The sequence below is a fragment of the Pavona decussata genome, unplaced genomic scaffold, assembly GCF_977016875.1.
Source record: "Pavona decussata unplaced genomic scaffold, jaPavDecu1.1 SCAFFOLD_67, whole genome shotgun sequence".
NCBI classification, from domain to species: Eukaryota; Metazoa; Cnidaria; class Anthozoa; order Scleractinia; family Agariciidae; genus Pavona; species Pavona decussata.
The window spans coordinates 3,933,593-4,076,674 of NW_028145486.1; the positions used below are offsets into that span (position 1 = coordinate 3,933,593).

Consider the following 143,082-nt stretch of genomic DNA (forward strand, 5'->3'; position numbering starts at 1 on the left):
TAAGACTTACACGAAGTCAGTTCACTCTGCTTTACACTCAATTATGCGCTAGACTAGATATATCACCCATTTTTATACTGACTAGTCAACCACCTGCTCAACAAAAATTAAAGCTTACGTAATCCTTCTGTGATTGGCTACAGGGAGCTTATTTGTATCCATGCCTTCGATCTGTTAGCTGAGCCTAAGACATTTTCTTAGTGAAAGTTCACCGTGAAGCTTGCATTGGGTTGTCCAGTCAATACGAAAGAGGGAGACCAGTATAAAAATTACAAAGTTCAGACTTGTACAGTAAAATTTCACAAAAATAATCTGAAAAAAACTAAAAGTTGTTGTTTAAAAATTGTACAAGTACTCGATTCGTTGAAGGTGTTAGCCTTCTTCATCGAAAACGATAAGATAAATTTTTCCATAAATTAAGCGAGTACGTGGTCATCAAAATCTAGAGCTGAAATTATATATTCAGTGCGTGGTTGATAGCAGAAATACAACAACAGATATTTATCTTCATAATCACCCTAAGATCATAGTCTGGATTTATTTTTAAAAACACCCTAAAGGTACAGATATTGTTATTTACTATAGCTATCTTCATCTTTAAAAGGAACGTTAACCGCCATGCATAAATTCGGTAAAAGAACCCGAGTAAAGCAACTAAAAATGATTAAAAATAAGAACAATAGTTATTTCCTGGAAAGGACCGACGAAAGGTAAAGTTGAGTAAAAACTCATCAAAGCCGTAAAGGTAAACGAGGTGTTATCCAGGTGTTATTATTTGTGGGAAAAACGGCCCTGCGCATGCGTAATGACACATATCTTTGTGGTTGAAAGTGTTTCTGCGGAAACGAACGTCTGCTCATACCGAATTCATGACAAGAGAATTTGTACGTTAATCACACGTTAGGAACAGCTACGTCGAACTACAAGGTGAGACTAGAAATTGTTTAGTATTATCTCTAGAAAGCTGCGTAACGAAGGAAATGAGTCAACTGGTCTTTTTCTGTGATATTTCCCAAACCGAAATATAATTTGTAATAAGTCCCAACACCAAATAAAATTTCTTTAACTATTTTAACCCAAAATAATTGCGTTGTAAATATTTTTCATCACTTACAATTTTTATCATCTAACAATATTTCAAAAGGCCTATCTTCTTCAGGGTATTTCCTCAGTTTCGTCAGTTTCTGAAATAACCTGAAGAAGAAAGGCCGTGCCTTTCGAAATATTGGAAAAATATATATCCCTAGCTAGCCGTGAAATCAGCTTTGCTCTTTGAAGCATTTTAAAGTAATCTGGATTGGAGCAAAAAAGTCGATCATTTGAACAGGATTATAGACAGCGTAGAGAGCAGTATCGCCTATTAAAATTTCGTAGTACGTGTATTGGATTGCCTACTTCCACCAGCGTGTACGATTCGATCTGACGGAAAAATGGACGACTCCACACAATTTCGCGCGTAACTGTCTAATTAGGACTCTGGGTATCCGACTTTCTCTCAGTTTATTAAAAACTACGGCTAACAAGGAGTATACATAACTCCAAATCGTGCTATTTAATGTTAATTATTTAATATAGCAAACAATTTTTGTTTTGTTTTGAATTTCACTGGCTGATGATCAGTTTGTGCAGCCGACCGTGACTCCGTGGCGTGACTGGTTGCATGTCTAAAGTCCAAAAATGAGCCCGCAGGCCTTCAAGGGTTACATAATTACTTCGTAGAGTGAAGAGACACGGTGAAAGTCACGGGTTGAATTTCATCAGCTGCTGCTTTATATCGCTGTGAGCCGTCGCCAGTCTTAATTGACAAGAACACAAACACACAAACGAGCATTTGAGGGTCTTTGAGTTGTCGACATGGCCTTTGAACGCTTTAAAAACAAGATTGTCGACGCGTTTTCCAATATTTCAGTCATCACCTACGCGCTCTGTGTTGTCTTCGGTACTGGCTCGTGGATTGCTATCAATGGGCTTTGGGTTGAATTACCTATAATTGTTCCAGAAATCCCGGAAAGCTGGTCTCTCCCGTCCTATCTGACCGTAATGATTCAACTGGCTAACATAGCTCCACTGGCGTTTACACTGGGAAACAAATTCTTTCCACGTGTTGTTTACGAGGTTCCCGTCATTTACATCAGCGTCCTTGTGGGCATTATATCATGTGCTTTGTTGTCGTTTTTCTGGAAAGAAACAAGTTACATCGCAGGCGCCGAGCGAAGCACAGCGCTGTTGGTCTTGTGTTTCTTTCTTTCCATGGTAGACTGCACTTCGTCTGTCGCGTTCATACCGTACATGGCCATTTTCCGAGAAGTGTACATGAGCCCATATTTTGCTGGTGAGGGGCTAAGCGGTCTTCTTCCAAGTCTCGTGGCATTAGCACAGGGCGTGGGAGGGGGGTCACATACCCCATGTGTGGTCAGCCCCACGGAACCTCCTGTGAACACTACCAATGGAACGTCAGGGAATGATACTTCCACCGGTAGCTGGGGTCCCAATCCCAAGTTTTCTGCAGAAGTGTTCTTCTGGTTTTTGAGTGCTGTGATGATGGCTTGTGGTTTGGCTTTCCTGGGGCTGAATTACCTCCCTGTGGCAAAGCGGCAACAGGTGAATAAATCTGGCTCAACCAGCGCTTACCAAGTCACTAAGCCAGGTGAACCAGCTATGGAACTTGCCTATGCAGAAGAGGGCATGAAGAAAGATGACCATGTTGTTCAAAATGGGTCCACAACTGAAGTTACTGTGCTACTGTTGGTGATTGTAGCCATAGTTGGTGGCTTGAGTAATGGGGTAATACCCGCAATCCAGTCCTATTCCTGCATACCTTACAGCTATTACATCTATCATCTGACGCTCACTCTGTCAGCCATTGCCAATCCTGTCACATGCATTGTGTTTCCATTTGTCCGCACGACATCGACGATGATCATAACTGTGCTGACAGTGGTGTACATTGGTATGTGCACATACATTATCGTCATTGCATCACAGAGTCCTGCAGTGTTGTTGAAATGTGAAGATTCTGGTGCTGCATTGATTGTAAGTAGAATCTTATTGTTTTAATTTTTCTTGGTGTTTTGATCATCAATTGTCACGTAAACATGAGATTTCAACAAAAAGTGCACCGACACAGCAGGCGGTTACAATATATGTGCAACAAAACAACCATCACAGAACTTATTTTTTCATCAGTTAGAATGTTAAGCATGCAAGTAAAAACATAACCGCATTGAAAAGTGCTCCACAAGAGAAAAGTGTAGGAGTGGGTGTTAAACAAAACCAAGAAAAACGAACTTTTATTCATGAAAATTTCATGAATACTTAATATTCTTGTGAGATTGTGTGAAAAATCCTGTTAAATATATGCATGCTGGTCGTATATTTATTTTTTCAATGCTAATTATAAACTCATCAATGTTGAAAGGTCACAAGTTGCATAACAGGTCTTTTTCAAACTTTACCGCCCCTCATTGTTTTTGTTCACAAAAGATTATCATTAGGTTCTTTAATCATTTCAATTTTTAACAAAAGGTTTGCTGAAGATGCAGTATCTAGTGTTTAAATTAGCAAAAACATTGTCTTTGGATAGATCATTTTCTCAAACATGACATTCCAGACAAGTAAAAATCAGTCACCATGGCGTTCCAATGTTTTAAAACCAGACATAGTTTGTTTTCTGTTCATCCCTTGTTTTCCCCCAGTTAGTGGCTTTAGCAAAAGAGTCTGGTGGGTCAAGCATCAAAACTTTGCAAACAAAGAACTCAAATTTAAAAAAAAACATGCTTCTGACCAGCCGGCTATTTCACTGGTGTGGTCAAGGGGTAGCCTCCAACGCAGACGTCCTTAGGGGTTCTTCCTAAGGGGTTCAAACCCCTAAGGACATCTGCGTTGGAGGTTAGGTCAAGGGGTTAAACTTGGGACTTTTTGTCAAACAGTTACAGCTAGCCATCAGCGCAAGATTTATGAGGTTATTAAGTCTGGCACCAGCCTTCAATCTGACCACTCACCCACATTTCTTTCTAAAGCTATTTTAAATGCTCAAGATTGTATATGATTCTAATGCGCAAACCTTGAAGAATAAGCTTACAACAATTCACAATTCGAAGGGGTGCCTGGAAAAAAAGTGGCCTAAAGTTAAGTTCTGAAAAATTTCTAGATTCTCCCTCCAGATTCCCTTTTATTCGCTTCTGAAACAAATTAAAGGAGAATTTAACCTTACATCAAAAGTCACCTAGGACCTTATTCCATGTACCCCTTCATTTGTTGTGACTGTTTTCTTAAGTGCTGCACATACATTCTGCACATCTCCAGATGCTCAGGTTCCTATGGGTGGTGCCTACCAATACAGGGATATTTTTGCGCTGTTTAAAACTATGCGAAAAGAGCAGAACTTAGCAAGAACTTTTAGTATCAAAAAAAAAAAAAAATTGGGGGTAACCATGCATTTTTCAGACATTAATTAAAGCTTTGCTTCGTATTTTACTGCTGTTTTGAATTATCGTTGCTTTATTATCTCTAAAAAGAGGAAGGCTACTCCCAATTTATTCTTCTTATTATTTTTTGGATTTCCATCAACCCTTACTAAAATCTGCTTTTCCCACATAGTCGTAAACCGTGCTAAAATACTTCTGTATTTGTAGGCACAGTCTTTCAAAGCCTAAAGTTATTGTTCCTAACTTAAACTTTGTCTAATAGGTTGTGATCAGCGTCAGTGCTGTTGCTGTCGTAACTTATGTCAAAGTTGCCATTGGAGGAATCATGCGTGCAAAGGGTCGCAATTATCTGCTATGGTTTGGAGCTGTCACTCAAATCGGATCATGCATTGGGGCGTTGGCCATTTTTGCTCCTGTGAATGTCTACCATCTTTTCAAGGAGGAGTGAGATTGTTTTTTTGTCTAAAATGATACCCGCCAGGCTTGTGGTTGATCAAAGAGCGGGTTACCATATTGAATGGATAAATCCCTATCCAGCTGATAAACTAGTGTATTGAATGGAGAATATTTTTATCTACTGGATACCAACTTATCCAATGGACCAAGTTATACATACATCTTATTCAATTGTTTTAGATATAATATGTGCACATATTTATGGGGGCGAGGAAAAATACGAGCAATTAGCAAAATCTTCTAGGGTATTAAAGGTAAAACCATCAAATAAGAGATTTATTATTTCATTGCAAAAAGATATTTTTATTTGGCTTTTCTTTTCTAGAAAGAGTGTTGAATTACACCCAGCATTATGTCTCTGTCCATCAGTTTCAACGCGTGCAAATGACGTAAACAACACAGAAAGCCATTGAAATGTTTTTGTCCGTATTCGCTCTGTTGTCAACTGGTTATATCAGGACACTACAGTGAATTACAGTCTTAATTTTTGCTTGTTCTTTTGACCTTATTTGGTGAAATGACATAAAAGTGGAATAATAAACTCTGTGAACAACTCTGAATCTCTCATGGGAACTGGAAGAGAGGGATGTTAGAACTCCCCCTTTCTTCACCATTTCCCACCCTTTCTCTCCTAGTTGCTGTTCCTTTCTCTTCCAGTCCTCTCCTCTCCCATTTCCCGTCCACTTCTGCCATGGAATCACTATGGGGATGGACATACATTGTAGATTGCAAATTGAAAAAGTTGATCCAGATTTTTCAAGACCTGAATTGGCCTGAGTTGTACAAATTTGAGAACAAGTACATAAAAACTCTGTTAAAAGCCTAGAAAGAGAAACTCATTCAGAAGAAAGTTGTGTGTTATGTGCCATGTCTGGTTTGAATTTATGGTTAAATATACACAGCCATTTTACACAACCTTCTGCTGAATCTCTCATTATTTTTTTCTCGCTTTAAGAATTTTTTTGATAAATATTTTGTTCTAATTTCATCAACCTTATTTTCTTGATACATTATTCTTAGTTTTTTAGGACTCAAGAGAATGTAGCAGGGATGTCCAGAGGGTATCTTTCCTATTGAATTTGTTTATGTTTTATATATATGTTTGGGCTTGACTTTATTATTTATGTTTCTAAATTTTTTGTTTACTATAGGCTTCAGCACCTGGGTAGCTCTTTAAGGGCCCGGCTAACATGGGAAACATTGTTTCCTCATGGTCGCTGAACTAGCAGGAAACAAAAAGTTGTTTTTCTTCTCTGGTGGTTAAACAATCATTTTTTCCAAACAAACTATGATGTTCCGGTACAGATCTGAGACCATTGCAAAATGTTTCCTCTCTGGCAAAACTGGGAAACATGTTTCAGAAGCCAAATTGGCATCTTTCAAGTAAGAATGTTTTTTACTCTTCTCAAAAAAATTTTTTACACCCATGAAGCAAGACGTGTCGACAACATAATTATGTTCCTCACACATTCAAACTGTTTCCTAGTTTAGCCAGGCAAGGATTGCCATATCCCTATATCCCTTTAACTTAGAAGCTTCTCCCACCCCTCCCCCAAACCACCGTGACTTCCCTTTTTGCAAGGTGCAATCTTATTAAGAGCTCATTTTTTGTGCATGTAGCTCACTAAAAGGTATTGCTCTGGGACGGGACAATATCATCTTTAGTTCAGATTTGCTTTTTGTAGGGAGAAACCTGTTAAATAACCTTATTAGTGTGTGTTGACTGGTGCTAGTCATTTTTAATGGTTTTGCTAATTTTTGTTGTTTTTTCCAAATAATGCTGGATATCTTCCGAAGTTTTTGACAATTCGGACTGCATGTACATTGTGTAGCTCGGTTGCAAGCAGCATGTAGCTTTTTTTATTGTTAAGCATGAAATACATTTTACAGGCGTTAAAGTTCTATTGCCTTAAAAATATACATTTTAGTAATTTGTAATAATGACATTGTTACAACCAAAATTTAAAAGGTTACAGTTAGTAGTTGTATAAGTTATTTAAGGCAGTAAGTCAGCTGAACGTTTTTGCATTATGCAGTGTTTAGAATAAAGAGTTGGCGATAAAATAAAGAATTTTGAAGCTGGAATCTACGGTCTCTATGGTTTGATGTAAACGTCGACATACATGTATATTTTGGGCGAATGACTCAACGAATATGTTTTTTAGGCCCTTTGACAAACCCACGGGCTGTTGTAAACAGGCAATCATATAAAATTTTCCAAAATAGTCTCCTTTGAATAAACAAAACAGACTTGAGTCTAGTGTGGTTGCACTAACACTGGGAATCCAATGTTGCCTAACAAGAAATCAGTTGGGGAAGGAGCGGAACATCAAATTCTAGCTTCTAAATCTTTATATCCTGCCACAAAAGTAAGCTGCCTTTAATTTTTTGAAATCATTGAGTCAGTTCGCAGTGCGTGGTTCCTGACAGCCACCTATACTCGTTTGGCCTTCTCTTGTACTTTCCAACGTCCGTTTTCAAGATTTTTTTACAGTAGAGCCCTTGGAGACTGAAGTGGTTATTGTTCGTGTGGGACCAGTGCAAGGTACTGTTGGACTTTCTCAGCCAGATCTGATTTCTTTTCTTTAGATTTCACGGTTACACCTCTCTTCTTGAGCCAGTCGACTAAAGTAGCAGCGTTAACCTTGTGTAGCTGAAGTAAGATATATAATAGTCTGAGCGAGCTATTACTATGAAGGCAGAAGTACATGTAATTATAAGTGGAAAGCAAATAAAATGAGCTCTACATTTCGTTGGAAAACACCAAGTGAACCGCCTTCACCGGATACGTGTGGACGGAAGGCCAATTCGTAAAGAAAAAGTTGCGTTTTCAAACGAAAACGGGTGAGTGTGCCGAGACGGGGCCTGAGAAAGTGGAAACACGATGTCCAATTTTTATGTCTCTTTCTCGACTTCAACATTGCCGTTATGAATTCAGCCTCCAGATCGTAAAGCCACATTATGCGAATTAAATGACTTGGAAATAGAATAATTGCGATTTTGTAATAACGTTTGTAGCTTTTTATTGGCGCCTTAGTCGTTGCTGCTTTACTAAGTTTCCTGAAAGTACATGTACAACGACCGCACCGCAGCCATGAAAGCTGCACATTAAAACGTTTCAATTTACACATTTTTGGTTAGCAAGGCCTCACTCTGGCCTCGCGTGGAAAATAAGCCACTGAATGGGTACTAAACTACAAGATGATGATGATGATGATGATGATGATGATGATGATAATGATAATAATTAATTACTTCTAGAGCGCTATTCAGTACAAAGACAGATCAATGGCGCTTTACAATCGATGTCTCTAGGATTTGTAAAAGTACTAAAATTGAAAATGGTAATACTGATAATTTGACTTTATCCTACCTGGTCATTTGTTGCCAGCTCCTTAATATCAATACCTTCTTGGATCTTTGGCTTTGGTTTTGGCTTTTTCTGGGGTGGGTCCTCAGGAGAAAAATCAATGACCTAATACAACAAATTATAAAAATACTGAGAGCTAAAAAGCAAACAAAAAAAAAAAAAAAAAAACGAAGAATTCTGCACAAGCAATCTAATTTTCTCACTTAAGTAATTGATGATTTTATCCGTTTCATCTCGGACTATAATTTCCCTGTTTCTTTCAGCCAGTCTTCCCTCCACGGCTAATAAGCTCCCTCTCAATCCCTCTGAAAAAGTAGCAAGACCCGCCTCTCATCTATAATTCCTTTGATCTTTTTGATCATCTAAATAAGAATACTCGTAGCCGTCTCCTATTTCCTTTGGGTGAAGTTGGTGATTAAGGAACATGCAAATCAATTTGTTACAGAACTGATGCATTCATTTTATACAAGACATATATTTCGTTACCTTTTTAAGTAATAAAGAAGAAAATTCATACTTATACACTGAACGTAGGCATTGAAAAATGTAATCAGCGGAGCCAGTATCCCTCGAAGTACTAAATTTCCCCTTACAACGGTGAGCAGACAGGGTTAGCTAGACTACAAGCAGTCAAGTAAATGTCCCTTTCATGGTGGTGGTGACTGTGTATATTAAAATCAGTCCAAGGAAAACGATTACATCGATTAACAAGGTATATGTACCTGTCTCTTTCTTGTCCGATCAACATTTGCCGAATGAAACTGGGCAGGAAAAGACTCGTGCTGTAGTAGCTGAAGAGGAGCAGCGTGTTCGCCAGGTCCACGTGTTGAAACAGATAGTGAGCGTGTTGGTGTATCGCTCGAACCTCGTTCCCACAAAGAATTAATATCCCAGATACCTTCGAACTCCTGTGGGGTCGCGTTCTTCTCCCTCTGTCTCTGACTGCTGGTAGGTACTGCTTGTGTTATGACAAGCCCTGGTCTACTCTGGGGTAAACGCTTCACAACTTGTGTCGACGAATCAGCACTTTGTGCCATCGTAGTAGCATTTCTTTGAGCGACAGTAGGAGAATTCGTAAATCTTTCAATCATCCGCTCTAGGCTTGAATTTGAAGAATGGTCATCAACGCCATATTCCATTGTTCCATTGATGCCTCCTCCATTGGTTAGTACGTAATCCGGGCTAGCTCTATGGACTCTATGCTGGGATAGAGCGTGCCCTTGGCTCGTGTTTTCCATACGCCGGGCTGACTGTAGCGAAGCCAGAAGTGTAGAGTTTTGTGTTTGTAGTGAGTTACCAACACGCGCTTGTGAGACAGTAGCTGTTAGCGTTGGTTTGTGTCTGCTAGGCTGCACTCTCTTCTTCGAAAACGTGGGGATGAGTCGAGTTGCAGACGTAGACCAACTTCGGCTACAAGAAACTGAGCGCTCAGTGTCAGGGTTTACAGACTTCACGACGCGGTTGCTGGTAAAACACGGAACAAAGCGAGTTTCCGAAGAAAGGCAAGAAGATATTGGCGTGTAAGGGGGGGTTGTCCTCGGTTGATAAGTGGAGGGCGTTGTCATCACTTGGCTGACCAAGGGGGTGCTCTTCAGTTGATTGATAGTTTTATCATTTCCTGTTTGGAATTCAGTTTGGGAAGATGCAAGCTGTGATGATATGAACGACTCCGCAGCAGAAGCGTTTGCTTGCCTTGCAACGTCTTGCGTACGCTGTTCTTGAATGGTAAAGGGTCTGCAGTGGTTCATCTGAGCTGGTTCTGTTCTTGTTAAGTTGCTGTAGTTTGCGTGGGTTGCCTGTTGAAGTCTGTTTGTCGGGTAGATTGGAGAAGACGTCAAAGTCAGAGGTGTCCCACACACGGAAGGCATGCGGCAGGATAGATCTCTTAGAAAAGAATTGAAAATCAGCTGGTGATCACAACGCGGTGACACTAAAGCTTGAGTGCTACGGATGCAGCTCGCTGGATATCTAGTTTATTCTTGTTAAGAAGTTTTTTCATTAATCACCAATTGACACGACTCACACGAGTTGTCACATGATGGGTGCTTAGAATATCCATTTAGGCTAGAGCCCTTCACGCATCAAAATGCATGTATAGATGATGCCCTTCTCCCATCAAATAAATAAATATAGAGACATAACGCATCACGTGTGAAGCAGTATTGTAAATATCCTTAAACATCTCGCACTATTTCAAAATTTGAAAATGGGGGTATATAGCTACGCATTGTATAAAGCTTTCAAACACAAAACAATGTATGTGATTTTTTTTTTTCAAAATTGAATCTGATTATCTCTGAAAAATGTGATTATCCTGGTTTTCTTTTTGCATTTCAATAACACTGGCTAAGTTCTTCTTTTCCCGGATGGTTACAATGAATGAATTAGTACTGAGTCACGGCCAATAAGATTTTCTCGCACCAATTCCCGAGATGCGGAGAACGCATGCGCAGTAGCAAAAGGAGACGTCGTCTTTAACGCCCGAGGGAGATCAGTCTGCCAATCGAATCCGTGGCCACCAAATATCAAGCTCTATACTATAACGGCTTTTGAGTATTTATAGTGGTAAAAGGGTGTTAAACTTAAAAGGGTAACATGGTGCTTCTAAACTATCACTTCATATGTAGGATACGTGAATACTTTGCCTCTGATGTAAAAGAAATGGACATTGTAGAAAACATTTTCTTCTGGTGGCAGTCTGTATCCGTACTGTGTAGAAACAAATGAACAAACAACAACAACTCTATGCTTTAACTCGCGGGAAGTCTAATATAATCTGGTAAGTGACAGACAACAGATGTCAGTGCCTCAGAATGGAATTAATGGAAGTCTCTAAAGCCTTGATGATCAAACAGAGAAACGATTCAAAATGACAACTTTTGTTGGAGGGGTAGGTGGTCAAATCAGTGTCAGTTTAGAGGCTTTATCTTGACTATCGAGTATTAAAGCACGTCTAGCTCACTCACTCGGGGAACTCTTCAGTGGCTGTCATTACAAATAGAACATCGTAACACTTCCTTCCAGTTACTTTAGCGCCAGAAATTCACCTACCATAAGTTTCCAATGTTTTCTTAGATCTTCGTAGCTTGTAAACGGACTGTCTTCTGGAAGCTGATGGGTTATGCTAAAAATTCGTCCTTTCTTTAAGCTAGGATAATGGGAAACATGAAAGAAAATGATTAACAGTGTTATTCCAAGCCTTGGACGAGAGTTAAACATAAGATCGCTCAGCATGCACAAGTCAGTTTCGAACTCTATTTTGTAGGCTAAACTTTAAAACTGAGCCTTTCTGCGTAAAACTATTGATATGGTCTTGCTTAATTTGAAGAACTGTAGGGAGCCGCAAAACTGGTTTCTTTGTGTCACAATTAATCTGAGCTCGAGTATACCATGACAGGTAGCTTACCTCGGCAGCACGAAACACAAGTCGTCCGCAATAGCTGCGTCACTAATCACGGCTTCGCTGTTGGTGTTGAACTCTTCCAGTGCTCTTGTTGAAGCAGTGAAATGTTCTGGCTGAGAACAAATATGGCAACATCACTTTAAGAGATTACAGTGAGTACTATTGTTCCAAGATCGAGATGATTTTTTTTTCGTTAGAAGGGAGTCTTATAAATTAAACGTTAACTTCAGATTCATTTCGCTAAAACTTATTCAAGAGAGATGTGGTTTGAAATCCGTCTCTTGGCAGTGTCTGAATAGACAAACTTTCGAGTTCTCTGAAGCGTTGTCCCAAAATTACATTCAAATTGCCTCATATAATGAATGCCATGTATATCTTGTTTACATTTTTTTTATACCTTACACGGCGTTAACTTCAGAGAGTAAGCTTGTAATCCAATGCAGATTTTGTCGCTAATGGTTACTTCCAAAACTACATTCAAACAAACAAACAAACAAATAATAAATAAATAAATAAATAAATAAATAAATAAATAAATAAATAAAATACTGATTATTACAAATGAATAAATTGCCGGGAATCGACCTAGCTGATGACCAATTGAGGCCAGGAGCCAGGAGCCGATGAAGCACCTGACTCATTCCTGCCGAGACAAATCAGCTTTTAACCACAAAGACTAAAAAAAAAAGGTATTTCTTAGTTTCAAAACAGGATTTTTGGCATGATTAAACAGTTGATTTCAGTTTTGTTATAAGTTCTTTAGAAGTTGACTGACACGTACAGATAAAATGGAGATGACGCGATCACAGAGGTACATATGCACACGTGCATGTTATAAGAAAAAATTCGCAGTAACAACTGAACGCAACACTCAGTTCATTTAAACACATCTACTCATATCAGCTGTGACTTGTACTTACTCACTGCATTTAGTTTAGATTTCTCCAGCATGAAGTCACGCCCTAAAAATATCAAGAACACTGGATAGTTTAGTCAGTTCATCATAAACTCCCCACTCTAGGAAAACAACAACAACAACAAAAGTTTCACAAAGCAGGAATTCAAGAAGGCTGGGGGTGCATTCATTACCGTACATTTCCGAATATGATCCCCCACTCCCCCAACGAATAAAAGACATTGCCATCCAAACATATAAGCTGCACCCCCCCCCCCCTCCCGCCCCGCCACCGCTAATCTCGGACGCTGAAATCCTATGGACTGTAAGTGTTAACTGTTTTAGTATGCTTGCTTGCAGTATGCATGAAGTTTTTTCTTAGCACGACTCTTCTTCTGTCAATTGAACCCGACTGCAACTGAAGTTGAAAATAAAGCTTTCAAAATACATACGAGATTCTTACTCTCGAAAACTTTGTCTTCAACTTTCGAATCTTATTCAGCAGGTAGAAGAATAGTAAATTAATTGACTGTCGGTTTATAAAGCTTTAACTCCCCAAAATTTCCACTGATACCAACTCCTACCAGAGAATTAGCTACTAAAACCACAACGTAATATTCGGAATTTCACTGGTATTACTAGTAGTATGCAAGCGAAACTAAGAGAAATAGATTTCGGTTTGCACTGAATAGCCATTTCAGCATGTTGAGGTATTCTTTAAGTTGTAATTGTCCTTTAATCATCATCATACATGTTCCAGTCAAAGTGCACATCAAGAGGAATTCAATTTCTCATACCTTGTACAAGGAAGTCACCAGCCTTGTTCCAAAGCGGTGCAAGTTTCTGTTTCATGGTGAAGGAAAAACAAAACTGAAACAGACTCTTCGTCAAATCTACTGGCTCTGTGTTCTGTTTATAGATAAACACATTTGTTTAATTTATACAAGAGTCATCAATGTAACCGCAAATGAATGAATGAATGAATGAATGAATGAATGAATGAATGAATGAATGAATGAATGAATGAATGAATGAATGAATGAATGAATGAATGAATGAGTGGATGAATGAATGAATAAACGAATGAACGAAAGAACAAACGAACGGACGGACGAATGGGTGGATGGATGGATGAATGGATGGATGGATGAATGGATGAATGAATGAATGAATGAATGAATGAATGAATGAATGAATGAATGAATGAATGAATGAATGAATGAATGAATGAATGAATGAATGAATGAATGAATGAATGAATGAATGAATGAATGACTAAAGTGAATTATATACCGTATATTGTCAATGCAAAATGTCCTGGCTTTAAAGGCCACTCAAAGGAATTTTTCGACCTATAAAGGAACTAGTATGCCTGCGCCCCTCACTGAAGAAATACACCATTCTCATTGCATAAATAAGTTACCTGTATGTTCAGTTTTTGCAGGAGCTCTTGAAATTTAGAGGATTGAATGATTGCTTCCTATAAACGAATCCCAAAATACAACAGATTAAATATTTGATATACCTACTACAACAATGTTTACAAAAGTAAGTTGCAACAACTGATTAATTGGTAAAACTTCTTTTCTCCTTTTTTCGTTTAAACAAATTCAACTTCACAAGTCATATGAAAAGATAAATCATAAATGAACAAACAAATAAAATAATTACTGAATGTCACCGAATTTTCAGAGCTATTTACATGATGTTAAAGAATATTGTAAGGAATGTTAATGTTTTGAATTGAACAGATTTTCAACCGTAATGGTAAGCCTGTTAAAAAAAAGTCATATATATTCGATTCCTTCTTGCCTGTGTTACAAGAAATAGCTGATTCCTTTCTTCCAACAGTGGAGATACAAGAACTTTGGGCTCCGTAAAGATCAGTTCTCTGTGAAGATAAAAAAAACTTAAGCTTGAATGAATTTATTCGACACGGCATTGGCGGGAAACGTTTGAACCGGGCTTTATAGACGTAAGTTTAATACGCCTAACAAAAAGAAACTATGAAATATCTTCTGAGCATTTTCGAACATACGTTTAAAGCTATTTAGCTGTTCAGATAACAGTATAATATGTCTAATATCCGTCACAAATGTAAAAAGAGTTAAAAAGACGCTTACCTGCAACACATTGGCTGAATAGAGCTTATTTTGTCGTTCATTTCTGTTTGTATGGTAGCCTTTATAGCTGTCAGTTCGTCCAGATTTGGCAGAGGAGCGAAAAACAGACCGAAGAAGCCATCATGGTTTCTCATTTTTCAATTTGTCCGACTCTTAAAATATTTAATTCGAAGCACCAAATGCAAGGCCTTGCTTAGAACGAAACCTTTTTGCGAAGTATTCAGAAAACAGCTTCTCTCCTTCCTTCGCTCTATCGGGGAACGTTTGCCGTTTGGCGGGAAATATTTCGCGCCTTTTTTCAGGGAGCGCGGTGGTCCGCGGTGGTCCCGAGGGAAACAGTTAGTTTTGTCATGGATCCTAGAAAGACCAGTCTTTCTAGGATCCATGGTTTTGTTTTCCAGAGAGTCCTGTTCGTCTCGGGAAACATCAGGACTCGAGGGAAAACAAAACTAACTATTTTACTGAGGGACCATAAAATAAGTGCTTTGTTATATATTTAGACTTTCCCTTCAACAATCACAGCAAAACAAACAAACAAATAAACAAACAACTGAGAGGGCTACAACTGCGGAATTGTATCCCGGTCGGGATTAGTCTCCTTCGCAGCCGCTCGGGCCGGCCGGAGTCACGCAACGCTCCCCGTCCCCACGCAATGACAACTAAGCGAGACGCTCATTGGTCCAAGCAAACAAAAGCGCAAAACAAAGGGAAAGGAATGTATGTCGGCTTGAAGCAGCCGCGTGGGGACGGGGAGCGTTGCGTGACTCCGGCCCGAGCGCCTGCGAAGGAGACTAGGTCGGGATTTGGTCGGGATACATTTGTATTTGATCAGGGACACGTGACCAAGAATCAACCAATCACACTGCTCGCTTTGTTGAGTGAAAGTCTAGGTATAGAGAAGATATCCATTCAGGGGTATCGGCTACATACTGTTGAAATCATCTTTCTCTCTGATTTACCACTGGCTTTAGGCTGACTATTTCAATGCACGTTATTTGTAATGCATTATTTGTATAAAATAATGAGGTACTCGATGAGGGTGCGTGTTAGCTACTCCACAAGGTTCCAAACACAATTTTAGGTAAGCTTAAATTGGATTTGTTTCTTTAGACTTGGTGTTACGAATTTGTTTGGTATTCTGCGCTAATCAATTCGAACTTTCATCTCCCCCTCCCCCTCCCCCCCCATGCCAGGTGTTCATGTGCATTTGACCATTTTCCGTGGCTGGGAATAGAGCAGTTTGATGCAAAACGCCTTCCAGAGGGCGGGGTGGGTAAAATGGAATTTACACCTTTCTTCCTGTCTGGTAGGCTCGATTTCCAGCCGTTTTGGGAGTCCGGTATCGCGGGCTCCCAAAACGGCTGGAAATCGAGCATACCTGACTGGCGGAATACGAGTGGTTCCTGCCCCATAGTCGAGTTTAGGGAAAAAATTGTCGCTTTTGTGAGCGATTGGCTCACCAAAAATGGTCTCCAGAACCTTAGCCTGCGTAGCAAGCGTCACGCCGTACAAACGAATCTGACCGCGCGAAAATTGGGGCGAGAGCGAAAAATCGGCGGATAGGGGTGGGAGTGGGGAGGTGAGGGAACGCTTGCCCGAGGCCGAAGGGCTCCCTCGCCTCCACACTCCCACCCCCGTCCGCCGACTTTTTGCTCTCGCCCCAATTTTCGCGCGGCCAGAATGCGGAAAAATTCCTTCGTACGGGAACGTCCCCGGGGAGGGGGGGGGGGGGTACTCCCATAAGTGGGCTATATAGGTATGTGCCGCGGGATAGGGTATGTTTTTTGACGTTCTCAGTCCTTAAATAGGGTATCATTTTTTCCTCATTTATCAACGCGTTCCTGGATTAGTCCTTAGATAGGGTACCTAAATTGTATCAGTTAAATTGAAGCTTGTAAGCGCCACGTTTTACGAAAAAGAAATGGGTTTTTAAAACTGAAGTGTCCGCTGAAGTATAAGAAAAGCGATTTTCATAGAGATTTGTGTTTATCCGTGCACATTAGCCGTTGTTTGGGTCCCTTGAATAGAGTGTCATTTTTCGGGTTCAGTCCTTAAAAAGGGTATCCGTTATCCCTTCCTTTATCCTTAAATAGGGTCAGGGTTCGAGAACCTTCGCGGCACACCCCTATCGAAAATTTTCGGGAGCACCCCCCGCCCCCTTCGGGGGGGGGGGGGGGGAACGCTTGCTACGCAGGCTACCAGAACCTTTCCAATGTTTTCGAAGGTATGTATAGAAAATCTAATTGAATGTGAATAAACCAGTTACCAAAAATTGGAACATTTGTTTTTGGGGAGGGGCATTTGATCGTCAAATTCGGCGCTAGGGTTGGGCATTTGTATCGCTCTTTGGTCCAGCGGGACGAGAATTTGAACAAGCCAGTTTTCAAAAGTTCAAATACCAGCGGGGATGTTGAAGTTTCCAATTGGTCGGCGCATTATGCCGCCAGAATTTCATGGCAATTTCCACGTTCAATGTACCTTTTGCCGTACACTGAATGCTGCTAATGCACCAAACGAAAGATATCAAGTGATTTTCTCAAAGAGAAAACATTTTACCATAATCAGTCTCTGGAAAATATTCCGAGATACAAGGGAATTTGACAAAAACTAAGTTGCCATCCACGTCCACCACAAGCCAAAGACCCTTACGTTATACATGTAGTTTCAGGGCACTGGTTACAGGTCCTTTGTACTAAGTCAGAAGACCCATCCCACACCCCTTAAACAACGAGATGAAATACTGAAGATACAGGAGCACATCAAAATTGCCGAACAAGCCAAATTTAAAAGCAACATAGTTGTTTTCAAAGTGCAGTAGAAAATAGGTGACATGGCGTCTTAACTAAAGCCTCCCATATGACTGGGGATACCTCGCTCGTAAGCGGACATCAAATCGGCATGGTTCCAGCTACACACAGGACTACATTTCTCACCCTCTATAAAGGACACCTCTCCTCTTAGCGTTTAATATTGTCCCAAAAATGGATTTAACTGTAATAAAACACACCAAGTTATACATACAGCAAAAGTTTTTTATTCTTTGACATTTTTTTGCAACAGACACAAGGTCCGACTAACAATAACAAGCTTATTAAAGGGCGGCATAAAATAATATATTTAATATATTATCTATTCTGGAGTAGAAGTATTCCACACAAAAGGACCGAATCATACAATCAATCTGGCCCCGGTGGTTCAAAGACAATGTATCTCTATCCAGTGGATAAATCTCTATCCAGCCGGTACAATGTACTTCAACCAATACATTTTATCCACTGGATAGCGAGTTAACCACTGGATAAAGTTATATGCTCTTTGAATAACTGGGGGTCTGAAAGTTAGCTCCGGAACTGAACATGGCCTTACTGCAGACTCATTTGTCAGCGGGACGGTCACCGAGCGACCAAACCGATGACTGAGTAGTCTCCACTGAGTACAACATTGACATGCGCTATAGGGAGGAAACTTCATAACAAATCACGACCTCCTTGATCTCATTTTTTTTTTTCTGATTGACAAAGATCTGGCACAATAGATTTTGATAATCATGCAAATAAAGTATATTTTCTTCTGATAATTCTAAGAAAAACACAAATTTTGAGAAAATCACAACTAACAACATAATTAAACAACAGAAATGGAGAAAAGCTGAGAATGAGATTATTTCAAAGAAATTATTGCACTGAATAAATCGCGCGAATACTTCATTTTTTGACCAATGGCGTCCGGCGCTCAATGGGCAGTCACACAATTGGGTGACGGAGTGGAAATGAAAATGATCTCATAAATTCTCTTCTCCTTGTGATAATAATAATAATAATAATAATAATAATAATAATAATAATAATAATAATAATAATAATAATAATAATTGTTATTATTATTATTATTATTATTATTATTATTATTATTATAAGCAAGTACTTATTTAGTGCAACATATTCTACATGTAACAGTTCATGGTGCTTTACAATACTTAAAAATAAGAAAAACAAAAAATCACAAATTAAATTTACAGGTCATTGATGCTACAGGAAAAATCTTACTTATAGTAGCAATTGACAAACTTTAAGGAAAATATATGCAAAACTCTATTTGATGTTAATTAGCAGTAAATGTGGTTTAAGATCAAGTAACAAGCGATCTCTTTCTCCTGGTAAAATATTATAAAATGTAACCCGTGGTTAATTAAATAATGATTATACTACATATTCTACTGTCCACAATAAAAAAAGGCATTCTTAACGACCCCATAAAATAACTACTAATTATGCCCTGCAACATAGATAACTATGGCTCCTTTGAAATTAAATATTAAAGAAAAAATAAGGCAAATAACTGCCATTTCGAGGTCTAGCAGAGGGCTGGTTCAATTTATAGAGTGACACCACCATATGAAAGACTACATCAACATAAGTTATTTGACCAAGTTTGGTGCTGTTTAGTTGAGAATTCTTATAAAATTTCAGTTGTAAAACCCTGTCATTTAGCTACAATTTCAAGGAAACTGAATAAAAGGGGAAGTATCACGCAAATTTGCTGTCATTTCAAAACTCAAAAATGTTTGTTTGTCTTAATCACCCCAGTGCAATAAAACTGTCAATTAGTGCCCATGGCCAGAGACAGAGTAGGTCGGTAGGGATTGAAACTTGAAAAATGTTAGACTAATGTTTTTCAAGTTCTCGCATTTTTGTTTCTAAAATGCGCTAGAACAGATTACAAGTTGTTCCTTTCAAGAATTGAGTTGATTTCTTTCCGCTCGTCATTCTAGAATTATTTCACAGCTGATTGAAGGTCATATTTCATCATTTTTAACAAAAGATACAAAAAACCCTGATACTTCCCCTTTAAATATCACTAAGTTTACCATTTTTTAGTATACCACAGAAATAACAAATATTTTGAGAGTTTATATGGTTTTGTTAATAAATTATTGGTTAAAATATACAACTTGACCCAGTCCCTACTCAACCTCAAAATGGCAGCCAATAACTGAGTCTTGTGACATCCTCAGATTCCACTGAAAATATTAAACCTTCAAACCCAAAATTATATCAGCAAGTACATTCTCCTCACCACCATCAGATCTTTCTTATGCTGCTAGTTGGAAGAATTTGTTTGGTGATCATTTTCTTTATTTTCCCAACCTGCATGTTTTAGTTAGTACTGTAGTGATATTGTAAGGAGAATTCATATGCAGAGCACTACTGGGACTCAAAAGATTAAACAACGGAGACCTCAGCACATTTAGCTTATATATACAAAAAAAAAAAAAAAACTTGCTGGACCAGAGACAAACCCTTGCTCACATTAAGTTTCTTTTGAATCTTTGGACCAAACCCTAAGTGTGACCATTTAAACAAAGCTTCTGAGTAATACTTTCCTATTCCTGTGTAAGATATTTTACTGTGGTTCCTGGTTCCACCTTTTGAGTCTGTGGATTAAGCCCTTTCAACTGTGTCCATCCAGTAAAAGCCGTTGAACAGTGCTGTATAGTGGGGCAGTTTATTGTGCTTTACTACATGGCTTCAAATTTTGAATCTGTGGATGAAATCTTTTGGTGTTACCATTCAAATGAAAAGCTACTGAGCAGTATTTTCCTGCAGTGCTGCTTGTTTTGCAACAGCTTGCAAGTTGAAATTTCATTTTGAGCTAAATTTAGGTCACGTTTGACCATTTTCTGGAATAAGAATAGACAATATAAACCTCTAGAATCCTTGCTTTACATAACGTGGAAGACGTACCTGCACATGTTTCCTGACAAACAAGAAATTCATGGGTCACTTTGTGTTCTGGTAACAAGGGGTTTTTGTAATAATTTAAAAACTTTCTTATTCCAGAATATGGCCAATCAAATACACCCTTACATTGAGCCATCTCGAGTGTAAAAAGGTTTATACCTCGACATCTTGAAACCTATATAATTATATGAAGCTTTAAAGTTTTAACTCGAAAAGATGAAGATAAATTTGGTATTTGGGTAGGGTATGGATCATATTAAAGTTAATGGCAAAACACAATTAATGTTAATAAAAACAATTCAAAATTAATACCCAAGATCAAAACTCTTCTTTGTAAATTTAAATAACTGCAAAATAATAGGAATCCCACTACTAATTTTCTAAGGCTACCTGGTTCGCCAGCGCTCCAAGCAACTATTTAACCCTAAAAAAAGCAGAATGTCCTTGCAACCAAAACATAGTATGTACACAAAAATTGCACCTTCAAAGCCTGAATCTTCAGGCTCCTTGGTCAGCAGTTGGTTGCCTGACAACCAACCACTGACAACAAGCCTTGAGGCTTTGGGTATAAGATTGTAAAGATAAAGTGTTATAAAGAGCTCTTAGTTTGGCAAGGGATTGGCTCCTTATCAAGAGAAAAAAAAGTTTATAAAAAAATTAATGACATTCCTTTTGACCTTACTTGTCCAAAAAATAATGCACTGACATTATTCTAATGTTGCACTCTGTTTCTTAAGTAGTCTTAAAACTAAATTACTATATGTTTGCTTTAAGCATTTAACTTCATACAATCTTTCCTAATTTTTCATAGAGTTTATATTGAATAGTGGATGTAATAATATCGTTAAACATTGGTATTTTAAGCCTACCTGCTTTCAAAAACAGCTACAATACTTTGAATACTTTTACTTCAAACAGAGAAGTGCAATCATACTTTGAATCAGTTGTCATAGTACTTCATTATACAAAGCCTGTTACTACTGCCAGGCCACAAAATTTTGCAGTGCAATGTAGCACATAGATATGCGTTTAAAAAAAAACCCATTAAAACAAATGCAACTTTCTGCATCTGCACCTAAGTAGCCAAACAACGCATTGCCAGTATACTTTCATAACTCCCTCACAGGCTGTCATTCGAATTTCCAAGGGGGAGGGGGGATAACAAAAGCCAAAGCTTTTAAAGGAAAGTGAAAGCTACATTGGAATTTCTAAAGATTGGGGGGAGGGGTAGGGGTAGGGAAAAACATTCTGTGGGAGAGGCATGAATGCATCCTGGAACAACAAAATAAATTCAACACAACAAGTTGGATAGATACCCTTTGAAACTGCTGTCCTAAGTGAAACTAAATCAGATGAATCATTTAACTCCCTCACCAAACATACAAACAAACAAGCAAAACAAACACCCAGTTGAAAAAAAAAAAAGCTTTCTTTTACCACATATTTATAGAGCGGTTAAACTTTGTAACCCACAACTCCTCTCTCAAGTTTTCCTCTCTCTTCTTGTTTCTAAAAGTGTGGGTTAGAGTTGTGATGTGACCCATGTCCCACTGAATAATGAGAAGGTACCTGCAGATGACCATGAGGGACTTGTTGACCATGTTTACGAAAACCTGTAAGGACAGGTTGAAATGCAGATTGTCCGCCCGTTGTCCCACGACCTCTCTGTAAATTTCCAGGCGTTCCATATTGCACATTATCAAATGCCCGCTGGCGCTGGAGGTTTGAATGATACCGAATATAGGAGGGGTGGGGATATCCTGATGCTGCAGGTCCCCTCCCCTGGGGCCTCCAGTTCTCCCTAGGGAGGAAGGGATCACTGTAGTGCTGTGCTGGGAGCGGGGCTCGGTGGTGAGATGGCCTAAAAGTGTCTTCTGTTAATGAAGCTGTCTTGGCCCACAACAGGGGTGGGGAAGATTCTCGAGTTGGCCAAGGATTCTGAGAAGAGAAAGATAGAACACATTTTTAATGCATTAATTGGATATTTCTCAGTGTTTAGGAAGCTATTGTGCTGTGGTGTTCTAGGATTTTGGTTAAGACAAAAAAAGCCTCTTGAAGTAAAGGCTTTAGGGTACTGCACATGTCAAGACAAAAAGGAAAAACTAAGGCTTGAATGGGATTCAAACATATGACCTTTACAATACCAACTGTAAAAAAAATGTAAAATGTAAATGAAATTGTAAGCTTTCAAAGGTGTCCGTGCATTCCAGGTCGGGATAAAAAGGGAAAAAATGGCAGCACATTGTTGAGGGTGTTCATGATATTTATACACGTAACTGTACAATATTAACAAGAAATATTTCGCTATTTGAAGTGACGATCAATTTACTAAAATGGCACTAATTTTACATGTTCCTGATACTGGTACAAAGTCTTTAATGTGAGTTAGTTACCGCTTGTGCCAAGTCCTCTGTGCTCCATGGTTTCCCAACATTTGGCATGAAGGACAAGTTTTCACCATGCATTGCATCACAACTGAAATAAAAAAACCTCACTGTTAGATGTCATTCTTGTAGGGTGTCATGGCTAATGGCACAAATTGGCAAGCAGTTTGGTTCAAAGCAAAAAATACTCCACAAAGACTTTCCATGACACATGCTGATATAGTTCTCTGCTCATACTGTTCAAGTTCCAAGACTAGGGTTTTATAGCAAGACTACAGGACAAAAAATCACGTCAAATCAGCACTTTGAGTGTGACCAGACACACTGCACATTGTGGTTTTCTTGTTGCTAAAAAATCCAATTTGGATACATGTAGCCTTGAGATATGAAGTACAATTTTCAAACAATTCATGCGATGTTGCATCAAGAGCAGCATTAGCTGGTTCATGATTACTTATTCATGATTTAAAGCAGACCAATAGGCTATCAAAATTAGGTAATATGAACAGGACGACCGGACTAATGGAGGTTTCACCCATTACTTGGTGCATAAAAGGGTCTGTAATAACAGGATGGGTATAAAGCACAGTAATACCTTCCTCCTCTTGCAGCAGCCAACATGTCAGGACCAGTGATGCCAAGCCCAAGTGAAAACACAGTCTTGCCGCGGCCTGAAGTGTCAGTGTTCAGTGCTTCGTGGGACTGATTCCAGTTGCTACCAGAGGCCTAAAGATCAAGTCAGAGAAGATACAGCTTTTAGTCAAAATGTTGGCCCATTCTCATTAAACAGAATCATTTCTTACAGCGGTTACCAATAGCACGCAGCCTATCGCCTTCAAAAGACTCCGATAAAGTTGTGTTTTGGTGGACATCAATCAAAGGAAAGCCGTTGAAATTGTTTTGAATTCTGAGAACATTTCAAGGCAACAGAACGAAGAAATTTACAGTTTTATCCGCTGACAGATGGTAAACTTTATGAAAGTTGATTTCCAAGACAGATTATCTAAAAAATGCACCAAAACGCAACTTTATCCTACTCTTTTGAATGCCATAGGTCGCATGTTATTGGTAACCGCCGTAATATGCATTCGTGGAAATTTTGAAGAAAGAGAGTTTTGCAGCAGACAACAATGGATAAGACTTCTTATTTTGCTTGCTCGATGACAAAATCAGTTGAGAAGAATCTTTCTGCAAGGACACCATGTCCAAGCACATTTCTACTTTGTTTCTGAATTACAGATGACTGTAGAAAATAAAGAGTGATAAAGATGACCAACACTATATGCAGCCTTTATTGTTTCACAGGGGGAAGGGAGGGGGTTCTTACTTGAGGATTTACAGAATTGAATTTAATCAGACACTTCTGAAACAAGTAAGACAATCCTCATTGTTATTTCCAGATGTGATACAGAGACAGATCTAAATTCTGGCTGCTGCAGGTCTTTAGACTCTGGAACTACTGTAGTATAGTTATGAAAATCAATACATTATAACAAAAAACATTCTTACACTAGGAATGTTCGCCCACACTGGATTGCCGTGGATGCTGCTCCCATAACTTGACCACTTCAAGCCAAGGTCAAGAAGCCCTGCGCCTGAATTGCTTGGCAGTAGGCTCTCATTCAGGCTCTTGGCATCTTCATTGTCCTCGTCATTCTTGTTGTTGCCAGGGAAATCTGACAAGGACCAGCAGCTATGGTATAGTGTGTCCTGAGAGCCATGGATATCTTTCTTGCATAGTGTTGAGCCTTCAGGATTGGTGTTAACAGCGTCAGAACAATCAGATGGAGGACTGGCTTTCTCCCACACACTCCTATTGGAATCAAAATTGTCAGCACTTCAGCCAAAGTCAAACCTCTCAAATGCAGACTTAAGGGTGTCCACTTACATGACATATCAAATTAATGCACAATTCATCAGTGAAAAACAGTGGAAGCTGCATTACTTTCTCCTTCTTCATGTAAGGTATGACATGTATGATTGACAGAAGTGTAACTTACAGATCACTCAGAGGAGTTTTGAGTTGAAAAGTCATGTACTGTAGCAATGGAATTGACACTAAATTAAACATCTTGTTGAATTTTGACCCTAAAATGTACCATTAAAACAATTTCCATACATGTTCAGGTTTACACAGCCAGGGAAATGGACCATACACACTATTAAAATAATTTGTATACACCCCGCTAATTTGCCACTTTTCCCTGCCGAGGTCAGCAGTCAAACTAAGAACTACATGTACTGCATTGATACATAGAGTACAATGAACTTAAAGTTAATCAGTCACTGACTGAACATAAGGTGTCTGCCAGTGTCTCATTAAATTTTAGTCCATCATACTTTCACATACAGTGTAAGGTGTCCATACCTGAGGCTCTCGCTAATGGATACTGCTTTGTCATCATCACCTTCCTCAGAGCTGACGGTGACGAGCATGGGACTGAGCATCTGGTCCTCATTTCCAGTGCTCACCTTGGCAGCTGTTTCTATTTCTGACAAATTTCCTGCATTCCCATCATTTGCACTGGTCACATCTTCCTCCAGTTGCTGTGAAGGTGATGGTGGTGGTGGTGATGATGGTAATGCCTGTGGAGTGGTGCTCTTCTCCTTGTCATCAATATCATCATCAAGTTTACTTTCACTATCACCTTTGGTGCTGTCTTTTGACATTAGCTGGCTGTCCTGTTCACTGGAGACTGAAAGCAGACTACTCCCATCTCCTTCCTGATCCTTGGCATTTGCAGGTTTAACAAACAAAATTGGGCAAACTTCAGTTGTTGGAGAGGTCTGCGTCTCCATGGAAACCATTTCTGTTAAGGGAAGCTTCATATCTTTTGAAGAATCTGCAGCTACGTCAATAGCGCATGATGAATTTTCCTTAGTTTCTGACCGGCTGTCTGATAGCTTTGCATCATGAGTGGTTCCCTTGTTATCAACCTGTGTGACACTGCTTAGGGCCACACTATAAATACTTCCCAGGCCGCTATCAATCGGTGTCATGTGACTTTCTGCCATGCTGGTATTGGTGTCGTCTTCATTCAGAAGTCGAAGTTTGATTGGTGCACCAGAAAGGAAGTTGATTACTTCTGTGAGTTCCTCTTGAGAAGCTAATGACAGTTCACTCTGAGAAACTGAAAAAGTACAAAATAATATTATTTACTATCAATCAGGACATGTTCCCCAATAAAAAAAAAGTTAGCAGACTGAATCTTTTCATTGCAGGGGTTTCATTCTAGGTGCTGGGCATCAGGCAAATTGATCCTTTATGAACATGACTGTACCAAGCTGCTTTAAATGATCCCACTAAAGTTTTCACAATATAACATATCAAGTTAGCTATTTTACCCAGGTGCACTAATCGACAATGTATTACCTGCCTGTTCATGCTAAGTTTTGTTTATGTGCAGTTTTGTCTACCTACTTAAAATCCTGTTGCTCTTTGAACATTGCAATTGATTCCACTTGTTTACAAGCAAAATCAATCTTCATCAAATTAGATAAACTTACTTTGCATAGTTGGTTTAAAAGTTGGCAATGGAAACTGAGGAACTGATCTGGACCAATCACTTGGTGATGAGGGGTCGTCAGCCTTGCAGTCTTCATCAGCGATCTTTCCTGGGATGCTGCTACTACCTTCTGGGACCATGGACTGCTCTTTAGCTCTCTTGGCCCAGTGTCTTGGGCGTGGTGGAGGAAGGGGTGCAGGGTCATCAATGTCGGTGTCATGATCGTCGCCCGTGTCAGTACTAGAGGCTACGGAAGTTCGGTAACCTGAAGAAAGGAATGTAGTGTTAATGCCTGTTTAAGAAAGTGTTAATAACTATTTTATCTGACCAATTACAACAAATATACACTGAACCTGAATCGAACAAGTGAACAACGAATGCATGCATAAGCCAAATCACAAGTGATTTAAATTTCAGCTCAACCAAGAGACATGTTTGTTGCAGGGATATAGCTAAGAAAACCCTCAGTACTAAACAAAGCTGGCTCCTTTGGACTATGGACCTTTAAAATCAGCATCAAGTATTTGTGTTCTGTTGAAATTTCAGCCGGCGATAAGATCTCTTTCAGATGGTGAAATTTTCCCAGTAGCTCGCTCTTACTGACATCCCTGGTTGGGCACTGCTGTCCATCATCTTCATAATCAATTTCAAAAAGGACATTGACCAATTTTCCTTTTTTCTGATATTGGTTGTCATGGGAAAAATATGATTGACAGCAATGTAAAACACAAACAGCTGGGTTTGGACATCAAAGTTTATATGACTGTTATTGAAAGGGATGTCAATACCATATTAACAAAGGAAAGGTTAGACAGGTAGAGCAGTGAAAAGGCAGACAATGTAAAGTGTAAATAAAATAGTTATGGTATTGAATGTACTAATTTACCCTCCAAGAAGTTTGTGGCCGTGGCTTTAGTGCTCTTTACGTCAAGGTGAGGGGGGGGGGGGGGGTTACCTACCTACCCCCTCCCAGGCTAAGCAGCTCCCAAAAGTAAAGGCAAAATAGGGTTAAACGGAAGGTTGATAGTCGTAGGAAAGCAGCCAGACTAACTGACAGATTGAGTAAACATAACTTCACAAATTAAATTTAAAAAATAGCAGCAACTACCTGTACCTGTTGATTCATTTCTAGTGCCAGCACCAGATACGGCATTCAGATTGGTTGCGTCAACAACAGTATTTGGGTTGCTGAGTGTCTTGGAGGCTACTGACTTCCGTGAGAATATCTTAGATGTTGCTTTCGAGAAGGTCTTTCTAAAGCTCTTGTGCTTGGGGAACTGGGAAGTGTCCAGTTTGGTTAGCAACGGCGGTGACTTGGAGAGGTCGCGCCGCTTTATATGAATGGCAGGCAGAGGTCTTTCCCTGAAGAGAGAAGTCACAGAATTCTTAAAATTGTTTGGAAGCTGCACACGACATGAAAGACTCCACGTTCTCCCAATATATTGAGCAAACTTGAAGAAATGGGTGTCTTAACTGCTGATAGCAACAAACAGTTTTTGCTACATTATTCCTCGCGAAGCGAGGTTAATAAATTCATCGGGCCGAGCCCGCCCGAGCGGAGCTAAGCCGCGCAAATTTTAGCGAAAAATATATTTATATATATATGTGTGTGTATATATGTTTATATCTTTGAAGGTGTCCGCACTGTTGCCTGGCAACAGTGAAAAACAAAGTATGAATGACGCCAGACTGTCTGGTGTCGTCTGGAGCAAAATTTGGATACATCAGAAAAAATATGCGTGCATGATCAAATTTCAACTGCAATGTTCATCAATATTCACTGGATACAGAACAATCCCTCTCCAGAATCTTTTCCCTTTCTTTTAGAAATCTTTTTTGTGCAAGATTGCATTGAAGAAATTACCCGTTTTATGGCCGCGGTAAAAAAAATTTTCCGTGGGAAATAAATTCATCGCACACGACAGCGCTGCGCGCCCGTTGTACATTACGTCGCGTCAGAAATAGATTTTCAACCGCAAACTAGCCTGTGGAACTACGAAAAGACGGCATGCTTATCAAAAAAAAAAAAATACCTATGCCCCTTTTGATCTCCTCATTTGATGCTACAATACGAGTAAAGAGGGCTTTCCACCCAGCCCCAGCTTCGCGAGGTTTTGCGAGTCACGTATTTCTAGTATAAATTATCACAGATGCCATAAACAGTAACAAATAAACAAATAAAATTATTATGATAGAATGAATGATAAGCCAGCTGTACTCTCTCTTTTTCGTACCAGCAGTGATAATTCAACTTAAAGTAAAGTTACTATGAATCATTGTATGTAACATGGTCCCTTTGAAATCTGTGAATAAAATCCTAGGGTGATTACCATTTAAATGCAAGTTGTTTAAAAGTACTTGAATGTATTATAGAGTCCTAAAGTGTTCAACGTCCCAATATTAAATTTGAAAAACTATAAGATCTGATAAATAACTCACTTGTCTTCCAGATAATCCATCAAACTAAACTTAGATGTATAAAGAGCATCAACTGTTCCCAGAGGAGAAGGTAAGTCCAGATCTTTCAACAGACAAGAAAAGGTGGAGGCATCTTCTGTGATGACCCTATACAGCAATTAACCAAAAGAAAAAGAACATAACCATACAGTGGATGACTGGTTTCCAGACAGTTAAAACTGAGAAAGAATCTAATTAGCCGGTTGATACTCTTGAGCGAAACAAGCATCCGTTACATGTACGTGTAGCCAGCTGGCTCACTTTCCAGGCCACAGGAAAAGAGCTGACTAACAAAGGAGATGAGGGGACTCAAAACACTAACGTTGTTCATTCCATCAAAGACAGCACAGGCTGCTTCACTGTATATCTATCTGAATTTTTGAAAAGGTGGCTGATGAAAAGTCAAATGTTTTTTATGAAATGACACTGAATTCCTCTTTTTGTAGCCCTGAGAAGGTTCGAATGATATGAAAGAGAGTAAAAAGGAGAAAGAAGAGAGTGGAGACAGAAAAAAAGACGACGCAACATTTTGTTTTTAAATTTAAATGGCAAAAAAACATTCACACTGCACTCTTAAAGACAGACTTGAGTGGGCCTGTTTTCAAAAATCCAGGTATATATAATTTTATTACACAGAAAAACTAATGCGGAGAGATTTCGACGTTTCGATGACATCCTGTCATCATTATCAAGAAAATGAAGAAAATTTACATAAGTAAGTAGACAAAACTAAACTGAAAACAACCACCATTATCATTTTCTTGATAATGATGACAGGATGCCATCGAAACTTCGAAATCTCTCCCCGTTAGTTTTGCTGCTTAATTAAATAACAAAAGTCAATCTTATACATATAATTTTATATTATGGCAAATGTGATAAATCAAATTTACAATCCAACAACTGCATTGATGATGACAATATGATAATGACAGCGTACTTACCATGTGGTAGAGACTTCCACGTGGATGGATGTTCCCTTTACGTACACTTGGGCCAGCCGAGTGGTTTTCTCTTTACCTGGTTTGGCGGTCACCTAACAAAATAACAAATTGATGCAAATGGCATAATTTGAGTACAATAGCTACGCTGTGAAGGATTGCTATCTCACATGCATTTGAGAGGCAGTGGGGATGGGGGGAGGGGAGGGGGGCAGAGGCAAGGTCTGAACTAGAGACTTTCATACTGATCTAAAATTGGGTGTCCAAAGACTAAAGGAAGCATGGGTTATAAAATGGATAAGACAAGATTGATCCAGATCAAACTACAATTATTATTATTATAAAAATTAATTTCCTTTCATATGCAAACAAAACTAATTTTCACATGAAAAGCTTTGTGCACACTCAGCCTCGCTTTTGTAATGAAGTTCAAGGCAACTCAGAAATGGCCTATTAACATGTTATATTGGCAAAGCTTAGAAAAACTCAAATGCATGAGTAATGAGGATAGTTATTGAAGTAGAAGGCGAAGGTGAACAAAGAAATGGTTACTCACCAGGTGGGCTCTGCCAAACAGAAGTTGCACAGCAGTTTTTGCTGCAGAGCTGGACACTGGAGAACAGGCCTCATACAACACCATCAGCACAAACATGTCCAGAGTCTCACGGTTAAGGGGGATGTCATTCTGCTTGGCTACAGAGCTAACAAGGTCTCTGATACAGTGCTGTGTAAAGTAAAATACACTCATTTTATTAAAAGTCACATTCAGGGATTTCATTAACCCTTTAACCCCTAAAGCAAAACGACATTTTCTCCAGATCCAAGACTACAAACTCAATGTCCATGTATGATATACCATTTTAAAGCTACTTATGAGTGTATTTCATAACTGATATAATTATGAATAAGCAAAGTTATGGCTTTGAGATAAATGGCCTTAAACGCAAAAATTTAAAACCTTAAAAAATGCCCCCAATCCTTGTGTATATTAGGTATACCCCTAAACTATAGCTTATTTTGCAGGTCTCAACATCTTCATTTATGTGAGAGATGTCTTAAGACCCACAACTTCTAGGGGAAAAAAGTTGAAAAGTTATAGGGGTGGTCAACCATATCACATATGGGAGGGGGTTAAGTTTTTATCATTTTGATGAGTAGACCTTCACAAGACCATCTTGGTGTCAAAAATTCATAGAAATCTGTCAAATACTGACAGAGTTGTGGCATTATGTGCCAAACGGCACTCTTAGGGATTAAAGGGTTAAGGCAGTCTTCCAGATAAGAGAGCGGTCTCAGGTCAAAACCCAAGAAAGCTGACTTCCTAACCCAGAAAATTGAATGGTAAACTTGAGAAGATTTGGAGAGAACCTTATCTACTAATCCTTCAAAATCCTTCATTGACTCCCTGACTCTGAAAGTTATCTGGAACAGTGTTAAGAGCCAGGCACCAGGCAAGTTGACCAACTTTGAACACAACTTTGTACGGCTGCTTTTAACAATCTCAACTGACATTTCCCAGAAAATGACATATCCAAGTTGACTAACTTGCTTAGGTGCTCTAATCCCTTGCCTGCCTGTTCAAAGTCTTCATGAAACCCTGTGCGTCTTATCAAATTAAAAACTAAAACCCATCAGAGTAGAGACAAAATAAACAAAACTAAGTTCAAATCATTGTCTGCAGTAGCATACAAACTATGCTGTGTCTTTCAAAGACTACACCAAATTTAAACCAACAGCTTGAATTTTCCTGAAGATGATGCCCTTTTCCCCAAAAGGTCTGGTCTGGCAAGAATAATTATTTTTTGATCAACTCCAAGTACAACATTTGAAAAGCAATGTTACCCTTTGAAAGCGAGGGGGTACCTGGAAAAAAGCCTTAAGTGATTTCTAATAAATTGCTAGATTCTCCTTCTAAATTGCCTTGTATTTGCTTGTGAAACAAAAGGAGAGTTTGATCTTACATGTACATCAAAAGTCACTTAAAGTCTTATTTCATGCCCCCTTTAAGCGAGGTCATATGTGGGCGACAATTTGAAAGAGGTCAAAAAAAGTGCACATTAAGAATGACAGTTGGAAATCTTCTCAACTGTCAATCCTTCTCATTGTTAAGAGATTATAATCTTACCAAGCAAAAGTTACAAATCCATTAAAATGTCTATAAAAATTGTATAATTTACATTTATCTACTGGTGTCATAATTGCTGTACAAAACATGGCAGCTTTACTACTGAAGGATAGTTATCGAAATACACATAAGAGCAAAGTACGATGTTTACCATTTTAGACTTGTAATTATCATTGGCTTTACTTGGAGAAGAGCACACTTCAGTCATAACATAACCTGAAATTGAAACAAAAACATCTAAATATCCCCTTATACAAAGCACATCATCACACAGACAGGCGATGAGATAAATGAAGTGTATTAACCATTATCAAACAGGCACATGTGAGAAAAGAGAAGAATATCAACCATGTTCAAAAATCAACTTGTAACTTAATATAAAATTGTTCAGAGTATCTCACCAATCTTTAGCTGTAATTTGGGAATAAACTTCAGAATCTGTTGTTCCATTTCCTGAGCAGTGGATGCTTCTGTGATACCTCCAGTAGCCATAGCCTCAAGCTCACTACAGCATCCCTGAAAATATGAGTAATTAAATTTACCAAAACATGTTAACACCTGCACTTCCAAAAACAGGTAGTACAGTGTAGCAGGTCTCACATCTTTATATCCATGTATGAGGCCAGATCCAGGAAGAGGGATAAAGGGCTAATGTAACCAACACTATGAGCGGGTGAAATGCAGGACATACTCTCCTATCCTTAGCAGTATGCAGGATGTTTGTCCCATGAACCTAAATGTAGTTTAATGGCTTTAGCCCCACAAGTCTCCTGTAGCTCAGTGGTAGAGCATCCGAACTAGTAATCGGAAGGTCTTAGGTTCAATTCCTGGTAGGAGCACTCAATTATGTTGTTCCGAGTATGCAGGTGTCACTTACTGGATAATACATCATTCTCAGGACATACTTTATTGCACGATCTACTTCTTCTAAAATTTTTATATTTTCATGTTGCAAATCATCTTTTGTTACAACAGAACAAAGTAGGTAGGTAAGTATTACAGAAAATTGAGAATTTATATAAAAAAATACCTTTCTACAACGTTTACGCATCAGAAATTGCAAGTTCTTTCAAACCAGTGCCACTGCTTTTTGCACGATCTACATTGTACTTCTAAAATTTCTCGTGTAGCATCTCTGATCCCCAATAGATTCTTGTGCCAACTGACAGCCCCAATTTTCATAATAAACTGGATCTACCCTGACACGTACATCACCCAGCACAGTTTCTACTGCTGTCTACAGTCCAAAAATAATTTTGTTCTTCCCTGGGATTGAGCATGAGCACATTTCCTCTCATCACAACTTGCTGCTATGTCTGCAAACAAGCTCCTTAGCTTGCACTGATTGGAACTCAAACAATAACCATTACCCTAAGAATAAAGTGTAGTGTTCTAAGTTCCACATTACAGAGCGGAAAGAAACAAGAGAATAGTCTGAACAAATAATTATTAACTAAAAAACAATATTATTACCTTAAGAGCCAGCTCTATTCCTCGGGAATTCTTGTGGAAGCCAGCAGGTATATCTGCTTCTGGTGTAGGTGCTCGTTCAAACTCTTTTTTATAATTCTACAGTCAATGAACCACAAAATTATTTCAAAATCAAAATCAACAATTAATAATATTAACATGCATCGGGGATATGCAGCCAGATTATACAAACATGTACATGTAGCCTGTTGTTTGTGCCAAGCCAAAAAAAAAAACGTACAACTTGCGCCGCCAATAACAGCTATGCCTAAGACCGACATAGGGTTTGTACCCTTTTTCAGAAACAAATTTTCAGGACTTTTCCAGGTCTCAGAAAGTATTTTCAAGGGGCCGTAACACATATTAACTAATTTGTAGTTGTTGGATCCTCCTGGTTGCTTCAAGTGTGATGTCTTTCAAGAAAACTTTTACTACTTCAGTTTACAGATTTCCAGATTTTCCAGTGCAGGATCCCCCACCCTACTTTCCAGTCCTGGAAAAGACCAGACTTAGGGTGCATTTCTTTGGGAAAATCCGATCCAAGATTACTTGGATCATGGTGCATCAAATGAACCGACGAATCCTTACCCAGAGCGGATTCGTCGGTTCCTTTGATACACCATGATCCGAGTGATCTTGGATCAAAAATCCGGATTCGGATTTTCCCAAAGAAACACACCCTAAAATTCAAGTGCTTTCCAGGTTTTGCAGGACTTGTATGAACCCTGTGACATAAGGTCTTGAACAAGTTTCAAAACCCTTTGCCACTTTTGTGTCGTTCATGACAAGTTGAGGGTTTGATTTTGTAGGCTTGTTGTCCGAGTTAAGAGGGTTAATTTGTAAAGAAACTGTGGTGCTGCGTCAGTGGGGGAGGAGAAACCAATGCTTGGTTTTATAACAGAGTTGATAACTAAGGTAAGTTCACCACTGTAAAGAGATTCGTGTGTTGGCGTATTGTGCATTAGCCCTTTGTCAGAGTGAAGGGCTCTTTGTTCTGATGAAAACATCAGCACTTGAATCTTGTTTTTGTTAGGGTGGCTAAATTGCCTAAAACCAAGCAGTCGTTGTCGTCAGAATGTCACACACAAAGTCTTACCATGTTAATCAGCCTTAATAAGACAGTCATATTACAAAGTAAGAACCCGAAAAATAGTCACAACAAAAGCCAGCAACGGGTTAATAAGAGGCCTTTACCTTTAGTAAAGTATTAACTTTTTGTATTAACTCCTTTCTTTCAGGATCAGCCAGTTCACCTTGACCACCCAGTGTTAGGAACTGAAGCTGTTCCCGTGACAACACATTACTCTGACGCAATGCTTGGTTAGACTACAAGGAAAATAAACACATCAAGAGAGTCGAGCAACCTTTGAACAGTGAAATGCAAGGCACAATGTAAAAACTTGACTTTTCTCTATTCTAGCACAAACAAATTGGACATTATCAATACAATACATCACATAAAAAACTGTTTAATTGCTACAAGAACAAATTTGCTTAATTTGAAAAATAATAGTTTTGAAATACTTATTTTTCCATTATGTGTCGTGAAAATTACCATGAAAATCTGTTGATACCAAAGCTAAATGCCATACATACTTGAGCAAGTGAAATCCATGTTGCTGTGGCATCCTTGAGAGCCAGCGTAACTTCTCTGTCCCGCAGATAGTCACCAATCTCATGGAAGCCACCCAATGATGATGTCAAGTCAGCTGACGACATCAAAAAGTCTGCCTGGACTTGCAACAATGATAGGAAGCAAGAGCCTAACATCTAGGAGATTAATATATTCATACTCAGGGTAAGATAGGGTGCCTATTCCAGCAGGGAGGAGGTACCTAAATTTTTTTTACTTCAAATCATGGCCAGATGGTCATTTTAATTTTTGAGGTACATGTAACAAACTTGTAAGTAGTAGCATGTACAAAACTGTTTGCATCCATAGTTCTTGATTTGAATGTATTTACAAAACATTTTCAATTTCAGTGGATACTTATACAATATTATTTGTACAAAAACAGTGAGCGTAGACATGACACACCCAAGGTATTTGTCATTATTGTTTTTCATTTAGTTTGTTTTACATGAATAAGCTTGCTTTGTTTATTTCTGATGATGTTAACACCATTTGTGCCAAAAAGGACATAATCAGGTTTTGCAAAAGTGATCCTAATAGCAACATGGCCCCAAGATGCTATTTTCATTCAATTAGTCTGGCTAATTAAAACAGGGGGGATGTGTACGGAAAGTTCGAGTTTTGGCTGAGAGAGGGGGCGCTTATTTGAGGATTTTCCAGACATGAATATACAGCTTGAGTTCATTTAAATCTGCTTTGCCGCAGTACTATTATTTGATAGAAATTTGAAAAATGTTGACTGCGACAACCCTTGTACCTTTTAAAACAGCGTGTCTGAAAATGTAAGGTCGTTGTAGCCTTGCCTGCCCTGTATCATGTTCTAGTAAGTATTACTTTTGTTTGTTTAGTCAACTGCATCTTTATTACAATGAATCTGTAATGATTGGCTCCATGTCGTTGCAGGCATCCTGCCAACATAACTTATATGCCATGCAACTAATGTTTTCTTTTTTTGTTTCGGTGAAGCTTATAAAATAAAATAAAATAAAATAAAATTATTATCAAATTAATAACAACAAGAATGGCATCTGTTGAAATATTTAAATTCAGCTGGAATGCAAGGTCTAAAGGGTGCAAACAACAGAAATAACAGAAATGAATAAACATGTTTATCCCGTTTCTTTTGCATGTGTCATACGCAACATTTGAGGCTGAATATTAAAGGGGCACAGGCATGACCTGAGGGTACAATACATAAAAAATGGTTTTGGTATCCATCCACTAATGGTAAGGGTAGTTAATTTATTCTTTTCCAATGAAAACTATTGCTGAACATGTAACAGACAGTCTCTAGCTAGCCTGTATTTCTGGTAGGAAATAATTAAAAGATCATCCGGTTTTTCATCAAGGAAGTTAAAATCAAATTTGTACCACCTAATTTTGATAACTCAGCATGATGTATTTTTAGAAAATGTAAAGGACCAGTAAACACACTCAGCAAGATCATCATCCCGGCATGTAAACAGCAGCATGCATATGATCCTACACAAGTCAAATTTTTATTTCTAACGCTCAACGAAGAAGGACTAGATGCACTCTACAATGAGCAAACTAAATAATTTTTAAAGCAATATGAAAAGTTTTAAGATCGCATTTCCCCCCAGAAAATTCTGAGACAAACCCAGAAACTTTCGCAGGTCAGCGTTCCTTCCCAGCTGATCAACTGTTTGACGTTATGGCCAAAAATACATTTACAAAAATCAGTGAAACACACCAATGTTCCAACAGAAATACTGTTGAAATGACCCCAATATTCCCCGGAAGCCTACAAAGAAAATTACTGCCAAGGCTATTCTGTTGATGTTCGCTTTGCCAAATGTTTAAAATTTCCATATAAGCTTAATTTGACCACAAAGAACGTAAACTAGGACAACACACACACACAAAAAAAATTATCAAGAACATTTTCATAGCAAGTACAATGGTGTTTTCAAACAGCTTTATTTATCAAGGTGGTTCATTCAGCTGCCATGCTGATATCCATTGGAGCCCTGATAGAATGACAGCGTTCATTTGAGAAAAAACAAACAGCATGAAAATAATAATACAAGTGCCAATTACCATTTGACATTAATAATGTTTTTATCAACTGAAGCCCACGGCGACATTCATTACAGAACAGTTTTGCTGAATGATTACGATAGCCCAGGATTAAAAAAACTCAAATGTGCCATTACTGCACATTAATTCATACTACTGACAGACAGACAGACACCTGCCCATTTTTTCATTGAATTTTCACTTTCAAGTCAAAACAGGAACTTGATAAAGAACAGTCTTTTAGCACGAAAGTGAAAATTGGGAATCCAACAAGGATGTCTCCCACAAATTTTTAAAAGATTAGGACAGTTTTCACTTATTTTTTTCAAAAAGGGGTTACTCAGACGACATCCTTCCAGCTAAAACCGTGATGAAGAACTACAATATTGCCACTTTCTATGCCCTGAAAAGACACTTATTATGGTATTTGGACAATGAAACATTTTTCTTTTGTTGTTTTATGTAAACACTGTTCAAGTACACAGTGTGTGCTCTTACTTAATTAACAAAAAGAGAAATTTCTGCTTGCTTGAAAGCGGGATGTCAGACAATACATGTTCATGTTAACTTATTTATCAGTTAGGGGTAAACAGTAATAAATATTGCACATCACAATTCTGATGAAGGTTCATTTTAAATTGTTTTCTGTATTCCGTGTGAGAAGGTCAAGTTAAAGCTACATTTAATAATTTTATAAACCAAGCATATTTTCTGTCCTGCCACTATCACTAAAAAGTAATGTTCTGCCATACTTGTAGGCCAAACATGCTATAAAGGTTCCTACTAGACACAGAGCAGTTTCCATTCAAACTTAATCAGGAAAATGCAAACCTGTAAGATCAATCCCATGAGTGGTGCACCTTAGTGGTCCATTTAGCAAATTTGGACTATTTGAGGAACCAGTAAGAAGGCTTCTTCTATTATGGACCTGTTCAGCCTTCTAATAAAGGATAATTATTAACTCGGTAGAAGGTTGTGGAACAAACTATCAAAACCACTTGAACACTTGGCTGAATGACTACAGTTCGAAATTTGAACTTGAGGCAGCGGAATTCTTACCATGTGACAGTGCATTATTACTTTTTGTTAATCACATGATTGCTTCACCCTGATCAGCAACTCAAGTCTCCTTACAATACCACTAGTTAGTCAAATAAACAGGGAATGAGAATGAAGGGCATGATCACCACAGCTAAAATGCCCTCGTGTTCAAGTGTCTCACTGGAGTTTAAAGATTGCCATGCATTGATGATGCAAGCTTCAATAAGCTTTGTGTCCAAGCTGATGCAAGTTCATGTGAAAAAATGAACAAGTCAGCCCTAGAGCTTGAATTACAACCCTGAAGTAGCAAATGTATAAAAATAATTCACAGAAAAGATTCACTCATAATAGTTCAAATTTTAAACCCAAATACTGCTGTTTGAACCTTCAAATTAAGATACTGTAGTTTTTAAATTACATCAAGCAAAACAAACAAACAAAAACAAAACTCTTGTTCCAAAGCCAAAGTTCACACATGCTCATATTACAATCTTAGAAAATTCCTATTCTATGATGTAATAATTATTTTCTGTCCAGATTTCGTTGAGCTTCCTTCAGTGATTCATCCTAAAAGCTACCATAGGTTAAAAATAGTTGTTCTGTACAAAGAAGGACTTGAGGAAAATTTAAATCAAAGCTTAATTCACACTGAAAAACCCTTGTGCCTGAGTAGTTTTCACTCAAGACTTAATGCCATTATTTTAACAGCTATAGCTGGAGATGGAGAACACATTCTTTGTTTTTGAGTATTACATTTTGGTCTCCTTGAGTGAATTTGTAGAAACATACACACACAAAAAAAGACGCAAAAATTAACTTTTGTGCCTTATAACCAAATGATGACCCTATGAAGCCACCTTGAACTTAATTCCCCCAGCTTGAACCAAAATTACAACAAAGGGGAGAATATGTCTTTTCAAGTACTGATCGGGTCTTGGAGGGTTAAATTGGACTTGTGATGATTGAACTTCAACTTGCATTTGCATTCACTCAAGTCCATGTTTTTCTAGAAAATATACCTGCAACTTGCTGATAGCCTGAACTTGATGATTTCTGTCCAAGAAAAACATTCTCAGAGCAAACAAAAGCAGAAGCTGTAGTTATTAAATGGACATGTATGCTGCAAATTTAGATTCAACCATTGCAAGTTTAACTGTACTGACGAGTTTACATTAGTGTTTCCAAGATCTAATGATTATGCATCTCAAAGAAACTGCAATATTGAAATCACCCTTGAAATGATGTCTCTAAACACACCTATGAACATGATATAATCAATGCTTGCTACGAATTATTTATTTCCCAACATTTCTTTTCTTTTCTTGTATAAATTGATCGGCCTTCGCCAGCCCACCTTCATTATAGAGTGGGCTAAGGAAAACAAAACTTTTACAACCTTGGGTTTATGAGTAAAGCTGTTTATGCTACATGTATTTCACTTCCAGTGAAAAATATCCTAGAGAACCCAAACTTTTTCTCCTGCTGTTTTTATGCTTTGTTTTGTTTATTCACAGAAGAGAGATGCCTGAAAGCAATTTGACCATCAAAGGTGCTTTACCTCAATGTTTTGACAGCACACCCACTCAAAACAATTCATTACAAGCCAAGAATGAATGAATCTTATCACCAAGTGACACAGATAAAAAATTCACACAGACAAAAAATAAAAAGACCAACAGACTGTTCCTATGTAGGAATGGTTTATGTTGGAAATTCCCAGTTTAATTTTGATCCTACAATTTTTAAGAGATCATTTTTTTTTTAATGAGACGATGCAATTCAAAACTCTTGGATAGCCTGAAGGAGGTGCCAAAAATGTGGCCTTATCTGACAGCTGCATATCTTTGAATGTGAATTCTTGAGACAGTTCTTGATCGCCAAGAAACTCAAGTTGGCTGGTTTCTTTATTTCTGAGCTTTATTCAAATAAGATTCGGAACATATATATTTAACTTTTGATGTAACGCTTTTCGGAGGGAATTACATGCAACCTTTAAAACTTTATTTTGGGAGTATGACAAAATGATTTTGTCGCTGCTTGACACGACAAAGCCCGAGACATTAGATAATCATCTTAGCATTTCGGTAAAAGGTTAATACGATTTGTACAAAACCCATGTAGTAGTGAAAGAGTTTTAAGCATTTTATTGCTGACATGCATATGTTTGTAAGCTCAACTTATATTATCTTGCCAACGAAAGAAATAGCGAAAGAAATTACACATCGAGAAAATGGGGTATTGTGTTTCTGAACTTCTGAAACACACGATATGACATGACATGGTGGTGGTTTTGCAATAAATATCAACACGTCAGAATGTCACACCGAAGTACATGCAGAATGCTCTAGACAGATGAAAATTTTGATAACAAAACATCTTACCTTCACTCGATTTTCCTCAACTTCGGAAAAGCTTCTATACAACTTCTCTTCCTCAGTTGTTAGCTCTTCCGTCGCAGCACGAAATCTTTGTCTCGTTGTTTTCAGTCTCTTCCCATCGTTATTTACCAAGCTGTCATCTTTTTCTAACACTTCTAGGTTTTCTTGGCACGACTCGTAGTTCTGAACGCTTCTTTTGTGAGCTTCAATCGCTCTTCTAAGTCCTGGCAAAGTCGCCGTGAACTCGCAAAGCGTTCCCAGAATATGACTTGTGATATGAACACTCGACTTGTGTGCGACATGGTCGATTTCTTCCACAACTTGTTTCAGCTGTTGCGAGATTTCTAGAAGCGGGGTTTCTTTCAAAACCGTGGAGAACGCTTCAGCCAGCTGAGAACCTGCCCCGCAGAAAGAGTTTGTGGCATCCAAATAACCAGTGATGAGCTTGTCGATCGTTCCCACATTCGTCTCAAGGTTTTCGACGTTTGCGAGAAGTTTCTGGTGATAGGTGGGAGACTTGCTCGTGTCTCCTTTACTCTCCTTCCATTGGTGATAAGACAAATACCTTACGCTGTCCATATTGTACACCAAAAACAGTTCTCAGCAAGCAAAACATGGGAGAAAGAGAGCGAGGCAAAGTCAGAAACAGACAACTTTTTTTGACCCCGCGCAAAACATAAACGTTCGAGCAACTTCCTTCAAACATCTGATTTTGATAAGAACACGCGATGCATCAGCGGTGTAGACGGAGGCGCATGCGTAAACTGTCTTAAAATTCAAAGATGGCGGCTGTGTCTACAGAGGTGAAAGCGTGGTGTATTCAAGAATTGCTAAAAATAACAGACGATGAAGACCATGTGACGGGGAAAATCTTGTCGATGAATACTGCAAGCGAACTGGAATCATGTCTGCGAAGTTTTCTTGACCCCCAAAGAAGTGAACATCGAGAAATTCTAATGGAATTTTCCAACGTTGTGAAAACATGTGATGCTGATTTTTCATATTCTCAAAAATGTTCCGGTGAATTCAGTGTTGTGGTGAATCCACCCCTTAAGAAAGACGAGACCAAACGGATTACTGGCTCGGGGAAAGAGCCAAAGAAAAAACCCGCGCGATTTGTACCACTGTATGGGGCTGAAGGACAAGCACGAAGTTCCGTACGCCTGCCGGGAAGGCATCCCTGTGAGTGCCTTGGCCAGAAGCACCAATTAGTAAACAACTGCACAGAATGTGGACGCATCGTTTGCATGCAGGAAGGTTCGGGGCCTTGTTATTTCTGCGGAGCTTTAGTTTGCACCAAAGAGGAACAAGAAATCTTGGCAAGAAATTCCAAAAAGAGCCAAAAACTTTATCAGAAGCTGTTGACGCAGGCTATAGAAACTGATTCCACCACAAGTTCAGAGAATAATGAATCACAGTCAGTGGCAGATAAAGGCCTGCAAGAAGCCATTGCCCACAAAAATAAGCTTATTGAGTATGATAAGAGTGGCGTCCGCCGCACTAAGGTGATTGACGATGAGTGTGATTACTTTGCCAGTGATACAAACAGATGGCTACCTAAAAAGGAGAGAGATGCACTGAGGAAGAAAGAAGAAGAGCTGAGAGAGAAGCGGCATGGCTCACGTAGGGAGATGAAAGTAACGCTTGACTTTGCTGGCCGAAGAGTTATTGACGAAAATGAATCAGTTGAATATGGAGCTGATTCTGACGTAGCTGTACTAGCCTCTGGCCATTACAGCTCTGCTAAAAATCCTGAAACAAAAGGGGTGGCCAATCCTAACTATTCAAATATTACTTCCTTAAAATTTATTTCTTCTGGAGGCAGAGGTAGCAAGCCATCAAGCTATGAAAGCCCAGTTGAGAAGAAGAATGAAAGAGAAGTTATGCGCATCCAAGATAAAGAATTCCAGGAGATGTCTGATACTGGTTCATGTCTAAGCATGCATCAGCCATGGGCTTCGTTACTTGTGATGGGAATCAAGAGAGTTGAAGGCCGTGTCTGGTACACGGCTCACCGTGGACGTCTGTGGATTGCAGCAACAGCAAAGCAGCCAACTGAACATGATATCAAAGCAGTTGAAGGGATGTACAGGATGGTGTATGGAGATCAAAATATGACATTTCCAAAACACTATCCTGTGTCATGTTTGTTAGGATGTGTTGACGTTGTTGAGTGCCTTGCCCAGGAAGATTACAAAGAGGAGTTCCCAGAGGGCGAATCTGAATCTCCTTTTGTTTTTATCTGTGAGAATCCACAGCATTTAGCAGTAAAGTTTCCAGTGAAGGGACAACATAAAATTTGGAAACTTGATCCTGCCCTCCACAAGGCAGCAAAAGGTGGGCTTAGGAAAGTTGCTTGATGGTTACGCTGAAATGGAAATTGTTTTGTTTCCTTAATTTTTTTCAGTTTAATATGGAAGTGAAGTTGTTTATGGTTGAGAATGTTATCCAGAAATATTGACATTGGTGTTGCTCTACATCAATATAGTTTTTATTAGTTTAATTCTGTTATGCAACACTATGAACATTGTGATAAGAGCAAGCACAATGTATTGCATTGTATTTGCGTTCGAAATGCTGTTATTCAAAATTAAAAAATTAAAATTAAACGGAACAGACAATCAATGGAAATAGATCAACTACAGATAAAATATTTACTGCTTTGTATTGGAACATAAATGCAACAGTAACTGTAATAAATAATTGAGATTGTGTACCTGTGGTCTATTGTTCCAGAACATGCATATTCTATTGAGGAACTTCATTGTCATATCATGTGCAACCCAGTTGACCTGTTTATTATTAATTAATATCATCTTAAAAGTCTCCACATAAGTCAAAAAACCTTGGGTGGCTATGAAATTAAATACATGTAAGAACTTGACTCTTCTCCTGTCTGGGGAACCAGTTGTTATCACAAAGCCACCCAGAAAAATATTCAAACCTTCCAGTTCTGAATTAAATGACCATGCAGGCTACTGCAGGCTTCTTGCTGACAGAATATTGATCTCCCTCCTCAAATTTTAAAGCCAGTCAATTTTGTTACCATGGTTCACTAGATAGGTGATATCTCTGACTCATGTAACCTGCTTCACCCAAGGAAGGTCGGTCCTGATCAAGTAGACTTGTTATCAACAATACCCTCAACTGGGATCAAATTGCTTTATTTATTGGCATATTCTTTTTGATGAGGCAGGTCTGCATGTGGCAACCCAAGGGCTGGTGTGGACCTGCCATAAAATTCTTAAAAAAAAACGCTAAAAATAAAATTATTTAAAATACACTTTCTTAAAACGATTGAAAGAAAAAAAAAAAGACGAAATAAGATAGCCTCGGCAGGTAACAGGGCACCTCTTGCTCAGTCACAGAGCCGAATGTCATTAAAGCCCCTGTTACAATTGGCGGAGAAACCGTGGTATCAAGTAGAATAAAAGATCTCTTCACTAAAACAACAGCGATGAACAGAAACATCCGATAAACCGACTGGACAGGCCAGGCTCCCTCAGAGACGACTCTAATCTCTAAGTAACAACGGAACAGTCAAAGCAAACTTCAACCACTCGCTGAAGAACATTTTTCATGCAAGTATAGTATTTCGACAACTCAATTTCACTGGCGTAAGTATAGCAAATGGAGGCAATTCTTAAGATATTTCTCATAATGCCTTTACAATCTGAAGCTCATTTATCGCTCGAAAGATCAGCAGGTGTTCAACGCCTATGTGTTTTACTTTACGGTCACAAAGGCTGCGATATTTCTTAATCTTAGTGAGATCTACTTTTACTGAAAAATGTCCCGTAACAGATCAGAAGGAAATTTTAAATAATGCTTGGAATAACGTGTATATTCGCTTCACTATAGAAACGGGCACGGAGTTTTAAAAGAGCTGGACACGGGGGTCACTTTGGGTCGACTGTTTTTTTTTCTCACGTAAAATTGGAAAATTAAACGAGACTTACCTGTAAGTTGAAGTTTGATTGAAATTCTATCCGTCACCAAGCACTGAGGGATTACGTGAGATAGCATTGCGCCTGCGCGAACTCAGTTTTTAAAGCACTTGCCATGTGTGCAGGGGAAAGAAAACCCTGACCAGCAAAATGGGAGGGCCTAAAAGGGAGGGCACGTAATCCCTCAGTGCTTGGTGACGGATAGAATTTCAATCAAACTTCAACTTACAGGTAAGTCTCGTTTAATTTTCCAATTCTATTCCGTCACCGCACTGAGGGCTCACGTGAGACTTCAAAGCCCACTGCACACATGAACAGAGTAATGACCAACCACGCAAGTCATATTGGTCAAAACAGTTTATTAACTTTACTCTTGTAACAAAACGTTAGAAAAGCTATCTGTGTTGATAACAGGCTTGCTATAAAACTTTGCAAAAGTGTCAGATGAGCTCCATCCTGCGACTGATAAGATGTGCTCTAATGGTACAGATTTCAACAAAGCCTTAGATGTTGCGGCAGCCCTAGTACTGTGGGGCTTGAAAAGGTTTACATCAATTCCTGACTTTTGCATTACAGCTTTGACCCATCTACTGATGGTGTCCCGGGAAACTGGTTTAAATGGCTTGTAATGACTAATAAACAATTGTTGTGCACGTCCACGTAAAGGAGAGGTACGATTAAGATATGCCTTCAAGGTAGTGACAACACAAATGTTAGGGTTGTCCGGGTAAGCTACAAACTTAACAACAGTGGGTTTCGACCCTGGCTTAGACTGTTTAATAGGCCTGGAGATAATAAAAGTCACAGAAGTTTCTGAAACAACCATGTCCTCCAAAGACAAGTAGTGAATTGTCTGCCCCCGTTGAGCTGATACTAATGACATTAAAGTGACTAATTTTAAAGTCAGATCCTTTAGTGAGCAGTCTGTAATAGAGATTGTCTTAAGATAGTTCCGAACCTTGCTCACATCCCATGTCTCAGTATATCTTGGGTTGGAGGGTCTTGCTTCGTAAACTCCTTTTAAGAACCTCTTAACACTCTCTTGTGCTCCAAAAGTCATCCCGTCCACAGGCTTTAAGACACTGGATAGAGCAGACCTTGCAGTGTTAATACCACTGTAACCGATGCCTGACTCAAATAGCTCCACTAAAAAATCTAGTGCCTGTGGGACAGTGGCAGAAACTGGATCAATCTGTTTTTTATGACAATATGTAGTCCATCTTTTGATGTAACATGAATACTGCTTTGTAGTTCCTTTCCTCCAGGACTGTAAGATGATGGAGGTTGCCTTTTGAGAAATTCCTTGTGTCTCATAGGACTGCCGGACAATCTGCATGCAATCAGAACCATTTTCCTGAATAGGGGGTGGACTTCTTGTGGCATCCCCGGCATTTGTAAGGCAGTTCGTTGTTGTGGTAACACTCTTGGAACAGCCACTAACATGCGAAGAAGTTTGGGATACCAACTCTGGGTTGGCCACATTGGAACTATCATCAATCCCTCTGCACAATCGGTTTGTATTTTCTGTAGGCATCTTGCAATTAAACTGAAAGGAGGGAAAGCATAGAACAAGTGTTTATCCCATGTTACAGAAAATGCATCAATAAAGGCTGCCCCTGGGTCAGGTTTCCAAGATACATAGCATGGAACCTGATGATTTAGTCTGGATGCAAAGAGATCTATGGAGGGCTCCCCCCAGATATCTGTGATCTGTTGGAAAATATCAGATCTTATCATCCATTCCTTGTTGTCTGAGAAAATGCGTGATTCCCGATCTGCCTCAACATTTTTTCTCCCTGGGATATGAGCAGCTGTTAACCATATTTGTTTTTCTATGCACCACTGCCAAATATCTTTAGCAATAGTGTGACATTCCCTAGAATGTACACCTCCCATAGCATTAATATAGTTCACAGTTGTAGAGTTATCAGAGTAAATCTTAACATGAATGCCTTGCTCATTTTTGCAAAATGCCTTAAGTCCAAAATTTGCAGCTAACAGCTCCAGACAATTAATGTGATATTTTGCTTCTTCCTCTGACCATCTACCTCCTATTTTCTCTGTCTCTTTGACAGCTCCCCATCCTTTAGTTGATGCATCGGTGTAAATTATTACATCAACCTTTGAATTAGGCAATAATATGGGGTAGTTATTGGTCTGTATGTTATCATACCACCACTTTATCTCTGAAAAGCTTTCTTGGGATAATCTCATTTGAGCATTATAATTGCCATAGTTTTGTCTTAAGGCTGTAGTTTTATCCCTCTCAAGTTGTCTATAATACAGTGGTCCATATAAGATCCCAGGAAAACTTGACACTAAAAGCCCTATAAAGCTAGCTAGTTCCTGGATTGGGAGCTCAACAAGCTCCAGCATTTTCTTGCATCTTTCCCTTATGCGCTGGATTTTTTCCTGTGTTAAGGAGACAGTCATATTAACTGAATCCAAGACAAATCCCAGAAATGTAAGGACTTGAACTGGCTGTAGGACCGACTTATCAGGATGTAGGATGAAACCCAATGTTGAAAATAAGTCACAGGTATCATTAATATTGGCTTGGCAGTCCTCCACACTCTCCCCTTGTAAATAAGAGTCATCAATATAGCCTACATTTAGGTGACCCTTCTGGCGCAGCGTAGCATACACTGGCTTAAGGATTTTTGTGAAGAGTCGGGGTGCACAAGCCAGACCATTTGGTAGACATGTAAACTGAAACAATCTACCTTTCCAGCAAAACCTCAGATATTTTTGATCATCTTTGTGAATTGGCACTGAGTAGTATGCGTCACGCAGGTCTACTGAGGCCATATAACAGTTTGGAGTCATAAGCCTTATTGCCGATTGTAAGGTATCCATCTTAAAATGTTGATACTCCACATGTTCATTCAAATTCTTCAAATTTAGAATTAATCTAAACCCTCCATCTTTCTTAGGGCGTATGAATATAGTAGAAATATATTCACCAGGGCAATGTGTGGTTTCTGAAATCACACCTTTGGTCAGCAGTTTATCAATTTCATTGTCAATGACCTCCTGCTCTGGTTTTGTAAAATTTATTTCTTTTGGTGGCATAAACTGCATTGGCTCTCCATTTTCAAACTCAATTTTATAGTTTTTCACACTATTAAGTATGAAAGGATCTGAGGTTATGCATTGCCACTGAGAGGTAAATTGTTTCAGTCTTCCACCTGTAATTTTAATAGATTGCTCTGACACATTTCTTACCTCAACGTTGTTAGCAGTCTGATTCATTTTGACTTCCCCTCCTTCTTCCTCTTGAAGTTCGGAGGATGTTTGTGGTCGTTTTTCCACGAGCCTAAAAAAGGCTTCCTATAATGTTGGTTTCCTGAGCGTCCGCGGCTATGTGCGTAAGAGTTGTGCCTGTGATAATCAGGCTTGTTTGTTGATCGACCACTGTGTGTGGAGACTTTCTTTCCCACTCGATTGACCTCGGTCAATTCTTTCACTTGTTTCGGGAGATCATTGCCAAACAATTGGTCAGTGATCGGAACCGACGAGGAGCAAAGATGTTTGTATTCCTCGTGTAAATCCGGTTTAATAAATTCCCTTCGTCTTTGATTGAGTTCACTGTTTGCATTAGCGAACAATGTAAGTGCATCTGTTGACTTTTGAAGAAGGTCGTTTCCCGCTGGGAGTGACGACAAGCGCTCAAGGAGTTTGTCGATCATATTTGTCAACGCGCACATTCCTTTGAAGATGGATGTCTGCACCTTTTGCAGTCTAACATCTTGGGACCGGACTGTTGGAGTAAGGTGGTCCCACACTGGTTGATTGACTCGTACTTTTGTCAAGAATTCACAGTTCTCTGGTCTGTGATACTTGTTCAACTTTTCCTGAAGTTTCTCTTCAGGCAGCCCTTCTTTGAGCATGGCATTCACTACATTCGCCAGCTCTGTGTTTACACTTGGGCCCGTCTCCTCTTTCTTCAGCTCTTGTTTCAAGCTGTTAAGTACCTCAAATTTTCCTTCATTAGAAGGCATTTTTTGAGCCCCGGCTGAGTCAGCCAGCTTTGTCACAGCTTCTTCTAAGCTCGTAGTTTTGTCATCTCGCTTCTTCTTCGTGGGGGGCTCTTCGCTGACCTCGTGGTCATTCTCGGCAGATTTTGCCTCCTGTTCTTCCTCCGTGTCAACATATTGTATTTCAAAGTCTGACTGAAACTGTTTGAACGACTCAGCAATAGTCTTGGATAAATCTTGAGACATCTGGGTGAAACCCTGTCTCAGCGTAGCGGCAAGCTCTTGTAAACCATGTGAGTCAGTTTTGGCGCCATCGGCGCCATCACCTCTTTCGATGATTCTAACATTTGCTTCGATGTGTTCGCTTCTAGAGCCACTACTTTTCCTTTTTAAGTTGTCTTTCTCGCCCTTAAGCTCAGATTTATCCGAGGTCTCGGGCATTTTTAGCGAATTATCGCTTAAAACTAAAATTCTCAGCGTGTTGAAAAAACAAACGTCCGTTCGCTCCAAAGGCGGCAACACACTGAGTTCGCGCAGGCGCAATGCTATCTCACGTGAGCCCTCAGTGCGGTGACGGAATAGAATTTATCCGTATTTCCGTATCTTTTCTCGTGCGCTGTCTAGGTATCTTGGGTTTTTTCTGGCGCTCTCTTGGACCACTCAGCAAGGGTACAAAATTCGTCTTTATTTTCGTTCGCTAAGTTTTGCTTTCACACGAGTTTATCACCAGCTTGTGACAGAGATGGAAGGCCGCCCTTTTATAAGGTTGCTGATAGGCTTCACTGGTGTCTTCACGAAAACCTTGCGTACGCGCGCTTCTTTCGATGAAACCACGGAAAACTATATATCACTGTAAAGCTTATTAATTGAAGATTGCAAAACTATCAAGGTTTTTTAATTTTATTGGATAAATAAGCGCTCAGAGGCCTGCAAACTTAATACAGTCGAACCTGTATTAAGCGGCACCGTATTAAGCGGTCACCCTCTATTAAGCGGCCAGTTGTCAAAGTCCCGAAAATCACTTCCCTTAATTACTGTAATCCTGACCTGTTTTAAACGGTCACCTCTATTAAGCGGTCGCGGTCACCCAAAACTAAGTCCCAACAAGCTGATTTCTATTGTCTTGACCTGTTTTAAACGGTCACTATGTAAAAGGTAACCACTTAAATATGGTAACAAATAGCGTGCCAGGCAATTGAGTTTCTAATGAGCTGCACAATCGTGGCGTTAATTTTTTACTAGTCCGTTTCAATACCGTGCTCTCCTTTGTCATACCATTTTATCGCCGAACTTTCTTAATCAAGTAAGTCATGTATTCTGTACAACCTGTATTAAGCGGTCACTTAGCCGTTCCCCGAGGGTGACCGCTTAATACAGGTTCGACTGTATTAGCGAGGTTTACTTAACTGAATTACCCACTCTCACGTAAAGGCGCACAACCAAACCTAAAAAAGGGGGGGGGGGGGGGGGTTAACGAAAAATTCGACCTTTCTTCCCTATCAGTAACCTTAAATAGTGCCGGATGCTGCTCAATTGGTAGAGCGAATTACGGTCGTTTTGCCTACGACTTGAGTCGATTCGCCTGCGTAGGTGAACTGACATATAAGATATAGGCGAATCGACTCTAGACGTTGGCGAACAGACAGTAGGCAAAACGACCGGATACCGGTAGAGCACTAGGCTCGATTACCAACCGCTGTTAGGGAAAATGAGCGGACCCGAGGGAGAGGCGGAAAGCGAGCCTAGTAGAACACCGGAATGCTTAGCAGGAGGTCGCGGCTTCAAACACAGCTGGGCCAACACTCAGGGTCTTCAAAAACTGAAAGGCTTCTGGGCAAACTCTGTATAACAGCCACAAGTCAATGGGATTTGCCTAGTGCTGGGAAAATATGTAAAATGAAGAATGAACCTACAGGGAGCAGGGATGGCGCAGTGGTGAGAACACTGGCCTCCCACCAATGTGGCCCGGGTTCGATTCCCGGACTCGACGTCATATGTGGGTTGAGTTTGTTGTTGGTTCTCGTCCTTGCTCCGAGGGTTTTTCTCCGGGTTCTCCGGGTTTCCTCCCTCCACAAAAACCAACATTTCCAAATTCCAATTCGATCTGGTCGTCGTCAGACTGTTAAATGTCACCCTCGTTAAACAAAATTGATTGATTGATTGATTGATTGATTGATTGATTGATTGATTGATTTAACCCAACCAAGTCACACTTTGGACGCATGAGTATGGACGCTTTGAGGACCTTTTGCTGAGAATAGAGAGAAAAACCTGACTGGAAAAGCAAATATAAACGGTTTGTATTCGAGTTTTGTGGCTTTTTTCCCCACAGAGCCTTTATTTGTATTCTAACGCGTGGTAATGAGTGATTTTTCTGTGCGTGGCGATTTAATAGACAGTGGAACGCACCAAACTTGCTTTCAATCTTTATTTTCCGTGTTTTTTGTTCTTACAAGTTGATTACGAAGGTTTGCGCTTACGCAAAATAAATATTACCACTGCTGATCGAAGAACAGATTTTCTCCCTCGTTTGACTACAAAAGGGGGACAACTTTTTGGCTGCGTGATTTTTACGTGAGTTTGGACGTAAATTTAACCAGCTAGTTACTATGTGGGCGGCTTATTTAAAGCTGTAGTCTCAAGAACACGTAATTTGCCTTCTTGGAGGCGTACACTTTACGTGTGTGCATAAAATTATATTTAGACGACGTGTAAGCAGCCTTAACAACTTCATCAAAAATTGCTTTTTATTTTGCCGGTCAGTTATGAATTTTAAGGCGAAGTTAGACGCGGTAATTTTTGATAACAATTTTTAACGCAACACCGCGCGCGGATAACGTAACATTATCTCGCGGTAACGCATTGCAAGTTTTTGAAAACATTAAAAACTTGCAATGTGTTTCTGCGAAAAATTACTTCATTAATTTCGAAGTTGAAAGTTGTCCGCGCGCTGTTACAGGGTAACAAATGTTCAAGAAACAAGGTTGCGTTAAAAATCCTCGGTTCCGTGTAACGTCATCGTAACTCTCCTGCGCTCAACAAAAAAAAAAAAAAAAAAAAATTGTACCATGGTTTACTGAACCGTGAGTTTCGAGTCTTGACGGACTATTTACAATTCCCATTATTCATTTTCTACACCTGGATAAAATTTTCCTTGTCTAAAAATTTCCCTATATCTATTATAACATATCATCTCCTTTGCTATAGTTTTAAACGGTTGATATCTTCACTTCTAAAGTCCACCCTAGGGAAAACAAAAAAGATGAGAAATTAAGGTGATTACTTTAAAACTAGTAACAAGTAAGATGATTCAGATTGGGTTAGGTAACGTGATCATGTTGAGCGTGCGAATACCCCCATTCTTTTCTATCATTTATAGAGAGAAACGACAGAAATGACCACGTGACCATGTTTATCTTACATATGCCGCCGGCTGATTTCAGTTTCTCAGTAAAATTGAGTCGTTTTACGTATCCGTCAGCATCCAAAACCAGAATTGTTTTGCATTAATTTCATCTATGTGCTCATTTTTTTAAGAAAACATAACCGCGATTCTAAATCTCTCTATTATCAGCCGTATTGTTCAAAACAATACTCAAAGATCCTTCCTTATCCTTCGCACGGTAGGCCACAAATAAATGCACAACGCGTGAAAGCTCTACTGTTTTCAATGTTGCTGTGGTGTTGTTCCTTTTTTTCAAAGGGGCGGGGTCATTCAAATAAAACTGATAAACAAGGACCCACACTATAAAAGGATAGCTTTTCCCACCTTTGTCACACAGTCACCGCCTCGATGTCACATTAGGGATTGCGGACATTGGGAATTTGCTCACATTGTGAGCAAGTTGGAAGTAAACGTTGTGGAATCGGTATTTCAAAAGAAAATAAAGCCAAATGTGTCTTCAAAAAATAACCTAAGCTGTTAAAAGAGTATTTTGAACAAAATATATTGCAATCAAACCGCAGAAACAAATTAGCAAACTTCTAGCTTAGCTTCTTTCTGTCAATAAGCTATTGCATCTTGCCGCACGAACTCTGCGATGTTCACAGCTGATTGTCTACTATAAAATGACTGGCGGCTTGGCCAGGTCAACGTTCCTTTTATACGGTGCGGGTTCGTGTTTAAGGAACACTTTAGTGCATTGTATTCTTATTTATTTTACTTTTTTACTTTATAAGAGGAGAGACCATGGCTTTACTCAGTATACCTCAATGACAACACCTGTCTAACTTCTGTTGGAGTGAGTCGCCAAGTCATCGGCCCTGAGTTGGCTCCCCAATAATCCATTATCTCCCCAACCTGATGAAACAAAAAGAAAATCCGATATTACTTTCAGCCTTTCACGGTTTCCTACGCCTGCCACGGGTCACCTCCAACAGTAAAGTTTTCCTCGCCGTTTTTCCGTGCTTATCACTGATTACGTTTTCTCGTGGTTGCCATCGCGCTTGTAAGTTTTCCCGAACTACCGGTTACTTGTTTTGTGAACAGGTTTTCCGGTGAAGACTCACGCTTGCTAGACTATGCCGCTGGTTTCATATTTTACGAAACCTGACACCAGCGACTTGTTTTTCCGCCCTTGCGACAGGTTGCTAGTTACACGTATTTAAGTATTATTGAACACATTGTAACCCTGCCAAATATGGTCATAGTGCACTGAATATTCATCGTCCGTAATTAACAGATATCCTGCGATATACGCAATTCTGTGCGTCGGGGAGAAAAATGGCAAAATAAAGATCGTCTCCAGCTTTTCGCAAGCTAATTTTTAATTGATTGCCACTGATTACATATTTCACTCGACGCGCTTGACACCGGTAAAATGTTTTCCTGCCCCTGTAATTGGTTACAAGTGACACGTTGTATGCGTATGTTACATACTTTCCCGCGCTTGCCCGGGCAGCGTTTCCCGTTTTTCCACCTGTTACATGCATGTTTCCCGCGCTGGCCGTCAGTTACCCATTTCCCGCGCTTGCCACCCGTTATATGATTTCCCGCGCTTGCCACCCGTTACATGATTTCCCGCGCTTGTCACCCGTTACATGTTTTCCCGCGCTTACTACTGCTTAGGTGTTTTCCCGCACAAGCTACTACCAGTTACACGTCTTCCCAAGCTCACCGTGCCACCAGTTAGATAATTATATATAGAGAGAGAGTAAAAAAGGCAAGTTTCTCTCTTACCCTCTCTAAATTAAGAATGGTGGCAATCTGCGTCAGTCTAGCAAATTTGTCTCTTATTGTCCACTGAGTGACAGCTGTCAAATAGCCAACCAATGAACGCAGTTCCTTGTCAAATTGAAGGCCACCTAACTGGTCATCAATAAAATTTAAATAATCATTAGAAATCAACATTCTTGAGGTTCTAGAAAGTATTTTCAATTACGCTAACTACGGTTAAATTTTAGTTTTAAACCGCACTAGTCATCATTTCAATCTCATTTTGGTGTGGTACAAAGTGACTGAAGCAGAAATGTAGCTAATTAACTTCCATGACAATCTGATACTACCTGAAAATAGCAGGGGTGCTAATTTAATTCAATCCATGGCTCAACGGTCTATTGCAAGCGCCGAATGCACGTCATCTCACGTGCGGCCCTTGAAATTCCAGAATGCTATACAGTAAATACCCACATTTGAGAACCTACTTTTTTCAAGGTCATCCTGAAAAAGTCTTCATATATTAATTATAAGATTCTTATATAACAGGTGACTAAAATGACGAATTTCAGCCTGGAGGTTCTTAATCCACTTGTTCTTTTATGCGGGTGTTTACTGTGCTGCGTTCATCGCACGTCTCGTAAAAGCTATGCTGTAACCTCACAGACGTTTCGCCGTACACCTTAGTGGAAGAAGCTTCTCCAAGATACTCCACGGTTTTCCACAATCTACAGCCTATCAAACGAATCCCATCCCTCCCAATGTTATCTGTCTGATCTCACTGACAACTTACTCTGTTGAATGAAGCCTTCATGACCGAGATCTCCAATTGAGTTGTTATCTCCGTGGCTGCCATACTGACTAAGGAGTCGTAATTGGTAGGAGTCAGTGGTCCCTGGAAAAAAATGAAGCCATACTATCAAGCTGCAATGTGCGACAAATATGTATTGTTGCTACCCCTGCATTTTAAACTCCTAGTTTACGCTACATGCAACGTTAATGACGCCCTGCTCACCCAAATATGTTCCACTTTCCTCCGTACAATGTTGCAAACCGTTCCCGTAAAACTGTCTTTCTTCTAGAACAACATTGTAACGGGGGCGGGGGGATATTGACGATCGGAAACCACTTTTGAAAAAGCAGAAAAAGATAACTTGTGCGAACAACAGGGCGGTTTACGATCTGTAGGAAACATTCCTGTCGATCATTGTGCCTCCCCACAACACAGTCTTCCTTAATACTTTCACTTGATAATGACGTTCTGAAAACATCGAAACGTCGTGCTACGTCTTACAATATTTTATCGCAGATTTTTATTGTCAAATGTTTTACCAAATCCTTACTTATTCGAATTTTGACTTGCTCGTGTAAGAAGGGTAAACAAATTTTCAGTGACCTTGTTCAAAAACTGGAACGACACTTTTTGAACCAGGAGATTTGTCATGGAAAATTTGACAAATTTTATCGTACACACGAAAATATATAACTTGTCAAATGCAGACTTTTTAACCGAAGGAAACTTGTTTGTGTGACACTAGCCGTAATCTTGCGAAAAAACTACCAGCAAATGTGCTATTATACTTTGGATCAGTTAAATCAAGTCAAGTGGTTCAAAGCAGGCATTAGTATCAGTTTTGAGTCATGTTTTGTCGCTCAACGATGTGCGTTCGTGCCGACAGTATCCAGGTATTTTGGGAAAAGAGATAACTGAAACAGTCGCATATAAGAAGGCCAGAAACTCGTCTCGGACGGTCTTCTATCTGACAGAATGCTGCCATAATATACCGTTTAAGGACCAAAAAAATGCCTTAAAATCCGGTGGATAAAATTTGGAAATTAAATTCCGCAAAAACTGTTAAAAGAAGACGTTGTCAAGAAATACGGAAACTCCCGTTTGAAAGAAAATGTTCTATGGGCCTTTCTGGGTAGTTGAAGGCACGCAAAAAATTGAAGTGAAAGGGCAGGGGTTCCTCCTCGTTTTTTTTTTCATCCTTTCTTTTTTCGCTCAGGGCTCGCCGCGATGTTGATGGTTAGCGCTTTTGATTATTCAGAAAGGACTTCCAGAAGTTTACGTTCAGTTCTTATTTTCAGAAATAGAAACAAACGGTTGGAGTGATACACTTTTCCCCCTGTGTTCTGAGTCAGTTCACGCGTCCAGGTTTTTTGCATATTTTGTAACCGATTGCACCGCTTCAGGCCGAAAAACAGACACTCTCATCTTTTGACAGCCGTTCTCCACAAAAACACTACAACGCTTTTACAGTCAGAGGAACAAGCGCGGACATTTTGGTTAAACGATTTTTTAAGCTCATCCCAACTCACGTAAGAGATGTCCGCTCGTCTAATAATTACACACCTTAAAAGATGTCAGCATTGAGTCCAAACTTGTGATGAAATTCTGTACAAATGGATCGTTGACTTCGTAAAACGCAAACTCCTCCTGCGTGAAAAATACAAATTGTGAGTTTCTGACTTCATTTTAGTTCAAGATGAACCTAAATATAACTTAGTTTAGTGCGTATTCAAAGACGCACTAAATAATTTAGTTCGTCCAAGAGGTATAATGCGTCTCTCGCCCGTCTTTATACTCGAGGAACTAAATGACAAACTAAAAGACACAGTAAAATTATTTTCGCAAAGTCGTCCAGACGCATTATACGTCTGTAGCATAAAACGGCCAATGAACAAACGACAGAAACAATGGACCCTATTCTTGAAACAATACAGCTGTGTCATATACAGTTCCGACGAAATGACAGGTTCATAAAGAGCTGCATAGTATTTGCATGGCAGGCTTATTACTCGTTTCAAGTTTTCCCGCCCTTGGAACTGGTTGTATGTTTTTCGGCATTGAGACATCGGTTGCACGTTTTCCCGCGCTTGGTATCGACTGCAGGAGATTTCCCGCGCTTGGAACCTGTTGCAAGTTTTCCCGCGCTTGGTATCGACTGCAGGAGATTTCCCGCGCTTGGAACCTGTTGCAAGTTTTCTCGCGCTTGGTATCGACTGCAAGAGATTTCCCGCGCTTGGAACCTGTTGCACGTTTTCCCGCGCTTGGTATCGACTGCAGGAGATTTCCCGCGCTTGGAACCTGTTGCAAGTTTTCCCGCGCTTGGCAGCGACTACGTTATTCGGCTATACTACTACAAAAAGATACCTTTAGTTGTGGCTTTACATGTGAGCATTTATTTTAAAAGAGTTCTGAAGTACGAAGAAAACCGCATCAAAACATTTCATTACCACCTGTTCCACCTGAAACTCGGGCAACGCTTACCTCAGATATGTTATGACTCGTTGAGTTGAAGCCATCGATCAGAGGTTTTAATCTTGGTATCACAGCAGTGGAACACAGTTGATATATTCCACTCTAAAAAATTAGATAGGTAAATAAATAGATAAATAAATAAATAAATAAATAAATAAATAAATAAATGGAAGTTATTCGACTTATACAGTCACCATGCGGCAAGTTCTATAATACTGCTATGAAATTTCAGTATGATTTGGAGAAGTTACAACAAACTTAAGTTAAGGGGAAAGCAATGATATAACGACTTAATTTGGAAATAATGAGTGAAGGAAACCAACTTGTTAAACGTCAAACAAAGGAAGTCACATACTTGAAGTAAATCTTTAAAGATATTTGACGTGTTCATCAAGTCTGCCAGACAGCTCTGAATAGAGAAAACAAAAGGACATTTTTGTTAAAAGAAGGGTTAAGTTAAAAACATAGAATTCTTGTACTGTATATGCGCACGAGTTTGATTGGAAGGAACAATTACAACGAGTGATTCAAGTCTAAACTTAATCATCTGTACATAAATCTAAACATTCATGTTACCTCCAACTTAAGTTTGGAATGTTCCACAAAAGCTAGGTTCCTTCCACATTCCATCTACGGACAAGAGGAAATAAATTTTATTAGAGTTACAAGAATGAGATTCGTAAGGCTGCTAAAATATACTTCACAAACAAGTTTGAGTAATACCTCGAGATCTTTCTTCAGTTTCTGAATGTTCTCGCTGCTAACTTCAATGTTATTTAGTGTAACCTAAAAAAACAAAAAACACAAATGTTGAAAGGATTGAAACATTTCTTTCGATACAACCAAATACTGCGCCGATCAATTCGAATCTTCAACACCCCCCCCCCTCCTCCCCACTCCCGAGGGGAGTGCATGGGGAGTAGGGCATTTGACGCAAAAAGCCCTTTCAAATAGTGGGGCTTTGAACTTAACCTGGGTGGGCTGGGGTAGGGAATTTGAACCTGAAGTGTCAAGTTTACACCTCAGTTTCTTCTTGTCCGGTGGAATACATGTGGTTCCTGATCCATGGATGAGTTAAAATGGAAAATGTCGCTTTTGTGAGCAATTCTCTCACTAAGAACGGACTCCACAAACTTTGCAGTATTTTCCAAGGAATAGAGAAATTTTGATTGAATGTAAATGAACCTGTTTCCAAATAGTTTATACCAACAATTGGAACATTTGTTTTTGAGGAGGAGCATTTCATCGCCAAATTCGGTCCTGGGGTTGGGCATTTGAGACGGCTTTTTGGTCCAGCGGGGCGGGAATTTGAACAAGCTAATTTTCAAAAGTTTAAATGCCCGGGCGGGGAATGCTAAAGTTTCGAATTGATCGGGGCGTAAATCGATGATGACGATGGCAAGGATGATGATGATGAGGAGGAGGAGGAGGAGGAGGAGGAGGAGGAGGAGGAGGAGGAGGAGGAGCAGGCTTTTATTTATTAATGTTATTTTTTATTTATCATTATTTTTTTTTTACCAGACAATACTTACAAGGAAAGCCTTTCTGGCGGCTGCATTCTCCGCGTTTGAGGAATAACCCACTTGAATCTTGCCTTGTAACATTCCAGATAAATCAAGACTGGTGAAAAATAGGACATAAAGGTCAACACGCAAAGATTTAGTACTGTGAACGTGTCCCGAGGGCAGATGCACAAGAGGAATGATATACAGGTCCTGCTGTAAGCCTAGATTCCTTGACGAAAATGGATAGTTCATACGCCGGAAGGGGCATGGTGTGAAGAGGTCATAAGGAAACGACTACAAAAAAGTTAATACACAATGAAATTTTTAACAAGAGGTGCCCACCTGCCAGATGGAAAACCAGCTTTCAACCTTGAGATCAAAACATCTCGGTAATCGGACGACAGAAGAGCACTGTGTGTAGAAATAAAGACCCAGTTACTTAAACTAACAAGAGTGATTGGTAAAATAACTGTTAGACATACGAAAGTACAACAAAACGAAACAAACCCCGTCAAAATGACCACAGACGGACCATGAAAATGTGGCTGATTACCGCTTCGGTGGTCATTTCAGTTGTAACAAAACTGAACCATTATATTTAGGATTTTGTGCAAAACCGTTTCTGGGGTTTTTGAAATGACGCAAAATCCCCGTGACAATTCACTTTTAAGGTGTATGAAAAACCACGGGATGTCGGGACAGTTACAGACTAAAAATAGCGACCATCCGAAAGTAATACGACTCCTGTGAAAGTAACGATCTCAAGCGTAACTTAGGGAAGTACGTTAAGCCACCATAAAGTTCTTATGTTAAATTGCCATATAGTCTCCTTACATATACTTGCCGCCATAACTTGACTCTTTGCCAGCATTTTCTTAGATTACAAATCTGAACCCAGAAACGCCTCCTGAATCTAGGCCAATCTTAAACCATCAGGTCACTATACAGTAAAGTTTATAAAATTGACACTCAGTTACCAAGCATGATTCAGCATTGCACAAGTTCCATCAACACTTGAGCTGGACAGGGCACGCCTGAATAAAGAAAAAGACCACGTGGCCATTTAGTCATACACTTTAACACCTGCAACCCAGTAAAATCTAACGGGCCAATGCTATAGTGTTGACGCTACTTGCCGTTCTTGTATTAGAGCATTATCTGCGTCATTTGTTTGGGAGAAACTCGGGAAAACTGAAACCATTAGACCTGCATCTTGAAAAAGCTCTATTTCACTGGACCCTGATAGCATAAGTTGCATTGTTTTTCCGGGCTGGGAACATTGTTCTGTTGTTCGGCCTTTTGTCCCCTCGACCAACCATGTAAGACTGTTGCAGGTCGCCCCGGGAAAACGTTACGTTTGACCAGATATGCATCTCGTAGTCCATTGGTACAATTTTTTAACAAACACATGCACACCATTACATGCTCATCGCCAAAACTGCACAAAATATTTCACAAAAGCTGAAGAACTTTTCTAAAACGTGTTCGTCGTTCTTAGAGCACCCAGAGGAGAACATGAAGTGATTTTTCTAGAAAAAATTTTTTTCACGATTTTCGCAATAAATGTGGGAAACGTTATCCCTTTAAGGGTACTCCTCGGTATTTTTGGTGGAGGTATGCAGCTCTGGTCTCCAAACCCTCACCCTATTTCAGACCTAGATATGGCATTTTCCGGTACTCTTTTTCAGACCAGGGCCCGGTTGTTCGAAAGCCGATTAACGCTAATCCACGATTTAAAGTTAACCCAGGTTTTTCGCTCGCTCGTTAAAAATGTTTCTAAAAGCTAATTTCAGCCTAATGGTAAAAACAGTCTACGTCAAAACTGAGGAACAAAACTCTCTTACAAAAATCTTTATTTATTGGTAATTAAACTTGAATCAAAGTTCACGTTAACCCAGGATTCGCTTAATCGGGCTTTGAACAACTGGGTCAAGGCCTCTAAACTTCGAATCCATTCTAAGACCTGCTTTCTAGAATTCATACCTGTCTCTGTAAAATCTACACCCATTTTCAGACCAACCAGCTCAAAAACCATACCCTTTTTGGGCCAAACATACCTCCCCCCTGGGGAGGACAAAGCTGCAATCGCTTCTTCAGTCTTTTCAAATAATTCAGTAAAGTTTATTGTTTTGTTAGAGGTTAATTTGAGTAAGTTACCTTACAGCCTTCTGTACAATGAAGAACACATCATCCACCATACTTGACGTGACAGCTTCATCATCACCACCCTCTGAAATATCCATCTTGACAGCCTATCAAAAGAGCAAAAACAATAACAATAATAATAACAACAATAACAATAAACCCATACTTTTCTTATACAAGTACTGGGGAGATATTAAAAATATCAAGAAAATTCACCTTGAATGATCATAGCCTTAATTCTCATGACCTCAAGGGTTGAATAAGCATTGATATTACAAGGAGAAATTTGATGCTGATCGCTGTTAGGGCTTAAAGCGGTTTTTAATTGAGTGCTGTAAAACCAACACCAAAGTAATTTCTCTGGCCAATCACAACAGATATAAACAACACAATCAGCCAATCAGAACTCGAAGCAAATACATGTAACCGGCGCCAAGCGCGGGAAAACACGTGTGACCAAACACGATTGGTTTTGGTTTGGCTTCCCATTTGCAAACGAATGATAGAGTCTAGTAAAGCAAAACCAAAGCAAAAGCGAAATTGCTTTCGACACTCAATTGAAAAAAGGGTTAATTACAATAACTACTCCAGAACGTACTCAATCGAGCGCAATCTTAGTTGCTTCATGCTTCAGAAACTGGGAATACAGCAGCTCTGACCGTGTGGACACCTTGGTCTGAAGTGCAACTCCAGTAATTTTGGCTGCATTTCAATTATTGGGTAAAACATTGCTATCATGGTCACTCACCTTCATTACAGTTTCTCTCATGAAATACTCTTCCATGTAAATGTAATTTCCAATCAGCTCCTGTAAAAATTGATCGACTCTTGAATAACGTGTACTTGTGGAAGGAGTGGGGTGGGGTGGGTGAATGTGAGGGGAGGGTGAATAGCAAAATTTTCGCTAGGAGTCATCCATGGCATACGGAAAGAACACAGCGAGATCCATGTACCATGACCGAGAATCAAACTATTCTCGCAGCCCAGCCAGCCGGACCTATTTGAGTCAATTTATAAGTGGTTTATCATAAGGCCAATTGAAAACTGTTTTAATATGTATACTTAGGTTATCCACAAGGAATGATTATGACAACAAGCTATGACCTCCAAAGCGAAGTTTCACATTAATTTTGCTTGCTATCGTGTGGACTTTTATATTAAATGCAGTTAAATGCAATTTAACGGAGTTGACAACAAGGAGCGCCTGTTCCATCCCGTTGGCCAGCGGCGTTTGCGAGATGCGCATGTACCAGGACCCGTCATGCTCTGGGACCAGCATGCATCTTAGTGTGGTCTAGTACATTTAGTATTTTTTAGCGTGCTTTTCAGCGTGGGCGTTTCACAATATTGTGACTCAATTTATAGCGATTTCTTCCCTCCCCCTCCCCTTCCCCTTTTTCCACTGGTGTTCTCAGTGTGACGGGTGCCTGCTTTTTCCCCTGCCGCGTGGGGGCTCATGGCTGGGTTGCCAGGATTTCCCAGCCATGGGAGCGGTCTCCATCTAGGAGCTGGCTGCCAATAGTGGAAGCTCCTATGTATCACAGGCACCCAAACTCCACTCAGCAACGCAGTTGTTAAGTTAAAAATCGTTTCTAGTGGAGGCCATATCTCTTTTTAGTCAGGGCCGTAAGGCTTAGCACTGACACGCACAGCCCTCATATGGGGATTTTCTTAATAGTATTTCAAAGTCTCTTATCATTTGACCCATAAGTGAGGAACTTAACCGACAGTTTTTCGCTTTTAATTAATAGTGTGTGCAAAGCCACAAAGGAATTAAAAATACACTATTGCATAGTCACATAGAAATACATGTATAATGGATAAAGAAAAGAAAAAAAACATACATGCAACGTTTATAGGTAGGTATCTAAGAAAGGTCGAAAAAAAGTAATTCACCTGCATTTTTCTGCTTAGATGACAGTTGGATATCACTTTGTCTTGAATGCCTAGCAATTCTTGGAAAACAAATTTATATGTTAACCAGTGCATAGTCATATTTATTTATTGCTGTCGCTCTGAACATGAATTTTTTTCTTCATGCAATGTACATGTATACTCCTAAATCAAGGAAGAGTGTGAACTCATAATCCCTATGGTTTTCTTTAAAATCCCCATGACCTTAATGTATGTTTGTAACAACTAACTTCTATTCTTTTGATGATATTTGATGATGTGTGGCAAACAAATAAATAAACAACAGGATGGATTCAGGAAATGAAGGCACGAAAAAAAAAAAAAAAAAAGAAAGAAAGAAAGCGATGATTTAATTAGGATTATATGATTTCATTACATTTGTAGGTTACAGCTTAGCAGAATCATGAAAAATAATATTACAGCTCAGAAGCTAAAGATGGACAGTTACAGACCTGTGGCCAAATTCATGCCCTCGTAAGTTAAGATGTATCTAAAGCATTGTTTCTTAACTATCAGAGACTATTGTTAAGAAACAGTACTTAGGTTACCTTTAGTGTTAAAGATTGTTTTTTCAGAAGCAATCATTAACAAATTTCACATTTCAATAATATTATATTGCAACATCAAATCAGCTTAAAACAAATTACGAATGGATGAATCTGGCATGGGGTCAATAACTTTCCGTAGCAATTTCACAGTTGTACCTTCTGTTTTTTCCTCCTCTGGTATATTCTCAATATCATCCTAAACATACAATTTGGGAGAATACTTATTCACTCTTACAAAGTCCAAATTAAAAAAAAAAAATAGCAATAAAAATACTCTTTATGAGTAAGAGTTCTCTTTAACATTATATTTAGAATCAGAAATTGATACATGGACGATATAAAGACCTTTGAATTTGCTCTTTTGGTTTGCACTAAAAACCTAGCGGCATACTTCAAAGTGACCATTTTACTTGCTCTTAACTAAACTTGTCCACAAGTGAAGGGCGCAAGTATGTAAGTATGTGAAAATGTCACTGGTTTGGCATTCTAAGACACAAAATAACATTTTGGTGTGAGTTATAAATTATAACAATAAAACATGTCAGGAACTTGAAACTCTTACCATGATCCTTTTCTCAATGAACCTTAAATACATCTCTGCCCTTGCGTTCATGATAACAACTTCTCTCAAAACAACATCAAGCTCTCTTGGATCATATCTAAAAATAAAACACAAGTTTACAGATCTAGATTTACATGTAACCAAATCAATAACACAAATTAAGACTTGCATTATACTGCAATGTCTATAATATTGCTAAACAGTAGTGTAGCAGCTCTTGTAAGCTTGTAATTGTTTTTAATAATAATTTATTATTTGTGTAGCAGCCGCTACTGTTGTTAGGGTTGGGGTTATTGTTCTGTTTTTTGTTCTATTGTTTGCTAGAAGGGTTGCAAGCCAATCACGTGAGACCTTAATGGAAGCTGCTGTAGACATCACTCTAATATTAAGCTGTGAAGGGAGGGCTGGCCAAAGACAGAGCATTTGAATCAAGATGAGATTCGTTGTTCAAATGTCCCACTGCAGGGCATTTCTGGGTAAGAGTGTGGATGCAAGGAAAAAGACTCACTAAACATCTTTAAAAGTTTGTTAGAAAGTCTGCTAAAAAACAGTCAAAAGCCCCCATTGTAGGAAGAAAATTGCCATCAAATCCCCAGCCTATGCCTGCCCTCCCCTCCCCTCTCCCTTCTTAGCATCTAGCTTAATATTGTAATAATAATTGTATAATCACAGTGGCCTTGGATTGAATTCAAAACATAAATTCCTGTGCAGCTTGACTACTGACACAGACTTGTTACTTACCTTTCCATATTAGCAGAGGAACCTTTGAATGTTTGACTGCCCTTCACTGACTTAAACTAGAGACAAAGAGTGATAAAACCTGAGTACTCTTAATAGATACAATCAGTAACAATAAAAATGAAGTACTAAATTTGCCTAGTTCCTGTACGGCTTTCCCCCAGGTCCTCACGGTCAATTCATTTTGATGACATATCTGAGATGAGTTACCATGTGACCCGAAATAGATTGACCAAGATGAAAGACAGAGATCAGAGGACTATGAACTAAGCAAGTATTGAATATAATAAATTATTTTTGTTTTTAACTTCCAAGGCACCAGATTGGTTCTGTTTAACAGTTGTATCTAAATGGAAGATCAGGGTTTATTTACAGTGCTCCCCATCAGTGGAGGCAAATCATATCATAATCCCATGTACTCAAGATAATTTGACCTATCAAATAAAATTGTGGTTATTTCTTGTCCAAAACAGATCTTGCTCCACATTTCTCTTCAATTTTGAGCTACTTCAATATCTACCTTTTCCTCAAACTGTCGTTTTTTGATAAATTGATCCACCACTTGATTTCCTTGTTTATCACACTCAGCCTGAAAATAAAAATGTTAGATATAGCAAACAAACTTCAAACTACACTGTCATCTCACTTTCAATTCACAGCAGAACAGGGATAAGGTTTATCCTGATCAGCTTTTAACTAAGTCTACATGAATGTACAAATAATTATTGTAAACACCACAAGTACATTCCTTTTTGTAAACAATATCTGATCTGTGAATGTTTTTGACTTTAAGGTTGAGAAGTTTTGTTCTGTTTGTTAAATACTTGAATCCTAATTCAATTTCAAGACAAACATTTTGGAAAACCTTTTGTAATTCTGTAGTAAGGAAGCCTGAAGATAGCTAATAATTAAAAGTGAAAAACATTCATTTTTTTTTAGCTGAGCAATGATTTTAACTTGGTGAGAGTGAAGAGAAACCAAAATATGGTACACCTGCATTACGTGACCTTCAAGAGACATCAAAAAATGAGGAGTTGCTTCTTTAAGTTACAATAATATTAAATAAAATAACTATGTTTAAACTAATCAAATTACATACCTGTATAGGCTGTAGCATAATAAACATTTTTCCTGGTCCTAAAAACATATTAAATAATTGTTTTATCATTTGATCACCGAGTTTGTTTTATCATAATTATTTTTGGGAAGCGGTAAGTGCTAAGCTCAGGGAAGGGATCTGCCATTTTCACACAAGAGCATGGTTTCAATTACGCATGAGCAGAATTTTATTTGCAGAAAAATACAGTTGGACAGTATTGCACAATAGCAGACCATTATTTGTAGGCAGTTATTTGCAGGTCACATGGTTTGCCTTCAACCAATGAAAAGGAAAAAAAATTCATTGAATAATAATGTAACCATGTGATCAGACACAAAGGGATGGGAGATTTGGAGAAGTGGAAGGAGAGAGGGGTGCAGTTCAGGCTAGCTAGCTAGTTACCATAATAGGTTTCTACAAACGGCTGATGTTCCTCCACCATATGTGCAATGTACTCAAACAGTAACGTAAGGGTGTTGGCAAACACAACATTAGCATGACGGTCTGAAAGCAAACAGTGGGAAAAGTAAGAAATTAATCATTTTATTTTAATATCAGGTTGTATGTTTAGTGAAGCAATGCAACCTTGCTTAAATTTGGAGAGTAGTGTTGTAAACAGTTTGTGTAGACTTAACTTATTAGTTCTATATTTATCAGGTTAAAATGGTGCATTTATTATTTTTAATTATAATATTTATTACTAATTGTAGTAAAAATCAGTTTATGCTCTCACCTGATTCCTTGACAGCAACAGCATTATCAAGATTCTTCTGGCAGTAGGCTGCAATCTGTTGAGATGTACAAATTTAAAAATTAAGCTGTAAGATTGACTACTGATCAGAAGCATATGATATGCTGACTGCTACCAATAAACAGACATAAATAAATGGCCAGAATAACTAGTTATCCACGAGAAGAGAATGTGGTAGCCTGCCAGAGTAGATGTCTTTTCCATCAGTAAGTGAAAAAGTGAAAACAAACCTGGAAAAGACATCTGCTCTGCCAGAGGGATTTCACCAATAATAATAATAATAATAATATTAATAATAATAATAATAATAATAATATAATAATAATAATAATAATAATAATAATAGTAATAGTAATAATAATAATAAATAAGCAAATAAAAAGCAGAGAGAGAAAAATTTTTTTATAATAATAATAATAATAATAATACCTTTTTTTTTTACTTTTGGCAAAAGAATTACGGTAATATTACAGTAAAAAGGAAAGAAATTCAAAACACGACATGTATATATATACCATCACAAGATATCAAGTTAAGTTTAGCACCTCTAACTACCTATATCACTATATCATGACATTATTGTGAGAGCACTTCCAATGGTGGTTGTACTAGACACTGTAACAAGGTGTAGGCCACATAATATTTTCGATGAAAATTTATTGGGCGTACAGGTATGGAAGGGGGGGGGGGGGGGGCTATATCTAGTGTTTGTAAACCTGAACTGCTTTATCGTTCATGTTACATGTAACACATCCTAAGATACAGTATATTTAATAGAAAATTACTGGCCAGTTGAAACCAAAACGCCTTCCATATTAGAGGGGTATGGATTTTGTTCTTAAACAACACCATTGTGAAAGCAATTAGTCTTGCAAAATAAAATAAAAAAGACCTTAACAATACTTTATTTTCGTCATAGTCACTAAATGAAGTACATTTTTATGGTCACCAGCTCACCTGAGAACACAAGTATTTAGCATACTTTTCCAGCCCATCTTGATGCTGACCAAGCAGTGGGAAAATCTTGAAAAACCTAAAAACAAATACTCAGCACATTTAGCACCAAGTCAGAAGGTCACGTATGCACATGCTGGTTTGCATTTAGTATTCAAGAAAAACAAGGCCAAAATATCAAGTCAGTGAACAAAAACCGAAGAAGGAAGCAAAAACAACAGACACGTACTTTAGAATGAAAAACACAGAGCAATGTTCTTTGATTAAATAATTTCGAAGGACACATACAAAAAAATTCCCTGGCAATTTAATTTTGAATGAAACAACAAATTGAAATAAAATTCAACAAAAGAGAGTACTTAATGCTTTCAGCCCTTAATTCATTTTATAGCTTAATATTATTCAGTTGTGCTAAATTCACTTTCAGGTAAATGTAGATGTCACCAAACCTAAGATGACTTCACACTGAAGATTGGCTCTCTGTTAGACAGTTGAAACATTCACAGTTAAAGTGAATTTTTGTAAAATTATCCAGCACAAAAGAGCTGCTTCCCACTTGGTTGATTGATTGTGACTTTTACAATATTTTACCTTAACCCTTTAAGCCCCAAGGGAAATGCCAAACTTTTCTAAATCGGTAACCATGACTGTGGCCAGGAGACCACATGTGATATACCATTTGAAAGGTATTTTCTGGGGTATGCTATAAATCACACCAAAAGAAATGGAGGAGGTCACAGATTGAATTGACAAGCGCCCAAAATGAAAAAAAAATAAAAACATTTAAAATTTTCCTGTTCCTTGTACAGATTGGGTATGTCCCTAAACTATAGCTTAATTTGCAGCTCTCAGTGCTTTGGTTGTTGTCAGATATTAACTTGGCCTAAAAAGTACAAAGATAAAAAGTTCCAAAAGTTGCAGGGGTGGTAAATCAAGTCTTGTATAGGAGGGGGGCATGATATTATGCCTTCCATGTGCAGATCTTTCCAAGATCTTTTGTTGTGCAAATTTCATGCAAATTGACTGAATATTGAGCATGTAATTGCATCTTGTGCCATATGGCACTATCAGGGCTTAAAGGGTTAACCCTTTAACCCCTATTATCAAACAACAAATTCTCCTATCTGGTCTCCATACTTTTCTTCATGTAAAAGTACTGAGGAGAAGTCATATAAATATCAAGAAAATTCATCATATATCTTTATATCTCATGACCTCAGGGGTACGGGTATATATTATTAAGCAATGATATTTCAAGGAGAAATTTGATGCTGATTACTGTTAGGGTTAACTGAGCACTATAAGTTGGATTTTTTTTAAATCAAACTGCATCTAATCTCAAATGACATTCCTAATTTTAATTTGGACAATCAATAACTATTATAATAGGAGTTTTAAAAGCAACTTACAGTACCTTTCAACAGAGTTTCTGTCACCATTCTGAATGGCAGCCTCAAACTTGTCATGAACTATTCTTTTCAATTTTGTCTCAGCTTCATGGAGTAATGCAAATGCTCCTCCCAAATCAGAACCTGGATAAAAATTGATAAAAGCTGATTATTTGCAACAATCACAAAGTACACCAACAATCAGTGGTCAATGCAGACACAATGAAAATTTTCCCTGACTCACCTTGCAGCAAATGCAGACTAAGGCACTCAGTCAACACTGGTCGAATGAATGTTAATCCTACACTCACAAATGTTTTAGGGGAAGGGAGGGGAGGGGAGGGCAGGAGTGAACCTAAATGTTGCTGACCTCAAATAAAGGAAATGTGTCTCCCACAAAACGTTTTGCAAGATTAGTATGTATACTGGGTAAATTTTTCAAAATTTTTTTTATTTTTTTATTTTTAAAACCTGAAAGTGTCTATGTTGTGGTTCAAATTTGTTCCGATCACTGAAATGAATAAGAGACAAAGGAAATAAAAATTAAAGACTGGTTTGACAGCTATCAAACCAAAAATAAGTTATTAACAGTGAGGAGACCTGAACACTTTCCTGTCAAAACCCTATGTTTCATCTGCGAAAACTGTTTGCAGAGATGCCAAACTAAAATCTTACCCTCTTTGGAATCTCCTGCAATTTCTTTTAGCATCTCTTCATCTAGATTCAGATATCTGTGAATGTGTGCTGCTGCCTGTGAAAGAATTATGATAAAAGAGAAAATTCAAATTATGTGACAACAGTTATCATCAATTCCAAGGCTATACACATACATGTATTTATCAGGTTGGTGGTTATGTGCCCGCCGTTAGGGACCTTCAGATCAGAGTACAAGTACACGATTGAGTACAAGTACAACTTTCAAATTTCAAATTAGTCACCTCCCCAGAACTCTCGCTCCTACCCGTTGATTACCAGCAGATAAGGAGACCCTAGAAACAAGATTGGTGTGACAAGCTGTTATCTAAACTACGCAAACAAGATTTGAAAAGGTGTACCAACTAATACTCAATCTGGTACTCGTAGTAAAATCTGAAGGTCCCTATCATTAAATGGATGCTGCAGTCTTTTCAGTTGTATGTGTACGTCAACATCTACTCTGCTTCTCTTGTCCAACTCCCTCCATTCTATAACAGAAACAACTTTTAATATCTTACTGCACCTGTTCATAATGCTCTGTGTTCAGTGCTGTCTGGACGCCATCCACACAGGCCTAGAAAGACATGAATGAAGAGTCAAACAAATGCCAGCAATGGTGCAGATCTTTTCACAACAAAGATGCTAGCTGAGGCTGGTCTTTCTACTATAAAAATGTGTTCAATCAAAGCACAGCTTCTTAATTAAAAGTGAGACTTATATTATTAAAAACTACTCAAGTAGTCAAGGATAGGTTGGTGTCACCTAACAGTCGTTTTGTTAATTTTTTTTAGTCCCTCAATTAACTTTGACTAATCTCAAACTTTACAAGAAACTTAGCATCTTTAAGCCCCAATATCAAAGTATAAATTCTCCTCAATGTTCTTGATACATTTCTTATGGTATTAGTTGGGAGATTTTGTTTAAACGTCAAGGCATTTTATGTTTAGCGATCATGTCCTTTTGTTCTTCTGGCCTGTAGTGTTTTTAAAATATAATCAAACAGTGATGAAAGAGAAATTCTAAAGATGTTGGTCAGGCTTAACATTACATCCTATCGTAGATCAGTGTTACTCATTGGCAATCATAATGCAGCATAGGCAAATGTGCAGATGTTGCGTTACCTTTAAATCAAGGATGTCATCAACACGTTTTATTGTATCCTGAACTCTGTTCTGAAATAAAAATTATATGTAATTTAATAAATAATAAAAATACAGATAAAGGAAATTTCAATCAAACTTAACTCAGTGATCACATTTGGGTGGAATACAGTCACAAATTAACTAACTATATTTATGTAATAAGGTGACCACATGCAGCATTGTGAAAGTGACCTCAGGAAGTCAGGTCCGAACTATTCCATGCACTGGTTCTGAAGCACAACACCACATGTGTCCTTTTGGAAACCCTTATTCCACTTATACCACATGTACTCATTCCTAAACAGGAATAGGAATGAACAGAATAGTCCCAAAAGAATGCATCTTATGTCTTGAAATGGACCCCAACAACAACAACAACAACAACAACAATTTATTAACAGGTTTAGATTATATAAAGGGCTTGTCCCACAAATAGCCACAAAGCTAGTCAAGGCGTGACAAGACAAAAAAAATTACTGACAGCAAATTACAAACATTCTGGAAAAAACGGAAAACTTAACTTTACACAATAACGCAGATTTAGATAAGGCTATACATGGACCCCTTTAAAATGGAACCCTTTGACCCTCTTTGACATGGACCTCTTTGGCCCTCTTTGAAATGGACCCCTTTTAAACTAGACTGACTAAACAAATGCCAAAATTCTACCAGCCATGTTTGATTGTCATAGTAACAACAAAACCAGAGAATTGTTATCAGAAGTCAATGTGTATTTTCCAGAAAATATCCATACAGCTGGCAGTCAAAAGCTCCCTCACAGAAGGATTTTCTCAAGACCCTCCCACTCCCTGCGAAAAGCCAATTTAGCTTTGAACTTTCCTTATTTTTTTGGTTCACACTCCTCTGGAATTTCCAATTCTTTCTGTGTTGGTGAGGGGCGCGGTTGGGGAAGGGTAGGAATATGGATGTTTCTTGGTACTACAGTATACAATAAGGTAATTTAACCAACCTTAACAAGATCCAGGAGTCGCACTTTGCTGCTGACCTTTTCTGCTAAATCTGAAGTGTTGGAAATCATGGTGTGCAAATGCTGTGCATCTCGCATCACCAGCTGCAGATTGGGACTGAAAAATAAGTTATCCATCACATAAAACTGAGCTGTATAAACCTTACAAATGTATAAGTAACTTCTTATAATAGTACATGTATACCAGCAATCCTCAAGTAGGAGGGGTTACGCTGTGAAGGGAAATTTAAAATAACGTTTCTTGGAATAATTCGAGAATGCAATTTAAAATATTTCATGGTTTCTAGCAACTTAGTTTTGAAGTTTTTTAGCTGTAATCTACATGTACAAGTTGTCCTTCACTTTGTTGTAGATTGCAAGCTAAAACATATTATATCTGAGTGTATATCAAGCTAGTATTTGTTCAAATTACCCTCACACTCTTTTCAAGCTTTTTGCTTCACATTAAATATTTAGAGAAGGCTAGGACTGCTTGATGTTAATAATTATGTTCTTATTGTAAATAATAAATTATAGTTAATTTCTACAATTACGTACTTAAGGTGGCTTACTACACTTTTCTGGAGTGAAAGAAGGCCTTAAATTGAACTTAAGAAAAACGTCAAGACGAATTTCCTTGGACATTTTTTCTAGTACAGTAAATACAATACAGGTAATTTTGAGTCAGAAATTAAATTTCGAATGCTCAAAAAGTGTTAAATACAAAAGAATAAGTCTTAGTGGGGGCCTGGAAACTACACCTTTTAGAGTTGTCCGGCTTTAAATCTAGACGTACAACCCCACTTCAAAATTTCAGGATTTGGAAAGTGCGCAAAAGTGAATATTCACAGGGAAGAACACGAAATTTTGTCAGGGAGAAATTTTGCCTTATTTGAAAATTCCTAAAAAAAATTCTGACAGATTTTCTTTAAAAAATGTTCACGTTTCCGTTTTAGTGTTTTCGGTCAACAGCAAAAATTTGAACATAGGTTGTACGGCTAGATTAGAAGAAATTAAGCGAGAAAATATAATTATTGCGACCTACGGTGAGAAGACCATTGCGCATGCTTGCTCTGGAAAAACCCGGGTTCCAGCGCGGGCGCGCGCTCCAACTGGTGAGTGAATGCTGCTGTCGTGCTCAAACATTTGGCGCAAAATCACAACTCTGCAAAGGCTTTAAGGCTGTTAAGGAACGGCAACCATTAGACAACACGTTTTTTCAGTTATCAAGCCCGAACATGATCTAGCTACTGTAAACACACCTCTGAAACCGACCTGGAATACCAGGAGATTTTTCCGAGAGCCGCCATTTTGTTTTTGTGCTCACGCGATTTCCTCAGCAAGCTCGTGTGATTTTCCTCACGCGTGATGCTTTCACGTGCTTTGGGGAGTGCGCACGCATATCAAAGAATCGCACAGTAAAAAAACTGTAGTAAGCCACCTTAAAGCAATTTAGTCAGTGGAAATAGAATTCAGTCAGTTTGGTTAGCAGTCTTAATATTATTACAGTTAATATGTTGTACTTTAAAAATGTGTTCATTACTCACATAACATTCTGTAATGTGTTCATTTTTGCATCAAGTCTGGGCTGGTTGTCCAAGATAGCATCCAGTTCATTGTTCAATTTTTGCTAATAGTATTAAGAAACAACAGCAAAGCAAAACGAAGTAAGAGCACAAATTAATTGTTTGTCTGTGTCACAGTGGTGTGGATCGCAACATTTTGACTGCTTAACTCCCGGTCTACATCAGGCCACTGGATGTGTGTCAATAAGTAGCACCATGGTTGATGGTAAATTTGGTACGTTTTGATCCTCGCTTTGGTTGTTAGTGATTAGAGGACTTTTTTTTTTGTAACTGAATATGATTTCATTTTTAACTAAAAAAAAATTGCGCCAATCAAGGAGATTCACAATGAGTTCAAACTCTCATCTGACCTGCAACTGTCAAGTGCTCTCGCTGTCACCCACATATTTTTCACCAGAAACAAGTCATTATTTTGGTCATTAATGTACATGTGTTCTCATCAACTCCTGATCAGTGGCACTGTGCTTCCCAAGAACCTAAACTCTTACCCTTGTACCGTGCTGACAGAGGAGCCCAAGTATTGAGAAGATAATTTTTTGGTGTGGGGAGCAGAAATCTTTTGAAAGATGTAAAGGACACCTGACGAAACTACTCAAACCAAATCGAATGTTTCACTTAATATCAAACTTAATCGAACTCAATCAAACGATTGGGTATGATTGAGTTCGACAATCAAGCACAATCGAACTCTCACAAAAAAATTGGACCAATCTTGAAAACCCAATTGAACTTTGATTGACTTTGATTAGGTTGGATGGCCAAGTTGGCATACATTCTATTAAAAATGATTAAAGATGATAACAGTAGTGGATCACAAAATGATGTTTTAGTAAAGTTATATCAATCTATTGTTCGTTTCACCTAATTCTTTGTTGTTCTAGTAGTATGCTAAAAAAGACTTCAAAATTCTTCTCAATTCGAGTGATGGTTTACATCGTCCAATTAAGTTCGATTGGGTTCAGAAATCGAATGCAATCAAACTCTCACACAACTTTTGTGGTTTGATTGTGTTCAATTGCTGAACTGAATCAAACCCAATCATTCCATTAGGTCCAATTGAATTCAATTAAGTTAAGTAACCAAATAGCTTGAGTAGTTTCGTCGGGAGGACATCACCATACATTTCTCATTAGCGAGATCGTTCCACTGGATAAGTGCCACAATAGTGAATTAAAGCAGTCACCCATTGTGGCTTAAACCTTAATTCATGGACTCTGGAGAAGTGGTTGGTTAATAGATCTCAGGTTGAAGCATGATGCCTAAGTCTGCAAAAAATGGCACATGTACACACAACTATCGTTTGCATACTTTTTGTTTTATTAGGAATTGCAAACATGCAGATTGGAGACAAAAATCTTCATCCAGAGCAACTACACCATGCAGGGCCACTTTTGAAGACAATTATATTTGGTGGCTCGTTTGGCTCAGCAGTGGATGTAAAGAACGAGATATAAAGTGTTAAGTCTTAGGTCCGTATATTTGGTGGCTCGTTTGGCTTGGCAGTGGATGTAAAAAACAAGATAAAAAGAATATGCACATTAAGTCCAACATCTGCATATTTGGTGGCTCATTTGGCTCATTTGGGTCGGCAGTGCGAGAATCAAACGAGCCAAACAAGCCAGCTCGTTTTTTATACGGATGAAATTAAAGTGGCCCTGTATTTGGTAGTTTAGCCCTTCATCCTCCAGAGCTGGGACTAAGAATACTGAAGTGTGGCAACCTGCACGTGTCAGGGCATTCGGGTAACTTTGAAGATGATACTGCATGTGGTACACGTTACAGAATGCATGCCTGCCATACTCTGCAGACTGGGGTATACCTAATAATACTGATGACACCAATGTATGCAAATATGTATGCATAATTATATAAATGAGCTGTGTGGAAATCTTGCCGAAAATAACGCTAATTCTCGGGGGTAAGCCCGGAGGTGTTGGAGGTTGGGGGGTCTATATAAAGTAAACGACTGGTCCCCTCCAAAGTGACACGTAGACACAGACGGAAAACACATGAAATATTGCCTCATTCTGACTTTTGTTGGAACTTCTTGTTGTCTAGAACTTTTGAGCTTTGTTACATACCTCATGTAGGTGGATTTGGGCATAAGCTTGCTGTATTTCAGTGATATCTGTCAAGCTAAAGACGTCAATTTCGTGGGCCGCCATCTTGAAAAGTCAAATGCGCCCGCGGTTCGTAGCGGCCTTCATCTGAATTAATATGGTGATTGTATATGAATCCTGAAGTATCCACTTAATAAATCCAACATGGCGGACGACAACGCCGACAAGGAGAAATCGGAAGGTCGCGCCGTAGTTTCTCAAAAGGTGCTTTTTGTGCGCAATCTACCTTTCTCCACGACTGATCAAGATCTTGAAAATTTGTTCAGTGAGATTGGACCTACCAAGCGTTGTTTTGTTATCCGTGATAAAGGTAAGAAGCTTTGTAACCTTCTGCACGCGCACGTGGACACGAGTTTGGATTGCGAAGTCTCAAGTAAAGTCCAAACTGCATTCTTTTCAGATTTTGTAGTCTTTGTCAATAATGAAGTAAACAGAGAAATCTGCCTCTAAAAACCAAAATAGTATTGAGGTCAGAGCAGTTGTAATCTTGATTACGAATTGCAGATCGCAGATGAGTGAATAATTTGGGTTTTACGTCTCTTGTTGTTTGCACGTGAAGCTAATGTCTGGGTCAATTCCAAAAGCGATCATCCCCCCCCCCCCGGGCAAGCCCCCGGGCATTTGACTTTTTTAAAAATGCCTGATCAAATTCCCCTCTATATGGGCCAATTTCGAGGTCAAATGCCCCACTGGTTGGGGCTAAAAAGTCATCGTGTTGGTTTTTTTTTTCTGTATTCGCTAGCTCTGTTTATATAAAAATCAACGAAATTCATACATTAATAAATTTAAAACAATTTATTATTAAAGATAACGCATAACATCACATATGAAACTCAACTAACAGAGAGTTTAACGATATATGTACCGATACTCGCTTTTCCTTTATATTAAATGTACATGAAGTTTGCTAATACGTGTGATAACAAGAACAATGATAAAAAACACTATGTTATGAAACCTAGACATGCCTACAAGTCGAGCTTCAAACGCCGAGCAAAGGGAGAACAAAGCTTGAGGGAACTTGGACATACCACTGAAAATGAGAAGCGAAGGGCAATATGTAACCCCGCCATGCCAAAAACAATCTCAGATATATTTGTTGGAACGCTTCTCTATGGTAGTATTAAATGGCTTACTACATTAAAAACTGTTTGACGCAAAATATACGAGTAAATTCTGGCTGTGAATAAAGCATTCCGACAATTTATGCGACCGCTGACCAGCATTTTTTCAACGGGTCAAATGCCCGATGGGTCGGGTTTCTATTCGCGTCAAATGCCCCACTATGTGAAGCCGAACAGGGGTCAAATGCCCAGGGGTTGCCCGGGGGGGGGGATGATCGCGCTTGGAATTGACTGATACATTATCTCAAAAGCTAAGGATAGCAACTTCCAGAGGTTCCAGGTTCGATTCCTAGAGAGACCAACACTCATGCCGTACCTTTGTCTGAGTACCTCAGCGAAAACTCCCTGAACTTTTTGGCCGATCCATACTCTGTTCATTAATTCTTCAAATCCTGACCTTATTTCAGACCTAGTGTTTGTTTATCTGAAGCAGTAGGGATTTTCATGGGTTCATTTAAGCGCTGAAACTCACACTACAGAGTTCATTCTCTGAACCATCATTTGTGTCCTTAGTGCTAGCAGCACAACATTCATGTGTATTTTTCATATTCTCCTTGCCAATCTTCCACAACTTGCTCCCATAATGATATGGCCTCATAGCTCAGTTGGTAGAGCAATGGATGATAAAGTCTGGAGGTTGTGGGTTCGATTCCTGCCAAGGTGAAAGATTCAATATTTCCCTTGTGTGATCTCCCATTTCCTCACAAGGGCTAACAATCAGAAGGAATTTTCATGGGTTCATTAAGCACTTTAACTTACACTGTAGAGTTAATTCTCCACCAAACCTACCAGCAGTTTATTTAGCATTACTGGTACTGTCTGACCATCATGGTTATTTCTATTATTTTAGGAAGAAAGGGTCTGTGTCGCGGATTTGGCTATGTCACATTTGCTCTGGCTGAAGATGCAGAAAAAGCCAAAGATGCTGTGAAGACATTTGGGGGAAGACAGCTTAGTATTTGTTTTGCTGACAAGAAACCCAAACATGAAAAGAGGAAACTTGAACAGGATAGAAATGTCAGTCATGGTGATGATAGTCATGATGATGGTGATAACTCAAGTGAGTACCGTAATCGGCATATTTAATTAAGAACAGTGTATATTGTCTTGATCAGGAAAAACCTCATTTGCATTTACTTTCAACACACAATTTACATATGTGGCTTCTAGTCACACGTGTAAATTGTGTGTTGAAAGTAAATGAAAATGAGGTTTTTCCTGATCAAGATGATGTTGAGTAATACTTTCTTGGCTTCGATAAACAAAATTTCACAGAGTGTATATTGTCCTGCTAACTTTTTTTTGTAAACAACCAAGGCAAACAAAACATTGTTTGAGTATTTGTAGATGCCTAAGTGAGATGCGAGATGTGACAACATATACATGTTGTTTAATGTCAAAACCCATACATGTATGTAGATTAATGGCAGCAGGTTCAGTGTAACATATTGGTAGCAGGAGTCAGTTACAGGAGTGTATCTCTCACAGGTTAGTCTACAGTCTCAGTAGACACAAGCCACCTTAATACTGAAATGTGGCTGAGGAAATAAATGAATCATAGTTGATGATCCATAATTTAGCTTGGGTGGTGTTTCTTTTGTAATGGTGAAAATAGAAAGGCTATTTTCATTCTTTTCTTCATGGCCTTTTAACTGAGGAGGAACATTCCATCTATCACCTTGATCCACCATCATGAAATCTGTTCCGTAAATTTAAGCGTTGCTTTTACACCTTAAATTTGGTACTACATGTTGTTTCCAGACATGTTGTTTTTTTCACAGACATGTGAAGTTGAAATATTTCTTGCTTTGTTACAGTAGATACCAAAGATAATGGAATCAAAGATGTGTCCTCTTCAGAGCTAGACAACAGGCCACCAGAGAAGAGATTCAAGCATGATGAGCAGAAAGAGAAGCCTGAATCACAGAGAAAAAATACAGGAAATGAAATTGGAAGGACTGTAGTGATAACCGGGCTTGCCACCGATCTTAATCCCAACCACATCAGAAAAAAGTGTCGCAAGATAGGCACTGTAGAAAAGGTTACATTTCCAGTGGAGGACAGGGAAAAGCCCACTGCGTTTGTTGTCTTTGAGACCCACAAAGATGCCAGAGAAGCTATAAAGAAATTGGCAGGCAGGGTTTTTAAAGGAAGCACCATCGAAGCGTTACTTCTCTCCAGAGAAGGAAAGATGCCGAGTCAGAAATCCTTGAAGAAGTCGAAAGTAATTGTGAGAAACTTGTCATTCAAGTGCAAAGAGGAAGACTTACGGAAATTTTTCTCACAGTTTGGACAGGTCACTGAGGTACACATTCCTACCAAGTTTGAAGGAAAGAGAAAGCTAAGTCTTGGTTTTGGCTTTGTTCAGTTTTCCAGTGTCCTAGAGGCTGCAAAGGCCATCAAAGAATCAAATATGAAGAAGATTGTTGGCAGACCCGTTGCTGTTGACTGGGCAGTGGCCAAAGATGTTTATAAGATGAAAAAAGGCCACGAAGGTTGGTACAATGTAAATACGATCTTCATAACCTTTTTAGTAGAAGTCTGTTGGTCAAGAGACTTGTTTAGGGAGTAGTAGATCTAGATTTTTGTGTAGAGAAATTGTTGTCATTGGTGATGGTTTCACTTCTCCAAGAAAAAGATTTGTAACCAAAGAGTATTTTGACCAGGTTTTATCAGCAGTGTGAAACAACGTTTTCTCAAACTCATTAACACCTTGTGAAGAGAAAACAAAGGAAATCTCTACAGTGAAGCAGGTTTGGATGCATAAATTTTGGTGAACTTTTACTTTGAATTTCTCCTAGAATTAGTAATAGTTTGAAGCTTTGTCAAAAACTCAAAAGAGTGTACGGTCCGATTTCAAACACCTTTAAGTTGGTTGAAAAATGAGGCACAGCCAAGTTACTTTTTTAGCCAACATGGAGTGCTTAATATATATCCACTCTGTCGTGTTTGATAATTCATATTACGTTAAACAAACCAGATGTTGGCAAACTCGAGTGAACCTCTGTTAATCCATTTGTCATTGTATTCCTATTAACTGTTGCATCATTCTAATCAAAAAATAGATGACAATACTGAAAAAGAGAAAGTTGAAATTGAACATGAAGAAGAGAACACAGTAGAAGAGGAAGGAGACAGCGGGGATGATGCTTCAGACAGCGAAAACGATGTCGACTCGGATGAAGAAAACCTCGGCAGTTCTGATAACGAAGGGGAAGAAGATGGAGAGAATGAAGACAGCGATGAAGAACATGGACACAAGCAAACTCTGAAGAAACCGCAAAAATTGTCTGACGTAAAAGAAGGCAAAACTTTGTTTATACGGAATCTTTCCTTTGATTCCACTGAGGAAGCAGTTCATGAATTGTTTGAGCAATTTGGAGAGATTGACTACTGCAAGTTAATGGAGGACAAACGGACGGGTCACAGTCGCGGCATGGCTTTTGTCAAGTTCAAAACTGTAGAGAGTGCAGAGCAGTGCCTTGCAGAAGCTACAAAGGACGGTTCAGGTAAGGAAATTAGCGTGGATCAAGGGTGGGGCCAGTCTGCAGTTTATGTAGGTCGCGCCTCGGTTACGCGAAGATCTTCGGTGTGGGTTCCTAAATTGCTCAACGTACTGGTGCACGATCATGATCTCTGGCGTAAAGCGGTGTAAGACGGAGGTAATGCCAGGCTTTACATTACCTCATAGGCGCAATGGCGTCACGAAAATTTACCTTGGCTTTTGAAAACTTCCACCGTTCAAGCGAACCTTTTTTGTCCAAAAATATCCAGGATTCCTTTCCCGGTGTAGGAATTAGAGTCTACAGGCGGTTGCAAGAACATTTTCCTGGCGTAGGCGCTTCGGCGTATCTTCGGCGCGGGACGTACACGTTATGCACCCTATGGGTAGGGTCCTAGGTGCCCTGTGACACTCCCATTGAAACATGTTTCAGTTCAGGGGCTTGTTTCCCACAGTCGGGATGATTTTACGCCGGACTCAAAAACTATTTTATGTGGGAAATGTTTGATTTTGGAAGTTAAATTTAAAAAAAAAATTATAATTTGAGCATATTGGACATGTTGACCGTTGATAAAAATAAAACATTTTATATTTTTTAAAAAAAGTGCTTTCAGTAAATGTGCCCAATATTTATTTTTTACTCTACGCTCCCTGCTGGTAAGTGATCTGTCCATGGACATTGTATGAGATTTGGGTTTAGTGGTCCACATAGCCTGCAGAACAGGCGTGAGTTTTTTGCGGTTTTTAGGCGAGCGGAGTCAAGCGCGAGGCGAGCGCGAGTCACGCACGACGGGAGCTGCGCGAAAAAAATAACGCCTGTCCGCACACCATTGTTCATGCTGTTCCAGCGTTCACATATGAACGCAGCTATCCAATTGGTTATTTGATGTCATGTGATCATGAGATGTTTCTCGATAACAAAATGGCGGTCGCGTCGTCGTGTTCTGTTGATGAAGCTATTCGAGAAGCCCTTCGTTTTTTCCAAAATTGGTAAAGGAAAAACAAAAGAAATGTGTAGGTTATTGTTAAAAAGGAAGAATGCCCTTGGAGTGTTTCCAAATGGGTTTGGAAAAAGCTTTATCTAGCAATCGCTTCCGTTTCTTCGCTGTTTCAGTACTAAACAGAATGGTCTTATAGTTATGTTTTCGCGCCCCTCCCGTCGCGTGTGACTCGCGCTTGCCTCCGCTCGCCTGAAAAACGCCAAAAAAAAAAAAAAATTCACGCCTGTTCTGCAGGCTATGGTCAATATAAATAACTTCATGGAAATATAGGCACGGGTGTTTTTTCTTTCTTCATCTAGTATTCAGTGACAAATCTTTTGGTCACGCAGTGAACAACCTTTGTTCCTTGCGTTCTAAGTTGCGCCCGGAACTTCTACTACTGGACATCTCCCATAGGCGGGCAACTCCCCTTAACAGACAGTCATGCTCCCAACCGCAGAGGGTCAGCCACACACGCGCGCGCGCACTCACGCCTTTCACCCTCCCAAAAGTGGACACCTCTCCTGAGGGGACATTTGAAGGCGCTCGAAAGTTTCCACCTGTTTGAAGGTTTAGCTCCTATTGTTTAGTGCTATGCTGTATGCACATTAATGTTGGTTGTCTTATTGTTGCTAAACATGAAATCGTTTGAGGTCGTGTGAGGCGAAAATGGTAACCTGTCACTTATCTTCTCCAGCTCTTTCCCTCGACAACTTCAAGCTGAACGTGACAAAAGCTGTAACGCGTGGAAAGGCAGCGGAACTGACCAAGGAAAGGAAAGCAGAAGGGAACAAGATTAACAAAGACAAACGCAACTTGTACTTGGCGAAGGAAGGCCTCATTTTGCCAGGCTCAATCGCAGCTCAGGGATTGTCAAAAAGTGATCTGCTCAAGCGACAAAAAGCTGAAACAGAGAAGAAAGCTAAGCTTGAAAATCCTAACTTCTTCGTCTCAACAATCAGGTAGGTGTTACTAGCTAGTCTTCGTTAATGCGTAAGGGGGGTTAAAGTTTCTAAAGGAACTGTGGTGCTACTTCTTTAGGGAGTAGAAAGGAATATTTGTTTTATCAATGGAGTTGATAACTAATGGTAAATTGGCCGTAAAGAGATTCGAGTGCTGACTTTTCGAGCGTTAGCCCTTCGTGAGAGCGAATCCAGGACATTTTCCCGACCTCATTTTTTTGCTTTGTTCGTCGGTAGCCTTTTTTTTTTTTCTTTTTTTTGACAAATAGGCCAATAACCGAGGGGCTTTTATGGTATTTATATACCACACCTAAAAAACATAATCTCATGGCGGTTCACAATTCTTCTGTTGGGTGAGATCGGATGTCAGCACGAAAAGGCACCACTGGCAGCCGCAACGTCCCCTACTCTTTTCGAACAGTGTGTGGGTTCTTTCACGTCCGACAGATTATTAGGAACAAGTGTTGTTAGACGGGACTTACGGTTTATCGTCCTTATCCGAGAAGACTAGAAAGTCTAACAGTATATGTTTATTTCGTGCGCTTTCTTCGCTAATATCTGTAACTGGTTAAAGAAAAAAAAAAGCGAACAAACAAACAAACTTGTGTAGTTTGCACAATGCATCTACGAAAACTTTTAAGATCCACCAGCAAAAGAAAACCACTGGCGATTTTACCCACGTGATTTCTCCAGCGACGGACGGACGGGTGACGTATCGGACATGCAACTTATTATGAAAGTAAAACCACTTGCAGACCTGACAGGAATTTTTTTTTTATGTTTCAGGCTTTGCGTGCGAAACCTCCCGCTTAACGTTGACGATAGAAAACTGAAAGAAATCTTCAGTACTGTGGCGGGAAGGAAACTGCATGTAAACAAAGTGCTAATCATCCGAAGCAAAGATCGCGTACACAGCTCGGGGCACGGACGATCCATGGGATACGGGTTCGTGGAATTCAAAAATCACAAGGACGCTTTGGCGGCCCTGCGAGCCACTAATAATAATCCAGATATATTTGGCGCGGACCGCAGGCCAATTGTGGAGTTTTCTTTGGAAAACAGCGTCGTTGTCAACGCGAAGGAGCGGCGATTAGACAAGGCTCAACAACGGCAGCGGCAGAGTAAGGAGGAGCATGCGCACGATGTACAACCGAAGACAAATAAGGAGAGAAGACTGGAGAGGAATCAGAAACGAAGAGAAAAACGTCAAAGGAAGAGAGAGGCGAGAAAGAAAAGAAAATTGGAGCAGACGAGTCATGGTGACGGTGGGAAAACTACTGATGACAACAGCAAAGGAAAGGCTTTGAATGACACCAAGAGGGAAGGGAAAATTACGAGTGAAAATTTGTGGAAAGTGAAAAAAGGAAGGAAGTTACCAGTTCCTACAAAGCTTGATGAAAATGATCGGCCAAATAGAGGAGAGTTTTCCTCCTTTGCAAAGTCTGCAGCAATAAACACTAACTCAGGGCCCAAGCTACGCAAGGTAAAGAAAACTTCTAAAACACCGAGGGTTATTAGCGAAAACATCCAGAAAACGGTTTCTTCATCCGCTCACTCGAACGCTAACGAGGCCGCTGGTGTGTTGAGTAGAAAGAGAAAAGGTACCCGGCGAAACGAACAGGAGAAGAAAGACGAATCGAACTTCTCAGAAATGGTGAACAAATACAAGAGTAAGCTGTTTGGGAAAGATGACAGCGAATCCCCTGCAAAACGCTCACGGTGGTTCGATGATTAAACCTCTTCGTACCTGATCAAAACATTTTGTTGCTGTATGGTGGACCTATCTCAGAGATGAAATTAAACGTTTCTTGATATCAGTGTCTTCCTGTGGCTCAGTGGTTAGATTAGCCGACTGCCATCTGCACATAGCGATAAGCATGTGTTCAGTTTTCAAATGTAGTTGGTCAGAGCGACAGATATGAGTTACATAAAACTCGATGTCGGGTGTAAATAACAGTTTTTAGAAGCGTCAGAAAATCATAATATAAATTGCATATGACACAAGTTTCTTCCCTTTGTTTGTTTGTTGTTGTTGTTGTTGTTATTATTGTTGGTTTTGTTTTTAAGCTGTATCTCTACAATGTGATTAGCGTTTGAAAGAGCGCTATTTTCAATTTTCGCTTCCGCGCGCGGGCAAAACATCACCTCATAAGCTTATGTGACGGTTTGCTGACATAACCAGCTGAAGCACTTAACAAGCATTAATTTTTGTATTCCTTCTGAGAAAATGAAGGTAAAATAACACGCACCCGAAAACGGCGGTCTAAAAAACATTTTAGACAAGTTTTAACCTACACATACATTTGTATCAAAAACGCCCAAAAGCTGGAAGAGAAATACTGAACTCATATGTACTGTAATGTCTGGCGTTAGCGCATACTCCCTACCTTAAGGACGGTGCCTACTATTGTTACTGCGCATACGTTGTGCGCATCTGGAGATACTCGGGTTTCCTATGGGTGGTGCCTACTATTACAGGGATATTTTTGCGCGCTTTAAAACTATGCGGAGAAAGCAGAACTTAGCAAGTGATTTTGGTATCCAAAAAGAAAATTGGGGGTAACCATGCATTTTTCAGAGATAATAAATCTTTAATTTGGAAAAAAGCGCCTTACATTGCTTTGTATTTTGCTGCTTTTTAGAATAATTGTTGCTTAGTTATCTCTAAAAAATGCGTGGTTACCCCCAATTTTCTTTTTGGATTTCAATACCCGCTACCAAGATCTGCTTTTCCCGCATAGTGATAAACTGTGCAAAAATAGTTCGCTATTAGTAGACACCGTCCTTAAATATTATTCACTTCGACCAAGTCTTTCCAGATTCATGCACAAGACACATACCCAACGCAAAAACCTGTTTTGGCGGGCAATCTTCCAGTATGCCCTTACGGGTATGAATAGAGTGGTACACACACAGCAGTTATAAACTCGATTACCATCCGCTGTTTAGGGAAGATGGACGGTCAGGGACTGAGAGCGGTGAACATCGAGGCTAGTCATGAAAGATTAACGGAACTTTGACGAAGGCACCTTTATTGGAATCAAAAGTATAGCTCTTGCTACAGTAGCTGTAACATTTTTGCTTTCTAGATTGATAATAATTACTACAGGGAGGGTTTTTAATTTTTCGAGTCTCATTATCGTTGATACTTCTTAAGGATTTTCAAAGATTTTGCGAATTAAGCTAAAACCTCTTCAAAACAAAAAAGTGACGTTTTCATGTGCTACTCAAATCAAAGCGTAATATTCGCCATTACATTAAGCCATTCGTCTTTGACTCAAAAACGATATCTCTACAAGAGTTGGAAATTCCTGAAGTGGATCACGTTTTGGTAACCATTGGCAACCAAAATACCACCACGCCTTTTGATTGGATAACGCGGATTGAATGACGTCACCAAAGCACCATCCAAGTACACCTTCACTTCTCCTGCTGGTGTGGCGGTGGACACTGTCACCTTTACGTTGAACCATTCGGCCCCCTTGGGGGGACCGGTAGGGCAGGCTGCTGACGTAGTTCCGTCATATCTGGGTATGCCTTTGTCAACGTAAGCCGTTTGAAAGCAACCGGGGGGCGAGTGAGGCCTGAAAGAAATTGAAATACAGAAATAAATAGGATTATTCAGTCTAAATGCGACAAAAAAGAAGGCTGTCGTTGGACAAGAAATATATATGTTGAAAGTCACAACAGTTTAGGCGTACCACCAATCTTGATTTCGTGTAACGTTTAAATCTGTTGGTGAAATCCCAAGAGTGCTATTCTAGGTGAAAGTTATTAAGCAGTATCTTGCCGTGGTACAGATTATTATGCCTTTACGTGCGAGGACAAAGTTGGGCATTCTTTTCCCAGACCAGACTTAGATGTCGACTTCTTCCGTTAAGCTTAATCATGTTTGTTACTCAGAATGTAAACTATGACTTGTACCTCGTCGGAAGTAATTAATGTTTATTCACGTTTTCTTTTCATCATCAAAAAATTAAGCAAAGACTCCATTCAAACCTGAAAAAGACTAAATCATAGTTGTCTTCATCTTCCGCGTTAAAGAACACTCCCGGATGTCCGAAGTTAACTCCATCGCGCCCAATGACGTTATACAAATCAACTGAGAGCACATAACTTGTACTTGTGTCATCATTTAAGAACGCAACCTGACAGAAGGCATCCTGTGGCCAACTTCCATGGCGAGCATCCATTTCGACATAATCTGGGAGCTCAATCACCTGCACAGAAAAACATATATTCAGGTGTGAGAGTGATGTGTTATTCCGTTTTCACATAGGCAAAGTCGGAGAAAGAAATTCCGAGTGCTCCTATCAGGAGTCGAACCTAAGACCTTCCGATTACTAGTTCGGATGCTCTACAACTGAGCTACAGGAGACTCGTGGGAGCTAAGGCCATTAACCTAGGTTTACGAGACAAACATCCTGCATACTGCTAGGATTGGAATGTCAAGAGAGGCATATGCGAAACGAAAGGGAATATGATGTAATGTTTTAAGCCTGGTGAACAAATGAGAATGATGTATTATTCAGTAATGACACAGGCAAACTCGGAAAAAGAAATTCCCTGTGCTATGTTTAAAGTCTGTCAGGGTTTTACTCTTCAAGTCCGAATACAGTTTTGGCACTTTTGATTGAAAGATCTGTTGAAGGAAGGGAGGGAGGAAGGAAGGAAGGAAGGAAGGAAGGAAGGAAGGAAGGAAGGAAGGAAGGAAGGAAGGAAGGAAGGAAGGAAGGAAGTAAGGAAGAAAAGAATCGCCTTAGCAGTCACAATCGTTACCGCTCGGGGTGCTTATTTCATTTTGGAAGCTAGAGAGGCTGCTTTTTGGGCACAGGTCTTCCTTGGGTTAAAGGCGCTCATGTCTTTTTGACAGAGATTTCTGAGAATGTGAAAGCACCTGGTAAGCAATAACAATACAATTTTAGAAAAGTCATTTTTGTCCATGGTTTCAACGTTACTTACTGCCTTGTTCAAGGTATTGGAAGGGGCGTTATACCATTGAAACGCTTTACAGTGTACTGGTTCTGTGGGGATAGAGGTAAAGGAAGACGTAAAATCAAATCTTTTAATAAGTTGGGTGTTACCTGCTTGCACCTCTTGCTGGTGGAAATTTGAGGGGTAATTTGGAACTTCCTGAAGTGTATCACGTTTCGGTAACCATTGCCAACCAAAATACCACCACGCCCTTTGATTGGATAACGCGGATTGAATGACGTCACTAAGGCACCATCCAAGTACACCTTCACTGCTCCTGCTGGTGTGGCGGTGGACACTGTCACCGTTACGTTGAACCATTCTGCCCCCTTGGGGGGACCGGTAGGGCAGGCTGCTGTTTTAGCTCCGTCAAATTTGGGTTGGCCTTTGTCAACGTAAGCTGTTTGAAAGCAAATGGAGGCCGCGTGAGGCCTGAAAGAAATTGAAATACAGAAATAAATAGGATTATTCAGTCTAAATGCGACAAAAGAAGGCTGTCGTTGGACCAGAGATATATGTTGAAAGTCACAACAATTTAGGTGTACCACCAATATTGAATTCATGTAAAGTTTAAATCTGTTGGTGAAATCCTTAGAGTGCTATTCTAGGTGAAAGTTATTTAAAAGCAGTATCTTGCCGTGGTACAGATTATTATGCCTTTACGTGCGAGGACAAAGTTGGGCATTCTTTTCCCAGACCAGACTTAGATGTCGACTTCTTCCGTTAAGCTTAATCATGCTTGTCACTCAGAATGTAAATTATAACTTGTACGTCGTCGGAAGTAATTAATGTTTATTCACGTTTTCTTTTCATCATCAAAAAATTAAGCAAAGACTCCATTCAAACCTGAAATAGACCAAATCATAGTTGTCTTCATCTTCCGCGTTAAAGAACACTCCCGGATGTCCGGTATTGACTCCTCGCCACCCGATGAGGTTATACAAATCAACTGAGAGCTCATAACTTGTACTTGTGACATCATTTAAGAACATGACCTGACAGAAGGCATCCTGTGGCCAACTTCCATGGCGAGCATCCATTTCGACATAACCTGGGAGCTCAATCACCTGCACAGAAAAACATGTGTTCGGGTGTGAGAGTGATGTATTATTCAGTATTGACACAGGCAAACTCGGAGAAAGAAATTGCGAGTGCTCCTATCAGGAGTCGAACCTAAGACCTTCCGATTACTAGTTCGGATGCTCTACCACTGAGCTACAGGAGACTCGTGGAAGCTAAGGCCATTAACCTAGTTTCATGGGACAAACATCCTGCATGCTGCTAAGATTGGAATGTCAAGAGAGGCATATGCGCAACGAAAGGGAATGTGATGTAATATTTTAAGCCTGGTGAACAAATGAGAATGATGTATTATTCAGTAATGACACAGGCAAACTCGGGAAAAGAAATTCCGTGTGCTATATATTCAAGTCTGTCAGGGTTTTACTCTTCAAGTCCGAATACAGTTTTGGTACTTTTGATTGAAAGATCTGTTGAAGGAAGGGAGGGAGGAAGGAAGGAAGGAATTAAGGAAGGAATTAAGGAAGACAAGAATCGCCTTAGCAATCACAATCGTTACCGCCCGGGGTGCTTATTTTATTTTGGAAGCTGGAGAGGCTGCTTTTTGGGCACAGGTCTTCCTTGGGTTAAAGGAGTTCATGTCTTTTGACAGAGATTTCTGAGAATGTTAAAGCACCTGGTAAGCAATAACAATACAATTTTAGAAAAGTCATTTTTGTCCATGGTTTCAACGTTACTCACTGCCTTGTTCAAGGTATTGGAAGGGGCGTTATACCATTGAAACGCTTTACAGTGTACTGGTTCTGTGGGGATAGAGGTAAAGGAAGACGTAAAATCAAATCTTCTAATAAGCTGGGTGTTACCTGCTTGCATCTCTTGCTGATGAAAATTGGAGGGGCAATTTGGAACTTCCTGAAGAGGATCACGTTTTGGTAACCATGGAAAGTGAATACTCCTCCTCGAGCTCTCAGAACAAAATGGGAACTGATGGTCGCCACCAGGACCCCACTGCGATAAATTCGCGCGGTTTGACCGTAGACTGTAACTGAGACTGGGAACCAGACACCGCCTTTCGGGGGACCATTAGGGCAGGCTTTACTCTCGACAAAGTGCACCCTTCCACAGGCCATGTATCCGGTCTGATAACAACTGGGTGTTCTGTGGGGCCTAAAAATTGTCAATTGAAATATAATTCAGACACGCACAAACACACATTTGAAAGAGAGGAGATTAAAAGGTTTCTGAACATAGCAACTATTTTTATGAGCATGGTTATTTTCGTAGTTCCACAGGGATTTATTTTTCGCTCGAATTCGCGCGGCTAAGCTTCGCTCGGGCCTTCGGCTCGGCCTGACAAATTTACTAACCTCGCTACGCTTTGTTGTTGTTGTTGTTGTTGTTGTTGTTGTTGTTGTTGTTATTATTATTATTATTATTATTATTATTATTATTATTATTATTATTATTATTATTATTATTATTATGGCGTGTAGATAGTGGACCCATAAACACCTGAAATGCTGGCCAAACAGCCTGCGGACTCCGGGTAGTAAGCAAGTGACCGCTCCATCAGTTGCGTCCAATCATTAATTTAATCGAATAAACTATTAATTATTCACTAGTTAAATCAATTGATCAATCACTGAATCATTTCGAAAACGACAACGCGAATTGGCAAATTTACCTGAAGTAAACAAAATCGAAGTTGTTTTCATCAACAGCGTTAAACAGTAATCCAAGATGTCCGCTGTTTACTCCTTGCCATCCCGCTTGGTTTAGGAGCTCCGCTGACACAGTATATGCCTGCGATTCATTAATGTGCTGAGCAACCGTGCGACACATGACCCCGTTTTGGGAGTCTAGTGCATCCATTTTGTAGTGGTTGTCTGTGATGTTCATTACCAGGCTCGTGCATTGTGCTACAGCGGTCATAGAGAACTTGCTGCCGTCTTTTAAAGAGATATTAATGAAGAAAAAGTTATGTCATCTAGCATATAACACTTTCTGAGTTTAGAGAGAGATACAATGAGGAATGAAGTCTCAGTTTTGATGTACACGTATTTTTGTACACCCATTTTCCTGCTTTTTTACAAGCTATGAAGGTGGGCTGGTAAACTAAGATGAAACAATAATGTGAAAACATCAATACTATTTTAGTGTAAGGAAGACTTGTACTTCTCAACCAATGGTAGTATTTAGCCTTGCATCAAATTTGTTGTGAGAAGTTACGTAATATTTTGCATTTTTCCACTACAAAAAAATTAAAATTTTTGACCACTAAGGAGCCCCTTGGAAACTGGGGAAGAACGCGTCCAGGGCCCTAACGAAAAGCTTTTTTTTTTTTTAATTAAGTTGACAGGGTGTAATTTACATACAAGATTTGAAGCAAATCTATTTTGTGACCAATCTGGGTTATGAGGATCTTAAAACAAGTGTTTTAAGTTGTTTTAAAAAACAACTTACTCTAAGTTGTCTCTAAACCTCTTCCTCTGTACCTACAGTTTTTTTGACTTTGCAAAAAGCGTTATCTGAAAATGATGATCATCGTCCCATAATAATAAAAAGGATGGGGATCACTTAGCTTCTTTTTGAGTTATAACCATTTAAGGTGGCCGAACACAGTTTTCCAGTATACAGGTGTTAGTTAACATTGTTTCAAAATTACGTACTTCTGAGTACCCGAAACTACAATAGCATGGTGCAAGATTAACTAAGAAGGAATGAATTTTGATACTTCTTGTTGAGCAAGGTGTCGTTGTCATAGCAAATAGCAAGCTATTAACCGTCCACAAATAATGGTTTTCCTTAATTTTTAGAAAATACACTCGTTAGATTTTTTTTCCATTTTTTGTATCCAGAAAAACTCACAAAATACTCTGATGTAATTTTAACAGAGAGATCGCCTAAATGTTGGTTTTGCACTTTAATGTTTTTTGAAAGTACCCTCTGTTCGATTTTCGTTACCCTCTGTTCGATTTTCGTTTTTGTTTGTAGGCGAGTCATACTTTTAGAGAACTACTGTTTTGTCAAATTTTACGAAATTCTAACGAGCAGTTTTTAAGAAAACAGTTTATTTCCATTAAAACCAGTCACAATTTTTTCGTCAAATGCACATGCGTAGCTTTTAATTAGGTTTGCTCAGCAAAGATGAAAAGCGTGCAAAAAGGCTAAGCTCTTCGTGAACTCACTTTCTTTGTTCGGTGATAAATGAAGGAGGATTCACAAACGAGAAACTGAGTTATTTTAAGAGCAAATTTCATCTTTGGGATCCATTTGGTATAAATCGAGGGATCGACAGTATTTGCTTACCACAACCCTAGTGCGCGCTTAATACCATCACTAACAGAATCTGTAAAGCGCGCGCAAACTGTGTTCGGCCACCTTTAACTAAAATTAAGGCCGTTTATAACAGGTTATACTGTTGCTATGGTAACCTAACAAGCCAAGAAAATGAGCCGTGACCTGTTTGCTAATGATTACGCATGTGTTTGACACCATTATTGTTCGCAAGCGGTTGCGGAAAACTCTTCTTAAAAAAAGGGAGGATAATCGGGCAAAAAACCCGTCAAAACGGTAACGCGGTTGGCACTAAACTCTACGAAAAATCCCCCAAAAAACGTCTCAACTGAAAACCTCGCGCACACGCGATGATAGTACGCGTAACTTACTTACGAAACTCTAAATGCTTACGATAATTGAAATGTCTCTATGCGTGGCGCGCTTTATCCGCACGCGCACGTCATTCCGTTCTCTGCCTTCTTAAGGACGTTCGCGCTAATTGTTTATGCGCATCTTTAGTGCGCAGGTAACGCACACGCCAAGCAATGCCACGCGCAATTCATGGTTGACGATACACGGAGGAAGACGGAGGTAAACACACATGTCGGCCGACGTGACAGCATAAAAAGAGGGAAAAGGGGGAAATTCATCTCCGTTGCACAGTTTTGAAACGAAAAATCGACGTGAAACGATTAGACGGGTTAAGTTTACAACAAAAAGTCCAAGAAACATGAAAAAAAGGCATCGATACCTGCGGGTATTTCGCGCCAAGAGATTAATATATTTACTTGACTCTCGATATAATAAAATAATTGAAATGCAATACTTTATTTAGTCTATTCGTCAATCGAAGTCACCTTAAGCTTTTTTAAATTTTGACAGTAAACGAGAAAGTCTTACCCTTATACAAGAAAGCAATTTTATTGATCACCAATCCCGTGTACAATCAATCTCCACATACCTATTCTAGGTAAATAAATAAGCTTACTTCTCACATTTTCGTCTCGCTCACGGCTATAGATGCAATTTCCTGGCATTGGCTAAACAGCTGAATAAGTTTTGAAGGTAGAATAACAATAAACAACTTAGACGATAATTACGGCCACTTCGTTCCAAACCACTTCGTTCCATCCTTTGGCCACTTCGTTCCACCAAATAGTCACTTCGTTCCAAAGAATAGTCACTTCGTTCCAAGTGTGAACTAAGCGAGTAAACTTTTTATCTAAGATTTTTCAGAGAATTCGAAGTAAAGGAATGCTACGTTTGCTTGCATTTGCATAACGAACGAGTAACTCCGCCATCTTGGAATTGTTATAGAACCCAGTTTTCCGCGCGTTCGCATTTTCATTGTTTATGTAAGTATTTGTTACTTTAAATTATCTTCTTTACCTTTAAGTAGGTTTCTCTTGTTGGTCATTGCTTTCATTTATATATTGGCTCCTAAAGGAGCCGGTTTTTTTTGTTTGGTATACTTTATTAACTTATTTCTACATTTCTACTGGACCATTAAGATAAGAGCAGGCCTTCAAAAGTCTTCTTGCAGATCTTTCGCCGGCCTCGTACTAGTCCCACAGCTCAAAGATCCTCTGCTGCAGCTCTCTGTACTTTCGTCGCTGGATTCGTCGCAGCTTCCTTTCTGAAACCAGGCGGATCTGGATTGCCGTCAGCTTCGCTTCCCTGTGAAGAAGCTGGATTAGAAGGTACATAGGCAGTTGTGCTCGTCCAGAAGCTCGGCGGTTTAGGCCATGGTGCCAACCCTCGACGTCGTTGTTCGTTCTGATAGCCTGCTTAAAGCACGTCCAGTCTGTTGGACCCCAGGTGCTGCCGTTGATCCAAGTGCTGGATACGTATTCTGCAAACTCGAGTAGTGTTCCCGACGCCTCGTTGCGTAGTGCTTCGAACATTGGTCGAACTTCACGTTCTGGTAAGAATGGCAGGGCCATCATTTTTCTGACGAAACTATACGTCCCCTGGTCGTGGCGGTATGCTGTTTGTAGACCGAGGTCCTGCACCTGGTAAATAAGACAAAAAAACTTATAAATATAAGAAATATAGATCTAATGGCATTTTGATGTTCTCTGATTGGCTGCACTTCTCACTATCTATTCCGTTGTACAACTGTTTTTACATGTAAAGCCCATTAGATTTATACTTGAACAATAGGATTATTTGCTCTCAATTTCTATCGTTTGATACTTCATTCGGGCTTCGATCTTATCAACTATCACACGATACAAATGTCTTGCTTATAGTCTAATATAATACTGAATCAAATTTATCTTACCTTTCTGCGGCACAGCTTGAATGTGGCGTCGATGTACCAAGACTTGGCACGGGCAAGGAACTCGAGCTGCTGATCAGTGGCGAAAACCAGGTGTCTCCGAATCCGGACCCGCAGGAACTCTGACGGGATATGGTCAGTTGCTAGTTCAAACTCTAAGTCCTGTGGGTCTTTGGGTCTCAGTCTCTGACGGCGACGGTTAGCTACCCTTGCAATGTTTTCTGGCCTGGGCAAACTGGGGCACGGGACGTCGTCCAGGTCTTCGAGCAGGACATCTTCGACGATGGCGGACGCGGGTTTGAAGACATCTGCGACTGCTCTGGCCTTGACTTTGGACGTGATCTTTGCGCCTAACGCTGCTCCAACGTCGGCTGGATGGTTGTGGGCGTTAGATCCGAGCTCGTATACACCGTTACAGCGTTCTATGACGCTGGCTCTACATGGGTTGACCTAGTAAAAAAAGAAAACATTTTTAACAAGAAAAACTTAAATCTTAAAACCATGAAAACTGCGGGGTTTTTCTTTAAACCTATGTTGATACCCTTCATCACATCTTCAATAAAAAGATTTGACTTTAAACTCGGAAGTAAAAACCAAAAATCAATTAGCTATATTTACCTTAGGCCTTATGGTGCACACCCAGTCGGTTGCATTGGCTCTACGACGTTTGATGCCATAGCTAAAGCCTCTATTGTCTGTCAGCTTGGGACATCCTTTGTTGGTAGAGTCGTTAATGACCTGAAAACTGATGTCGACGGAGCTGGAGAGGTTTTGCCTCGCGGTCGGCGATTCAGCTAAGGACGACTCATCATCCACAGGTAAGTCGGAGTGATTCGCTGGAGACCGTCGGGGGCTCGAAGTCAGCGTCAGGACTGGCTGGTAAGTCGGACTGATAAGGAGACTGGGACTCGAACTCAACGTCAGGATCGGCTGGTAAGTCGGACTAAAAAGAGATGAAAATATGTAACAATTAGATCGACTGGGTGAAACAGGAGGCGGGGAAATATTCCGAGGGGTAATAGGGTAAAATACTAACGAGGGATAACATAACAAATTAAATTTTATTAACGTACCATGGACTGTTGTTGTTCATCATCGGTAAACTGTAGTGGGGTACTGTTGAGGATGGGGTTCTCGCAATCTACACAGCGCCAATCGATTGATTCCCCGGAACGGACTGCTTCCCGATAATCAAACTGATAATCATGCGTCTGCTTAAGTCCGGTTGCTATGAAAGCATGGTTTCGCATCTTCCTTAATCGAAAATTATCAAACGTTATTTAAGCGTGATTTTTTCAAGTTCAAGTTAAGCGTGGCTGTAATAAATAGTTCAAAGCTGGTTCGTATCTTCTTTAGTCTTAATAATAAAATTGGTAAGCGCTTTATGATCCCATGGAGATGTTGTCATGACGAATGCGTGGTTTTGCATCTTCTCTTTACTGGTTGCTATGATCAACGCGTGGTTGCAGATCTTTTCACGTTTATGTTCAATCTAAACATGATTTCGCATCTTCGTCAGTCTAAAACTAATAAATAAAGTTAAGAAAGGATAGTTTTTTCGAAGCAGGTTCATCTTTACTGAAGTCTGATATGATTGGTTGCTATGATCAATGTATATCAGATCCCAGATCCCATGCACACGACACGTACTTCACAAGTTTCAAAATGGCCGTCGTCACAGACGGTGTATATCGTTTACTAGTTTTGTAAGATTACGTAGAAGTTTACTCGCTTAGTTTACACTTGGAACGAAGTGACTATTCGTTGGAACGAAGTGACTATTTGGTGGAACGAAGTGGCCAAAGGATGGAACGAAGTGGTTTGGAACGAAGTGGTTTGGAACGAAGTGGTCATGGAACGAAGTAACCGGATTCCTCTGAGAATCGATCAGAGGTTTGACAACACACTCGAACGAAAGCAAAAAACGATCGAGCAACCATTGTGAGCTGTGAATTATGGGAAAGATAATCCTGTTTAGGTTCCAGTGCTTCTCCGACCTGTCACGCAAAAACGTGACTTCCGTAAGTTTCTCACGTCTTGACAACTTCAACTGGATTTTGCAGTTTTAAAAGGTCGGTGACCCCCAATTTTTTTTAGACGGTTAACCTTCTTTGACAGATATCTGCTTACTGTCATCAAACGAAAGAAAAATCAATGTGGGAAGTTATTATTTTTTTTAAATTTATCTACCCACGCGCGATCGAACTCCGCACATTTTGTGCCACTTCTGGGGTGGAAATACAATTATTAAAGATAAGTTGTAGCTTTAGGGATAATAAAAGTGGAATTTATTTGTTTAATAGATCCTCTGAAATAAACATCGGCAATGGAAGTTTGTCTCCAGCGATTCGTTTATAAAAAATTTGCATCAACAACCGGTGAGGTCATATCGAGTGACGAGGACCGAATTCTCAAAATAAGCGCAAGCTTGCAGATGTCAAATCTCCGAAATGAAGTCGGTGACCCCCATTTTTTTTTGCATTTCAGATGTAAGTAATTCATAGACTAACTGCAGCAGAAGTTTGAACAAAAAATCAATGTTAAAACATTTTCGCGCGAACGTCCTTAACAATTATTGTTGTATGAACTGATAACGAGTGGTAGTATTGGTCCGTCAAAGTATAAGGGATGGAAACTTTTGTAACCTGCTAAGGACGTTTTAGTCTCAAAACTTGAAAAAAGATGACATTGAGATTTCGGTTGAGCCTCGTCCACAAAATAAGACGTTCATTAGACACTTTTTTTCGTTTTTTTATCCAAATTATAATTTGTTTTGTTTGTGAAATTTAATTGCATGTGCTGAATAAATACGTTTACAAGTGAACAGCTTGTGTTTTTCCCACTCTTGAAAGTAATTTTCACCACAGTTTTGTATTCATGCATTCAGTTGCTTGTTCATGGCTGCTACTGAGGAGCACTATCCATTTTAGAACTAACCAGTCTGCTCACAAATTGGTCCCAAAATGATCTGTGTCGCAGGGTAAGAAAATTTTCCCCCAAACACTAACAGTGTAAAATACAGCACTAAAAGTAATATATCAAACACGAGGAAGAATGTTTCATCAGATATCCAAACACTGAGAAGTAGGTTGAAAAAACGAGGCGCAGCCGAGTTTTTTTAAAGCGACTTCGAGGTGTTTGGATATCTGATGAAACACACTTTCGAGTGTTTGATATGGCCTCTCAAATGATCAATAATTCTTGGAGAAATTCAAGGCTAAAGTTGGCAAAATTTTATGGTAATTAGGATCACATATCCAAACCACGGTCACGGTAGTGATTTTCTTTGTTTTCTCTTGATGAATTATTAATGAGTTTGAGAAGGGTATTTCAAGCACAGTGTCGGAGCTTCTCGATACATAATCAGTGTTCCGCAAAGTATGTGAACTGTTTAATTCCTGTGATCTGCTAAGAAGCCACACGAGACGTAATTTTTCATAATTATTATCTGTAATATCAAACTTAAACAATCGTGCACTGACAACGCTTATTATTATTTTTTTTGGATTTAAATTTTATTTTACGTGACAAAGGCACTAAAGAATTGGGAGAAAATATCCCTATCACTTGTCAATGTTTCCAAAAAAATATTTCAGGGAACCGTAAAAAAAAATGTAAAAGAATAATGAAGAGAAATTGTTGACTTTACTTTAGGGGCAATTTACTCAGCTTGCATATCGTAACATGACGTATTTAGGCTGTTTGTATACCGAGAAAGCATAGCATCAAAAAAAATTATGGTAATTATAAAGGTTGTAGAGTTTCAATCTTCCTTATGGCGCTGTGTAAATCTTTGAATTAAAATAAATACTTAAGAATCGAATTTTCCTGACATAACATGCCTAAAGTATCTGAACTGTTAAACGGTATTATACTGCGGCGTGTAGGCATCCTAAAGTGTCCGGCTTTTTTTGCCTTTCTTCAAGGATTCCCAGAGGTACTTATACCTGTGAGCGTTAAAATTTATGAAATCTAAGTTTCACGTCTTATCAGTCTCAAATATAAGCGACATTTGCCTTTGCAATTAAGTTTAACGGGACTTAGGATAAAATTGAAGTGATTGCATCTGTTAGATTGGACGATTTTGCGCGAAAAAATCGAGTAAATTAAATAACTTTGCTCACCATAAAATAAGCTTTTATTTAGACGGCATTTGGTAGCCACCAAGCGTAATGGAAAACCAATCCGTATCAATTAGGGTTCTGTTATTTTAAATTTCGACTTACACTCGCTAGCTATAAGGACATTGTTAACAGAAAGTGTAGTTAGTGGGCGTAAATGATTTCTTATCCTTTATATTTTGAGGGCAAACATGATGAATTTTACGATGCCTTTACCTTCAGTATCCACCGTGCATGAGCGCTGGCCTGACGTTTCGTTTGCACCAGTCACGATTTCGAACAAAGCAGCATAAGCAATGAACGGAATGAAAAATAGCATTTTTCGGCAGTCTCTTTCACGCCTGGGTTTTCCTTCAGATAAACAAAAGTGGCTCGTCTCGTGATTTGTCCTGGTTTTAAAAAGGGGCGATACCTGTGATGTTGCAACTGACATGCTCCAATCAGAAACTAGGACCATTTCTCCGCAACAACAACAACAACAACAAAAACTTTATTTTCACTTTTCCTTTTAAGATGGTATTAATACTTATATGAATATTTAGTTCACTTAAAGTTTTAAAAACAATACGGATAACTAAACATAAATATCTAATGTGGAAACGCCTAGCGCCTAAGTAAACCATACAATTGTCTAAGTTAGACACTAGTCTTGTAAAGAAGCATTTTAAATGTAAGAATCTATGAGAATGATGATTATTCTAGAAAGTGACGCAGGCATACTCGGAAAAAAGAAATCCGAGTGCTCCTATCAGGAGTCGAACCTAAGACCTTCCGATTACTAGTTCGGATGCTCTACCACTAAGCTACAGGAGACTCGTGGGAGCTAAGGCCATTAAACTAGGTTCATGGGACAAACATCCTGCATACTGCTAGGATTTGAATGTCGAACGTGTGTTATATGAAAGAAATGTGATGGTATATTTCCAGCCTGGTGAATGAATGAGAATGATGATTATTCTAGAAAGTGACGCAGGCATACTCGGAAAAAAGAAATCCGAGTGCTCCTATCAGGAGCCTATCAACACACACACACTCACAGACGACACACGCACTGCTCATACACTGACTGTTATAATAAATAAACCTGCGTCTTCATAGGGTGCCATCAGGGTTATCTAGGAAGAGATCCAAGCTTGAAAATCCTAACTACTTTGTCTCAACGATCAGGTGGGTGTCACTAGCTCGTCTTCGTTGATATATAAGGGGGTTTAAAGTTTCTAAAGAAACTGTGGTGCCACATCGGTGGGGAGTAGAAACGAATGTTTGTTTTATCAATAGAGTTGATAACTGGCTAAAGGTAAATTGGCCATAAAGAGATTCGCGTTAGCCCTGCGAAAGTTTCCCCGACATCATTCTTTTGCTTTGTTCGTCACCCCGTTCTTTTATTTATTATTATTTTCTCTTTACAAATAGATGGGCCAACATACATAATTATGCATGCTGATGTATTAATTATGTATGCGCTTCATTGTTTTTAAAGACAATAACCTATTCCCATGTGTTTTGCATATATACATTGCAATTAATACTTACTGCGTCAATAAAAGAGAATTTCTTCGTGTCATGACTTTTTCTCCACTTCTCTCTCCATTTTCCCAATCCCATTTTCTTTATTTCTCTACCCCAGACCCCTAACGCTTTTCTTTTTCTTTTTCTTTTTTTATCGGTCCACCTACCATACCGTGCCTTGAACTGAAGCCTTACTGTTAGCGTTGGATTCCCTGTCCATCTACTTTACCACTAGACTAAGAGGAATTTGTTGGAAATTACCCCTCAATAAATATATTTTATTTTTTGTAAACCATTAAAAATCTACATAACAATACAAAGGCAATTTTTTCCTGTGCGTTGCACTTGCCTTGCAATTTTCACGGAAAAATGCGTCATTTCCGCCCCTTGATTGGCCGGTCTCGGTTTGGGTCTTTCTCCTAGTCATAGCCCCATGCAACCATGTCATTTGCTGTTTCGTCCATCGCTTCCCCTACGTCAATGCCATGCTACTGCGTCTGTAATCTGACTGACCCTCGCCCATCGTTCCAAGCCTTTAATCGCCTTTTAAAGTCGCCCAATATCCTTGCGGTTTACGAATGGTGAACAGAATAGTACAAGGAACACAATCTAAACGCGTCGTCCGTGAAATGTCCGCCAGTTGGGTGCAAGAATGCCCTAAAGACGAGCAATATTGGCATATATTGTAAGATGCCAACCTTTACGAAGTTCACCAGGACTGATAAAGCATTGTAGCGCTCTACGCTCTACGAGATTCGCCGGAGGAAGACGAAATATCAGTTACCGTAACACATGAAGCCCGCACGTCTATGCAAGCGAGAACCTCTGGCTTTATTTTAGGAACGAAAGCAGCAAAAATAGGACGTAAAACAAAAAGAAAGGTAAAAAAATACTTTATTTTTGATAGTTTACGGCAGTCGCAGTTAAAAACCACTGGTTAATCTGCCGTTATTTTTAAAACGTGGACAAATTAAAATGCGTAAAAATTGCTAAAATTGTCAAGTTTTGTTTAGATTTTCCGTATTTTTCCCTAAAATTTGAAGATTTTGGCAAAGCCCGTATAGACTTAAGGCTGGTTTCCATATGATCGCGGATCGCAGATCGCAATAAGGTCTGCGATCGTCTGCGATCATATGGAAACTACTTCTGCGATCGCCTGCGATCCTGCGATCGTGATCGCAGAAGATAGAACCATGTTCTATCTAAAGGCTGGTTTCCATATGATCGCGGATCGCAGATCGCAAACAATCGCAATTGATCGCAGACGATCGCAGGAGATAGAACATGGTTCTATTTTCTGCGATCGTCTGCGATCACGATGGCAGGATCGCAGACGATCGCAGAAGTAGTTTCCATATGATCGCAGACGATGGCAGACATTATTGCGATCTGCGATCTGCGATCCGCGATCATATGGAAACCAGCCTTTAGATAGAACATGGCTCTATCTTCTGCGATCGTCTGCGATCACGATCGCAGGATCGCAGACGATCGCAGACCTTATTGCGATCTGCAATCTGCGATCCGCGATCATATGGAAACCAGCCTTTAGAAAGAAAATACAAAAACTGAGAGGAACAAAGCGAAGTAATCCCAACGGCGCACTAAATTGTTATCCCCATTGTTTCCTTTGAACAAAGACTGTCTGCATAATAAATGTATGCGGCTGTGCGGAAATCTTGCCAAGCAGTTTTAGTGGCAGCACCTCAATTGAGCTTTCGGAAAACAACTTTGAATCTTTATTTTCGGGTGCAAACAACGAGAAAGCAGTTGACAATTTCAATTTACGCACCGAGGACCTTTTGACCGACCTTTTTATAGATAAAGAAGATTCCGGCCGAGGGATCACTACTGTAAGTTACAACGAAATTCAGGCGAGGAATGATGCAAGAATACCACAAAACACTAAAAGGGCAACTTCTGATGGAGTACACGAGTTTGGGATGACTGGGTTACGGAGCGAAACTCGTTGCCAATAAATGACAGCGACACTTTCGTGGTAGCTCCAAACAGTGGAATTTTAAATACACTGTGCAATTTCGAACTGTCGTTTTGGCTGAGCAAGTTTGTATATGAAGTAAGGAAGAAAGATAAGAGTGAATACCCTTCAAATTCACTGTATTTACTGTGTACAGGTTTGCAGCGTTCAATTTTGGAAATTGTAGCGTCGTATTTAATATTTCCAAATAAACATTGGTAAATTTGTTCTTCATAAAAAGCTAATTTAAATGCGAGGGGATTATGTGTTAATATGCAAGGGGGATAAGTGACTTATCCCCCTTGCATATTAACACATAATCCCCTAGCATTTAAATTAGCCGTTCATTAGCCCTGCTCTTCCCTTCAAACAATCGAAGCCGCATCCAGCTTTTCAGATGGTTGATTTGGGGGTTATGTAATATATTCCCCCCGAAAAGAACAAAGGAATCCGAGCTCATGTAAAAATAAGAATTGGAAATAGTCAAACGCGATCTTTTCAATACAGTAGAGGTGTGCGCCACGGCTGCATTTTAAGTCCTCTTCTCTTTAATCTATATGTTAATGATTTAGCCTTTTCGTTCAGCAATATTTTGTCTGACCCGTTTGTACTACCGAATGGCACCAAACTCAGTTCATTATTTTATGCAGATGACTTAATTATATTGTCACGATCAAAATTGGGGTTACAAAATTGCCTTAACAGTTTATCATCATTTTGCAACTCATGGATGCTAAAAATAAACCCTAAGCTTGCCCTAAGATAATGATTTTTCAAAAAAAGCACAAAACAATGCGATTATACCTTTCACATAGGCAATGAATTAATAGATATAGTACAAGACTACACTTACTTGGGAACTCGCATTTCTTCTTCCGGAAATTTCACACTTTCGCTTGAACATCTTCGACAAAAAGCTGTTGATGCTTTCTTTAGTCTAAGACGACACACTGATTTTAGTACACTGAAACCTTCGCTTGCATGTAAAATTTTTTTGACACAATGATTCAGCCAATTCTAACCTACATTTGTTTAAATCTACTAGCGTTCTATTACGAATGCCGCTCTCTGATTGGCTACACTACCCGCTATCTATTCTGTGATAGATAGTGAGTAGCGGTTGTCAACAAAATTCAGCCCGCTTCTTCGCGTTTTTGAAGTGTCTGTGAGGGGGATTTGAATAATTTACTTGTTAAGTTTTGAACGACTAGTAGATTTATACTAAAACAATTAGATTATTCGCTCTCGATTTCTATGCGTCATGGCTGATTCGGGCTAAGCCCTAATCAGCTATCACGCGATAGAAATCTCGAGCTCATAATTTAATTGTTAAATAGTGAAGTGTAGGGTGCCTTTGTTAAATCAGATTTTAAGTCGTGGGAAGGCTCCGGAATTGAAAAAACACATTTACATTTCTGTAAACGCTATTTAGAAGTATATAATAAGTCATCCAACGTTGCATGTAGAGCTGAACCTGGCAGATTTCCTCTAATCGTTCACATGAATAAAAAGATACTTAATTACGTACACTACCTCCAAGGAAAGGATGAACATTCTATAGTAAAACAATTCCTAAGAATATCTGTTGACCCTCATTATAACGGTCAAACTAGTCTCATGAAGATGAGTGAATACTATAATTTCCCCAATTTTAATTATTACACATTAAATGAAAATAACATCAAACAATAAATAGATCTTATGAAAAAGAAATATATCTCTTATTGGTACCAAACCCTTCAACACTCACAAAAACTCAACTTTTATTACACAATCAAAAAAACTTTTGGCCCCTCTGCTTACCTAGATCTCACAAGGAGAGACGCTTCTAGGAAAGCATTAGTGAAACTAAGAATAAGCAGCCACAAGCTTTTGATTGAAACAGGAATATACGACAACATACCCCGTAATGAAAGAGTGTGTAATGTTTGCAACTGTAAAACTGACCATTGAAGATGAAATTCATTTTTTATTAGATTGCCCAAGTTACTCTTCTTTAAGAGATATGTTCTTTACTAAAATAGAACCTAGCCTTCCATTTACACGACTATTGGTAAAAGAAGCTTTACTATCGCATACAATGAACTCAACTGACTATTTTATAAACACTCAATTAACTTCATTTGTTTCCTCGTGCTTCGAATTGAGAGATGAACTTCTCTCCGGAATGATTACTTCTTCTGTATGAATAGTTTAAAATAAGCAAAGACTTCAGTTATTTTATTTATTAATTTTTTTAATTTATTCTATTTTAAGTTATCTTAGGAATTAGTTAACGAATCAATAATTAGCTATGAATAGCTTTTGCAATACTGTATTTGTTATAGTCATGCAAATAAAGCTTGTTGTTGTTGTTGTTGTTGTTGTTACGAAAGGAAAACCACTTGCAGACCTGACAGTAATTTTTTTTTCTCTTTCAGGCTTTGCATGCGAAACCTCCCGCTAAACGTTGACGATAGAAAACTGAAAGAAATCTTCAGTACTGTGACGGGAAGGAAACTGCATGTAAACAAAGTGCTAATCATCCGAAGCAAAGATCGTGTAAAATAACACGCACCCGAAAACCGCGGTCTTTAAAACATTTGAGACAAGTTTTAACCTACACATACATTGGTTTCAAGAACTCCCAAAAGATCATGAGGAAACATTGGACTCATATATACTGTAGTGTAATGTGTGGCGTTAGCGCATACCGTATTTATTCGATTAACCGCCCACCTAATCTCGTACCCTGATCTCAGTTGGTTCGGGAATGTCTAAATGTGAGATCTCCCCTCCGCCTCACCGTGGGAGATCTGGGTACGAGATTACCGCCCACCTTCGAATAAGCGCCCACCCATAATAAGCGCCCACCCACCCCCACCCTCCCAACAAAAAACATTTATTTATTTATTAGCCCAGCATTAAGTAAGAGGAACGTCAGTTGTGTTCCAAAATTGGTTAAAAAATAGATACGGAAGTCAATAATGAACGTTTATATTGTCTATGGCTTGTTCATGTTAGCTTTTGCACTTTGTTTTGTCTTGTTGAAGCAAAATAAACTTGTTATCCTTCGTTTTGTTATTCTCTAAAATTGTCCTCGCTTGTTGAGAATGTTGGGAAATTGATAGCACCCACCCTCATGGGACCAAAATTAAATAAGCGCTCAGGGCGGTGAATACTCTCTACCTTAAGTTTTATTCAGTTCGATCAAGTCTTTCCAGATTCATACACAAGACACATACCCGACGCAAAAGCAGTTTTTCGCGAGCAATTTTCTAGTATGCTCTTACGGGTATGCATAGAGTGGTCCACACACAGCAGTGATAGACTCGATTACCATCCGCTGTTTGGGGGAGGCGGAGTCCTGGACCCAAGACTGAGAGCGGTGAGCATCGAGCCCTACACATAAGAAAGATTAACGGAACTTCGACGAGGGCATCTTTATTGGAATCAAAAGTATAACTTTTGTTCTTGTAACTGTAACATTATTTTTGCTTTCTATAGATTGAGAATAATTACTACAAGGTAAATGTTCAAATTCTTCTAGTAACTAACGATTTTCAAAGATTTCGTGATACTATAAGCCAAAGCATCTTCAAAACAACAAGGTGACGTCTGCTTGTGCTACTCAAATTAAAGCATCTTATATTTGCCATTACATTAAGCCATTCGTCTTTGACTCAGAAACGATATCTCTACAAGAGTTGGAAATCCCTGTAGTATACAACGTTGTTGTAACCATTGGCAACCAGAATACCACCACGTCGTTTGATTGGATAACGCGGATTGAATGACGTCACCAAGGTACCATTCAAGTGCACCTGCACGTCCCCTGCTGGTGTGGTGGTTGAGACTGTCACCTTTACGTTGAACCATTCTGCCCCCTTGGGGGGACCGGTAGGGCAGGTGGCTGTGTTAGCTCCGTCAAATTTGGGTTGGCCTTTGTAAACGTAACCCGTTTGAAAGCAACTGGGGGCCGAGTGAGGCCTGAAAAATAGAAATACAGAAATAAATAGGATCATTGTCTTAATGCCAAAAAAAAGAAGGCTATCCTTGGTCCAAAGATATATGTTGAAAGTCACAACAGTTTAGGTGTACCACCAATCTTGATTTCATGTAACGTTTAAATCTGTTGGTGAAATCCTAAGAGTGCTATTCTAGGTGAACGTTATTACAAAATATTAACGGCAGACTGATCCCAACGGCGGAGGTGACGAGCTTGATAGAACAAACAACAAAGGCTAGAATAACTGAAATATATTTGTTTTTTCAAAAAACAAAATATCTCAGAATAATTACTACAGGGTAAATGTTCAAATTCTTCAAAAAACAAATATATTTCAGTTATTCTAGCCTTTGTTGTTTGTTCTATCAAGCTCGTCACCTCCGCCGTTGGGATCAGTCTGCCGTTAATATTTTGTATTTGAGATAATTTGCTGATCCAGGTCTACAAGTGATCCGACACCACTCATCGGTTTGTCGCTGTGGAATTGCAGATTTTATTGTATTGAATGCTATTAAGCAGTATCTTGCCGTGGTACAGATTATTATGCCTTTACATGCGAGGACCAAAGTTGTGCATTCTTTTCCCAGTCCAGACTTAGATTTCCACCTCTTCCTTTTAGCTTAATCATGTTTGTTACTCAGAATGTAATTATGACTTGTATCTTGTCGGAAGAAATTAAAGTTTATTCACGTTTTCATTTCATCATGAAAAAATTAAGCAAAGACACCATTCAAACCTGAAATAGACGAAATCATAGTTGTCTTCATCTTCCGCGTTAAAAAACACTCCCGGATGTCCGTAGCTGACTCCATCGCGCCCAATGAAGTTATACAAATCAACTGAGAGCACATAACTTGTACTTGTGTCATCATTTAAGAACGCGACCCGACAGAATGCGTCCTGTGGCCATTTTCCATGGCCAGCATCCATTTTGACATAACCTGGGAGCTCAACCACCTGCACAGAAAAACATTTATTCAGTTTTTTATTTGTTTATTGTACGGTCGTTCTTTATCATTACGTATAGAAGTACGTTTTTTAGTAGTAAGCCTGTTGGTACTTTTGGTTGAAAAATCTGTGGTTTGTGGCAATCTCTTGCCTGGAAACCTTGATCTCCCCACCCATCCCACACAAAGGAAGAAAGGAGGGGAGGGAGGGAGGGAGGAAGGAAGGAAGGCAGGGAGGAAGGAAGGAAGGAATCGCTTCAGCAATCACAATCGTTACCGCCCGGGGTGCTTATTTCATTTTGGAAGCTGGAGAGGCTGCTTTTTGGGCACAGGTCTTCGTTGGATTAAAGGCGCTCATGTCTTTTTGACAGAAATTTCTGAGAATGTGAAAGCACCTGGCAAGCAATAACAATACAAGTTTAGAAAAGTCATTTTTGTGCATGGTTTCAACGTTACTTACTGTCGTGTTAAAGGTATTGGAAAGGGCGTTATTTCATTGAAACGCTTTACAATGTGGTGGTTCTGTGGGAATAGAGGTAAAGGAGGAAGCAACATCAAATCTTTTAATAAGTTGGGTTTTACCTGCTTGCATCTCTTGCTGACGGAAATTTGAGGGGCAATTTGGAACTTCCTGAAGAGGATCACGTTTTGGTAACCATGGAAACTGAATACGCCTTCCCGAGATCTCAGAGCAAAATGGGACGTGATAGTCGCCACCCGGACTCCACTGTGATAAATCTTCGCGGTTTGACCGTGGACTGTTACTGAGACTGGGAACCAAACACCGCCTTTCGGGGGACCATTGGGGCAAGCTTTACTCTCGACAAAGTGCAACTTTCCACCGGCCATGTATCCGGTCTGATAACAGCTAGGTGCACTGTGGGGCCTAACATATATCAATTGGAAATATAGTTCAGACACACACTTACAATCCTGCGGTGAAAAATTCGACTTCCACAGAATTTTTATTATTAATGTTATTATTATTATTATTATTATTATTATTATTATTTAGCTTCGCCTACAAGCACAGGAATAAACTGAATCCAGTCATTAACTGAATCGAATTAACTATTCATTGTTTACTCATTTAATAAAATGATCAACCACTGAATCAGTTCGAAAACGACAAGGGGAAAATGGCAAATGTACCTGAAGTAAACAAAATCGAAGTTGTTTTCATCAACAGCGTTGAACAGTAATCCAAGATGTCCGCTGTTTACTCCCTTCCATCCAGCCTGGTTTAAGAGTTCTGCTGACACAGTATACGCCTGCGATTCATCAATGGGCTGAGCAACCGTGCGACACATGACTCCGTTTTGGGGGTCTAGTGCATCCATTTTGTAGTGGATGTCTGGAAGGGTCATTACCAGGCTCGTGCATTGTGCTACAGCGGTTACAGAGAACTTGTTGCCGTCTTTCAAAGAGAAATTAATAAGAAAAAGTTATTTCACTTAGCATATAACACTTTCTGAGCCTGGAGAGAGGATACCCAGAAGTACATTACTCTTTTGGTGTACATGTATTTTTGTATACCCATTTTTCCTGCTTTTTTACAAGCTGTGAAGGTGGGTTGGTAAAATAAGCTGTTTTTACTTCTTGAAACAATGATGTGAAAACATATATACTATTTTAGTATAGAGAAGACTTGAACTTGTCAACCAATGGTAGTATTTAGCCTTGCATCAAATTTGTTGTGAGAAGTTTATACCAAAGATGTTAAAAGTTTGCATTTTTCACTACAAAAATTAAAATTTGGCTCACTAAGGGACCTCTTGGAAACTGAGGAAGAAAGCGTCAAGGGCGCTTACGACAAAGTACAATTTACATACAAGATTTGAAGCAAATCTATTTTGTGACCAATCTGGGTTCTGAGGATATTATGGAGACAGCCACTTAACTGAACTGAGCCCCTTCCTCTGGTAGTATATTGATCCGTCAAAGTATAAGGGATGGAAAATGTTGTAACATGCTAAGAACGTTTCAGGATCAAAACATGAAAAAAAGATAAGGACATTCAGATTTCGGTTGAGCCTCTTCCACAAAATTAGACGTTCTTATAAAAAAAGAGTGTATACCCTAAAACAGCCGACAACGCTTCTTTATTTCTTTTTTTTTTTTTTCGATATCGATCACGTCCGAAATATAACTTGTTTTGTTTGTGAAATTTAATTACATGTGCTGAATAAATACGTTTACAAGTGGACAGCTTGTGTTTTTCCCAACAGCGCTATTAACTAAATTAGTTTTCCCCACAATTTTGGATTCATGCATTCAGTTGCTTATTCGTGGCTCCTACAGAAGAGCAGTACGGTATCCATTTTAGAACGAACCAGTTTGCTCACAAATTGATCCCAAAATGATCTGTGTTGTAAGGCAAGAAAATTTTCCCCCAAATACTAACGATGTGAACTACAGCACTAAAAGGGTATTTCAAGCGCAGTATCGGGGAGCTTCTCGATATATCGGTATCGAGAAAGAGCCATGGGTCGCGGTATGTTTCATGTTCCGCAAAGTATGTGAACTGTTGAAATTCCCATGATCTGCTAAGAAGCCACACGAGACATAATTTTTGCATAATTATTATCCGTGAAATCAAACTTAAGTTTCTCTCAGTTTTTCATGAAGTGTGAGTTCTCTAGTTGCCACTGACACCCGTTCGAATAACGGTGGACAATGACTAGACGATCGTTTGCTGACAACGCTTATTTTTTTTGGGATTTAAATTTTATTTTGCGTGCAAAAAGCACTAAAGAATTGGAAGAAAATATTACCATCACTTGTCAATTTTTCCAAAAAAATGATTTAAGGGAACCGCTAAAAAAGATAAATAAGAAAGAATAATGGAGACAAATTGTTGACTTTGCTTAACGCCAATTTATTCAGCTTGGATAGTTATGTCGTAACATGATGCATTTAGACTGTTTGTATACAGAGAAAGTACAACATAAAGAAACAATTTTATGGTAGTTATAAAGGTTGTAGAGTTACAATTTTCCTTTTGACCCTGTATAAATCTCTGAATTAAAATGAATAATTTTAAAAGAATTGATTCTTCCAGTAACATGCCTAAAATATCTGAACTGTTAAACGGTATTATACTGCGGCATGTAGGCATCCTAAAGTGTCCTTCCTTCTTGTCTTTCTTCAAGGATTCCCAGAGGTACTTTTACCTGTGAGCATTAGAATTTATGAAAGCTAAGTTTCACTTCTTATCAGTCTCAAATTTTAGCCACATTGGCGTTTTCAATCAAGTTTGACGGGACTTAGGATAAAATTGAAGTGATTGCATCTGTTAGATAAGACTATTTGATTTTACGCGAAAAAATTGAGTAAATTAAATCACTTTGCCCACCATAAAATGTAGACGGAATTTACTATCTACTTGTATCTGCGTGATGTAAAACCAATCCATATCAATTAGGGTTTCGTGATTTTAATTCTCGACTTACACTCGCTAGGACATTTTTAACAGAAAGTGTAGTTAGTGAGCGTAAATGATTTCTTATCCTTTGTATTTTGAGGGCAAACATGGTGATTTTTACGATGCCTTTACCTTCAGTGCAGCGTCCAGTTCCCAGCATTTTACGGTGTTCTTTCACCGTCTTTTCTAAACGGTCTTGCCTTTGAAGGATAGTGTCGAGTACGCCACACATGCTATCCACCGTGCATGAGCGCTGGCTTGACGAACGATAATTTTCGTTTGCACCATTGACGATTTCGAACAAAGCGGCATAAGCAATGAACGGAATGAAAAATAGCATTTTTCGGCAGTCGCATTCACGCCTGGGTTTTCCTTCAACTAAACAAAAGTGGCTTGTCGCGTGATTTGTCCTGGCTTGAAAAAGGGGCGATACCTGTGATGTTGCAACTGACATGCTCCAATCAGAACTCCGCGTCTTCATAGGGTGCTATCAGGGTTATCTAGGTAGAGATCGAACGGGGCTCTACTCGCACGGTACATAAAACCCTTAATTCCAATATTCCGAGTCCTTGGATGAAGTGTCCTCATTCCGAAATGAAAACCCTTCCGCAGTTGATATCTTTGTATCGCAGTTGGTGCTGTCCTGTGCAAGATGGGTTCTAGCAGATAATTAATGAATAAATGTTGTTTGCTGGACAAAATGGATGCAAGCAATGAGTTGCAAAAAAAAAATCGTGGAATTTAATGTCGCTTCCTTAATTGGCTTGAACGAAAATTAATTAACGATGCGCTATTTAGTCAAATGAAACAAGAGTCATTGACTAGACACTAGTAGGGGATTTGATTAGCAATGCATTCCTCACAAAAAAAAGGTGAAGAAAGAACTGTCTGAATGGGTCGTATGAAGTCTATTCAAAGAATGATGTATTATATCTAGGTTCTGCGGTGATGACTTTGCAAACTTGCTATTTAACTAGAAGTTAGTGACTTCTGGCAAAGTCTATTGGAAGTAAGTAAAAATCATAATAGTCAAACTGCTCTTAAATTTATTCAGTAGCAAGTCTGAAATGCCAAGAAATCCAATCAATAGATTGATAGTTGTAAAGTTTTGCAAAACAAAACCTTTAACAAGATTTACTCATACCAATAAGCATCAATAGCCCATTTCACAGTTGTGTGCTTAGTGACCTGGCCTTGGATTCGAAGCGAGGCTTGTGGTGACCTTGTTTTGATACAAACCTCACTGCTTTTCACATGTAGATCATGCTGTTCTTATGCTTACTAGTTTGCATTTACATATGAAAAGCAGCCAGGTTTTTGTCAAAAAAGGTCACCCGCAGCTTCGCTTCCAAGCCAAGGCCAGGTCACTAAGCACACAACTGTAAAATGGCCTATTTGCGTATTCCTTTTGATCAACTGGGTGCAAAATAACTTGTGCACGGAAAAAGGTTTTCCTTTCAAAACTTTCAGACAAGTTTTAGCCTTCATACACATCGCAAATTCTCAAGACAGAATGAAAACTTCGTTGCCATTTGCTTTGAAACGTTCGGCGTAAGCAACTACTTCCTACGTCAACTACGAGCTGAATTTAGTTCTCCCCTCCACCCCCGCCTTTTTTTTCCAAAGCTATCCGCAAGGTACCCAATAGTCCACTTTGGTGGATATAAAGCGCCTCAGAAACTCAAATGTAGTTATGAAGAAAATCGAAAGTTTTCTTAGCAAGATCTTAGCTTAAAAATTTCGTTTAACTCTGGAAACTAATTCCTTTCGTTTACGAAGGAAAAGAAACAAATATTTTGTTATAAAATGCGGAGAAAGGTCAGCTAACACTCTCGGAAAGCCGACAACAGCTTGTAAATTCGGACAAGATTCCGTTCCCTAAAAGGTTTTGCAACTTAAATTTTCAGCTAAAGCGTCCGAACAGATCAAACTGTCAGCAGCTTACACAAATACGTTTTAAGGTGGCTCTATACCATTTCTTCAGTTGTCGCTGGTAGTGACACATATTTTTCTTGATGTTCTAGTTCTTTCAGCCCTGTGAAAATATCTGGGTTCAAAAACAGGTTCGAGTACCTGAGTCCTTGTGCTTTGTCAAAAACTTAGTTACAACTGGTAAACCCCGTTTCCATGGCAACCAGCAGATGATACTTTTTTTGATTCCTTAAAACCCTAGCCAGTTTCAATACGGGTTTGTCCGAATCTCGCGCTTTAGAATTTCGCTATTTTTTTGTGTAAAGAAGAGAGAAATTCCAAAGTATCCCCTCGTAAAGCCAAAATAAATTTTGTACATACGTTTCGCCAATTTCTACAATTTTCGTTTTGGCCATTTATTGCAGTTGTCCATGTATAATTCTCCCTAAGATTTTTCGGAGTACAAATACCAGCTAAATTCTTACATTGAGCCAGTTTTTAGAAAAATTCCCCGTGGAAAACTCGTTAAAATAGCCTTACTTTTCAGTCTAAAACTGGCCTTCTTTGGCGCGCGAGGATAATGAAAATTCCCGTGTCAGTAAGAAGCTGCGTGCGCTGGCGCCATTTTAGTAGACGTGAAAACTGCAAAGGACCGCGAACGATAATGCTGTCAGTTGACGTAGGATCTACAAGAGACCTAATCAGCCAGAAGTAAACTGTAACACAAACTGCAAGGCCGATGCTACGTGAAAGAGTTGACTTTGCGAGACAACAACCCGACAGAAACCGACAAAACAGGGCTGCAACCGTGGACAGCTATTTCCATTTTAGTACCCAGTCGCTGCGCGCCAAATAACTGTATGGAGTCACCTTAAAAAAGGGTACAAAGCGGTTTGGGAACACAGGAGCGGACAACACTTTAATGATTTTGATAAAAATAGTGTCGGTGGTTGCCTTCGTACAAGATACCCACCTAGGGCATGTATAAGCGGTTTTTCCAATCTTCCAACATGCTCTCAAAGGCATGCATAAACTGAGGGCTACACACACACTGAGTCAATTGATTCACGACAAAGCAGTAACGGTGGACGACGGCATCTTTATTGAAATCAAAATTATAACTCTTGCTACAATAACTATAAAGTCGGCTTGCCTCTTAGTTTAAGAATAACTATTTCATTTAATGCTTAAGCTCTCACACGGCGTGTTTAATTTTACCCACAGTCCTTAACCTAAGCCGACTACTAAAGCCAAGGTTTCGTTTACATGTTGTGCTTTAAATCTAATGATTACTTGCCATTAAATTGAGCCATTCGTCGTTGTTGAATCGATTACGATCCCTTCACGAGATCTGGTAATTTCTGAAGTAAATCACGTTCTTGTAACCATTGGCAACCAAAACACCACCACGTCGTTTGATTGGATAACGCGGTTTGAATGACGTCACCAATTTGCCTTTCAAGTACACCCTCATCCTCCCTGCAGAGACTTTCACCTTTACGTTGAACCATTTTGCTCCCCTTGGGCGACCGGTCGGGCAGGAAGCTGACTTCGCTCCGTCCCATTTTGGTTGGCCTTTGTAAACGTAACCGGTTTGAAAGCATCCGCCCGAGTGAGGCCTGAGAAATGGAAATAGAGAAAGAAATGGGATAAATGTGATGGTATATTTGAATGAGAATGATGTCTTATTCAGTGACTGACACAGACGAAGGAAATTCTAGTGCTCCTATCAGGAGTCGAACCTAGGATCTTTCGATAACTAGTTCGGATGCTCTATCACTGAGCTACAGGAGACTTGCCAAAACAATAATTGTTATGGTTATTATATAACATCAAATCTATGGGGCGGAGGGGGGTTACAGAGCCCATTTCCCAACCCAAATTTTGCTTATATCCCAGCTTCCGGCACAAATTATGCCTCACATTTCATTCCCGGTTCACAAATTTAATAATCAAATCCCATTTCCAATACATTAAATCCCATCAACACTATAAAAAACGAAAAGTTATCCACCTTCTTTTCACCACCATCTAAAAAAAATTAAGACTTCTTTACAAACCTGAAATAGACGAAATCATAGTTGTCTTGATCTTTCATGTTAAAAAACACTCCCGGATGTCCGGAGTTGACTCCACCCCACCCAATGACGTTATACAAATCAACTGAGAGCACATAACTTGTGCTTTTGCCTTCATTTAAGAACGCGACCTGACAGAAGGCATCTTTTGGCCAGCTCCCGTGGTCGGCATCCATTTTGACATAACTTGGGAGCTCAACCACCTACACAGAAAAACATATATACAGGTCTGTAGGGATTCACCCTTTTTTATGGCATTAAGTAATATATCAAACACGAGGAAGTTAGAGTGTTTCATCAGATATCCAAACACTGAGAAGTAAGTTGAAAAAACGAGGCGCAGCCGAGTTTTTTTTAAACGACTTCGAGGTGTTTGGATATCTGATGAAACACGCTTTCGAGTGTTAATACTTTCATATGGCTTCTCAAATGAGCAATAATTCTTGGAGAAATTCAAGGCTAAAGTTGGCAAAATTTTATGGTAATTAGGATCCAATATCCAAACCTCTGTCACGGTAGTGATTTTCTTTGTTTTCCCTTGATGAATTATTAATGAGTTTGAGAAAATAAATTTCAAAAGCAAGTTATTGTGAACGCAGTTTTCCTTAAAAACAAAGCTACACATTTGTTCTTCTTTTTCTTTACGTTTGGTGTTGTGGTGGTAAGCGCTTTGGTACTTCCAATTGGAAGATTAGTGATTCAACAACCTTGTTGGAAGGCGCGCTTGAATACCATTGAAAGGCTTTACAGTATGATGGCGCTGTAGAAATAAAGGGCAAATTGAATTATTATGGTACGCGTTTTGAATACGTTATGACATTACCTGCTTGCACCTCTTGCTGACGGAAATTTGAGGGGCAATTTGGAACTTCCTGAAGAGGATCACGTTTTTGTGACCATGGAAAGTGAATACGCCTCCCCGAGCTCTCAGAACAAAATGGGACCTGATAGTCGCCACGAGGACTCCACTGCGATAAATCTGCGCATTTTGACAGTGGACCGTGACTGTGACGGGGAACCACACACCGCCTTTCGGGGGACCATTGGGGCAGGGCTTAGTCTCAACAAAGTGCAACCTTCCACCAGCCATGTATCCAGTTTGATAACAGCCGTTTGTCCAGTGAGGCCTAAACAGTTTCAATCATGGTTTTTCAGATAGACACATAGGCGTTAAATATAATTTTAACATTAACCGCACTAAGCAACTGCCGATCAAGTAGTTAATCTATGTTGAATCAGTCAGAATGTGAGATACGAAAGCAACTTAACTAATTAGTTAATTACTTTTATTTCGATTCGTCGGGTTTTTTTTTTTGGTAATGGAAATGGAAGCATTCATGAACTACCCAGTCAGTCAGTCATCAATCGGCCGGTCAGCCAGTCTGTCAGACAGCTGGTCATCAGTCATTGAGTCAGCCGATCAACAGTGAGTCATTTTACTACTCAGTCAGTCAGTCAGTCAGTCAGTCAGTCAGTCAGTCAGTCAGTCCGTCTGCCGGTCATTCAGTCAGCTGCCCAGTCCGTTAGTCAGTCAGGTGATCATCAGTCTGTGAGTCATCCCGTAATCAGTCAGTCAGCCAGTCAGTCAGTGAGTAAGCTGATTAACAGTGAGTTTTTCAGTCAGTAACTTATTCACTCAGCCAATCGATCAGTCAGTTTCATTCATTCATTCATTCATTCATTCATTCATTCATTCATTCATTCATTCATTCATTCATTCATTCATTCATTCATTCATTCAGTCAGTCAGTCAGTCAGTCGTTCGTTCGTTCGTTCGTTCGTTCCTTCGTTCGTTCGTTCATTCAGTCACTCACTCACTCACTCACTCACTCACTCACTTAGACACTCACTCATTCATTCATTCATTCATTCATTCATTCATTCATTCTTTCATCCATCCATCCATCCATCCATTCATTCATTCATTCATTCATTCCTTCCTTCCTTCCTTCCTTCCTTCCTTCATTCATTCATTCATTCATTCATTCATTCATTCATTCATTCAGTCGTTCGTTCGTTCGTTCGTTCATTCAGTCACTCACTCGCTCACTCACTTAGACACTCACTCATTCATTCATTCATTCATTCATTCATTCATTCATTCATTCATTCATTCATTCATCCATTTATTCATTCATTCATTCATTCACTCACTCACTCACTCACTCACTCACTCATTCATTCATTCATTCATTCATTCATTCATTCATTCATTCATTCATTCATTCATTCATTCATTCATTCATTCATTCATTCATTCACTCATTCACTCATTCAGTCAGTCAGTGAGTCAGTCATTCAGTCAGGCGATCATCACACTGAGTAAGTCACGGCGGTCTTCAGTCAGTCATTCAGCTGACCATCAGTTTACCATTTTGAAGACATTTGGTATCTTAAAGCTTCAAAGTTGAAATGAACTCAAGCTACCTTCACCCTGACATTCACAACAGAGTTAATATTAGTCGATACAAAAACAACTGAACAATTATCAGACCAGATCATGGGCTCTTTTCTTATCTTCCATTGCTGTTATGATTGGAATCTGTGCGCTAAATGCGCTTATATTAGAAGTAGTATATTAGTCCTTTGGGCTATCAGAACACTGAATGGGGGCGCATTTAGCAGCACACTATTTTGAACGACAGGGATTTTGATTTTGACCGTAGGATGGTGGACGGATTTTCCGTTTTTTTTGCATCGCTTTCATGAATGCTTTTTCAACAGCACCACTGACCACTTTGGCTCTGTGTTTCCTCTCGGGTTTTCCGACCCACGCTTTTATACGACAGTAGCTTCCCTCGCAGACGCTCTTTTGGCTCGTCACGCAATCTTTCCTCCCCAACGCTGGGGAGGAAAGATTGCCTCACGAGCCGAAAGACGTCTGCGAGCGGAGGCTAACACGACGGCGACTCTCCAGAATTTCAGGATTTGGCATGGTGAGCATTTTTTGCTATTAATTTGCTGTTTTTTTTTTTTTTTTCACTGAAAGTCGTCGTTCAATAGTTTTCCCACAGTGTCAAGAAGTTCAATACATCGACAATAATGCTCAGAATGACAAACGAACTGAAGGCAGTCAAAATCTCACCATCATTCATGCAATCGATCTCACGCATACAGGGCCATTAATCCGAAATCAATATGGTGTGTATGTGTCAAGTGGATCTGTGTTCAATAATGTGGCAAAGTGCGGGTCGGCGGTCTACTTAGCCTGCATTTCCGGCTGTCTTCAGTTTGGAAAGCACAAGGAGAGAATGGTAAATGTACCTGAAGTAAACAAAATCGAAGTTGTTTTCATCAACAGCGTTGAACAGTAATCCAAGATGTCCGCTGTTTACTCCCTTCCATCCCGCCTGGTTTAGGAGTTCTGCTGACACAGTATAAGACTGCGATTCATCAATGGCTGGTTGAGCAAGCGCGCGACACATGACTCCCTGTTTTAGGTCCAGTGCATCCATTTTGTAGTGGTTGTCTGGAATGGACTTTACCAGGCTCGTGCATTGTGCTACAGCAGTGACAGAGAACTTGCTGCCGTCTTTTAAAGAGAAATTAACAAGAAAAAGTAATGTCACTTAGCATATAATACTTTCTGAATTTGGAGAGAGGATACCTAGAAGCCCAGGGGGGGGGGGGGGGGGGTATTCGGGTATATTAATTACGGGGAGGTGCGAATGAGGCCAAATTTTGAAACCCAAAAAAAGTCCCGTCACGCAAAGGAAAACCCAAAAAAAGTCCAGCAGCCAAAAACGTAACCCAAAAACAGTCCAAATTTTTTAAGCATCAAAAACAATAAAAGTACAAAACACCAAGAGAATGTGAGATGTTTCATGTATCCGACTTTATTCATTCCTCGTGCATCTGTCACAAAACTTTAAGCAGACTGCAGTCATTTTTCAAAGTCGAGCGCAATATATGTTTGTTCAGGAAAACCAAAAACGGGAACATCTTGTCTCTTTTTATATCACAAAATCAAGAATGGTAGGGCACGATTTTAATCAACCCCCAAAAATGTCCTCGCCAAAATCTTAAGGGCAAAAAAAGTCCACCAGAAAATTTCAAACCCAAAAAAAATACCCAAGCCGAGAATTTCAAACCCAAAAAAGGTCTCCGCACGTCCCCGTCACTAATATACCCGAGTACCCCCCCCTGGGCCTAGAAGCTTTAATTTGAATCCATCACCAGGGCTTCAGAGCTAGAGATAAACTCGATCGTAGTGGAGTTATTACGAAATAGGATAAGTGGTGACGGTTCGATAGTGTTAGAATCAAGAACTTAGGGTTTTTATGGGTTAGGTATTATAATAACGGATAAAGCATCGATTAAGTCTCGCCTTCATTTCTAGGTTTGCTGGTTAGTGTTCGATCTGACACGCCTTCAGTCTTGGAAATTCTGGACGAATTCTAGAATTAAGAGGCCCGACACGGAAACTATCCGAATGCTGGGGAAATCAGTGCGGAGAATTTCAGGGCAGTGATGCGTTATTTTCCGCAGTGTGATCGAATTCTCTGAGTCCCGGATCTACCGAACTCAGCACGACGTACCGATTCATATAACTCTGATTCCGTCGTTTTACCGCATGGTGAATTCTGCTCTGTTGCCCATGTTTCGCTGGCAAAAATGGTCAAAAGTTTCAATCGACAAGCAAAAACACCAGTTACTTCTACACGCCGCAAGAACTGATGTTCAAGACATCTTTTACACTGGAATATACTACAAAACAGCAGTAGTATCAATATTTCGATCCTCGAAAAAATACGTCGTTCATCGTCACAAAATTCGACAGAAGAAATAGAAGGAGACGGGGAAGCGGTAGCACAATTCGTCGCACACTTTAAATGAACATACTTTACAACCCTTGTGCGACTTAGCCCAACAGGGAACTTGCGCAGAGACGAAGGCAACACCAACGAAAACGTCACTTGAAAATATATGTTCGCGCTACTGGCACTTGCTACTTAGCGGTTATTCCAATTTTTTCAACCTGTACAATGTGGTCGAAATATCCTGGAACAGAATTAGTAGGAACGGAATGAAAATTTTGTCGTCAAGTCCTTATGTTCTCCTCAAAACCTTAAATTTGGTCATTTCGCGTTGTATCCTTTGTATCCGTTTCTATCCTTTATATCCTTTCCCAAGGTTGGGCAGCGTTGCTCGAGCGCCGAGCGGATCCACTGAAGAGGAAAGGATATATATAGAGAGAGAGCGATGGAACTAAAACTCACTGGAATCGCGCTAAATCGCCCTAAAAACCACATAGGGAGGCAAGAAATACACCAGAGAAGTAAGATGGGTGATTTTTATTTAAAAATTCGTTCATGTCTTTAGCCTCTAAAATAAACCGTTTTTCTCCCATACAAATCCTTATATTTTTCAACCGTTGCGTAACTAGCGCTCATATTTTGAGCTTGGGCTATTTGCGGTTTCCCGGAAACAATATTGCTGATACCGAAGTAGATTTGCCTCAAGTCGTCTCCGAGAGAGAAACCGACGAGCGACAAAGTTTTCCGCCTGACTGCAGACTCCCACGAAAACGGACTTTGAGAAAGTCTGATTACCGAAGCTGTTCAGCGTTGCATACCACGCCAAGCAAACACGACCAGATGCAGACTTGAGCCACTGAGCCTGTTAGGTCCCCCACGTGGACCTTGGCTTAATCAATATCTTAGCATTGATTTTCTGCAGTCCTTTTCCATGAGGTCAATACTTACTAGCAATGATCGACGAGTACTCTCGTTTTCCCTTTGCAGAAGTCGTCCGCAGCAATTCCGCCGAGACATTCATCAAGTGGTCGACATATGGCTATCACTAGACGCGTGTAGGCATTTGCATGCCTATTTTTCTTTTATGTTTCAATAAATAAATGCGATCCACTAATTTTCACTTTAACAATACCCATACACAAAAGATTGCTGTGCACGATTGATAGCCAAAATAGACCTCATTTGCATCTCCGAGTAGACGTGTTTCAATGCGGGAAAGATTTTGTATAACGTAAACAGTTTGTTCACAAATTATTCTCAAAATGATCTGTGTCGTAGGTCAAGAAAAATTTTCCCAAACTCTGACGATGTAAAGTACAGCGCTAGAAGGGTATTTCATGTACAGTGTCTGGGAGCTTCTCGATATATCTCCCGTAAGCTGACCGCGCTTAATGATTTAAAGGAACCGCCAAAAAAAGATTAATTTCGACAAATTATAGGCTTTCCTAAATGCGATAATTATGTCGTAGAATGACGTATTTAGGCTTTTTGTATACCGAGAAAGTGTAACATGAAAACTAATCAGTTTTATGTTAGTTATAAAGGTTTAATATAGAGTTAAAATTTCCCTTAAGTCGCTGTGAATCTCTGAATGAAAATGACCAATTAAGAATTTCCAATTGATCTCCCACGCATGCCTACTGAATATCTGAAATGAGCTCAGTCGCGGACTATTAATCGGAATTGATATGTATTGTGGCATGTAGGAATCCTATATTTACTGTCCCTCGTCTTTTTCTGAGTCTTCAAAAGGATATTATGATGTCTTCGCGACGCATGTCATTCGATGATTCCCGGAGGCACTGCTACCTGTAAGCGTTTATGGATAATAGAATTTATGAAAACTAATGTTGACGCTTTCAAATCAACCTGAAATTTTAGCGAAATCTACGTTCGCAAGGAAGTGTGACGGGACTTGCGACAAAATTGAAGAGATTGCATCTTTCACATTAGACAATTTTATGGGAAAAAATTGAGTAAATTAAATCACTTTGCTTTCCAAAAAATGAGGTTGTATTTATACGGAATTTAGTATCTGCGTGATGTAAAACCTATCCGTATTCAGGTCAACGTTTCACGTTGTATTTTGATTTTCGACTTTCCCTCACCGTGCCTGATTTTAACGGAAATTCAAGTTTATGAGCGTAAATGATTGCGTATCCTTTACATTCTGAGGGCAAACATGATGAATTTGACGATACCTTTACCCTCAGTGCAGCGTCCACTTCCCAGCGTTTTACCGTATCCTTTCACCGTCTTTTCCAGACGGACTTGCGCTTTCAGGATAGCATCGAGTACGCCACACACCTTACATGAACGCTGTCTTGCACCGTTGACGATTTCCAGCAAAGCGGCACAAACAATAAAAAGAATGAAAACTCGCATTTTTCCGCAGTCGCATTCACGCTTGGGTTTTCCTTCAGATAAACAAAAGTGGCTTGTCGTGTGATTTGTCCTGGCTTGAAAAAGGGGCGATACCTGTGATGTTACAACTGACATGCTCCAATCAGAAACTAGAACCAGTTCTCCGTGTCTTCATAGGGTGCCATAAGCGTTATCTAGGAATAGATCGGAGGGGACTCTTCTCGCAAGGTAAATAAAACCTTTAATTCCTATATTCCGAGAGTCAAAACTCGAGTCGCGCAATTAATTGCTGCCGATAGGCAGCCTTCATATTCTTGAAGCCATCGAGAAATTTTGGTTCGACGGTTCGACCCATCGTTCGCATTAAGAAACAGCCAATCAGAAATCCTGTTATATGGCGTAGTAGTCTAGCCAATTCTAGCCAATTCTAGCCAATCAGCAGCTGTCTTATAAAAAATTAACATGTGCTTGCTCAGCGGAAAATCGTGCTCGCTCAGCGGGAAATCGCATGTGCTCGCAGAAAGTTATAAATACAGTTGATCAGAGTCAAGGTTTCGCTGTTTACAGGTGAGTTTTTGCACTTTTTGCTGATCTATTATGATTACTTCTATTCGAGGAAGCATTCATCAGGGCCATGAAGCTTTCATTGAGCATTCTAGAGGCCGGCAGTGTGCATTTATGTCACTTGCAGCTTTGCTTTTCAATCGATCGAATTCGGTCGATTTATATGACACAAACAAATATCGATGACATCTTATGTCATGGAGATCGCATGTATTTACATGCACTAACCAATAAAATAGTACCCGATGCCAATAGCCTTTCAATAGAGGAGTTGCCGGAAGTGGCAACCTCGTAGAACAATGTTGAGTACCGTTTAAACTACAACAAATTTTATCAAGGGCGCATTGATCGCTCATTTTGTGGCGATGGGCCATTTTGCTCACTGAAGCAGGTTTTGATTAATGCATTTTCGGATAGTTCAAATGTAATGTTAGTGCTTGATGGTTATGTGATGGCTGTTATCAAAAAATCAGATTAAAAGGCTTCGAACATAGCCTAACATTGCTAGATGAAATAAATAGTTGATCAGTTCATGAACCCGTTATTGCCGTTACACCACGGTGACTGTTGTTACACCAAGTATTTAGTTTATTTCCACGTGGCGCTAGATAGACAAAAGAAAGTGTCACTATTCGTTCTAACTGAATCAGTTAAAAAGCCCTTTATATTACATGTTGCGTTGACAGTGTTATTCGTTACACCTTCCGTTTTCGTTAACCAATATATTTCTTTTCCGCTTTTAGCAATTACTACAAGCAGTAATCCCAACAAAAGCCTTAGCCACACCAATAGTTACTTGTTATAATGTTATACTCAAAGAACATACATGTAACCATGTCATTTTGCAAATAAAATAAGTTATCTTGAAATTCTCATTGTCGTATTTACATTCTAACGGCAGCACTCACTTCTCAATGAGAACTGCTAGTCTAGTTCTAGCTTTTGAGTCCTTGAATGAAGTTTCCTCACTAAATAAAAACCCTTTAGCTGTTGATATCTTTGGTGCTGTTCTGTGCCAATGCAAGATTGGTTCTAGCTTGTTTGTCTTTGTGAGACCGACTCAAATGAAAGCATTTTCGTTGTCCAAGGCGAAGGAGACTGAGGCGATTACAGAAGGCTCAACAGCGGCAGTGGCAGCGTGAGGGAGAGCATGCGCAAGATGTGCAACCGAAGACAAATAAAGAGCGAGGACTGGAAAAGAATCAGAAGCGAAGGTAAAAACGTCAGAGGAAGAAAGACGCGAGAAAGAAAAGAAAATTGCAACAGAGAAATTATAGTGATGTTAAAAAACCCGTTGGGGAAGACAACCCGGAAAAGTTTTGAATGTTACCAAGAGGGAAAAGAAAATTGCGAGTAAAAGTTTATACAAAGCGAAGAAAGGAAGGAAGTTACCATGTAGTTCCTCAAAAGCTCGATGACCGATTGATCGATCAAATGGAAGATCACTAAAGACTTTTATGCAAGAGTACCTTTAATGCCTTTTTTGGCCTTGAAGTTGAAATTACCTTAATAGGCCTTATCACGGTTTTCGACGCCATTTTGACGAGTAGGCAAACACGTCTGAAATAACAGTGTTTGTATGGAAATCCGATGTCAAATAATTTTCATAAAACATCACTTCTGAAAAATTCATGAATTGGAAACTTTTGGCACTAGGAAAAGGATTTTAAGAAAAGAAATTGGAGGGATGTAGCTGTGCCAGTAAGCGTCCAGTCGTGCTTTGAACTTTCCATACATTTGTCTGTATAGCGAACCGCCGTAAACTGCTTCTAAAAATAGTTCGCGGGAAAAAAATACAGGGAAATGTATGGAAAGTTCAAAACACGACTGTACGCTTTCCGGCACAATTACATCCCTCCAATTTCTTTTCTTAAAATCCTTTTCCTAGTGCCAAAAGTTTCCAATTCATGAATTTTTCAGAAGTGATGTTTTATGAAAATTATTTGACATCGGATTTCCGTACAAACACTGTTATTTCAAGCCTGTTTGCCTACCCGTCAAAATGGCGTCGAAAACCGTGATAAGGCCTATTAAAATAAGCTTTATTTTGGCACAGAGAATGTTTATCGTGTAAGAAACTTGATTCTATATTTGTATATTTTTAACCAAAGGGTTAAAAAAGAAAAAAATAATCCTCTTACTTTTCTTTTACAAACTTGTGAAGATAAAACAAAGAAAATCATTACCGCGAGGGAGGTTGGGAAATATGATTTTAAATATGAAAATTTGGTGAACTGTTACTGTGAATTTCTCCAAGAATTAGTGGTTTGAAAAGTGTTTTATCCGATTTCTAAACACCTCGAAGCTGCATCTCGTTTTTTTTTTTTTTCAAGTCAACTTCTCGGTGTTCGAAAATCGAATGAAACACTCTTCCTCGTGTTTGAAATATTGCCTCTTAAACTCATTAACACATTCTTATTAACCGAGTTTAGACACCCAAAGAAAAAGAGTTGAAAACCACACGATTCTAAGCCCTTGTGTAAAATGTTTTTTAATCTGCACATTCATCAACCAACATTGCAAACAAGGAGTTTAGGAAGCTACTAAGGTGATGGCAACGAGAACTTCACAAAACAATAGCATTTAAAGAGAAAACAAAGGCCCTGCACGTGCGTTATAATTTGGTACATTGCTTCGCTGTACTCGGCCAAACAACAAAGTGAAATGACCAAATTTAAGGCACATGACGGTAAATTTTTCATTCAGTCCCTGTGTCAGCTTCAACACCATTCTCACCTGTTTTGTTACTGGATAGTTCGGCCACAAGTCGAATGAATTCGAATAACCGCGAAGAAGTGCAAATAATACGAACTTATATTTTCAAGTGACGTTTTCGTTGTCGTTGTCGTTGCCGTTTTGGTATAGCGGTTCTACTACACCGCCAGGGTTTTAAAACTTGATAGTATTTTCCCCAGAAGTTAGGCTAGCATCTTGTTTGGAACGCTAACTTGAACAGCTTACCTCTGTGTTCAGAGGTTTGTAATGTTTTGTGGTAAAATGTACAGCCGCCATCTTTAAGATGGATTCCCACGTTCCCTTCATCCTTGTCCTCTGTACTTTGAGTCTACTTTTGGCCTCTGTATTTAGTTTCTTATTGTCAATAAATTAACTGAATAATTGTCCATCTGAATCAATCAGCCACGCTGTGTTCGGGTGGAGAATTTCTTTCTCTCAATAAAGTTTCAATCAGCTTCAACCGCTAGCATTAAATAAATGAATACTAGAAATAGGTGACTCGCAAAACCTCACGAAGCTAGGGCTGGGTGGACAGTTGATTTGAAGTGAAGGAATGGGCTTAGTCAGCTAGAAAGTCGAGAAAAACATTGTCAAAATCAGTGTTGCTTGAACGAACAATTAACGATGCGGTATTTAGTGGAAGAAAAACAAAAACAAAAGAGCAGTTGATTAGACAAGTAGGGGACATAATAACCTTACCATGAATTACTTGCCGGACAAAGAAACATCTGAATGGGTCGTATGAACTCTTTCAAAGAATGATGTATTGTAATCTTATTCGTCTCGCTATCGAGGTTCTGCGGGGATAACTTTGCGAATTTGTTATTTAACTAGAAGTCAGGAATACAGACAAAAATACTGGCTTCTGGCGAAGTCTATTGGAAATCAGTAAATATCATAATGGTCAAACTGCTCTTAAATTTATTCTTTACCAAGCCTGAAATGCCAAGAAATGCAATCAATAGATGGATAGTTGTAAAGCTTTGCAAAACAAAACCTTTAACAAGATTTACTCATGCTAATAAACGTCAATTTGGATATCCCTTTTGATCAAATGGAAGAAAAATAACTTTCACCCGAAAATAGGTTTTTCAATTCAAAAGTTTCACACAAGTTTTAGCCTTGATACACATGGCTAAATGCCAAAACAGAATTAAAACTTTCTCGTCATTTTGCTTCGAAACATCCAGCGCTAGCACCTATTGCCTATTTCAAGCGGAATTTAGTTCGCCCCATTTTTTCCAAAGCTATCCGCAAGGTACCCAATAGTCAATTTTTGCGGATATTAAGCGTCTAAGAAATTCAGATCTAGCTATGAAGAAAATCGAAAGTTTACTTAGCAAGATCTCACCTTAAAAATTTCGTTTAACTCTGGAAACTAATTCCTTTCGTTTACGAGGGAAAAAGAGCAAATATGTTGTTATAAAATTCGGGAAAAGGTCAGCTAACACTCTTGGAAAGCCGACAACAGTTAGTAAATTCGGACAAGATTCCGTTCCCAAAAACTTTCTGCAACCTAAATTTTCAGCTTAAGCATCGGAAGAGATGTTTTAAAAAAGGGCACAAAACGATCTGGAAACACAGGAGATAACATTTTAATGATCTCCTTGGGTGCCCCTGTACAAGATACACACCCAAGGCATGCATCAGCGGTTTTTCCAATCTTCCAACATGCTCTCACAGGCATGCATAAACTGAGTCTACACACAAACTGAGTCAATTGATTCATGACAAAGATTAATGATGGACGACGGCATCTTTATTGAAATCAAAAGTATAACTCTTGCTACAGTGACTATAAAGTCGGTTAACTTTGCCTCTTAGTTTAAGAATAACATACTTCATTTAATGCTTAAGCTACTATACGGCGTGCATGTTTAATTTTACCCACAGACCTTAACCGAAGCCGACTGCCAAAGCCAAGGTTTAGTTTACATGTTGCGCTTTAAAACTAATGATTATTTGCTATTAAGTTAAGCTATTTGTCGTCGTTTAAGCGGTACGTGACAACCCCTTCACAAGATCTTGAAATCTCTGAAGTAAATCACGTTCTTGTAACCATTGGCAACCAAAACACCACCACGTCGTTTGATTGGATAACGCGGATTGAATGACGTCACCAAGTTGCCTTTCAAGTACACCCTCACTTCCCCTGCAGGGGTAGCAGTTGAGACTGTCACCTTTACGTTGAACCATTCTGCTCCCCTTGGGGGACCGGCTGGGCAGGTAGCTGACTTAGCTCCGTCAAATTTGGGTTGGCCTTTGTAAACGTAACCCGTTTGAAAGCAATGGGGGACCGAATGAGGCCTGAGAAATAAAGAAAGAAATGGAATATATATGAATGAGAATGATGAATTATTCAGCGAGTGAAAAAGAAATCCGAGTGCTCCTATCAAGTGTCAAACCTATAATTTTCCTATTACTAGTTCGGATACTCTATCACTAAGCTACAGGAGACTCGTGGGAGCTAAAACAAACATTGATTTAGCCATCACGAGTCTCCGACCTGTAGCTCAGTGATAGAGCATCCGAACTAGTAATCGGAAGGTCTTACGTTCGACTCCTGATAAGAGCACTCGGATTTCCTTTTCCCAAGTATGCCTTTGTCACTCACTAAATAATACATCATTCTCAGAGAACGAAATGTTTATTCTTTTAACCCAGACTCAAGTGCCACACCCAAAAGGCGACCATAGGACCAACGATATCTGTTGAAAGTTATAACAGCTTACTGGCTAGTGTATCATGAATATATGAAGAGATTGATCCTGTTGTTAAATGGTAAATGGAAAATGAAATTACCTTAGGGCGACCATAAAATCTAAAAGTTATTATAAACACTATCTTGTCCTGGTACAGAGGTCACTGGTTCCACTCATGTTGCGAGAACTCGGATTTTCTTTTTCCGGGTATGCCTGTGTCACTGACAGGAAAACTCCGAATGTAACTATATGATTTGTATTAAGGGTTCTGAAGGGGTTTGGAGGGCTAAATCCCATTTCCCAACAGAAATTTTGCCCAAATCCAGCTTCCACTGAGCTCAAATTATTACATCTATAATTCCCAGCAAATTTAATGATAAAATCCCATTTCCAGCCTATCAATTCCCCTATACATTCTACAAAAAAAAAAAAAAGAAAATTCATCCACGTTTCCTTTCCAGTGTTAAAATATTTAAGACTTCTTTTCAAACCTGAAATAGACGAAATCATAGTTGTCTTGATCTTCCGCGTTAAAGAACACTCCCAGATGTCCGAAGTTGACTCCATCGCGTCCAATGAAGTTATACAAATCAACTGAGAGCACATAACTTGTGCTTGTGTCATCGTTTAAGAACGCAACCTGACAGAAGGCATCCTGTGGCCATCTTCCATGGTCGGCATCCATTTTGACATAACCTGGGAGCTCAACCACCTACACAGAAAAAAATATATACAGGTCTGCAGGGATTCACTCTTTTTATGGCATTAAAATATATTTCCAAAGCAACTTATAGAGAACGTAGTTTTCCTTGTTTTATGAACAAGCGACACATTTGTTCTTCTTTATCATTGCATGAGGTAATGTAATGTGAAATGTCTTGGTATTTTCAATTGGAACATTGTATTTTATATTAGTGATTCATCACAACCTCGCCAGAAGGGACGCTTGAATACAATTGAAAGGCTTTACAGTATGGTGTCGCTGTTAAAAAAAACAGCTGTTATTTGGGAGCTAAATCGAATCATTATGATACACATTTCGAACAAGTCATGACGTTACCTGCTTGCACCTCTTGCTGACGGAGATTTGAGGGGCAATTTGGAACTTCCTGAAGAGGATCACGTTTTGGTAACCATGGAAAGTAAATACGCCTCCCCGAGCTCTCAGAGCAAAATGGGACGTGATAGTCGCCACCAGGACTCCACTGCGATAAATCTGCGCGGTTTGACCGTGGACTGTAACTGAGACTGGGAACCAGACACCGCCTTTCGGGGGACCATTGGGGCAGGCTTTACTCTCAACAAAGTGCAAATTTCCACCGGCCATGTATCCGGTCTGATAACAGCTGGGTGCATTGTGGGGTCTAAACAGTTTCAATAGACACACGAGTTAAAGTTAGCCACACTAAGCATGGAACTACCGACCTAGCAATTTATATGTTTTTAATATCAGAATGTGAGCTGGACAAGCAACTCAATCAATTACATTTTATCTCGATCAGTCGTTTTTCAAGTTCGGTAATGAAAATGGAGGCAATTAATTATTAATCCGTTATTAATCCGTTAGTCTGTTAACATAAGTTGTTAATATAAGTCGATACAAAAACAACTGAACAGACGAGATCGTGGGCTCTTTCTTATCTTCCATTGCTGTAGGAGTTCATAACGTACGAATTGGAATCTGTTCGCTAAATGCGTTTATATCAGAAGTAGTATATTTTTCCTTTGGGCTATCAAAACACTGACCGAGTGCAAATGAAGTTTTTTTTTTCTTCTCACTATCGTTCAAGTTTGGCTTTCTTCAATGGCACTCGTACAATTCTCTTTCTCCTATCTCTTCCTTTATTGTATATTCTCTGAAGATGCGTGATCATCTTTCAAAGAGCCGTCTTGAATACGAAATTCGGCCTCAGTCCTTCTCAGAATAGAAAAACTCATTACCCTGGGCCCAGAGTCTCAGTCAAATTTCCAAGGGTTAGGATGGCAAGAGAGTGTAAATGTCCCACGTATGCCCCAGCCACCCCTCCCCTCTTCCTCGGGCTTGACTTAAATAGTTGCATATTGGTCATTCAATCAATAAATGAATCCATTCAGCTATTAATTAATCATTCATTAAATCTAATTAATCAGTTAATGAATCAGCTCGAAAACGACAAGGGGAAAATGGCAAATGTACCTGAAGTAAACAAAATCGAAGTTGTTTTCGTCAATAGCGTTGAACAGTAATCCAAGATGTCCGCTGTTTACTCCCAGCCATCCAGCCTGGTTGAGGAGCTCTGCTGACACAGTATACGCCTGCGATTCATCAATGGGCTGAGCAACCGTGCGACACATTAATCGTTTGTTTGAGCCGAGTGCATCCATTTTGTAATGGTTGTCTGTGATGGACTTTACCAGGCTCGTGCATTGTGCTACAGCGGTGACAGAGAACTTGCTGGGGTCTTTTAAAGAGAAATTAATGAGACAGAATTAACTTTTGTATAACCTTTCTGAGAATGAATAGAGGATAATGGAGGATTCGAAGTAAACGTTAGCGACATGGCAAAAGGTTAGAAGTTAACGGTTAATCGTTAGAATAAGGGCTACAAAGTGAGATCATGGCTACAGGTTCGGTAATGTTAAAGTTTAATAAACGTTTTCGTTTACGTATACACACATCAGCGATCACCGAGGTCCCTAAAACTGATTCAACATCGAGCACGTGTAGACATTTTCCTTCTCTTAAAATGCAGGTTTGAAACAAACTAGTAAATACCTAAGAAAAGAATTTCTTTTTTCTAGCTGTTGCACTATCGTTCCTTTGTATTCAAACTATTCACAAAGACAGTTGTTTTTCACTTTCTTCTGCTCCTCTAAGGCGGGGAAAATGTATTTCAGTGGGGTCGACATATTATACCAAACTTGGCCAAAGTCGTTTTGGTGATTGTTGCTTGGATAACCAAGACGATATGAAATTGATTAATTTTTTTTTCTTTGGGGGGGGGGGGGGGATTCCATTCATTAAGCCCCTTCTCCCCCTTTCGTACCACCCCTATTGGTCTGATTAGGGTTAAAGATATCACCGTAAGTTAAATGCCGCGTAAAGTATGTGAAGTGACTGTTAAAATTCCCGTGATCTACTAAGAAGCCATGACACTTTTCTATCATTATTATCCGTGAAATCAAACCCCTTTGATTTTTTTTTAATTTGTCATGAAGTGTGAGTTCTGTAGCTGCCATTTACCCCCGTTTGAATTACGGCAGCCTGTGAGGAGTTAAATGTTTTAATTTACCGTAAAACAGACTTTTGACAACTAGAGAGAAAAAAACTTGTCACTACCACCTGTCACTGTCTTTCCAAAATGATTTAATGGAACCACTAAAAAACAAAGTCGATCAACAACAAAAATTACGAAAAACTATTGACTTTCCATAAGTCAATTCTGTCAGCCTGGATAATTATGTCTTCAAATTATTTTGCAATCAGGCTGTTTGTATACCGAGAAAGTTAAATATTTAATATGGTAGTTATCTAAGATTTTAAACTTTCAGCTTTCCTTATCTCTGAGTTAGAATGATGTCTAATTAGGAATTTGATCTCCCGCACACAGCTTTGCATGCCTAAATGAATCAGTTATTTGTGATAGAGGGTAAGGGTGTGTTGATTGCGAGAAAAAGAATCAGGTTCCTCATTTGAGCTTTGAATCTTTGGAACAATAGATCACCATCGTGCGAAAATTCCGAGATATGCAGTAAAATCACGACATCACGAGCCCAGTATTAGCCAAATGTTGGCGTACGCAGTAAAGATACTCATTTCAGAGTTCATACTTTAGAGTATAGATCCTTTAAAAGAGGTGTGTTCTTTAGCTCTCCTTCTCTGTCAGCAAATCCAGAACGATGAATGAAAATCTGATGAAAAATGGGTAAAGTCTTAACCCCAACGACACGAGTTTGCCTTCCGTTTCCAAGTTCTAGCGGAGCAAACTGTGCCTGGCTGTTGACATCAAATCGGTGTAATTTAGAAGGTTGTGCAACCGACGAAGGTATTCATAAAATCTAAGACTAATATCTGTGAATAAATCCTTCTTGAACGCGAGGCTGATTACTTCCGGGGGGATTAGTGCCATCTGCATCACGCTTGAAACATTGTTTTTGCCATATAGTCTATTTAGTATTCCATTGAGAACAAAGAAAAATTAAATTTGAACTTAAATTTTGTTATCTCAGGAAAGTTGTTGAGAACACTTTTAATTTATCGTCCTCTTAAGTTCTTAAAGTGATTCAGTGTCTTTGGATAGTTCTATACAGAAGCTTATGCGCACAAAAAATTGCTCAATTTTACCAATCTCACGAAAGACACGATTAATACTTTTCGCTTTGAGAATCTAGCCTTAAGATTTGAGGCAATGATTACTGTAAACGACGTTACCTTCAGTGCAGCGACCACCACCAATTACTCCGTGGACAATCACCGCCAAAAAGGTGCACACGACAAAGTAGACGAAGTGTTGCATGTTCTCCGCGTAAAAGATCTGTTTCCGAGCGAATGACCAGTTTAGTGATCTGAGAGTCCGACACGACTTTTAATCCCCAGATCCAGTTGACAGTGATGTCAGACTCGTTTGTTTTATGCTCCAATCAGATACCAGCTTAGGATCTGATTTGACGAAAGGCGCTGAGACGTCTCTTTTCTTGGAAGCGATTTGTTCCGTGTTCGACCTAATTAATATATAATATAAAGTGGGAAACTGCGTACCTTTGTTACAACATCCATTTTTTCTTGCTTTCGTACCAGAAAAATTTGCGGTTTTTTCTTTTTTGGCTTGAAAATATCAGTTTAATGTTACAAATCCACTAAAGCAATAACGCTTAGCTCACATGAAACTCTTAGCTTGTTGCTCCATCACTTGATGTCAAACAATCTACCAGCCTATCAGGTAGTTATATTTTTGCTGTCCAATTCTCTTGAATCCCAGGTAATGCACCTGAGATATACTTGCCGGAGTAGTTGTCTAAGGCCTATCTGCTTTATCATTTTCGTGGCACTCAATATTCTGAGCCGACCTCTGTAGTCCCTAAAAGTCACTTATGCAATCTATGTGCTCATTAGTCCTCATTAGTGAGGGTCAAGCCGGTGGCAAACATGCCTAGGTACTGATACGTCATAGTTTTTTATTAAAAGTTTCCCGGAGAAACAAGAAAACTATGTCTTGTGGATCCTGACTAACTAAGAACCCACGATCATGCAGTCTGTGACGTGGGCACGCTTTCCCCCCTTTTTTACCTTTGCTAGGGCCTCCTCAAAGGTTGGAATTGAACAAAAAAACTTAAACATTTCATTGACTTACCTAGCTATTTGAATTTCCCTTCCCCTCTGCATACACAGGCTGAGGGGACTAGGGTGATGTACACTTTATTAATAATGAACACATGGAGTACGTGAGTGCCAGGCACACTGGCGAAGAAAATAGGCCTTAGACAACTTTTTTTGAGACAGTATATCTCAGGTGCATTACCTCGGATTCAAGAGAATTGGACAGCGAAAATATAACTGCCTGATAGACTGATAGATCGTTTGACATCAAGTGATCCGTAGAGCAACAAGCTATAAAGAGTTGGAAGCTGAGCGTGATGACAGTATGTGGTGTTTTAAACTGATATTTTTAAGCCAGAAAATGAAATACGTCGTTTTCAGTAATCATTGGCTCTCTCGCTTAATCGTCAAAGCGAAAACTACGGTCGGTGTTAATCGTGTCCGTTTCGTGAGATTGTTTTTGTGCACAGGAGAAGACTTTTGTAGAACTGTTCAAAGGCACTGAATCACTTAATTAATGAACTTAAGACGACGATAAAGTGTTCTCAACAACTTTCCTGAGCTAACAAAATTTAAGTTCAAATTTAATTTTTCTTTGTTCAGTCTAAAGGGAATACTAAATAGACTATATGGCAAAAACAATGAGCGTCACAGATTTAAAAGAGCGTGATCGGATGAATCAGGTGATGCAGATGGCGCTAATCCCACGGGAAGTATCAGCTTCACGTTTAACACACGTTCCTGTTTAGGTCCGCGTCAGAGTCCGCGTTTAGGGATATTCAAGTGTAAGGTGAACGTTAAAACAAAACAAAAAAAGGATTGTGCACGGTCGCAGCCTTTCCAACATAAAATGCAGCACCATTGTAATTAACTTTGAGCATGGAAAGGTTTCACAACCAGTCCCTCAATAAACTATGATGCCAACAGCCTAGCCGGACGCAGTTTGCTCGGCAAGACTCCTTGGAAACAAAACGCAAACTCGTTGGGGCTAAGACTTCAGCCATTTTTCTTCAGATTTTTCATGGCCTTCAAACTCCCAATGATAAATTACAAACCAGGTATTAAAATCGAGGGTAAGAAAAACAAATAAATAAAAAGACTCAGTTGAACAAATAAGTAAAAAATTATACAGGAAGAATATGGAGGATTGATTCCTTGATTTGCTGACACAGAAGGAGGGTTACAGAACACACCTCTGAAAACGAATATTTTTACTGCGTACGCCAGCCAACATTTGGCAAAAAGGCTCGTGAGATCGTGATTTTCCTGCCTATTACGGGATTCTCACGCGATGGTGATCTATTGTGCTGAAAATTTAAAGTTCAAATGAGGAACCTAAGCCTTTTTCTCGTAATCAACTCACCCTTACCCTCTATCACAAATAACTGACTCATTTAGGCATGTTAAACTCTGCGGGAAAGATCAAATTCCTAATTAGACATCATTCTAATTCAGAGATTTACAGAGACCCAAGGAAAGCTGAAAAAATAAATCTCAGTTAACTACCATAAAAAGTATTTAACTTTCTCGGTATACAAACAGCTTGATTGCATAAATTTATGACATAATTATCCAAGCTGACAGAATTGACTTTAAGGAAAGTCAATAGTTTGTGTTAACTTTTGTTGTTGATCGACTTTGTTTTTTTTAGTGGTTCCTTAAAATCATTTTGGAAACACTGACAGGTGGTAGTGACAAGTCTTTTTCTCTCTAATTGTTAAACGCCTGTTTTACGGAAAATACAAACTTTTAACGCCGCGCAAGGCTTGGTCAACTGTCTACCATACTTCAAACGGGGGTCATTGACTCATTGGCAGCTACAGAACTCACACTTCATGACAAATTTTGAGCACATGCGGTATTGTTTGAACGTGCTGTAAGACTTTATATGGCTAATAAAGTATTGTGAAGAATTATAAGGCGTTTAAATTTCCCAACGGCTGCCTGTAGCCCAATACCGCTTGCATTCAAAGGTCATCGTCCCACTAGTAATAAATCATTTCAAGCATTCCTGTGACGCTAGCTTGGGTTGCCTGTGATTCAGCTATGAACAAAGGACAGGTCTGCACGCAGACTAAGACAACCCGTATAGCTGGTATATGAAACAAGGCGTCACTGTCTTGCACTAAGTGCTTTAAAAGAACACTTGAAGATGAATGCTCCTGCTTTTTCCAGCCAAAACATATGAATATTTTCATGTTATATCAGTTGAGTTTGTTGTCGTTGCTGTTCAATTTTATATAGCCATATTATAGAAAATAAACTCGTTGCGTTTAGTTTGCGTGGTTTCTCATCTTCATATATTCATATGTTATTACTTAGCTATAGCGATAACTTGTTTATAGAATACTCGACAGTGAAATAAAGAGGCCTGTTGGCAGCCTTGAGTCGAGCGGGTATAGAACGGAGTAGTAAAGCAGTGAAATCTCTGACTTTTAACAAGTTTAGTAACAGCTGACACAAAACGCTGTGTTACACAAGGCTTGTTATTACATCTTACAACTACAGAAATGCTTCAGATTTAAATACAATCTCTCGAATAACTGTCCTTTCTCTTTAGAGCAGTGCTACCTCAATGTGTTGGCTTCTCAGTCTTACAGTCATTTTGTTTACACTGCAGGACATCATAAACAGTGGGCATAGCACTGGGTTCACCCTCCATTATTATTACAAATTTGTTGGCACTTGCCCAATCTTTCTATGCATTTCTGGTCATTAACCTCATTTCTGCCTTTACAAATACCACAACTATATGTCTTGATGCCATCATGCTTAGGTCCGGTAAAAGAACCAAATCAAAATATTCTGGTAAGAGTTAAGCTGGCATCAGTCTGCACATTCATTTAAGAGTAAAAAGGTTTGGTGAACAAAGGTGTAACTTTCGAAGGTTGCACAACCGACGAGGGGATACATAGGGTCAGTTATTTAAACAAAGTCTAACTTAGGCCGTGGCTTAAGACAATCATTGGTTCTCCAAATCTGTTGATAAGTGTTTTATTTTAAGAACGAACAACTAACGATACGATATTTAGTTGAAGAAAAACAAAAGAGCAGTTGATTGGACAAGTAGGGAACATAATAACATTCAACACAAAAAAGATTTGGTTATCAAAGAGCTATCTGAATGGGTCGTATGAACTCTTTCAAAGAATGATGTATTGTATCCATATTCGTCTCGCAATCGAGGATCTGCGGTGATGACTTTGCGAATTTGTTTATATTTAAATAGAAGTCAGAAATAAAGACAAAAATACTGGCGTCTGGCGAAGTATACTGGAAGTCAGTGAATATCATAAAGTCCAAACTACTCTTAAATTTATTCTGTACCAAGTCTGAAATGCCAAGAAATGCAATCAATAGATGGATAGTTGTAAAGTTTTGCAAAACAAAACCTTTAACAAGATTTCCTCATGCTAACAAACATAAATTTATTATATCCCTTTTGATTAAATGGAAGAAAAATAACTTTTACCCGAAAATAGGTTTTTCAATTCAAAACTTTCACACAAGTTTTAGCCTTGATACACATGGCTAAATGCCAAAACAGAATTAAAACTTTCTCGTCATTTTGCTTCGAAACATCCAGCGCTAGCACCTATTGCCTATTTCAAGCGGAATTTAGTTCGCCCCATTTTTTCCAAAGCTATCCGCAAGGTACCCAATGGTCCATTTCTGTGGATATTAAGCGCCTAAGAAATTCAGATCTAGTTATGAAGAAAATCGAAAGTTTACTTAGCATGATCTCAGCTTAAAAATTTCGTTTCACTCTGGAAACTAATTCCTTTCGTTTACGAAGGAAAAGGAGCAAATATATTGTTCTAAAATTCGGAAAAAGGTCAGCTAACACTCTCGGAAAGCCGACAACAGCTGGTAAATTCGGACAAGAATCAGTTCCCAAAAACTTTCTGCAACCTAATTTTTCAGCTTAAGCATCGAAAGAGATCAAACTGCCAGCAGCTTACACACTGATATGTTTTAAAAAAGGGCACAAAACGATCTGGAAACACAGGAGATAACATTTTAATGACCTCCTTGGGTGCCCCTGTACAAGATACACACCCAAGGCATGCACAAGCGGTTTTTCCAATCTTCCAACATGCTCTCACAGGCATGCATAAACTGAGTCTACACACAAACTGAGTCAATTGATTCATGACAAAGATTAATGGTGGACAACGGCATCTTTATTGAAATCAAAAGTATAACTCTTGCTACAGTGACTATAAAGTCGGTTTGCCTCTTAGTTTAAGAATAACATATTTCATTTAAGGCTTAAGCTACTATACGGCGTGCATGTTTAATTTTACCCACAGACCTTAACCGAAGCCGACTACCAAGGCCAAGGTTTAGTTTACATGTTGCGCTTTAAAACTAATGATTATTTGCCATTAAGTTAAGCTATTTGTCGTTGTTTAAGCGGTACGTGACGACCCCTTCACAAGGTCTTGAAATCTCTGAAGTAAATCACGTTCTTGTAACCATTGGCAACCAAAACACCACCACGTCGTTTGATTGGATAACGCGGATTGAATGACGTCACCAAGTTGCCTTTCAAGTACACCCTCACTTCCCCTGCAGGGGTAGCAGTTGAGACTGTCACCTTTACGTTGAACCATTCTGCTCCCCTTGGGGGACCGGCCGGGCAGGTAGCTGACTTAGCTCCGTCAAATTTGGGTTGGCCTTTGTAAACGTAACCCGTTTGAAAGCATCCGCTGGCTGAGTGAAGCCTTTAAAATAAAAATAGCAACAGCGATATCTGTTGAAAGTTAAACTGACAGCTTACTGGTTAGGTGTGCGAGTCTATCGTAAATTCATGAAGAGGTTGCTCTGTTGGTGAATGATGACCTAAGGGTGACCATAAAAGCTGGAGGCTATTTTAATAGCTGAAAAGCAGTATCTTGTCCTAGTACAGAACGTTAGGCCTTACAAAAAGAGGTCATTGGTTCCAATCAGGTTGCGGGAACTCTTATTTTATTTTTCCGAGTTTGCCTGCTTCACTGTAACTCGGATGATTTGCACTCGTCGGAAGAAAATCCAAAAAGGGGCCGGGAGGGGAAGGGGGGGGGGGGGGGGCGGTTCAAATACCATTTCCCACCCCAAATTTTGCTCATATCTCAGCTTCCAGCACAAATTATGCCTCACATTTCATTCCCGGTTCATAAATTTAATAATCAAATTCCATTCCCAACACATCAAATCCCTTCAACACTCTAAAAAAGGAAACGTTATCCACCTTTCTTTTCACCACCATTTAAAAAAAATTAAGACTTCATTACAAACCTGAAATAGACGAAATCATAGTTGTCTTCATCTTCCGCGTTAAAGAACACTCCCGGATGTCCGTAGTTGACTCCATCGTGTCCAATGAAGTTATACAAATCAACCGAGAGCACATAACTTGTACTTGTGTCATCATTTAAGAACGCAACCTGACAGAAGGCATCCTGTGGCCATCTTCCATGGTCGGCATCCATTTTGACATAACCTGGGAGCTCAACCACCTACACAGAAAAACACGATAACTGATCGTTTGTCTCACGTTTCGACTGCTATACTGCTGGTCTTCATTGCCTGATGAATTAAAAAGACCAGCAGTATAGCGGTCGAAACGTCGCGATCCACATCTATGTGCCTCAATCGGGAGACAAACGATTAACTCAGCTATCATTTCAAACCACGATGACGAACACTTTTCATTATAGTAACGAGAAAAACATATATATATAGGTCTGCAGGGATTCACTCTTTTTATGGCATTAAATTACATTTCAAAAGCAAGTTATAGTGAACGCAGTTTTCCTCCATGTTCCTTGTTTTATGAACAAGCGACACATTTGACCTTCTCTATCATTGCATGAGGTATAGTAACGTTAAACGCCTTGGTACTTTCAATTGGAACATTAGTGATTCGCCACAACCTCGCCAGAAGGGACGCTTGAATACAATTGAAAGGCTTTACAGTATGGTGTCGCTGTTAAAAAAAAAAAACAACAACAACAACAACAACAACAACAACAAAAAAAACAGTTCATCTTTGGGAGCGGTAAATCGAATCATTATGATACACATTTCGAACAAGTCATGACGTTACCTGCTTGCACCTCTTGCTGACGGAAATTTGAGGGGCAATTTGGAACTTCCTGAAGAGGATCACGTTTTGGTAACCATGGAAAGTGAATACGCCTCCTCGAGCTCTCAGAGCAAAATGGGACGTGATAGTCGCCACCAGGACTCCACTGTGATAAATCTGCGCGGTTTGACCGTGGACTGTAACTGACACTGGGAACCAGACACCGCCTTTCGGGGGACCATTGGGGCAGGCTTTACTCTCAACAAAGTGAAAACTTCCATCGGCCATGTATCCGGTCTGATAACAACTGGGTGCACTGTGGGGCCTAAACAGTTTCAATAGACACACGAGTTAAAGTTAGCCACACTAAGCATGGAGCTACCGACCTAGCAATTTATGTGTTGAATATCAGAATGTCAGCTTGACGAGCAACTCAATCAATTACGTTTTATCTCGATCAGTCGTTTTTTCAAGTTCGGTTATGGAAATGGAGGCAATCAATCATTAATCGGTCAGTCTGTCTGTCAGCCAGCTGGTCATCAGTCATTCATTGGGTGATCGTTCAGTCAGTCAGTCAGTCAGTCAGTCAGTCAGTCGTTCAAGCTATCGTCACTCTGTCAGTCAGCCGTTCAATCAGGCTACCGTCAGTTCTGTCAGTCAGCTGGTTATCAGTTACTCCTTTGGTCATTAATCAGTCAGCCAGGCGATCGTCGGTCAGTCAGCCGGTCAGTCAGGCGATCATCAATCTGTCAGTCAGCCGGTCATCATTAAGTCAGTTTAATACTCAACTGCGGTCATCGTTCAATGACTCAACCGACGGTCTTCACTCAGTCATTCAGCTGCCCATCGGTCAGTCAGTCGTCAGCCAGTTAGGAATACTTCCGACAGTTAGACACCCGGTCATCTTATCAGCTACATATCTAGTCTGTCAGTGAATTAATCGACCTATCAATGGAGGGGGGGGGGGGGGGGGTGGAATGAGACATTTGAGTTGCACAACAAGTCTTGGGTAATGGGCTCCTGGTCTTGGTCAAAATGAGCCAACCTGGGTCCTGTAATATCAGTAAAAAGAGGATGAAGTTCACCGATCCTGGGACGGCTAGCACTCTGAACAGTGAGGTAATGTTACTAATCCAAAAGCAACAATAACCTTTAAAAAGAGATGTCTCTTAATGACATGCCATTAACATTTTGACAACATTTGGTATTTTGTCAAATACTTGTGAATTGTTCGTGGCTAGTCTGACGCGGTGTTTCGTCTCGGCCAAGAGACGTGATGCTCAACGAGTTTGCCTACAAATTCTAAAGGTCTCTGAAGAGTCTCTTGGCCGAGACGAAACGCCGCGTCAGACTAGCCACGAACAATTCACAAGTATTTGACAATTTTTCAATTCTTTATTGTATAAATTTGGTATTTTAAGGTTTTTGTAACCGAAATGAACTCATGCTACCTTCGGTCTGACATTCGTATAATAATCAATATCAGCAGAGTTAACATTATTGTCGATCCAGAAACAACTAAACAATTATCAGACGAGATCATGGACTCTTTCTTATCTTCATTTGCTGTAGGAGTTCATGATTGGAATCCGTCTGCTAAGTGCGTTTATATCAAAAGTGGTATATTAGTCCTTTGGGCTATCAGAACACTGACCGAGTGCAAATGAAGGTTTTTTTTCTTATTATCGTTTCAAATTTGGCTCTCTTCAACGGCACTCGGACAATTATCTTTCTCCTCTCTCTTCCTTTATTGTATATTCTCTAAAGATGAGTGATCATCTTTCAAAGAGCCGTATTGATATACGAAATTCGGCCTCAGTCCTTCTCAGAAAAGAAAAACACATTACCCTGGGCCCAGATTTTCAGTCAAATTCCCAAGGATTAGAATGGCAAGAGAGTGTAAATGTCCCACGTATGCCCCAGCCACTCCTCCCCGCTTCCTCGGGTTTGAGACCTTAATAGTTGCATATTGGACATTGTATCAATAAATTAATCCATTCAGCTATTAATCAATCATATATAAAATCTAACTAATCAATTAATGAATCAGTTTAGAAAGGACAAGGGGAAAATGGCAAATGTACCTGAAGTAAACAAAATCGAAGTTGTTTTCATCAACAGCGTTGAACAGTAATCCAAGATGTCCGCTGTTTACTCCCTGCCATCCCGCTTGGTTTAAGAGCTCCGCTGACACAGTATACGCCTGCGATTCATCAATGGGCTGAGCAACCGTGCGACACATTAGTCGAGTGTTTGAGCCGAGAGCATCCATTTTGTAGTGGTTGTCTGTGATGGACTTTACCAGGCTCGTGCATTGTGCTACAGCGGTGACAGAGAAGTTGCTGCCGTCTTTTAAAGAGAAATTAATGAGAAAAACTAAGATTTTTATATAACACTTTCTGAGTATGAATAGAGGATAATGGAGGATTCGAAGTAAACGTTAGCGATGTGGCAAAAGGTTAGAAGTTAACGGTTAATTAGAATAAGGGCTACAAAGTGAGATCAGGGCTACAGGTTCGGTAATGTTAAAGTTTAATAAACGTTTTCGTTTACACACATCAGCGATCACCGAGGTCCTCAAAACTGATTCAACATCGAGCGCGTGTAGACATTTTCCTTTTCTTAGAACGCACATATGAAACAAACTAGTAAATACCTCAGAAAAGAGTTTCCTCTTTCTGATTATTGCGCTATCGTTCTTTGTATTCAAACTATTCAAAAAGACGGGGTTTTTATTTATTTATTTTTATTATTATTATTATTATTATTATTATTATTATTATTATTATTATTATTATTATTATTATTATTATTTTATTTTTTACTTTCTCCTGCTTCACTTAGACAGGGAAAATTTCGTTGTGGGTCAACATGTTATACCAAACTTAGGCGCAGTCCTGTTTCTGATTGTTGCTTGGATATGCATGAAGATTTGAAATCGTTTAATATTTTTTCTCGGGGATGGGGGGGGGGAATTCCATCCATTCAGCGCCTTCTCCCCCTTTCCTACCACCCCTATTGGTCTGATTAGGGTTAAAGAGGTCACCGTACGTTAAATGTCGCGTTAAGTGTGTGACTGTTAAAATTCCTGGGATCTACTAAGAAGCCATGACACTTCTTTCATGATTATTATCCGTGAAATCAAACTTAGTTTTTTTATTTGGGCATGAAGTGTGAGTTCTGTAGAACTCACACTTGAGTTTGAATTACGGCACATCATCTTGGCCAAGCCAACAGGTGTTTGACAATTAGAAAGAAAAAAGTGGTCGCTACCACTCCCAGTGTTTCCAAATTGATTTTAAGGAATCAGTAAATCGACAACAAAAGTTAAGACAAACTATTGACTTTCCTAAGTCAATTCTGTCAGCATGGGTAATTTTGTCTTCAAATTATCTTGCAATCAGGCTGACCGAGAAAGTTAATTTGTTTTTTATGGTAGTTATCTGAGATTTTTATAGTTTCAGCTTCCCTTGCGTCTCTGTAAATCTCTAAAGAAGAATGATGTCTAATTAGGAATTCAGTGATCTTCCGCGCAGAGCTTTATATGACGACTTTATTTGTGATATTGGGCAAGAGAGTGTTGAGTGCGAGAAGAAGTCTTAGGTTTCTCATTTGAACTTTGAATCTTCAGAACAATAGATCACCATCGTGTGAGAAACCCGAGATATGCAGAAAAATCACGATACCACGAGCCTTTTAGCCAAATGTTGGCGTACGCAGTAAAAATACTCATTTTCATACTTGGCGTAGATCCTTTAAAAGAGGTGTGTTCTTTAGCTCTCCTTCTCTTTCAAAAAACTCAGAACGATCAAGGAATCAATCCGCCTCCATCCCCATCTTCTGCCTGTGCAGAAGACTAATATCTGTGAACAAGAGAGGATGAAGGTAAGAGAGGTAATCCTCCATATAGGCCCTCTTTCCATCGTAATCCCTCTTAAGTTATTTTTAGATCTCCCGCGAGATCCAGTGTCCCAAGAGTCTTAGGTGATAGCCAATCATATATCCTGAATTTTACCCGCGTTGACAGCTGAGCCGATTCCCACGCAATGTTACGCGTCTTTCGCGAATTGATCTTAAAACAAATGGCGGAACATGCTTACAGGAAGCGGTGCCTGTATATGTTTTGTGTTTAAAGTGGCTGTATTTGGACAACGCACATTGGAAAAGAATCGCTCCGGCATGATTTGTTTTAAAGCCCAGCTGTGCGGAAATTATGCAAGAATATTACAAATACAAACATCTAAACCTACTGTAGGCACGAATTTTGATATTTTTATCGCAGTGAGTACTAGATCCCTTCAGTCATTCAAATCTACGTTCTATTTACTTTCTAATCACGTATGTAGCTAAGAGATTCGTTGGAAGAAACGCGAGAAACAAATCTTTTTTCATGCAAGAGTGTTACATTTAGCTGTCGAACTTATGTCATAATATGTAGTCCCGTCGAAACATTGAAACCCGCGATTGAACAGACGAGTATAAACATCACCTCCGGCTCGAATTTTGATATTTTTATCTCAGTGAGTTCAAAATCCCTTCAGTCATTCAAATCTACGTTCTATTTACTTTCTAATCACGTATGTAGCTAAGAGATTCGTTGGAAGAAACGCGAGAAACAAATCTTTTTTCATGCAAGAGTGTTACATTTAGCTGTCGAAACATTGAAACCCGCGATTGAACAGACGAGTATAAACATCACCTCCGGCTCGAATTTGGAAATTTTTATCTCAGTGAGTTCAAAATCCCTTTGGTCCTTGAAATCTACATTCCATTAGCTTTGTAATTGCGCATGTAGTTAAGAGATTCGTTGGAAGAAACGCGAGAAACAAATCTTTTTTCATGCAAGAGTGTTACATTTTAATAGCTGTCGAAACATTGAAAGCCGCGATTGAACAGACGAGTATAAACATACCAACCGCCGGCACAAATTTTAATATTTTATCGCAGTGAGTACAAAATTTCTTCAGTCATGGAAATCTACGTCCTATTTACTTTTAATAATCACGTATGTAGTTAAGAGATTCGTTGAAAGAAACGCGAGAAACAAATTTTTTTCTCACGCAAGAGTGTTACATTTAGCTGTCAAAACATTGAAAGCCGCGATTGAACAGACGAGTGCAAACATCAGAACCTCCGCACGAATTTTAGTATTTTTATCTCACTGAGTTCAAATCCGGCTTTGGTCATTGAAATCTACATTCCATTAGCTTTCTAATCACGCATGTAGCCAAGAGATTCTTTAAAAGAAAGGCGAGAAACAAATCGTAGCTTTATTTTTGCAAGAGTGTTACATTATATTTGAATTGAAGCCGCGATTGAACAGATGAGCATAAACATCACGACCGCGGCACGAAAAATCTTGATATTTTTGTCACAGTGAGTTTAAAGTCTCTTCGGACATTCAAATCTACATTCTATTAGCTTTCAAATCACGTATATTACTAAGAGATTCGTTGCAAGTAACGCGAGAAACAATTTCTTTTATGGAAGTGTACGATTATGATTAGCCGTTGTAAAATTAATGACGGTGAAAGACACGTAACGCGCGAGGTAACATAATCCGCGAAAAATTCGATACCCTCTAAAAATAACTTTAGAGGGATTATGATGGGGATAGGGCCTATATGAGCGATTACCTCTCTTACCTTCATCCTCTCTTGCTGTGA

At 39.3% G+C, this 143,082-nt stretch overlaps 9 protein-coding genes and 1 pseudogene across 13 annotated transcripts in view; 3 read left to right on the top strand and 7 right to left on the bottom strand.

Moving 5' to 3' along the window:
• The first annotated feature begins 1,716 nt into the window (after nt 1–1,716).
• On the top strand, nt 1,717–5,017 carry LOC146478164 (riboflavin transporter 2-like). The gene is made up of 2 exons (XM_085112889.1): nt 1,717–3,033; nt 4,690–5,017. Exons 1-2 carry the CDS (start codon nt 1,855–1,857, stop codon nt 4,873–4,875), a joined length of 1,365 nt encoding a protein of 454 aa, XP_084969015.1. The 5' UTR covers nt 1,717–1,854; the 3' UTR covers nt 4,876–5,017.
• Nucleotides 5,018–7,265: 2,248 nt separating this feature from the next.
• LOC146478165 (uncharacterized) lies at nt 7,266–14,933 on the bottom strand. The gene is made up of 12 exons (XM_085112888.1): nt 14,675–14,933; nt 14,364–14,442; nt 13,975–14,031; nt 13,349–13,460; nt 12,577–12,618; nt 12,054–12,127; nt 11,660–11,769; nt 11,305–11,401; nt 10,886–10,962; nt 8,976–10,221; nt 8,257–8,358; nt 7,266–7,536 (listed from the first exon to the last, which is right to left on the bottom strand). Exons 1-12 carry the CDS (start codon nt 14,806–14,808, stop codon nt 7,402–7,404), a joined length of 2,265 nt encoding a protein of 754 aa, XP_084969014.1. The 5' UTR covers nt 14,809–14,933; the 3' UTR covers nt 7,266–7,401.
• A 2,759-nt stretch (nt 14,934–17,692) lies between these two features.
• On the bottom strand, nt 17,693–40,969 carry LOC146478166 (uncharacterized). Of its 2 annotated transcripts, none has more exons than XM_085112892.1 (16): nt 40,394–40,969; nt 34,895–35,068; nt 34,493–34,624; nt 33,302–33,397; nt 32,230–32,344; nt 31,980–32,044; nt 30,260–30,427; nt 29,707–29,798; nt 28,745–28,870; nt 27,420–27,667; nt 26,307–26,570; nt 25,168–25,930; nt 24,309–24,612; nt 23,395–23,525; nt 22,809–22,890; nt 17,693–22,353 (listed from the first exon to the last, which is right to left on the bottom strand). In XM_085112892.1, exons 1-16 carry the CDS (start codon nt 40,967–40,969, stop codon nt 21,925–21,927), a joined length of 3,765 nt encoding a protein of 1,254 aa, XP_084969018.1. In that variant the 3' UTR covers nt 17,693–21,924. The 2 variants fall into 2 exon arrangements, with proteins under 2 accessions (XP_084969018.1, XP_084969016.1); XM_085112890.1 differs by having other exon boundaries at nt 27,414–27,667.
• Nucleotides 40,970–41,016: 47 nt separating this feature from the next.
• On the top strand, nt 41,017–43,149 carry LOC146478167 (activating signal cointegrator 1-like). Its single transcript, XM_085112893.1, has one exon. The coding sequence runs from the start codon at nt 41,173–41,175 to the stop codon at nt 42,748–42,750; it is 1,578 nt and encodes a 525-aa protein (XP_084969019.1). The 5' UTR covers nt 41,017–41,172; the 3' UTR covers nt 42,751–43,149.
• Nucleotides 43,150–44,683: 1,534 nt separating this feature from the next.
• On the bottom strand, nt 44,684–48,902 carry LOC146478168 (uncharacterized). Of its 2 annotated transcripts, none has more exons than XM_085112894.1 (2): nt 47,563–47,696; nt 44,684–45,883 (listed from the first exon to the last, which is right to left on the bottom strand). In XM_085112894.1, the coding sequence occupies exons 1-2, from the start codon at nt 47,587–47,589 to the stop codon at nt 44,705–44,707; spliced, it is 1,206 nt and encodes a 401-aa protein (XP_084969020.1). In that variant the 5' UTR covers nt 47,590–47,696; the 3' UTR covers nt 44,684–44,704. The 2 variants fall into 2 exon arrangements, with proteins under 2 accessions (XP_084969020.1, XP_084969021.1); XM_085112895.1 differs by having other exon boundaries at nt 45,747–45,883; nt 47,563–48,902.
• Nucleotides 48,903–50,727: 1,825 nt separating this feature from the next.
• Nucleotides 50,728–74,919, bottom strand: LOC146478169 (conserved oligomeric Golgi complex subunit 4-like). The gene is made up of 30 exons (XM_085112904.1): nt 74,811–74,919; nt 72,691–72,773; nt 71,147–71,261; nt 70,156–70,206; nt 69,558–69,608; nt 69,014–69,089; nt 68,365–68,482; nt 66,954–67,029; nt 65,979–66,033; nt 65,648–65,749; nt 65,246–65,283; nt 64,667–64,735; nt 64,150–64,205; nt 63,409–63,505; nt 63,003–63,042; nt 62,281–62,339; nt 61,133–61,192; nt 60,397–60,491; nt 59,217–59,273; nt 58,582–58,650; nt 58,267–58,354; nt 57,458–57,520; nt 57,311–57,364; nt 57,090–57,143; nt 56,744–56,836; nt 55,826–55,909; nt 54,263–54,364; nt 53,494–53,622; nt 52,523–52,614; nt 50,728–51,558 (listed from the first exon to the last, which is right to left on the bottom strand). The coding sequence occupies exons 1-30, from the start codon at nt 74,892–74,894 to the stop codon at nt 51,516–51,518; spliced, it is 2,253 nt and encodes a 750-aa protein (XP_084969030.1). The 5' UTR covers nt 74,895–74,919; the 3' UTR covers nt 50,728–51,515.
• Nucleotides 74,920–74,969: 50 nt separating this feature from the next.
• On the top strand, nt 74,970–83,435 carry LOC146478170 (RNA-binding protein 28-like). Of its 2 annotated transcripts, none has more exons than XM_085112903.1 (6): nt 74,970–75,159; nt 76,824–77,033; nt 77,794–78,468; nt 79,039–79,482; nt 81,153–81,417; nt 82,204–83,435. In XM_085112903.1, exons 1-6 carry the CDS (start codon nt 74,994–74,996, stop codon nt 83,150–83,152), a joined length of 2,709 nt encoding a protein of 902 aa, XP_084969029.1. In that variant the 5' UTR covers nt 74,970–74,993; the 3' UTR covers nt 83,153–83,435. The 2 variants fall into 2 exon arrangements, with proteins under 2 accessions (XP_084969029.1, XP_084969028.1); XM_085112902.1 differs by having other exon boundaries at nt 74,971–75,159; nt 77,791–78,468.
• Nucleotides 83,436–83,565: 130 nt separating this feature from the next.
• On the bottom strand, nt 83,566–120,293 carry LOC146478171 (uncharacterized). Its single transcript, XM_085112533.1, has 13 exons — nt 119,886–120,293; nt 106,667–106,931; nt 106,097–106,400; nt 105,304–105,524; nt 104,261–104,548; nt 97,309–97,481; nt 89,096–89,360; nt 88,275–88,578; nt 87,238–87,458; nt 86,502–86,823; nt 85,417–85,637; nt 84,198–85,001; nt 83,566–83,800 (listed from the first exon to the last, which is right to left on the bottom strand). The coding sequence occupies exons 1-12, from the start codon at nt 120,181–120,183 to the stop codon at nt 84,710–84,712; spliced, it is 3,174 nt and encodes a 1,057-aa protein (XP_084968659.1). The 5' UTR covers nt 120,184–120,293; the 3' UTR covers nt 83,566–83,800; nt 84,198–84,709.
• A 4,792-nt stretch (nt 120,294–125,085) lies between these two features.
• LOC146478172 (putative skeletal organic matrix protein 7) overlaps nt 125,086–143,082 on the bottom strand; it is a 117,549-nt pseudogene continuing 99,552 nt past the window's right edge. The window contains exon 6 of the transcript XR_014865263.1: nt 125,086–125,299. The product of XR_014865263.1 is annotated as a putative skeletal organic matrix protein 7 (transcript). The remainder of the gene's footprint in view (nt 125,300–143,082) is intronic.
• The window catches only part of LOC146478173 (putative skeletal organic matrix protein 7), an 18,660-nt gene continuing 663 nt past the window's right edge, over nt 125,086–143,082 (bottom strand). The window contains exons 2-8 of the mRNA XM_085112917.1: nt 139,501–139,765; nt 137,438–137,741; nt 136,627–136,847; nt 135,786–136,073; nt 127,111–127,159; nt 126,542–126,762; nt 125,086–125,655 (exon numbers count right to left, since the gene is read on the bottom strand). Of these exons, the coding sequence (XP_084969043.1) occupies nt 125,364–125,655; nt 126,542–126,762; nt 127,111–127,159; nt 135,786–136,073; nt 136,627–136,847; nt 137,438–137,741; nt 139,501–139,765 (1,640 nt within the window). The 3' untranslated portion in view covers nt 125,086–125,363. The remainder of the gene's footprint in view (nt 125,656–126,541; nt 126,763–127,110; nt 127,160–135,785; nt 136,074–136,626; nt 136,848–137,437; nt 137,742–139,500; nt 139,766–143,082) is intronic.

Coding starts and splice junctions, on each gene's coding strand:
- LOC146478164 (XM_085112889.1), top strand. CDS start 1,855: ATGGCCTTTGAACGCTTTAAAAACAAGATTGTCGACGCGTTTTCCAAT. Junction 3,034..4,689: donor ATTCTGGTGCTGCATTGATT/GTAAGTAGAATC, acceptor TTTGTCTAATAG/GTTGTGATCAGCGTCAGTGC.
- LOC146478165 (XM_085112888.1), bottom strand. CDS start 14,808: ATGAGAAACCATGATGGCTTCTTCGGTCTGTTTTTCGCTCCTCTGCCA. Junction 11,770..12,053: donor TGAAGTTAACGCCGTGTAAG/GTATAAAAAAAA, acceptor ATTTGTTCTCAG/CCAGAACATTTCACTGCTTC. Junction 11,402..11,659: donor TTGTGTTTCGTGCTGCCGAG/GTAAGCTACCTG, acceptor CCATTATCCTAG/CTTAAAGAAAGGACGAATTT.
- LOC146478166 (XM_085112890.1), bottom strand. CDS start 40,969: ATGGACAGCGTAAGGTATTTGTCTTATCACCAATGGAAGGAGAGTAAA. Junction 28,871..29,706: donor GTGGAAGTCTCTACCACATG/GTAAGTACGCTG, acceptor ATTGCTGTATAG/GGTCATCACAGAAGATGCCT. Junction 25,931..26,306: donor TTTTAAACCAACTATGCAAA/GTAAGTTTATCT, acceptor GTACTTTTTCAG/TTTCTCAGAGTGAACTGTCA.
- LOC146478167 (XM_085112893.1), top strand. CDS start 41,173: ATGGCGGCTGTGTCTACAGAGGTGAAAGCGTGGTGTATTCAAGAATTG.
- LOC146478168 (XM_085112894.1), bottom strand. CDS start 47,589: ATGAATCAGACTGCTAACAACGTTGAG. Junction 45,884..47,562: donor AGACTGCTAACAACGTTGAG/GTAAGAAATGTG, acceptor CCCTCCTTTCAG/TTTAATTGCAAGATGCCTAC.
- LOC146478169 (XM_085112904.1), bottom strand. CDS start 74,894: ATGGCGGCCCACGAAATTGACGTCTTTAGCTTGACAGATATCACTGAA. Junction 69,090..69,557: donor ACACAGAGCATTATGAACAG/GTGCAGTAAGAT, acceptor ATTCTTTCACAG/GCAGCAGCACACATTCACAG. Junction 58,355..58,581: donor GCTGGTTTTCCATCTGGCAG/GTGGGCACCTCT, acceptor ATTTTTCACCAG/TCTTGATTTATCTGGAATGT.
- LOC146478170 (XM_085112902.1), top strand. CDS start 74,994: ATGGCGGACGACAACGCCGACAAGGAGAAATCGGAAGGTCGCGCCGTA. Junction 78,469..79,038: donor GATGAAAAAAGGCCACGAAG/GTTGGTACAATG, acceptor ATCAAAAAATAG/ATGACAATACTGAAAAAGAG. Junction 81,418..82,203: donor TTCTTCGTCTCAACAATCAG/GTAGGTGTTACT, acceptor TTTATGTTTCAG/GCTTTGCGTGCGAAACCTCC.
- LOC146478171 (XM_085112533.1), bottom strand. CDS start 120,183: ATGTCAGTTGTAACATCACAGGTATCGCCCCTTTTTCAAGCCAGGACA. Junction 104,549..105,303: donor TATGATTTCGTCTATTTCAG/GTTTGAATGGTG, acceptor TCTATTTTTCAG/GCCTCACTCGGCCCCCAGTT. Junction 85,638..86,501: donor CCAGCAAGAGGTGCAAGCAG/GTAACACCCAAC, acceptor TTTTCTGTGCAG/GTGATTGAGCTCCCAGATTA.